The sequence below is a fragment of the Carassius auratus genome, chromosome 15 (assembly GCF_003368295.1).
Source record: "Carassius auratus strain Wakin chromosome 15, ASM336829v1, whole genome shotgun sequence".
Lineage (NCBI taxonomy): Eukaryota > Metazoa > Chordata > Actinopteri > Cypriniformes > Cyprinidae > Carassius > Carassius auratus.
Window position 1 is genome coordinate 11,761,755 of NC_039257.1, and position 144,179 is coordinate 11,905,933.

Here is a 144,179-nt window from a genome sequence, read left to right on the forward strand (position 1 = left end):
TTTAGTAATCTTTAGTTCACGTTATCTCACTTTTCATCACAAGTTTGTTAGTCTACACTAGAGCTGACGTGTTTGACGTTTTCCATTAAATAAAGTGATAAAACGTACTCAAAATCAATATATCTACCAAAACGGTGTTAGTTAATAATGGGATACCAGTTGTTTGATTAGGCTAACTAAAGTAAATACCAGAAAAACAATAACCTTCGATAAACTTGGTCACTCACCGCAGATCAGTTCACCTCACTTACCAACCGCCGCTTTTAAACGGTCAATCATCGCATGCTCACAGAAAACGCGCGCAACTGTAGGCTACTACTGAGGGTCGCTTACAACTCATGGTAAACAGACACCGATTACTACAGATTATTCCGCAGCAATTAACAGTGGCAAAATTAGGTCTATAAAAAATATAAATATAATGCCTTTACAAATTCTGACCAGCAGATGGGGGTTTGGGACAACTGAAATCAAAAGGCGATGATCTCACGAGGTGATGAAAAGATCCTGCAATATTGTAGGCTAATTATAAGGATGTTGTTCTTGTAGTCGCATCTTTGATTTAAACCTTGATCAGCGGCCGAATGTTGTTGTTTTCGTTTTTTTCTGAGCCATTATGTCTGCGGATTATTGTTTTTAATAATATAAACATCTGTTTAAGAAAAGTTTAAATGTTTCCCATATTTGAAGAGCCAATCATGGCCTTTTACCTTTGGCCGTTTAGCAAGTTAGTTTTTTATTAAATTGGAGTCAAGTTTGGTGAAATTTGCTATATATTATCCCTTCAAAAAGCAATTAAGAGTTATTATTATTATTATTATTATCATTCTGCTTAATTCATAGGCTACACGACATTTAACGGGAAGCTGATGCAATACGTTCTTTCTGTGAAATCTTGCCTGAAACAATCCTTTATTTTGGTTTTGCCAATCTACAGTTTATGTAAAACAAAACATCATGTGCCATCATGTGCCATCTGTATCCATGGTAATGAGTGTGAATGCGGTTGACCGCTAGAGGCGCCCTGTCACACATCGCGTTCAACAGAACATACACAAACATGGCGTCAGGGCAGACACGCAAGATGCTCGCGCTCAGTCGCTGTGCCATATCTCTTTTATTATTACTCGTTCATGGCGCGATCTCCTCCACTCTTCGACTTCACCATGACCAGAGATTCATGCTACCACAGGATAGGGGGTTCTCTCTAGTGCGTGCACACCTGGAGCTTGCAGAAAGTCGCGTCGTGCGTCTGGAGAGAGAAGTCAGGGAGGCTTCATCCGCGCACCAGCATCGCGTTCGGCGGAATGCTGCTGGATCACCCGTGCCAAAGGTTTATGGAAGGGTAAGCGAGGTTTACATTCATTAGGTGTGACTAAATAGATAATAACGGCAAAACATCCTCACGTGTTTTCATAACCTCATAAATATTACATTCAGTATTTCCAGTAGTTGACTATCATTCACCTTTGGTTTGCACGCAGTCACCTAGAAGTAGATTTGACCTGTTTGTGAGATGAAAGGTTCTCGCACTTCCCTTCAGCAAAATGTTGCTTCTCGGGTGGGGGTGAATAATTATAAATAACACACACACACACACACACACACACACACACACACACACTATATATATCTACGTATATATATATATATATATATATATATATATATATATATATATATATATATATATATTATATATATTATACCTCTGACTTCAGTGAATGTGGGATGGTAAGAAAAGGTTTCGTCATTACCCACTGATTAAACAGTTTAACATTTCTCTCTTCCCTGTTATGTCACTCAAGATATTTGATACCAAAACAAATCGATTTTTTTCTCAGGATGTACAATGTAAAAAAAAAAAAAAAAACTTTTTGAACGATTCTCTTGCAAGTAATTTTTAATTCTCTTTCTCTCTGTTTTATTGAATAACGAGACATTTTGTGTTATTAAACAGTATTTAGATTCATATATCATTGATTTTTAGTTTTATTTATTAAGCACACATTACCATTTTATTCTATTATTTCTGTCGCTGTAGTGATGCTAATACTAATGTCCCTTCTAGAATAAGAAAAAGCATTCATTCAGTGGGCATCTAATAATTAATGAAAGCTATTTTGTACAATTAAATATTCTATAATATGAGTAAACCAAGGGTAGTTGTCTTGCTTTTAGCTCCAGTAAAAAAAGAAGAAAAAAAGAAGCTAATTTAAATACATTTTCATGCCACGTGGAGTAAGTTGTCACAACATAACCTGCCACCAAACAACTTATAGATTTTTCGGTGACATTTAGATGGTAAAACAATTTTGAAACACCAGACAAATGTGTGAATATCCCATCAGATATTTTTGATTTGAAACTCTAGTGACTTGTGATAACTAACCCCAGTCTCCCTATATATGAATAATGTTGTTTGTTTTTAACCTGAAGGGTTTATGTTTAATGTCAGTCTGTTGGGAATTAGAAACAGACTCGGCTCATCTTTGTTCCGTTTAAATGTATGACACAATGTTGCGTTGTTTGTTTGCCGTCAGGAAGCAGCATTTACAAGCCAGAGAGGCATAACTGGTTGCACAGTCTTGCTGGGAAATTTCCCAGCTTATTCTCTTACCCCCTCAAGTGTTTTGCTTCGAGATGTTTGTTAAGTCAGGCATGCAGCAGTTCCTAATTTTGCTTTTACCACAGATCCATTGTGACTTTGAAATCTCGAAGGGGTCAAAGCACAGAATTTTGTCTGAAAAACCGTCATTGTGCTATGTCCACATAAACAAGATTGTGGTTGGCAGAGTAAATACAGGTATTGTGTTTTTTGCAAGAGCTGGCTGACCTCAGGTAGGCTCAAATACACTCATCTACTGCAGCAGGTGATTTTATGATTCAAGGTATAATTCATCGTGATTCACTTGTGGTTATACAATCTAAAATAGAGATGTGATGGTATGATATGTCTGTTTAATTGTTCAGTACTATTATTGTGAAACTAAAACATTTGAAAAATGAACCGAACAGAAGTGCATTTTAGTTATTTGGTTCATACTTGCAAATATATCTCAGTTTGCAGTATTTTTCGAAAATATTAATCAGAATTATCTTCTAGTTATGTACAAAGGCAAATATAAGAATAAAAGTGTGTGTGTATATATATGTGTGTATATATATATATATATATATAAAAATATAATACCTACACACACACACACACACACACACACACACACATATATATATATATATATATATATATATATACATACATATATATAAACATATATACATATAAACATATATATGAATGTATGTATGTGTATGTGAAGGTATTATATATATATATATATATATAAATATAATACCTACACACACACACACACACACACACATATATATATATATATATATATATATATATATATATATATATATATATATATTAGGGATGTCAACGATTAATCGATGATCGATTAATTGTCGATAAGAGATGCAATCGATTAAGGCTATCGATGGTCGGTTAACCGATTCAATGTTGGGCTGCGTGCGGCTCATGCGCACTCAACACGTGCGAGCGGCTGTGAGTGACGGTGACGATATATAAAAGCATCATCATTCATTCACAATGTACAAATTAAGCTTTTAATGTGATTTAAACTTTAAAGAACATTAAAATAGAAACAACATAAAAGTTCTTCAACATTAAATGCAATAGAAATGTAGTTACTAATCATTTCATCAGATAACTGTTTTATATCGTGCGCTTTGCAGGGCTGCGGGACACAGTGACAGGACAGGTAGTCTATTCATTCCTACAACTTGTTAATTCATTCCTACGAATTATTAATGTGGCAATTGTCCATGTTTCATTAATTTTGTTCCCTAAATAACCCATGATTTAAGTGAAATAAGGGAACAAATTAATAAATCGAACGAATTCTTAATTCATGAAATCTTTAATTTCCCTTCCCATGTTTACCACAGTAAGAGATGCGAAAACAGTTATTAAAAGCGAAAGATAATAAAATAAACCTGGGAAATTAGAGGGTTAGACTATGAAGATTTAGGAAAAGAAACAATGCCTAAATATACTGAATTTGTGGAAATTCGTGACCAACCGGCAAACCAGAACAAAGCCGCGTAAATGAAGACTATGGGGTCCAAAAGCATGGTCGCGATGTAACATCTCCAGTTAACCTATTATTCCTCTAATAAACAAAGCTTTTATACCACACTTGTCATAATCAGATCTTATCATTTCTAAATAAATAATTGCTGGATTCAAAACAGCGATTAATAGGCGCTGTGACCGACACATTCCTGGAGCATTCAGTTTAAATAGACCGTAGTATACCGGTCCACTCTGCTGTTATGCCAAGGACGTTTTTGCTCATATGAAGAGGATCATCTTTTCCGTCTATATGCGAATGCGTGTTAAGTACAAGCCTAGTTTACATTATAATTAATAGTTTAACATTCAAATACATTGCGAATATGGAAACATTTCGATTTGTGCCGAATGAGACATGAGCAATAACCTCCAAATAAATCTAGCCTAAGCCGCGCTCGCTCATCCTCGTGTGCACGCATGCACTGTCACGATCTAATGCGCTGTATGCCGGATTTTTAAAAATCTGACATTTTCTAGGACAGAATCCAGCAGGATCAAATTAATGTGAGCAACTGTGTTTTGGTGCAGCAGCGCCGATGTAGTTCACTTAATGTGCAGCGCAGTCACACGCGCTCCACATTTCGGATAATTTTATACAATAATGTCAGTTGAAAACATCGCAATTGTGCTTTAAAATACAACAACGAGCACCACAAAACCATTTAAAGAGGCGCGTTCAGCGTTCTCCGTGCGGGATTGGAAACTGTCAACAAAGTAAAATGACCTCAAAAGTATGGCGCGCTCTCTTCATTTTATCAAATGATCATAATCGCATCTATTCATTTTATAATCCTGCTACTAGCATTTTATTCAGACTAAAACCTCTTTAATTCAAGTGAGAAAGCGTTTTGTGTGTGTGTGTGGCTTTTGCACATCCTGTCATACCGCTGACTGTGTGCCTGCAATAGACGCATTTTGCAGTATTATGGTTAACGATTAATCGATTAATTGATCGTTAATTTAAACGACGATCGATCATGGAAATAATCGAAATTTGACATCCCTAATATATATATATATATATATATATATATATATATATATACATACATACATACATATAAACATATATACATATATACATATATATGAATGTATGTATGTGTATGTGAAGGTATTATATACCATCATATAAATCTTCTGTAGTGCTTATGCAGTTTGTGCAGTGGGCGGCCACTAAGATTAGACTTCTCCCCTTTTCACCCTGTTGAGTGTACAGGAAATCCTTTATGAAGTGTTATTAGTGTCCTGGATGGAGTCCATTGCAGTTGCTATGAGGTGAATTACCCCCTCAGATGATCCAGTTAAGATCTCCCATCTGCCCCCCTCTTCCTTCCTTCCCACTTTCAGACCTTTTGGTTTATGTGTTGTTTTTGGCACATACGGGGAAGCAGTGTTAGGTAAGCTGTAACAGACATCAATCCACTCTTTTAGTCTATTGTGATCAAGTAACCTAGAAAAGTCCTCTGCTCTGTCAGGACAAGGATATACACTGTTTTAATGGATCTTTTTGTTTATCGTCTTTGCAGACTTGCTGTGTCACACAATTACTCATAAAGTTTGGAGAATTGTGACAGTCGTTTCATAAATATTCAGTTCAGCGCCAGACCCCAGGGCTTAAACTAAGCGACGAGTGTTTTTACTGATAACTATTATTTTTTAACCATAGAGTCCTATCTATTTTTTCTTTTTATATTTAGAATTTGTTTACATGGATTGCTCTTGGAGGCACAGCTTAATGGGAAGTATTTCACAATTTGACCTGGCAGCCCTGATGAAGTAATAATTAATTCTTAGAAGAATGTTATACATTCAAAACAAGTTTTCTATTAAACTGAATTCATTTCATGGACCTTGGATCTTCTTTTCCCTCATATATTCAGCTATGTTAAGTAGAATTCTGGTAAACAAATGTGGTTTTGATTTAGTATGTACAGTATGCAATGCAGAATCATTACCATAAAGCAATATCAAATGAGTTGTCTTGACATTGCCTCACCTTTCGCAGACTAAGCATGGACTTATTCACAATTCTTTAAGTCAGGTGAAGTCAGTTTTTATTCTCATTTGGTAATTACTTTTATTCTCTTTCATTTAGTTACTCTTTGTCCATGTAGTAATTTAAAAATTAGCTGTTTAGTTAAAATAGTTTTGTATGTTACTGAAAAAGAAATTTGCATTTAATTCCCTTTTAGTAAAAAAAAAAAAAAATGACCCTAGTGCTACTTGCATCACATTAGTATTCCTGTCCGAACATGATATTAAAGCAGCCTTGCAGAGTATTTTAGTTTCGTTTTCTGTGATAAGAAAGTTCATACCCCAGGGGAAGGAAAATGGAGGGCGGTGTAGGTGTTTATAATGATTCCATCCATGGAGTATTACTGGAACTTGTCTGAACAACCTGCCAGTTTAGTTTGTTTTTTCTGAGGTCCTCTTCTTGAATTAAGCTCAAGGTGAAACCAAATCAACACAGATGAGTCATATACTCTTTATTGTTCTCTTAAGACACAATTTTAAACAGATTATTTATTACTGCTTTCTGTGAATATCAATAGAGAAAGAACATTCCTTTTTTTTGTATTATGTGCAAATGGATATTCGAAGTATGTTCATTACATGGTAGCATAACACATCCCTGTAATGGTCCCATATATAGTAATTATCCATACTGCAATAATAAAACAGGCTTTTAACTGTACTTTAAGCCTTTAACAGGATAATGACTCCTTGGTTTTCCTTTGGTTTTGGCCACAGTGATATTAAATGTGTGGTTCACCCGTAAATGGTTGGTTGCCAGAAGGGAATGGGTAGGCAAATTGTTGAACTGTTGGCCCAAATGTTAGTGCTGCAGTGATGATGTCATGGATTCAAGCCGCGTGTTGCTTGCAGTGATGGGCAAAGGTGCTCTAGTGCTCCCGCTCTCTCATTCTTCCTTCTGTTTCCCTGCTGAATAATGCATAACCGAAAAAGTTAATGATTTTATTTTCACAGTCTTTCTTTCGTTATTGCTTTTTCAACAAGACAAGCGATAATGAAGTTATTTGCACTTGTCTTACCATTGATGCTTTCGGGATATTACAGTGTCAGAATAAATGAGGGCCCTTAGATTAGCAGAAAGTCCATTTCCAGGATAACCAGAAGTTGCAGACAGGGCTTTAACTGTCTTAGAATAAAGCAGACCCAAGAGTTTGCTGGGCTGACATAGATCGGGTTGCAACCATTTGCTCTTTCAAAGTGTTTGTTGGCAAGGTGGAGGGAAAAGCTCTTCGAAACATCCTGATGAGATGGTGGGGTACTGTTTTTAGAGATTAATCAGCTGTTAAAAAACCTACAGGCAACCATAAATCAGTTAATGTACCATTTGAAATACAACTTTTTTCCTAATGCTAATTCAGTTGAAAATTCATTGGTTTGTTCAAATAACTTCTGTCCAGTGGCATTTTTAACTGGATCAAAAAAAAAAAAAACATTCAGCAAAATATGACCTCAGAAAATGTATTAAAGGGGTCATCAATTGCCCATTTTCCACAGGTTGATATGATTCTTTTGGGTCTCAATGAAAAGTCTATAACATACTTTGGCTAAAATATCTCAATGGTATTGTAAAACAACACCCTTTTAACCTGTCAAATACGGCTGTTTGCAAAAAGCCATTTTATACATTTCCCTTTAAATGCTAATGAGCTCTGCTCATGCCGCTAATCTCTTTCATGTGATGTGCGTCACAGTTCTAGACAAGATACTTTAAACTTTAGCTGCATTCATAGTTAGCTTGCTAACGAGCACATTATTAGGAACGGCGATTTGCAAAATTCATGGCAGATCAGGGGCGCATTCCCTTCAAAAACAAACCAAACCCACTGTGTCTTCAGCACCTCAGATGTCAGGAGTAAATTAAGACTGGCGGATCGTTGACCTTTCAATCAGTCTAACTTCTTTCTTATTTCGAGCCAATCCATTTTGTTACCAGTGGTACAGGCAATAACGTCTCATCAGTTACTTTAATTTCTGTAGTATTTCTTACCCGAATAAAAACTTTATTACTTACTTAACCTGAAAAACTTAGTTTCACAGCTCTGTTTATTCTATTGCATTTATTTGTGCTGTTGTTTGCAAAAAAAAAAAAATATATATATATATATATTATTATTATTTTTTTTATTATTTTTTTTATTACTTTTTACTTTAGTTTTTTTTTATGAAAATAAAAGTTTGCATTGAAGAAAAATGTTTTTTTCTTTTATATGCTGTTAAAAGTCAGAAAAAATTTATAATCTGCAAAAATCAGTAGCGGCAGATCACACTAAAAAGAAATTTGAATCGGTCAAGAAAATTGCAATGGTGCATCCCTAGTAATATTTCATGCATAGAGGTAAAAGTGTTTTGAGGCTATATTAGGGGAGTAACGGTACGCAAAAATCACGGTTCCGTTAGGTACCTCGGTTTTAAAGTCACGGTTCGGTTCATTTTGCGGTACAGTAAGGGAAAGAAATGCAAACGTTAAACTGCAGGTTGTTTATTACTATAAATATTTTTTAAACACATTTTTTAAATACTTTTTAATAAAATAAATAATAAAATATAATTTATAATAAAATAAAAAAAGAATAAGAAATAAAATACTGCTGCAAAATTCTCCACTAAATAAAATACTCTCTGTCTCAAACCAGTACCATATAATAAAATATAATTAAAAATATAAATAAATAACTATGATTACAGTGCAGCATTACCAATCCCAGCTTGTAGGCCTGCTCATATTTAAAAAAAAATATATATAACCTTTCCAAAGTGTAAAGTGCAGCATCAACAGTTTCAGTTTTTAGACCTGCTCAGATTTCGTTATTGCGTTGGACCGATCGGAATTAAGAGCAAAGGTCTGTTTAAATGCTGATGGGAGCTGCGTTTGAATTACAATTGTTTTTTTCCTAGTTGTAGTGATGTTCACACTCGCGTGATGCCTTTTGAAAACCTTAGGCCTGGTGACACACTGGCATATAGCACCTGTCAAACATAGTCTATTTTGCGCAGCATGACACAGAAAACGCGAAGCAACTGACACGCAGCAGAAACACACGCTCACGCCACGCAGCCAGTGTGTCACCGGCCTTAGAATCAGCTGCAGGGCGGGATTTGCGCTGAAATGTACCTATGTACCTATGTTCCGCAAACAAAATATTGCATTCGGTCATTCGGTACACACGTGCACCGTACCGAAAGCCCTGTACCAAAACGTTCCGGTACGAATACACCCCTAGGCTATATGTAAAACCACTGTTTTCTTAACAGCTCTGTCAGTCTCCTAAAGTCTCTGTGTTGTACTGACATGCTGCTTGCCAAGCGGGCCTACAGTACGGGCAGATTTACTACCATGTCATGGTGAATAAAAATATGACTGTGCATTCAAGGTGAGGTTGTTTGAGGCAGTCACTGTTTGTACATTGTTTGTAAAATGAACATCAGCATGCCTTTTCACTAATCCTATAATGTATATTGTTTAAAATGGTATAAGAAATGTAAGTAGTTTTCTTTTGTAGAATGTTTGCTGCTTTTGTTGAAAGTCTGTAAGGTGACCTTTGAAACAAAAAAGTGGTTTAACATGCTAAGGTTAAGTAAGTAAATCTGTTGTTGGCTAGTGAACCACAACGGTGTTGCTCAAGCAGGAATTGAGGTGGTGTTTGTTTCTTTACAAAAACAACCTTTTGCAAGTTCTCTCTAATGTCTGACAGGAGAAATCGAAGGAGAACCCATTTGAGAATCCCACGGATCTCATGCAGAAGTGTGAATTAAAGATGAGACAAGCTGTTCCTAGTGGAAAGAGAAGGGGGGATGGACATGAAAAGATGACACATTTCTTTTTTCAGCAGATTCAGATTGGGACGCCGCAGCCCGTAGTTTCAGTTTTCCTGCCGCTGTGGTGCAGCTCAGCTCACTTCTGCTCTCTCTTCTTGCGGTTTTGTTTGTTTTTTCAAAAGCTGTCGACTTTTCTTGCATGAGGGATGAGACGCACCTGCAGTCTATACCACAAGCTCAAGGCTGTCAAATACAGAGCAATTTCAGATGATATTACAAATGCAAAATGATTGAAAAAATGAGTGAGTGAAGCAGAAACAGAGAAATGTCTTTGAAAATCAACTTTGAGCCAGTTGTAAAACAGTGGTATGCCATAACAGCTTGATTTGTGCTGTGGAAACCTAGATACTTCTCTGACCACAGCAAAATAAATGTCAGCTAAATGTAGCTAGTCAGCTACATTTAAATGGGTTGTTCATCATATTTTGTATTCACAGGCCAACCTGAATGACTCTCATAATCAAATGGTCGTCCACTGGGCCGGAGAGAAGAGCAATGTCATAGTAGCGCTTGCGAGAGACAGCGTGGGTGCCACAGATCCCAAGAGCAGCTCGGTGAGTATATCGTTCTTTTCTTTTCTTTTTTTCTAGATCATCATTTCATAACTTTGACTTTAAAGATTGAACTTTGACTTTAAAGATTTAAAGAGTCTGTATATCAGACTGTTCACTGTAAGATACAGAGAATATCTTTACTGGCTAGCTTTGCTTTTTAGTGCTCTCTGAGTCATACAGATGAAAGGCCCCCTTCTGTTTTTCAGTTCCCTGCATTTTTATTCTATCATCTTAAATGCTGCCGTATCCAATTCGCTGCACTTACTGCAAAGTCACTTTTGCACCCTTGAATGTTACTTTTCCATCTGCGTGGCAATAATTGCTTAGTTTTCAATAATCGCAGAGCATTATCTAATGCAAATGCGAGAACAAAAGTGGTGTGGTCTTACTTTATGGGGCGCTGGAGCTGTTATCTGCTCGCAAGTGTAGTGCTTTACAGGTGTTCTTTGTGCAATGCAAGACAAAGGAAATCAAAGTAAAAGTTCACCAGGTTCTCATAGGAAATTGCAAGTGATTACAGATGAGTGTATTACAGAAATGATCTGTTCCAAAGGCAGTGCCTTTTCAAAGGATTAACTGCCTAATTATGATCACTTAACATTCTTTGAGCCAAATTCTAGCAGATTTACTTGTATCCTTTTTGGAGAAGACAATCTCAGAATGCAGTCTGTAAATTTTGCATCCGATTTGTCAGACACATAAATTAAATCAAATACACTTAATTGTCCTTAAACGGAAATTTGACTTTTGCTTCAGCCCAAATTCACCTACTCATACTTGTCCCTAAAAGTATTCCCTAGTTTTTAAAAAATGTTTTTATGCATGTTTGTAGTTCTAGTCAAATCCGTGTCTAACACACAATGGGTTGTGTGCAATGTTAGCCGTTAAGAGTACGCATCGATCTGCACTTTGAATTCTAAACAAAAATAGTAAACTATTTCGGTAACTTTGGAATATAAATGTAAAAATTTATTTGGGACACTAATTCTATTTTCAAATACCGCATTTTTCATACTATAAGTCGCACCTGAGTATAAGTCGCATCAGTCCAAAAATACGTCATGATGAGGAAAAAAAACATATATAAGTCCCACTGGACTATAAGTCACATTTATTTAGAACAAAGAACCAAGAGAAAACATTACCGTTTACAGCCGCCAGAGGGTGCTCTATGTCTTCAGTGTAGACTACAGGAGCACTGAGCAGCATAGAGCGCCCTCTCACGGCTGTAGACGGTAATGTTTTCTATTGGTTAATTTCTCTTGGTTAATTTCGCTCAGTTCATGTCAAATAAATTTTGATAAATAAGTCACACATGACTATAAGTCGCAGGACCAGCCAAACTATGAAAAAAAGTGCGACTTATAGTCCGAAAATACGGTACTATTTTGGGAAACATAGTATGCGAATTAGGATGCAGCTTTTGACTCATGATGCATAAAATGAACATTCTTTTGCTAATTGTAAGTAAATAAGTTAAAGAACAATAATACCACCTAAACCATCATAATTCTAACCATTATAAAAATGTGACTACATGCAAAAAAAGTGACAAAAGATCCCTGTTTATTTAGGGATGTAACGATTCACTAATTTTTTTTACAAATCGAGATTGAAGACAAATTATACAGTAAAATTATACAGTAAAATTATACAGTATATCAACTTGAAATCCATTATGTAGCATTCTCAGTGAGTTTTACATAAATGTTATTTTAGAGACATAAAGTCTTGCTTTCGATTATCAAGCTGTTAGCTTAGCAATATGCAGACTTCAAAATCTGTTGGATATAATTATAAGAAGAGTCATGCACCTCGCATAAAGATAATACATTTTTTGCATTGCTTATTATGCTTTTAGCTTAGCAACATGCTAACGTCAAGCTGGAATCAATTGTGAGCAAAGTCTTATGTGGAGTTCACTTAAAGAATGTTGTTTTGAAACATAAGTAGCTGTTTACTATTAAAATAAGTTTGATTTCAATTAAGATGTAGACTTAGAAGGCAGCTGCCTGTGTAGACAGAAAACAACAGGACAGCTTATTAGGTTTTGGAACAGAGCCTCAATTTCAGCAGTATATCGGGTTGAAATTTGACATGGTTTTGTTTATTTAACAGGTGTACGTGTCTTATGACTATGGAACCAGCTTCACTCACGTATCAGAGAAATTTAAAATGTCTGGGGACCAGGAGGGCAAGAAACAAGTCATCTCGCAGTTTTACCACAGCCCCGCCGACAACAAACGGGTAAGTGTGTGAGACATCAGCTGAACTATCTGTGTGACATCCTTGAATTGTCTTGTCTTTGTGAGCTTAAGCCGAGGTCAAACAAGACCGCGGTGACACCAACCACTTCATCTGCAAATGTGACCTTCCACCACTCCAATCGCTTATACACCCACAGATGGTGTTTTCCAAGAGAGCAGCTTAAAGGGCTGGGTGAAAACACAAGCTACATGCTTAGTCTCTGCCCTTGGCACCCACCGTAACGGGCTGCTCCAATGAGTCCCTGTGAGGTGCAGAGGCTCATGGGAGCTGCAGATGTGGCAGAACTGCTGTGGGACTCTGCATTGCGTTATAGCAGGGGCTGACGTCAGCAGACGGTGACCATTCATCTGGAGTCAATGATGTGGCTGGCACTGCAGCTGCCGCCCGTTGCTGCTGAAGGACTGATGCTAAAACATTACGAGTGTAATTTGTAAAGCATGGAACCTCTTGGAAGGAGCACAGGGCTGTTTAATTACATTTCGGGTGATCAGAGTAACTTGCGCTGCTGATCCGCTTTGCGAGAACAACTCTAAATCTTGATTGTTACAGATGGTATAATTAACAGAGATATTGGCAGGGTGCTTGTGTGGTTAGTTGTGGAGTATTTTAATGCATTTGTGATAAATTTATAATCCTGACATAAAATCGCATATGAATAGCTGTGTGAAGGATGAGCTTATATGCACTCATAATTGATTCTGAGGCTTACCGGGCCTGTTTGTTTAATTTATCTCTTTACAGTGGCTTTGACCTGCAACTGTGAATGGGTTTTGTAAGGAGTTACTATTGGTTATTATTATTCATAAAATTATATAGACCTCAGTTATTATAGTATGTATTCAGAATATAATATATTAAACTAATGCCGCGTTTCCACCGAAATTACCCGGAACATTTGTACCAGGAACTTTTTTTCCCAGGAACTTTTTTCCCCCCAGACCTGTTGCTTTCTGCGTTTCCACCGCGGTGTAAAGTACCGGGTAGATTAGGCAAATAGACTGGTGACGTAGGTCTGCGCGCGTTTCTCAATACAAAGTACCGCTGATTAAAAAAAAAAAAAAAAAAAGTACGCTGATTTTGGACGTGCATCCTCGGTAGTTGGTTCAGACTTTGTGCATTCCTCTCGGGAGTGTGATGTCCGCGACGACGCAAGTCCGGTAAATCTATAAACAGCAGCGTACTTGATAACTTCAGTCTGCTCGTCATGGCTACTGCAATTTTCCTTACTGTATATTTACAATAAAACGAAATATGATATCAAATACCACTGCCTCCTTTCGTTTTCATTTAAGCATAATAACAACTGCAGAAATGTACTTAGTTCAGGGAAATGTGTATATGCAGCCATTACAATGAAACAAAATATTATATAAATTTGCCTTTTTTATTTTCATTTTAACATATAGATAAATTGAATACAGACCAAAGAAAACCTGTTAGATATACCCCGCAGCTGAATTATATGTTATGTTTAACCACTAAAGAGACATCAGAGCCAGCGGCACATATCAGAAGGTCTATCCCAGGAGAGGCTGCTCTCTGCGGATACATGAGGACTGAGCTCCCGCTGATCGAGTGGAGCTCACCGTCTACGAGATCGGCGAAACACATTTTTAAATAGGCGCTGTCTTTATAAATAAACCATAGATTTGAGTTTTAAACAACTACATTCTCACCTGAAATACTTTTAAAATTACATTTCATGACACAATAACAGTAATATTTGAAAATTATCCGAATAAATGGTGGTTGAACTCAACCAATGCTGCGTGAACTCAGATCGCTTTGGCTACTGCAATTTTCCCCTCAGTATATTTACAATAAAACGAAATAGGATATAAAATACCACTGCCTCCTTTCATTTTCATTTAAACATAATAACAGCTGCAGAAATATACTTAGTTCAGGGATAAGTGTAACGTTATATACAGCCATTACAATGAAAGAAATATTATATAGACTTGCCTTTTTATTTTCATTTTAACATATAGATAAATTGAATACAGACCAAAGAAAACCTGTTAGATTTACCCCGCAGCTGAATTATATTTTATGTTTAACCACTAAAGACACATCAGAGCCAGCGGCACATATCAGAAGGTTTATCCCAGGAGAGGCTGCTCTCTGCGGATACATGAGGACTGAGCTCCCGCTGATCGAGTGGAGCTCACCGTCTACGAGATCGGCGAAACACATTTTTAAATTGGCGCTGTCTTTATAAATAAACAACAGATTTGAGTTTTAAACAACTACATTCTCGTCTGAAATACTTTTAAAATTACATTTCATGACACAATAACAGTAATATTTTGAAAATGTTGATCCAAATAAATGGTGGCTGAACTCAACCAATGCTGCGTGAACTCAACCAATCAGCATGTTTAGCGCCAAAGTCCCGCCCCCGAAAGTTCCGGAACTTTAAAAAAGTACCACCTCGCCAGCAGGGACTTTCTAGGGGGCATTTTTTTACCCGGAACTTTTATTTAGTTCCTGGTTCCTGCGGTGGAAACACACCAAGTACCAGACCAAGTCCCTAGTTCCTGGGTAAAGTTCCTGCGGTGGAAACGCGGCTTAAATCAACAGTATTACTCTTTATGGATACTTTATCTGTACTTTTTATTATTATTATTTTAGTTGATAATTCATATATTTTATTTTAATATTTATATTTAACATATTTTGAATTCATCTTTTTTTTATGATGGTCTCTTATTATTCTTCAATATGAATTGATGAAATTATGTGGCTTGTTGTGATGAGTTGTGCTGCTACTTCTCTAAGCTGTTTTGAATTATGCAACTGCAAAACAACACACTGACAAACATTGAGAACACTGAACAACATTGCGATGATGAGGTTTACAAAGGCAAACATAAAAATAAAGCTCTATGTCAATGATGGTCTGATGTGATCATAGGTTATGCTGCAAATGCATATGCTCCACTTCCTCTTTTTGTTATTTTTATTTCATTTTTCCATACAGCATTAGGTTTCTTTTTAAGTCAAGCGTTTCTGTTTCAGTCCCAGTCCTCATTGCCTCAGAATCTGGAAAACGAAGTGCCCTGCTTCCATAACCAGGCCATGGAGAGGACAAAGTTTATAGCATAAGCTCTTAAATGAAAGATCAAAGAGAAGGGGGCAGAAAATGCATAATTTGAATAATTAATAATGTGTTGTTAAAAATAAGTTTTTTACTATACTTAAAGGCTTTGATCTTTTCATGGAGCCAACCGCTTGAAATAATCCCCTCTAATTAGGGATGCACGATATTGGATTTTGGCCGATATTCGATATGCCGATATTTTCAAAATAATTTTGTCCGATGCCGATACCGATATCGATATATATACAAATATATACTGATATATTTAAACTTTAATTTTACTGAAGAGAAATCCATGTATCTCTTCTGTACTGATTCTACCATAAATTTATTATTTTACAAATGTAGACAGACATTCACATCTGAAAAACAGGTCAATTATTTCACTTGGACAATATCGGTTTGGCTCATCGGCAGAAATATTCATATCGGCCGATACCGATAATGGTCATTTTAAGCTTTTATCGGCCGATACCGATATTGTGCCGATATTATCGTGCATCCCTACCTCTAATATAGTAACTTTGAGAGATTCTTTTGTGTCGTCACCCACTACAGAGGTTAAACAGATTATATTCTGCCAAAATTATATTCTGTCTTCATATATTTAGCCTTAACTTCCAAATCTGTAGGATTTTTCTGTGGACAACAAAAGAAGATATTGAACACCATGTTGGTGCTGCTCTTTTTCAAACAAAGAAAGTGGATGGCTATTTATTTTATATAATGACAATTAAAAGCATCATAAAGTCTCCAAGTCTTTAAGAGAAACAGACACATTCAGGTCATTTTTAGGGATGTACCGATCATTTACAAGCAAACTGGTCGATACCGATACTGATTTCAGATTTTTTTTCTCTCTAAGGAACAAACAAGAAAGAAGGAAAGTATGCATAAACTAATAGATGTTTATTTGGTATTTAATTGGTCAAACTGGCTTTTGGCTATTGAAAACAATAACTGTAATCATCTGAAATTAACGGCATTAACTGCACATATAGCCAACATTCAATACAAACATAGATGGTACAGACATCAGCATTTAGCTTTTGTTTTTGAATTGGGTTGAAACTACATAGAACTGGCCTTAAATTAAAAGATTAACTGTAACCATGTGAAATTAAAGTCAATAACTGCATAGTTCTACAATCCAAACAACACAATCAACACACATTCAATAAGAGGTTTCTTAATCAGCATTCAGTATTTGTTTTAGTTCTTAAATTTGGTTTTAAATTAAAAAAAAAAAGTCTTTACCAGTGAGACTAAATAAAAGTATGCTCTATAAATAAATTATTCCAAAATGTTAAAATCAAATAATGTTGGTGCGAATAAAACAAAGATGCAAAGTGTTTCATTTGTCCAAAAAAAAAAAAAATAATAAAAAAAAAATAGGGTAATGATTCACATCTATATATTTTGTTTTACATTAAGCCAATGAAAAATAAATAATTATTGGTTCAAGTAAAAAAAAATATAGATGTGAATCATTACCCTGAATTTTTTTTACAGCAGGTGATTTTTAAATCAAAATAAGTCGATGTAATTTTAAGGTAAAATAAAATAATCATCCTATACTCAACTGACATTTACTTCTGGCTTTTAAAACATGTATCCACTTCTACTTTACAAAAAAAAGTAAAAAAAAAAAAGTTTTGTAACAGTTTAGTCCATTTCTTTTCTCATCCAACACGCGAGAAGTTGGGCTGAACATCCCTTCACTGTCTCCGCTTGTGCAGGGCGTGCACAGGTACAGTACACTCGCGCAGCTTCAGTGAGCAGGAAAGGGGCTCTTACTTGTGTGCCAGTACACCAACAGCTGTCAGCTTCCTGCTATCTGTGCTTCCAAACAAATGACATGATAGCGAATGATTACAATGTAGTATGTGCACACGGGCGCACTTCTGGAAAAATTGGCCGAAAACAGACCAAAAACCTGCAGATTGCTGATCGTATTTTAATATTTTAAGCAAAAACTGTCTTGGTTCCTATTCATGGCTGGTCAACCGGTGCATCCCTAATCATTTTACAGTATACATCTTGTACATTATAAACGTCTGAGTCTTATGGACTACTATTCTGGAGCTTTTTTCACTCTATGGGAAATAGATACATGGCACCTCTTTGCATGTCTTGTTTTTATATAATATAGCATTTGTAATTTGACATTTTAGTAAATGATGACATTTTATTTATTGCTGAACTAAATTTTCTATTTTTGCTGAATTGACCCTTTAAATTTTTTAAAAAAATCTTTATTTCAATTTTTTTCCTTTGCAGTATCTATTTACTGACACCACGAACAGTTACCTGTGGAACACCTTTGACTTCTGCCAATTTGTGCAAGGTTTCTCCATCCCATTCAAGCCCACAGACTTACTGCTGCACAGTAAGAAGCCTAACCTGGTCCTCGGTTATGACAGTTCTCACCCCAATAAACAGGTATGAACACTAATTCCTTCCATCAGTACTGGGCTTTTTGTATATCATGTGTCCAGTTTTAATAAGATGAATGGCACTGTCATTGTAGGCCTTTAGTTGTTTGTTAGAGATTTGCCCTTTTGAATTTAGCACAAAGCAGCATGTTTTGATTTAAGCTAATCAGTTGTAATTTTCATATGAAAATCTTTTTTATGATAAATGTTGAATCATATTAAATGTTAAACTAGAAACTGCTGACATGGAAGGACGTATCCTTCTGTTTTCTTTTTTTCTTTTCTTTTGGCAGCTGTGGAAATCAGATGACTTTGGTGAGACGTGGGTGTTAATTCAGGAACATGTGAAGTCCTACTTCTGGTAAGATCAAGCTCTTTGAGAGTGTTGACGCAAATCGCTCTGTGAATGTGTCCAGTGTGAAATCTGTTTTGGAATGTTTTCTATGCGTGTATGGGTATGATTTATGTTTGCCAAAAGTAGTTATGTTTCTTAATTTAACATTTTTCAGTGCTATAAACATAGTAGCTTTTCTAGAAACAAGCTACATTTTCCAGCAAGTAGCGGTAACAAAATTCTACATTACTATTTTTTGTCACATATTTTGCTTGCAATTTTGCAGCCAAACAAACAGAGTAAACAATTAAACGTACTTGCCTAAATGTCTGCTGTCCTTTTGTTTTATGAAACACGAAGCATTTCAATTAATTTTAATAAAATGTTTGTTTCGACAGTTCATTTATTTTAAATGAACCAGTTTAGTTTAAAAAAACAAAACAATTTACCATCTTTTATACCACCAGGGGTGGACTGGGGCCAAAAAGAGCCCCTGGGCTTTTTGGCACAGAGCGGCCCAGCAAACCCGGTCCACAACACACTGCACCACACCATAAATAACTGCCATTTTTAACATTACAATTTGGTGGCAAATAGAAAATAATTTTTAAGAATTCTTATGAGGGACAGTTTAATATCACGTTAAATACCAATATTATCAGTCCATATGACACAATGCTCTGATATCATCTAGAAGACTTGAATAGTGCAGAATGCAGACTGTTTTTATGATGTCTTTCTATTGGTGATATACAGTATTTGCACATTTCCAGGAGCTTGACATATATCATTTTAAGGAATAGAGCGCCAATTGTTGAAAAGAGCATAAACATTATTTTGATGATGACAAGTACAGTAAACAGTACAGTGAAATATAAAAAATGAAAAATGAATAAAAAATGTCTGTCTTCTATGAGAATATATAGTAAAATGTCATTTATTTCTGTGATCAAAGCTGAATTTTCAGCATAATTTCTCCAGTCTTCAGTGTCACATGATCCTTCAGAAATCATTCTGATATACTGATTTGGTGCCCAATAAACATTTCTGATTATTGTGAATGTTGAAAACTGTTGTGCTGCTTCATATTTTTGTGGAAAATGTGATGCCATTCAGGCTCACATAAGATTCAAAAATAGAAATGAATATTTTTCTTCGACAAGGTTGCATTAAATTGAATTAAGTGACAGTAAAGATATTTACACACATAACGAAGCACTTAAATTTCAAATAAATGCTGTTCTTTAACTGAATGATTAAGCAGCAAATTAAGCAACATTAAAATGATTTCTCAAGGGACCCTGAAGACTGGAGTAATGATGCTGAAAAGTCAGCTTTGATCAGAGAAATAAATTACATTTTAAAATATCCTAAATAGACAACCACAATTTTTAATTTAATATTTCATAATATTATTGTTTTTACTGTATGTTTCTTCTTCTTTCAAATAAATAAATAAAAAGCCTTAATTATTTCTTACTTTTTAACCACCAGTGTGTATATAAAATAATTCATGTGAATTAATATAAGCAAATTATATTTTTATTAGGCCTATAATATAAATCACATTCCTATGCATGGCACCCGAAAGCAAAAGTCTTCAGATTTACAATGTTCTAGAGTAAGATTGAGAATTATTTTTAAAACATTTTCTTAGACCAAGAAATCACGGAGAAAGCATTTATAGAGATATAGCTACATTAACTCTTATTTCATGTTTACTGAAAACTGCTAATTTGTAAATTGTGACGAATAACATTTTGATAAAGAAATTTGGTAATTGGAGTGTAACATTTATTTTAAAAATTACACTGGTTTAAATTAGGTTACTGTAATGTATATGTTTATGTTGAAGTGTTTGGGACATGGCTAGTCTCTAATATCATGCTCTTAAAAATGATGTACAAATTTGGATTTAGATTTATTGGCCAACATATCATTTATTAGTTTTCAAATTAAAAAAATTACTGGTTATCCTGATCATTATAGGTTATCATTACCATTATAAATGCTGAACTTTAATCAAAGAATCCTGAAAAAGTATCCACAAAATATTATTGTGTATATTTGTTTTCAACGTTGATGATAACAGATTTCTGAAGGATCTGTGACAGTAAAGACTTGGGTAATAGCTAATACAAATATAGCTTTCACATCACTGGAATAAATGTCATTTTAAAATGCATTCAATTGAAAACTGTTATTTTCAATTGTAATAATATTTCAGAACATTATGATTTTTGCTGTATATTTGATCAGATAGATGCTAAAGATTATATATGGCTCAGTTCTGTGGTTTCAGTTGCTATCTAAAAGATCAGGGTTGTGAGTTGCTGCTGTGTGCTGCTTTTTGTAACGCTTAACTAACAAAATAATCAGAGCTCAGGAAGATCATTGGCAAATCAAGTGCTTGCTCTCCATGCTCTACAGGAGTTTTGTATCAGTGTTTGTAATTTGAAGAGGGTTGAGCGCTCTCTGTGCTGCCTCGCTCAATTCACGAGTTTATGTAGGAATGTGAAACTCTTGCTTTGGGTTGCAGCCAGCATTTAGTGTTTGCACAATCAGGCACTGGCATCGAACGCAAGAAGCAACTAGAAATAACAGAGTGGCGCTTATTGCTCTCCCGTTTCGTAAACATTATGCTCCCAGATATGATCCGACCGGAAGACCGGAGCTAATTAGAATGTTATGACTGTAATTCATCACAGATGTGATTACCGTTTTTTTTTTACTTTAGCTCAAATTGATGCCAGAAAAGATTTGTTTTGCACATTATTGCAACATAACATAAGATATATAAGGAAGTGGTCTGTGTTCTCAAGCATGTGGTCTACTGTTCAGACAGGCTGCTTGACTGTGAAACAGTCGGTTGTGGATGTTTCTCTGATGAGGTTCAGACTGTGGCCATATTAATAATTGATTGTGTCTGCCAGCCGTAGCCCATTTCATCGGCTGGAGTGGCAGTCAGTGCCTGTGGAGATAACATCAGCGACCCACTGCGATGGCCCAACATAAATGACTCGAGAGCCCGGGGACTGACTCCACCATTACTGCAGTGAAAAGCCTTCTGTTCTTTGTTCTAAGAGCTCTCTCACACTGAGCTTGGCTCAGGTCGCATGATGTATCAGTACTATATTGATTATTAGCTGATAATTAGGAATTTTTGATTTTCTCTATTTTTACATTTAGATTCCTCATTATTGTAATCTTAATTAAGAAAAAAAAAACTGAATAATTGAATAACACTGTTAAATGGTAATCTCTAATTAATTAATAATTAATAGAAAAAATCAAAATCAATTATGCTGTGATATCTAAATTCCCTCATGGCATGTAAAACTAATTTAATTAATTTATTTTACATTTTGTGTTGCCGAGTAGTACATAACCATTCAAAGGTCAAGTTAAATAGTTCAAATAGATTTTTTTAATTCTGAAAAGTTTCCACAAAAATATTAAGCAGCACAGCTGTTTTCATTGATTAATAAAGAATGTTTCTTGAGCAGCAAATCAGCATATGAGAATGAAATTTAATATTTCACAATATTGTTCTTTTACTGTATTTTTTGTTAAAATCCAGCCTTGCTGAGATTTCTTTAAAAACATGGAAAACCTCTTACAGACCCCACACTTTAAAACACTAGTGTAATTTAGACAAAATAATTGACATTTTTAATATTGGCCATAACATCAAAATAATTGTTGGCTTATCGGTATTGACCAGAATTTGTATATTTTAGTGTATTTTATTACTTTATAGTAGCAGTCAGAGAAAATAAAGAAGTTCTGTCAAACGGCTTGACTTCTGTTTGAAAGGTCAACAAATAGACTTTCTGTGTGTGTATGTGTGTGTTTTTCTGGGTGTGAGTTTGCTGACTGTTTCCTCTGAGCCCTCAATTGGTTTTCAGTTTTAATCTAGACAAGCTAAAGCGGAGCTGCAGGGCTGGTTAAAAAAGCTGTAAGCCCCTGCTTTTATCCATCTCTCACCCTGCTGCTGGACGTGTTAAACCCCCAGTTGTGAAATAGAAAGCAAACGGCGAGGTTTGTGTGTTTGTTCCCCTGTGAGATAATCCCTTTATCCTCTAGCTTGGTTATTTAAGAGCCAGTCTCAACAATCAGCACCCCTGTGTGTTTACAGAGGAAGTAAAATCATGCCGTTTGTCCAGAATAGAGAGAGAGAGAGAGAGACTCTCCTGTCCGTTTATCTGAAACCACTGCTCGTTCCTCCCTGTCTGTAGTCTTGATCTCCCACACTCTCCATGAATAATTTATCCGTAATTTATTAGCTTGGCAAGTGGAAGTAACTATTGATCACATTTGATAAATGCTGCTGCGTATGCGCTGTGCTGGTTTTGCAGTGTAGCACATTGTATATCATTAGGAAATACAATATAAAACAAGTTAGTAACTTTATTAATGAAGTTATTCTTTTTTAAGCAGTGTACTTGAAAATGCATAAACTACATGAAGCTTTTGTTCGACTAGTAAATACATTAATTTTTAGGGTCTGTACAGTTTTTTGAAAGAAGTCCAAATTGTTATGCTAAGACTGCATGTATTCAATCAAAAATATATTAAAGTCAGTAATATTAAGTCAAGTCAGTATTACATGATCCTTCAGAAAAAAAATTATATTCTGATTTGGTACTCAAGAGACATTTCTTATTATTATCCATTTGAAAGCATTTGTGTTTCTTAAAATTTTTGAGAAAAACCATGACACATTTTCTTTTTTTTTCTTTTTTCTTCAGGATAAATAGAAAATTTCAAAGAACAGCATTTAAAAAAAAAAATGGAAATCTTTTGTCATAACTTGACATGATACCAAAAATCTTGTTGCGGAACAAATAACACTAAAAGTACATGATAATTGATACCAAGTCGATACCATGGGGGGAAAAATATAATAACAATAATGCTTAAGCATTAATTCCTTCATTAAACATTACAAAACACAACATTAGTGGCACATGGCCTTCAAATTAACACATACACACACAAGCACTCACGCATTCGCACACACACACACACACACACACACACACACACACAAGCACTCATGTATGCGCACGCACAAGCACTCATGTATGCGCACGCACATGCACGCGTACATATACTCTGAATGTGAACATTAGTCAATTATGGGTGAAATATTAGCCAGTAATTTTAATAAGGACATTCCGAGGATGGATACACTGTCTGACAGCTTACAGCTTGTTCATTTATAGTTATATGTGTGCGTGATTATGCACCGTGCTTGTGCTTTCAGAGCTGCGTGCGCTTATTTAAATCTCCCACATTCATATTCATATATCATCGCCATCTTCCACATAGTTCTTCTAGTGTGCTTGTAGGTGATTTTTCTTCTCCTTCACACTGCCAGACATGCTCTGCCTGCCCCCATCAGTTCCGGAAGAATTGCAGCCTCGCTAGTGACTATCTTCGGTACAACTGTACCTGCACTACTGAAGAAAGACGTTTCGGCAAGATTTGAAAATGTTTATACTAACTTGGTACCGTAATATCGGTTTTCGTGACTTCCCTAGTTATAACATTATAATTGACTTTACTGTTGCTTTTAAAGGGGACATAATCTTTTACATGCTGTTTGATCATAATTGTGTGTTGGCAGTGTGTGTACACAACAACCCGAAATGGCTTGCTGTGATCAGAGCTGTTTTTGACAGGGTAAAAAGGGTGTTTTTACACTACCATTGAGAAATTTTAACTAAACTGCTAAAGGCCTTTCATGAAGACCCTAAAGAATTATACCAACTTGTGGAATTTTCATTTTTCATTCATTTCTTTCGAAAAAACTACTTTTTACTCAACCCAGCCATTTAAACAATAGATGTAGTGTTTAATATTAACACATATAAATGTTATTGGTTGATCTCTGAATAAATATGAAACAAAAATGTGTTATTGTCTGCTTTCATGTTTGCCAGATAAAATGGAGCGCAAATTTATGCTAAACCTAAAAAACCCCAAAACCAAATGTGGAGTGGGGGCTTTCAGAATTCCACCACGTTACTTGTTTCCAAGTATGTCCAAACAAATATGTCAAAGCATGTGTGTCTTTCTATTCCCATAGGGGTGTAGAACCATATGACAAACCCACCACAGTGTTTGTCCAGCGCCACGAGCCCCAGGGAGACTCCAGCATCCTCAGCAGCACAGACTTCTTCCAGGACGAGCAAAACCGCCGTGTTATCCTGGAGAAGGTGGACATCTTCCAGCTACGGGACAAGTACATGTTTGCCACAACCACTAGGGTAAGTGTGCACTGTGACCAGACCGAAGCTGCAAACCTTTGAAGGGTAGCTTCAGACTTTTATATAGCGAAAGATGAGAAGAATATGCAGTGCTGAGCTAGAGTTAAAAAACAGAAAATGTGCAGAGTGCACATGAGTCAGATCTTTGCCAAACTCCCTGAATGCCTCTCCTGTGAGTGTGAATAAACACTCCTCTGAAGAGCTGGAGGAACGGTCCTGCTCAAGATGAACAGGCAGTGATAACAGGCGCTTTTAATGCCTTGAAGTCAAGTGTGGAGGATTGCTGGTGTGTTTAGCAAACAGTGAACTTCTGAACTTTGTGGCAGGAAGTTAATGTAGGTAATTTAGTACTGCACTCTATCTGGGCTGGTAACTAAAAGGTTGCGGGTTTGAACACGGCAAAATCATTGCACGCTGAAACATAATAATTGTCCCATGAAGGGACAATCTATAAAAATGTAACTTTGAATTAAAGCATCTGCTAAATATCAGACTGTGAACAGAGCAGAGGAGAAAACTGTGAAAATATGCAAGCAATGTACAAAGTTACACAAAGTGTTGCTGTTAAACACTCGCTCTGTTCCAAAACCTAGTGAGCTGCATGGAAGGCAGTATTTAAGGCTTCCGGGATAAAGACTGTTCCAGAAGGTAGGCGGTTTGGTTATATTGCCTCCTAAGAGGCCAAATTTTGGCCGGATTCTAAGGCAGCATCGTGTGTATCTTACACAGAGAGAGCAAACCCAGAATGCACTTGCACAAGGCTTGATGAAAGAAGAAATACAAGATGGCGAACAAGAGAAATGTAGATTTCGAATGTAGAATAGTTATAAAAATTTAAAGAGAGAGTTCACCCAAAAATGCAATTTACCCCTAGGTGTATATGGAGAGTTATATTAAAAAATGTCCTGGCTCTTCCAAGCTTTATAATAGCAGTGAATGGGATTTAAGATTTTGAAGTCCAATAAAAGAGCATAAATCTATTATAAAAAGTATTCCACATGACTCAAGACTCCTCCTCAGATTTAGCACTCATATGGGTTGCCAGATCAAGGACACACAACTGTAATTGACAACGGAGGGCAACAGGTGTTACACACTGTAAATTGATTTATCAACGTTTACTATGCCTCTGGTTGAAAAGCTTTTCAGATGGATGCCGATGCTTTGTAGGTCAGGTTGAATCTGCGATATCTGTCACAGTTCGTTTGCTGGCTTCGATGGTTGCATACGCTGTGTTTTCCACCAACTGATAACCTGGGGTATTGAAGATTTGAATCACTCTCACAGTACTTTGGTGTCATACAATGATTGTTCTGTGCAGTGCTGCCTCAAGTGGAATGAAGAAACAAACACATGCGCGTATTTGCCTTGCTTTGATCCTTCTCTGTAGATCCCACCTTCTCGCACACCAGGATTGGTTGATTATGTACAATGCCTGTATGTTATTGGTCACACTCGTTTTGGATTTTTTAGGCAATATTAAAATCCTGGCCAGGACTTGTACAAAAATAAATGGCACATATGGCCACCCTAGTCATATAGTACCTTTGGTAGTTATATAACAGTTTGTCTTATTTTTTAGCATTTAAATTTATCTTGGATAACAATTTATTAATTTCAATACGTTTAAGTCAGTTTGAGGTTGAGAACAACTGCTTTAAAACCATGTGTCTTGTATATTTTTTTCTTATTGCATTTACATAATACCATGTAGATCTATTAATAAAGAGTTTCATTGAAATAAATGGAAACTCCGAGATCACACAGATTTTCACTCTCTGGACCATTTCATTTTTATTGAAGTTAGACACTAATATTATTTCACACTTTTGAGCAGAAACAATTACTACCCCAAATCCTTTCGACGTGCTGCAATGTGTTTTGTATTGTGAGGTAGTTAGCATTACTCAGTCATGCACCACAGGTCATCAGTCATAGAAAATAAAACGTTTTAAGCTGTATCTTTCAAACTGTCTTATTTGCCTCGTATCCAAGATGGGAACATAATATAGCCTGAAATATTTGTTTTCATTTAATATGCCTCCATAAAGTTTTGCATAGTTTTGGTTGCTGAAACAATGACTGTCTAGACTTCATGTCTATGCTGACCACGGCAAGTGTTATATTTCATTGTATCTCTCACCCTTGAGTGTATTCAGTGGTTAATCATTTCCACCTCACATCGGCTGGCATCTCACTAACCTCATCCCACAGCAAATGTCTGACTGCCCAGAAGTGGACGAGGCATCTGTCAGGTCACACATGGCACTGCCAGGTTTGCGTAAAGCAGAAGCCAGCCCAAGTCACCCATTAAAGTGGGAAGAAATGTGCAATTTATCTGCGGCTTCAGAAAGCCAGAGACTCCGTGGGAGTTTTGATGGCTATTTATGAGTGGTGCTGAATGGATGGCAGCACCACGGCCCTGGACACCGTGCTGGAGGAGCTGCCTGCTTGACAGCTCTGATCTATGTTCCGTTAATGAAGTTGTAGCTTGGTTTCCCTGGGGTGCTACTAACCACTCATGCACCACTTATATGCGTTCTGTTGCCCAGTGCCGCCGTATGGTCCTGTCTTCCACACTACGGTTCAGAGCGCTGCTGGAATGCGAAGAAACCGTTTCAGAATTGCTCCTATTGTTCTTGTTTGTGAAGGACTATTGATTATGGAACACCAAAGAAGATATTTTGACGGATGTTTCAACTGTTTGTTGTTCGAAATATCTTCTTTTGTGTTCCACAGAAGAAAGAGAGTTTGATTTGGAATGACATGATGGGAAGCAAATGATGACAGATTTTTTTTATTTGGCTGGAATATCCCTTCAATCATCCTGAAAGTCATCTGAATCTCATTTCATAGAGAATCACTTTGGTGAGGCATAGACCAAAAGGAGCGATACGCACTCGCTTTGAGTGATTTTTCTGAATTTTCCACAAGCAGCTATGGGAAATTTGCTCTCTATGTTCTGGTGAGCCACAGTTCCAGTGAATTTTTTGTAACGGGTTTGGATACTTCGCTTACTGAGTGGATGGATTTACAGCAGGATAATTAGTGGTTATTATGGTTAGACCATTCAGCTCTTTGCAGTGCAAGTTGGTTTTCTACGTAGCGCATTTAACAAAATTATCCTAAGGAGGTCTATGACAAGACAGACAAGTAGTAAACAGGCCAGAGCAAACAGCTCTGTGGAATTTGTCTGGCTGGGAAGGTTGGTAATATCTCTACTCTTGAGGAGAGAGAAAGTGACAGGCTTGTTGAGAGCCTTGGATTGTTGATGACTGTGTGTGGCCTGGCCCTGACCCTGCTGGCCAGACGTACCCTTGTAGCAACCCCCTCTCTCTTTCTGTCCCTCGATTTTTCAGTCTCTCGCTCACTCACTTACAGACTAACATTTAGTGAGCTGTCTACAGAGGCAGCATTTTAAGGAGGAATAAGGTGCCCCTGCTGAAAAGAATCAACTTCACTGGTTTAGAATGGTCTTCCAACCTCACCTGCTAAAAAGCAAGCAATTAAACCAATTTTTTAAATCCTAATTATGCTATTTTTGCTCATAAGATATATATGTTTAGCCCAGTGTGGTTATTGTTAACTAAAACCTGTCTAAAAAAAAATGTTTTGCAGCAAGCATAGTAAAAAATATCCCAAAAGGGTGGATGAAGCGAGAGAAATGTTGTCTATTAATATGGTAATTAATAATTAAATACTGATAAGTGTTGATAAAGATTAATATAGTTTGTATATTGTGTATATATATTTGTTCTTATTATATTGTGTTAGCTTAGAAGTGCTGACACAGAACTCGACACTTAACCTTTATGAGTTGGGTTTCTGTATACTTTGTGATTTGTTGCTTGTGTAACGTAAAAAAATTTAGTCATTTGTGAGATTCAGTTTAGTTGAATGCTGCCTATGTAGGTTGTAGGCAGCTAGGTCATTCACTAGGTTTTGGAACATTTACAAAGTCTCTTACCAGTCGGACGACATTGTAGTCTGTCACCCTTTTTTCTTTCAGTCACTGTGTCTCTCTCTGACTCACTCTTTTGCTCTCATTGTGTCAAGTCCCTCTATCTGCAGCCTGGCTAATAGGATTACCATAATGAATATCACAAGAGCCTTTGGCAGTGAGAAGCTTCTAAGACTAATTAAAGCTGTGGAAACCAAGGTCCTCTCATCTCGGGGATTTATCCATAATGTCATAGAGATTCTTAGTAATAATTAAGCCTTTTCTCTTCTCACGTTCTCACCTCTCTGTAGCCTTTCAAGCTGCTTTAGTGATAACCTGGATTCAGGATGTAATCTGAACTTTGATGAAGGAAGATATTTACAGAAGGACGGAGAGAATTTAAGCATTGTTATGGGATGTCAAAAGGCACCTAAGTGGTCTCAGATTAATACATTTATGTAAAATACCTTTAATTACAAGAAAACTCTTGTAAATGTGGATCTTTAAATACAGGTTATCATAAAATCATAAATCAGATGTTAAGTTGATTACTGTTTCAATGAGTTCAATGAGTTAGTCATTTGACTGCCTAAAACGAGGTTTATAATACCGCATTACAGGATGGATTAAAGAAATAGTTCATCAAAAAGTAAATTTTGCTGTTAATTTACTGTCAGGCAATTTGAGATGTCAGTTTGTTTCTTCAACGGAACAGATTTTGAATGGGTGCCGTCAGAATGAGAGTAAAAAACTGATAAAAACATCACAATTATCAACAAATAATCCCCACAGCTCCAGTCCATTAGTTAACATCTTGTGAAGCAAAAAGCTGTGTTTCTAAGAAACAGATCCGTAATTAAGACATTTTAACTTTAAATCATTACTTCCAATATGAGTCTGAAATGCTTTGATGGATTTGTTTCTTACAAACGTGTAACTTTTTGATTGACAAGACTTTAATTGATGGAATGGAGTCGTGTAGATTACTTGTGGATTGTTGTGGTGTTTTTATCAGCTGTTAGGACTCTCATTCTGACGGCACCCATTCAAAATCTGTTCCGATGATGCAATTAACTATTACTAATCCAACTATTATTATTATTATTATTATTTTTATTATTACTGTAGAAGATCCATTTTTGAGCAAGTGATGTAATGCTACATTTCTGTTTCGGGGAAGAAACAAACTCTATGGGCCCTATCATACACTTGACACAATGCGGCACCAGGCACGATGCAAGTATTTTTTGCTAGTTTCAGCCTGACACAATTATCATTTTCACATCCTTTGGCCATGTTGTATAAATAGAAAATGCATTTCCGCTTATTTATGTGGCCAGGGGCATGCTTGCCTGAAAACGAGGTGTGTTTAGGTGCATTTTTGGCGCGTTGCTATTTTGAGGCAACTGATATAGACTACGTCATTGACCGATTAAAACCTGGTCTAAAGTCAATGACACAGTCATTTTTTGTTATTTAAAGAGTGCGTTAGTAATATGCGCCTATAGGTGGATCCAAAATGTGCATATACTCTGCTCATTTCACACATGCAGCAGCACACAAACATGCCAAATATAAAAAATGAAAGGATTACAATGTAAAAGATTATAATTGTATAGGCTACATTAATATAAAAAAAGCCTACATGTCGTAATGGATAATCAGCGCATACATCAGAATTAGCTTACCTATTTGCTAGTGCACGAGCAGCTCTGTTTCCTCTCTGGAGACACTTTCAGTCTTTGCGCTTAAAAATTCTACAGTGTAAATAGCGAATCTGCTATGGCGCGAGTGCAATTGGCTCTTATAGGGAATGAGAGATGAGATGGGTTATGCCCAAAACACACCCATTACCCATTAAGAGAATAGGGACAACCCTTTTAGACCACAAGTCAAAAAACACATTATTTTCCATAGAATGTACATTATTTTTTATTGTACATTATTTATTTCAGTGTTGTAAATAAAACTCAACCACTGATTTCTAGTTGTGTCCTCTTTTGGATGGCTGAACAAAGTAGTTTTGCTTTCACAACGAAACACACAGTGACTCCACAACATGCCGGTGGCAACAATACCACAGCGAGAATCAAAGTTACACCTTCTTTCTTTGCGTGAACATTTGGGAGGTGTTATGCAAATCTTCCCACATCATGAAATAGACATGTGGGGGCGTGTTTAAACGAGGCATTTTATCAGGGCGTGGTTGACTCTTAACTTTTATAAAGAATGTGTCTTTGGATTTGAGACTTTAGTCCTTGCAACTTTACAGATCTTTTTTATACACCAAGAGCTTGTGACACTCCAAAGAGAAAGGAAAATGGAGAACACATCATATGACCCTTTTAAAGAACCTTTATGTCTCTTTATATTAAAGAGAAAAATAAAATTTTCTTTTTCCTAGATTCAGTAGAGTCTTTACTGTTGGGAAAGGGTCCTCATTTTGAACAGAGCATCTCAGCAATGCAGAACTTTTCACACTGTGTTCCTTCAACACGCTGCATCTACACATTCTCACTCATGCTTGAAAGTCTGATCTGTCTTCCAGACTAAGCGATGGGAGAGACTGCCAGCACAGTACGGCTGTTGTTCTAGAGATAAATGCCTCCTCCAAAAAGACGGCAAAGTGACTCCAAAGCCAGATATTCATTAGGCCGGCTGTGCCAGAAATGATTCCATTCATGTTGGCATGTAAGAATAGAAGGCTTCTTTCTGCTGTCAAGTTTGTAGTCAGGGACATTTGGATACTATGGCAGCAGAATGAGAGATGACAGTTTGCTCAGAGGGGCTGTTTGTGGCTAACTGCCTATAAATGCTTAATGATACTGTGACGTTTAAAATTGAAGGTTGGATCTATGTGTCGGTTGCAAATCGAACCCTGGGAGAAAAATTCGGACCACCTGACAGGATTCAGTAACGGCTCAATCACAGAAACACTGCATCCACCTCTGTGGCAGCTCCACCTCCCTGAAAGGCACCTTTCAGACTTTGAGATTGCAGCTTGATACATTTAAATATTCAAAAAGTTTTAAATGTAAATATTAAATAATATAGATAATATAATGTTATTAGAATTATAATATTATTAGTACTATTATTATTTATTAGCTATCCCTGTTGACTTCAATAGTCAATATAATAATTGTTCTACATAAGAGAGAAACTTATACAGCGTTTTTTTTATTTTTTTATTTTTTTTTGTAATACCATGGCTTTAAACTATTGATTTCCAGACATTCAAAAATGTTATTATAATTTTTAAAGGCAAATAGAAAATAAGTATTTCCAGTCATTTTTCACTCGGCTCTGAAAAAACTTAATTGGATTGAGTTTAACTCTTTTTTTTTTTATTTATTTATTTTTTTTTTTTTATATATATATATATTTTAATATACATTATAAAGTAAACTGTACTGTATTGTCATATGCAAGTATACTACAACTTACTTTTATTATGTAATATTTGAATATAATATACTGAATACTTCCATCATTTTTAATAACCTTGTCCAGTAATTGCATGCAGTGATGTATTGGTTACACAAGAACATATTATTCTGATATTATGGTACCATATCTAAACATTGGCATCTGGATCTGGTTGTTGCAGCTTTGAGATTTGATTGTTGTTATCGCACACTTTGCTCTCTTAAGATCTCCTGGCAATAGCATCTGTTTCGAGAGGTCTCCCTGGTCTTTGCTCTCTAAAGCCAGATTGTGTTTTGGCTGCTTCCACAACACTGCAGTCTGTTCCTGGAGACAGCCGTTAACAACAAGATAAATCAATAGCATGAATGGTGTGACTAAAAACGAGGCAGTGTGGAGAGCTGAGAAAGAAAACACTAAGCCTTTGTGCCTTTGAACAAGGAAGTGGTTAAACTTGTTATTCAGGATGATTATGCTTATAAATATACTGTAATCTGACAGGCTGTCTTCCTGTTGTTCTAACACTGACCCAATAAATCCCTTTTGCTGGCTGTGTTTATTAGTATTTTGCCTGTTATCACTCCAATCTTGCAGCCCTTTTTGACTTTTCAGTTTGATCTAGGAAACAGCAATAAACCTGATTAATGTAGAGAATCTGTTTCTTTGCTTTTTCACCTCTAATAGCATCTTTGGCTTTTAGACAGGCAGCAAAAATAATTTTTTTAGGCAAATTTGTTTGCTTGTTTACACAGCAAGAAAAAAGTTTTGTAAACTATTCATAAAAATCAATACATAAGTATTTATGTAGTGAATATTGAACACATATATCGGACACAGATCTTTAGTTTGGTCGTGCGTAATCTGTTTATTATAGTGAGAGTTTTAATTTACAGCTTTGTGAAGCTGATGTTGAGTAACTATTCACCCACAGCTTGATTACAGTGACAGCTTGTCGTACAAAGGAGAGACTGATTGAACCGGTTGAACTTCAGGATTGATTGAAGCTTTGATTTCCTGAGGGGAGAAAGTGAAGGAGAGACTTGGGAAGAAGTAGTGAAAAGACTCTAGACGGAGGCACATCTAGGTTGCTGGGACAGTGACTAGATTATGACCGCTCACATCAGCTTTCCTTCACTTTTCTCTCTAAAAAAAACCCAGCAGTTTTAGAAGAACAAATAAGAGATACTGTTTTTTCCTTTTCCAAATCCCCAGTAGTCCTTATTAAGCGGTTTCAGGTAACAGGACCCTAGTGAAAACAGTGCTGGCTGGGCATATCTGCCAATGCTGATATTGTCTGCCATTCAGACCCCATTTATAGTGGTATTATGCCATGGTTTATGGTAACTGAAGGTATCAGATTACCTTATAAAATCTTGTGTACCTTATAAAACTCTGTGATGTTTAGTTTTAATTATTATACAGAGAGCCAGGACCTCTGTTTAATGTCCCATCTGAAGGACATGCTAAAACAAACCACCTTGTGTGATGTTACTCTCATCTTAACTAAATATAGACTGATAAATCTGTTTAACCATTAAAAAAAAAATGATATTCACTCCTTTTTTTTATTCAGCTGAATAACATGTTCACATTATCATAAATAATGTACATTAAATTATTTTATTATCTGGGAATTAACTTTAAATTAAAACTAGTTTATTCTTTTTTATTACTATTGTTATTCCAAATTTTAAATATTCATAAAAAAAAAAAAAAAACGTTAAATATGTGAACATTCATACGCTAAAACATATTTTTGTAAATATAATACCATAAATAACAATTATAAATTATTTTATATCTAACATTTTCTTCTTCTTCTTCTTTGTATTATTATTATACAAATTATTATAAATGATTAATATTATTTTAAGAATTTTATTATTAATAAAAATAATCAAAATACATACTGTTTTTGTTGTAGTCTGTTGATCATATAGTTATTACAGTCAGACCTGAAATAAAACAATAATTAAAAATAATCTTTTTCATTATTAGTCATAAGAAGACTGTTGATTAATCTCCAATCAGTGTTATTATATCATTGATATCAAGCTGTAGTTTTTCTTAATATTTTAAATAAAATAATTTTTTTATTTCTTTTGTGTCATTTTTGTAGTTATTGTTTCTTTTATATATATATATATATATATATATATATATATATATATATATATATATATATATATATATATATATATATATATATATATATATATATATATATATATATATATATGGGTTAAATGGAGGGGATGGGTTAAATGCAGAGCACAAATTCCGAGTATGAGTCACCATAATAGGCCACACGTCACGTCACTTCACTTCACTTCACTAATTTGTGATATCCAGTTTGCTTTATTTGTTTTAGTTAAGCTAATTATTGTGAATGTGTTTCCACAGACGTTGTTTGGGAGTCACGAGTCTCAGTCTGTCCAGCTGTGGGTTTCCTATAACCGGCAGCCAATGAAAGCAGCTCAGTTTAACACCCGCCACCCCATCACGGTGAGTGCCATCAGCTTCGTTTAGTCTCAGAAATGTATTTATGGTCATGACTTTTAAAGCTTCATGTTGTTTACCTGTCTCATGCAATTCCCTACTGTCCTCTCTCTGCAGGAGTACTACATAGCAGATGCTTCGGAGGACCAGGTGTTCGTATGCGTGAACCACAATAATAACGTTACACACCTGTACATCTCGGACACACAGGGCTTAGCCTTCTCGCTGTCCCTAGAGAACGTACTGTTCTACAGCCCTGATGGCTCTGGGAGCAACACACTTATCAGGTACAGTTAAACATCACAGTATGTGTGTGTGTGAGAGAGAGAGAGAGAGAGAGAGAGACGCCTTCCTGCTGCCGAACAGTACATAAACAGATGACATGACCATAAAAGTGATTTACCAAAGTAGGACATATGTTTTTTGGTCCTGGAACAACATTCCTATTAAAGGGAAAGTTCACCCAAAAGTGAAAAATCTGTCAATAATTACTCAACCTCATGTCATTCCAAACCCGTAAGACCTTTGTTCATTTTCAACTTAAGATATTTTTGATGGAATCCGAGAGCTTTCTGACCCTGCATAGACAACATTGGAACTACCAAGTCATGGTGAATTGGCAGCGGAGACTGACACAGAATATAATATTGTTGAATAAAGTCATTTTTTTTTTTTTTGCGCACAAAAAGTATTCTTGTAGTTTCATAACATTACGGTTGAGCCACTGATGTCACATGTACTATTTTAACAATGTCTTGCCTACCTTATCATCATAATCACTGAAATCTAGCTTGCACTCACTGTTGTAAATGAAACAGTTTGAAGTGGATGCACTTTTTATTGAACTTCTCATGAACCGATGCAGTTCACCACCCGCAGAAGGGCATCAAACAGGGATCAAAGACAATTTTTTAAATAACTCTGACTGGATTTGTATAAAAGAAGAAAGTCATATACACCTAGGCTGACTTCAAGGTGAGTAATTTATGGGCTAATTTTAACTTGTGGGTGAATGATTTTTTATTGCCTTTTTCTCTCTGTATTGGTAGTTTTCTATCTTTACAAAAGATATACAGAATATTCACTTGCAACATATTTTTGAAAAGACTAAGTTTAAAAGAAATTTATTTCAAAAACATTTTAAGGATTCTTTAATGAATAGTCATTTCAAAAGAACAGGATTTTTTTGAATCCCACATTTCTGAAACAAATTTGTTTTTTACTTTCACTTTCAAAAAATGTAATGCATTATTGCTGATGACAAATATTAATTCTTTGAAGAAAAAAAAATCTTACTCCCCCCTAAACCTTTGAACATTAGTGTAAATCCGAAAATGCATAAATAAATAATTTGATAAACAAATAAATGAACGCATTTCTTAGCAGTTTTCAGTAGAAACCTTCAACATACTTTATACTTTTGACCCTAAAAAACAAGAACCATTGACCTGCACTAACCATAACGCTTTTTTCTCAACTTCACACTAACCATAATCCCTAAAATCCAAAGGAAATCATAGGTTGATACAAATTTTGGTTGAAGCCCCAACCCAAAAATGTAGATAGAAATTTTGCCTCAGGGCCAACAACCATGTTGAGCCAGGAACATGTCCCACTTCAGTAATTCACATTAAGCCTCAGTCTTACACAGCTTTCAGTCTCGTAACCTTTACTTGAACCCCTCTCGGTTTAGTGACGGCCCCTCATCAGTGTTGTAAATCCGTTTTGGCTCTGCACACCTCAACCCATAATCAGGTTAGTGAGGTCTCGTCTCTATAATGCAAGAGCTATGTCTTCGCCCACTGGTCCCTCAGCTCACACTGTCAGTAGAAAAGCAATCTGTCATTTCTACACAGCTTCCCAAGGACATGCTATTGTTTTACTCTGCGGCAGAGCGGGATCTCACCCACCGCCAAACCACTGAGCTCAGCACGGCCGCCAGAGAGCAGAGACGCAATTACTGCAGTGCGGAATGCAGATGTGATGCGCTTGGCTCGCGTGCCATTGGCATTTTCATAGAGGCCCTCTCTTGGCAGATATGAATGGCGCATGTAAACACAATTGGGTTTTTGTGCGTTTGAAAGGTATTTCGCCAACGAGCCGTTTGCCGATCTCCACCGGGTCGAGGGGTTGAGGGGTGTGTTTGTGGCCACTCTGATCAATGGATCGGTCACTGAGGACAACATGCGGTCAGTCATCACGTTCGATAAAGGAGGAACCTGGGAACTTCTGCAGCCACCTTCGGCCGACAGCCTGGGAGGAACCATAGACTGCAAGGTATTAGGGATGTTGGTCTAAATACTCTGGGGCAAAGTGTTTTTATTTTAAAATGTCCTGTCAATTTAATAATAATCCAAAATTTGAAAGCATAATTTTGGTCCATTTTGTTGTTTAGGAGTTTTTAAGCACACCTTCTATGCAGCGTTTGGTGAATTTTCTTCCCCTGAAATGCACTATATGCTATTTGGCATAAATTTCTACCCCTCTTTAACTGTTCAGACCACACACTACTACCCAAAATGCCACTGTAACGAAATATAATATTTATGAATGATCATTGCTGGGATTTCTGAGTACTAGAGTACTGAGTACCTTAAGTACTGAGAAAATAATGCCAATAACTGATGCATGTTAGATAAAATGTTACATTGTTTTGTCTAAAACATTCATTTTATATATTTATTTATTACATATATGTGTCAAATTAAAAAGTTTTAAATCAATTTAAAAATTCAGGTCAACTAAAATCAATTTGAATAATTCTAAAAATGTAATATATGTATTGTTTGTATTATATTTAATATGTATTATGTTTTATGCAGTATGTATTATGTTTTATGCATTATGTATATATATATATATATGTATTATGCATTTTAAATGCTACAACTTGTTTTGCCATCAAAACACTATAATGTACATTATGAAGAGTGGATATTCATTTTGAGATTGGCTAAATATTACTTTGAATAGCGTTTTTAAATTACATAAAAACTTTAATATCAGTAAATGACTGGTATGATACCACTATATTGTGCTTATCCCTACCATGAGTGTAGAATTTATATTTTGTGTATTCGTGATGAAAAACATATGTTCATGAAGCTGTGGTTTTGTGTTTGCGCATTGAAGTTGTCGATCGTAGGAGGAAGTAGGTTTTTTTTTCTGCTTTTCCAGTGAACTGTTTGTGCTATTTTTATCTTATTACAGAGTTACTATCTCTATCTGTTTGTTTCTCAGCTGGACAATGGCTGTTCCCTGCACTTGGCCCAGAGATGGAGTCAGCTGCTGAATATTCAGCTGCGCAGGATCCCGATTCTTTCTAAAGAGTCTGCACCTGGCCTCATCATGGCAACAGGTGGGCTACATAACCTGCTCTATGCTCTTCTCAAACTGTATGTGCATGAGAGAGGAAGTACAAACACTTTTGCAGCTTGTTCGGTTTCTTCCTGTTTATGTTGCTTTGTTCCTGTTAACCAAGTGTCTGTAGGTCCTTTCAGAGAACACAGTGCACACAGTAATGATAGGGAGCAAGTGCATGAGCCCGACCTCTTGAGTTCACGCTTGGTGGAAAACATTGATTTTTGCTCTCTTTGCGCGGTTTGGAAGGCACTTCCTCCCTCTCATATCCCTCTCCCTATCTCTGCCAGCCGCAGCCAGGCCTTTAATTAAATGATTATTAGATAATGTGCATGCATGAAGACGAGAGGCACAGGAGGCTTGTGAAAATGTCTGGCCAATTCGGGTGCTATCGCTCCGGCACAGATGTGCTAATTATTTGTACTTCACCCACTGGCTAATTATCACATACAAACACACCCTCAAACTCATCGACGGCACCTCTACATTGTTCATATTGCAAAAAAAACGTGTTAAGTACATCATATCTCTCTAAAGGAGATGAATGTAAATGAAGTTCATTAGCACTCAAAATAAATTAATGACAAAACCACCTGCGGTGATGCTGCAGTAAAACACATGGCGTCGAAAAAAGGATGATTCTGGGTGTCGAAGGAGGTGACACAATATCCTTGTCTGGGCTTCTTGTCACAGCGGCGAGACTGAAGCATCTAACAGGAACACAGGGTTTCTTGCCCTTTTGCTGGGTTTGTTCTTCTTCGAGCTAATTTCCTGCTGTTTTGTCTCTATTGTGGTCTGAATTTGAGTAGCATCTACACTATAAATATGATATGGTCCGATGCACTTGAGATCTCTCATGTGGTTTTCATCATGAAACATAAATACCCCTTTTACAGTTGTTTTAAACGCTGTTGTTTTGTCATGTGGTCACCTGATATCAGCTGTAATTGAGGCCTGAGATAAATGACACCCGATGCAGTGTAAATATTGACTGTCAACTCACGCTCTCTTGCTCTCTCTGTCTCTCTGTCTCTCTCTCTCTCTCTCTCTCTCTATCTACTATCTTCTGCACAGGATCTGTTGGAAAGAATTTGGCCAATAAGCCCAATGTGTATGTATCCAGCAGCGCAGGGGTCAGATGGAGAGAGGTGAGAACCTGCATATCTGTGATAAAAAAAACCCCCCAAAAAACAATGGTTATTTAGGTAAAAATTGGAATAGAAATCAGTGATTCATGTGTCCAAACTTGCTATATCCAATTATAGTGCAATTTTGGTGTTTTTTTTTTATTTTTATGATGATTTAAGTTAATGTTTGATTTATTTTTGTATTGTTGTGTGTATGTATTGGCTCAATATTTTATTTACTTTTTTCATTTTAACTTCACACATGAAGCAAAAGATCAAATCTGCTCTTTTTTTCTAGATCATAATGCATGATCATCAGTTCTTTCGCAGTTTGGTTGGTTTGTTTTAGGGATGCTCATATTTTAGCGATTTTGCCATTTACCGAAATAATTTTGACCGATTGATACTGAACGGTTTAAAAGGTTTTTTTCCAAGTATTTTTTTTTTTAAGTTTGCTGCATTGTTAAAGAAAATTATTCTATGCATATTTGTTAACTCCTGGCCGGGCCGCACTTACCTACAGATATATTTCGCTGCGCAAGCACCTCCTCCACTTTCACTTAACTAAAGTGGCAGAAGACAATACTGGATAAATGGTTATCAGAGAGTGAATCCATGAGTAAATGTGTTCAAATTCTGAATGGGTTTGGTAATAAAACAAAAGACCACATAATTATTCACTTATTACAATTTGTTTCTTCTAATGAGAGGATTTATATCTGATTCAGTATGTGTGTGTCATCTTATTTTAATCATTTCAGTAAAAAAAGTTTTTGTGTAGGCCTATTTATTTTATTTTTGTTATTTATATTATTTCATTCAGTTTTGTGCTGTAGGTGTATTTTTATTGGGTCACAATTTAATATAAAATTCTTATCAGTTAACGGTTAATGTGCGGATACCCAATAGTGTTTATCGGTCAAAGAAATTAACCTAAATGAACATCTCTAGTCTGTTTATATATTAAACAACCCCTTTTTTTTTTTTTTTTCTTTGAGAAAATACAGTATATATTAAATTCGGAGTTAAACCTTATTTCCTTTACATACTAAAGAAGTACCACTAGACTATCCCATCTTATATAAAGGATTTTGGTCATGTATTATTATCTCACTTAGGGCACAAGTTGAGCCAAAGAACCATTAGTTACCCCTCAAAAAAAAATAAAAAAATAATAATAATTGTACGCTGCTGCTGTGCCATTGCACTTTTTATATTTCCAGACTTTTTGAAAAAGTGTAGTAGCATTTGTTGTTCCATGTAATGGATATGTATGTTCTTTAGGCCCTGGCTGGTCCTCATTTCTACACCTGGGGAGATCATGGAGGGATCCTGATGGCTATCGCGCAGGGTGGCTCCACCAGGACACTCAAGTCAGTAACCGTTCAATGATCTAATGTCACTCTGCTTTTAGTAGAGGCTCTTTGAGTATTATCAGGCTTTAGGACGTTACTGATAGTTGTGTCTTGTCTGTTGCTGGCTTAGATTCAGTACCAACGAGGGGGAAACCTGGAAAGAGTTCCAGTTTTCAGAGCAGGAGGTATATGTGTACCAGCTGCTCACTGAACCGGGTGAAAAGAGCACCATCTTCACCATCTTTGGCTCATATGCGGACCAGAAACACAGCTGGCTCATTGTGCAGGTCAACGCTAGTGATGTGCTTGGTAAGAGAACAGTTCTCTTATAATTGGTGCACCTTAGCTCCCTAGCAGCAAGTTCTACATCTGATGTTATGTGTGTTTAGGTGTGCCGTGCTCGGAGGGCGACTATAAACTCTGGTCTCCTTCTGACGAGAGGGGAAACGGCTGTCTGCTCGGCAGAGAGGTAGTGTACAAGCGCCGCTCGCCTCACGCCACCTGCTTCAACGGCGAGGACTTCGACAGGCCCGTCACCCTGTCCAACTGCTCCTGCACTCGACAGGACTATGAGTGGTATGAGCCGAAAGCCAGTTTTCCTTTTTGACCTTTTCTTCACCTGAATGCTAATCATTTCCCACTGTTTTGTGTAATCTTGATCTGTTTGCAGTGACTACGGGTTTAAGCTGAGTGAGGATCTGTCTCTCGAGGTGTGCGTGCTTGATCCTGAGTTTTCTGGAAACATTTATGCCACACCAGTACCCTGTCCAGTGGGCACCACTTACCGCCGCAGCAAAGGGTGAGAACAGTGTTACCTTGACCTTCAAAAGCTGATTATACACTCTGTGATTCAAACCTTTTGAGTCAGTATTAATACTTTAATGATAATAATTGAATTAATAAAGAATGATGGTGGGAAAAGAGTCATTTAAATTAATTTATCATAAGCCAACAACATAAAACATGGAAAAAAATTTTTTATTTGCAAGGCACTGTGTGTGTGTGTGTGTATATATAATGGGTTGAATACTTAAAAAATAAGTTATTGCAATCTTTGTAAAATTATTTTAGATTCATTTGTAGAGGTCACTTTGAAGACTTTCTTGTTCCCTCTATACAGCTAAATCATATCTTTTGTGATTCAGCGCTGTAAATCAGCAAAACGTGAGAAATTCTTAATGGGGTGAATACTTATTAAAGGCTCTGTGTCCTCCTGGATACAGATTGTTAGCCGCCATCATCAGCCGCAGCATTATTAGATCTGCCAGCGCTGCGACACCATGCATCTCTCCTCTCATTATCTGCAGTCGAGAGGACAGGATTTATTTAGAACACTAACTTGAACCCAATTCATCTGGATGAGTTTAGATCTCTTGCTCCAGTCAGTTGAGATGTGAGATGTGAAGAAATGAGGTTAATCACAATTATAGTAATGATTCCTGGGAAAAGGGAGAAGTAAAGTTGATTTCTATTATTTAGGGATGCTCAATATATTATGATCATATCTATTATGAACCAAACTGTTTTTTTGTGTTTGTTTTTTTTGTACTTGGGTCAGGGTTGTGGTTGTTGTTGTTGTTGTTATTGGTTTTAGGTTTTACTATCTGTATACAGTATATAGTCTAAAAAGCATTATATTAGCAATGTATTGGTTATCGGACATTATATTTAGAATAACTATCATACTCTCATTGGTCAATAGATTTGTGCATCTCTAATGCCAATAAATGATGAATAGAATTAGCGGTTTCAGATAAACTTGACAACTTCTCAAAATATTACACAAGCATCAGGACAACAAAAGAAGGATTTAGCACAAAAAGCACAAAGATTCATAGACGTGTAATCATAGCATCACCTAGTGTCGATTTTTAGAACAACGTTCTTCAAGAAGTGAAATTGGCTGTGAAATTGAGTAAAAAATGATTTCCACTGATGTGAAGGTGCGTCATCTGATGCTTTAGGTACAGGAAGGTTTCTGGCGACAGCTGCAGTGGGGGAGATGTTGAAGCTCGGCTGGATGGAGAAATGCTGCCCTGTCCTGTGGGAGGTACAGTAAGATCCTCCTCTTCAGCTTATACAATCATTTTCTCTAAGCTCTTCTTATGTAACACAGCACTGTCCTGTGGGATGCCACATGAAGTTCATAACATGGCCTCAAAAAAAAAAAGAATTTGTCCACAAGACAAAGCTTTGAAGTAGGAACCTTTTGGTTGAGATATAAATTGCAATAGCATAATTTTTGTGATTTAAAAAAATAAATTATTTTCTTTTACATTACATGCAAGTTTGTATTTTTTTAAAATCACTACTGTTCAAAAGTATCAGCTAGAAAATGAATCAGAAGTGACAGTAAGCTGGAAAAATTGACAATAACTGACTAAAATGTCTTTAATATGAGATGGGAAAGTGAAGTTGTACAGTCCTTGTTTAGTGTGAAATGTAAAACAGGTTTAAATCCTGACTTGAAATGAAAAATGAACCAAGCTAATTGCAACAGAATCGATTATAATGCATTATGTTGTGTGATAAAGAACAGTTTTGACATTTTATTTCACAGGAAAAAAGATAGTAAGAGTGGAGAAACAAGTCAAGTGTATTTATATTGCACATTTTAAAGCAAGTTGATAAAAAATAATAATAATGCTGCAAAATGAAAATGTGCATGAATAACAAATACGATTTGTATACTTTTAAAATAAATGTGTACTTTTATTAAGCGGGGACACATTAAATTGATCAAAAGTGACAGTAAAGACAATCATGACGTTACAGAAGATTTCGGTTTCTATAATAAATATTGCTCTTTTGAACTTTCTATTCATCAAGGACTCCTGAAAAAGTATCACTATTTTCACAAAGATGTCAAGCAGCCCAACTGTTCATATTAGAATGATTTTCGAAGGATCATGTGACACTGAGGACAAGATTGATGGCTGCTTAAAATTCAACTTTGCCATCATATGAATGGAATGCATTTTTAAAATAAATTCAAATAGAAAACATCTATTTTAAGTTGTCATAATATTTAACAATATTACTGTTTTTACTGAATTTTTTTTTTTTACTCAATATAGTCTTGGTGAGCAGAAGAGACGTCATTCAAAAAAAATCATACCAACCCCAAACTTTTAAACAGTAGTGTAGATTTAATATGCTGAAGGTCTATATCAGTAATTTATAAAATTTTTGTTTGCATTTGGAAATGCATTTTAGGACATGACATATAAAATCCCAAATGTGTAAAATACAGTAATGCCTCAAGATGACCACGCTGAGATGACATGATGGACTGATTTCTGCAGTGAAAGCTGAATAAAGTAATGCGGACAGTCAGTCCTTAAGATAGGATTTGAAAGTTAAATGAGGATTGTTGGAGTGCGATCAATTCCCATCCACCCACCGAGCTGTTCTTAAGAGCCGTCGCTGTCTAGATGACCTCTTCTCTCCAGCATTGTGGCGCTCGGCCACTTGACCACGCTTCAGTGGCCACGTTGATTGGCTTGCCTCTCTGACTAGAGGACACTGGGAGTAAATAAGCAGCCCTTTCAGAAGCTGAGATCTGATCCAGTGGGGGAAGGAAGTGATGTGACTCTCAGCGGTGCCATCAGTTTTCTTTTACGATTTTGCAGTGAAAAAGAACATGCAAAGCCTTCCCAGAAGTGTGCAAGCTGTTAGCAACGAACAACTCCCTTTTAGTGCCAATGGTTTTGAAATTAAATGCTCACATGGGACTGTTCGGGTGAAACGTGTTTTATACAACATAGTGTATTTCTCTGGAATGAGTCTTTATTTCACCTCTTAACTAAGACCTCTTGCCTACTTTACTTTTTTTAGAGAGTAATGAGTTTATCCTGTATGCGGTGAGGAGCTCCATCCACCGCTATGACCTGGCCACAGGTACAGACCAGCCGCTTCCACTCTCGGGTCTCCATGAGGCTGTGGCTCTGGATTTTGATTATGAGAAGAACTGCCTATACTGGGCTGATATTTCACTGGACACCATACAGGTGAATAACGTCCTTCAGTCACATAAATATAGGGATCTGCACCATATATTAGAGCTGCACGATTAATCGTTAAAAGATCGCAAACTCGATTAAAACACCCATGCAATCCCATTTGATTCACCCGTGTCTGTTAAATCTTTGAAACTATCATACCGGAACATTCAGATCGGTTTTTCTCTCTGCCGCTGACACAGAGAGCAGGTTTGGGTTGTCTTTTCGACTACACAGTATTATTTCGGTCTTGATCCATTCATATTATCAAAAAACAAAAAAAAAACTGGGATAAAAGTTTATAATTCAGATATAAACATTGATGCCTAGCGATCAAATTAGAGCAAATTCCCTTTTGAAAGCAACTGGCGCTTCAAATAATGTTTGGGTCGATTGCATTGTTTGACAAGTAACTGTTAAAAATGTTTTTGATTATTGAATCATTCAAGTGATTCGTTTTAAAAACTCTGATTCATCCACTAATGAAACAAGTATTTATGAGCGAGTCATTGAATCATTCAGTTAAACCACCTTTTCCTAATTTTAATATAAAAAAATTATATTTTAAATATATATAATATTTTTAATGATTCATTCAAATTAATGAAACACTTATAAATTGCCTGGAACAGTAATGTTTTGTTACATTATTTAGTTTAGTTCAGAATCGTGAGAGAAAATTATTTAAGACCGAAAAAAAATCATGATTTTCAATTTTTCCAAAATCGTGCTGCTCTACCATATATATATATATATATATATATATATATACATATATATATATATATAGGGTCTTTTTCAGATGTGGAAGCTTTTCATAATTACTAGAACTATTGGCAGAAGAAAACGGCCTGAGGGAGGAATTGGTTCTCTAGGAACCACCCTGCTGGATAGTTCTTAGAACAGAGTTCTTGGAAATACGTGGTGCTATAGTGCCTTATAGTGACAAGAAAAAGTATGTGAACCCACTGGAATTGGATTTCTGCTTTAGCAGGTTATAAAATGTCACCTGATTTGCATCGAAGTCAAAAAAAAAAAAAAAAAATCAAACATCAGAAATAAAAAAAACTACTTAATTAGATTAGATTATAATTTTTTATATATAACTACTACATCAAAAACAATAATAATAATAATAATAATAATAATAATAATAATAATACAAATAATAATTATTGTTATTTAAATTTATTGGGCATTTATTTATCTTATAAGTATTTTCTTTGATTTTGTGTTGCAGAGACTGTGTTTGAATGGAAGCTCTGGACAGGAAGTGATTGTGAGAAAGGATTTACAGAACGTGGAGGCGCTGTCATTTGACCCCATCAGCCGGTTGCTGTATTGGGTGGATGCTGGTGCTCAGAAAATCGAGGTAACCACAGGTTAAAACAACTACAGCAGCATCAGTTACAGGTGTTCGTTCTTGTAGACGTCCTCACACTGTCTCTCTTCCAGGTGTCCAACTCTGATGGAGACCTGAGACGCACTCTGGTCAATTCTTCAGTGGTGGAGCAGCCTCGAGCCCTGACGCTCATGCCAATAGAGAGGTGCAGTGTTCCCACAAACCACTTGTTTTCCTTAATAATCCACATGCTCGCTTCACCCTGACCACTAAACTGCTGTTTCTTTTAGCTTGATGTTTTGGACAGACTGGGGCGATCGCGCAGCAGGCATCTACCGCAGCTGGATGGATGGTTCCAACTTCGCCTGCATTGTGTCTGAGGCAGTTCGCTGGCCCAATGGCATAACGGCTGATGAATCATGGCTGTACTGGACGGAGGCATATGGAGACCGCATTGAAAGAGCAGACTTTAATGGAGGCCGCCGTACTGTGATAATGGAGGGCCTGCCTCATCCTTATGCTATTGCTGTTTTTAAGGTAGGCCCAGTGTTGTCACTTCTTGGAATGTTGCAAATGATAATAAACTGTCTTTAATGATAAATTAAAGAAAGACTTTGTTGAACTGGTGTTTGTTGGTTTAGAATGACCTGTACTGGGATGACTGGTCTAGAATGGGAATCTTCAAAGCACCTAAATCAGGCTCACCAGACAGTGAGATGCTAGTGAGCAGACTGACAGGAGTGATGGATCTCAAGATCTTCTACAAGGGAAAAAACAGAGGTCAGTCCTTCTGAAAAACATGGGAAATACACTTTTAAAAACCGTTATAGAGCTTGCAGGCCGTTTCTTTTTTTCAAATATTTATTTTAATAAGCTAATTTTTATAATTTATTGTTATTATTGTTAGTTATTTTTAAATATATAAATGAACATTATCATTGTAGTTCTTGCATTTTATTGGACATGCAAAGAATTTGCGATAGGGTTATTATTATTATCATTAACAAAAACTAAAACCATTAAAAAAATGAACAGTTAATTAACTGAAATAAAAATAAAAACGTGTTAATTGTAGCTAACCCAAAAGGGAGAAATTTAGTTTTTTAGATTAAGTTGAAGTACTAAGATGCTAAAGCACTAAAACTGAAACTATATCCTAAAAAGAAAAAATAAATATTTCACTAAACCTTTAACTAAATAAAACAAAAAATATAAAAACAAAAATGAAAATATATTATATTAGTGATCCTAAAATAATATTGTTGCAAGATGAGTTCTCTATATTTTTGGTCTGTTTACACAAGAGTAGAGAAATACTTTTTTAATGTTTGTACTTTTAGACACTACTTTTTATTTGCAACTTTATTTTTTAGTTGTAAAAAAGCTAACAAACAAGCAATAAAAGCACAAATCTACAATATCGATTTCAAGGGCTCAGCTTCATACAGTGACCACACTGGTTTACTTGAGATACAGAAATAGGTTTTAAAGACTTTTTTCCCCCTCTTCTTTAGGTCAGAATGCTTGTGCGGGTCAGCCATGCAGTCTTCTGTGTCTTCCCCAGCCGGGAAACAAGCATCACTGTGTTTGCCCCGATGGAGTTTCCAGCACCATCTTACCCTCAGGAGAGCATCGGTGCCAGTGTCCCGGTGGATATCAGCTCAGCAATAATACATGCGTTAAGACAGGTCTGACAGACTCAGAAGTGTCAGATATCAAAAGCTCTAAAAGCTAAATAAACATTTTTATAGAATTGAAATGGATTTCTTTGCTTTTATTGACTCTCAGAACACACCTGCCTGCCAAACCAGCACCGCTGCGCTAATGGGAAATGCATCAGCATCATCTGGAAGTGTGACAGTGACAACGACTGCGGCGACATGAGTGATGAACAGGAGTGCCGTGAGTGACATCATCAGCCCTGTCGCGTATCAAATGGCAGAAATGTATTTGATCTGTGTTTCAGATATTTTTCTCGCTCTGCAGCCACCACTTCCTGTGACTCTGCGGTCCAGTTCCGCTGTGTGGCCTCAGGATCCTGCATTCCACTGGCCTTCAAGTGCGACCATGAGGATGACTGTGGAGATAACAGTGACGAGGAGCATTGTGGTATGTGTTTGTGTTTAGGGCTATATGTCAAATATTCATTATATATCTGAGATGATTTTGTTGGTGATATAACATTAAGCAGTATCACAGTATTTAAATGCACTATTTAATTCATCATTAGGTTTTCTAAAGAACACCTCTCAGCTTGCAAATAAAAAGATCAAGTTTCTCTGAATAAGTATTGTTATTGTTGACTAAAACTAAAATGGTAAATATATCAATTTAAGAAATATTTGGCCATTAAAAGAAAGTAAATAAAAAAAAAATACTTATAAAATTATACAAATTACAAAAGCACATGACAAAATTGCTAAAATGAAAATATATGATTAGAAATGTTAATAAATTTTATAAGACTATATAAATAATTCCAAAATAACACTGCTCTGAGTTAAACTTAAGTAGCTATATTTACTAAAGGTGAGATAAAAGTAAATCAAAGTTAAATAGAAATATTAAAAAATATATATATAAAGTTATAAAAATGGTGTATGTTCATGGAAGAAATGTGAAGGTAGTCGTGTTTTATTAATATTGCTGTGTACATTGCTATTTATAAAGTATTATATTGTACAGTATATAAATACAATTAATTCATATAATTTTTATGTTCGTTAGTTGAAAACTTTGTCAAAGCATGCCTTAATTATTTTTTAACAAGATTTACTTGCATCTGCTTTGCTGAATTGTATTTGTTTTTAGTTGTTCAGTTGAAGTAACATATATGCTGTGCTCATATTGCATCTGCTTTCTTTTAGAGTCTCACAAGTGTGGCCCGGGTGAGTTCACCTGTGCAAGAGGTGTGTGTATTCGGGACGCGTGGCGCTGTGATGGAGACAACGACTGCAGGGACTGGTCAGATGAGGCCAACTGTACTGGTGAGAGAAAAGACACTCGCTTACACACCGGTGTAAGAAATATGCAGTCAAATACATCGCATCTACATCTTCAATGTCTCACTCTTCCTCATTCTGTCACATGAAGTGGGTCACCACACGTGTGAGAGCAGTAGCTTCCAGTGTCACACAGGTCACTGCATTCCTCAGCGCTGGGTGTGTGACGGAGATGACGACTGCCAGGATGGCTCCGACGAGGACCCAAACCACTGTGGTCAGTCTCAAACACTGCCTTACTCACCCTCAGGCATTTGACTAACATGCATCAGCATCCCTTTCTCTAATCACTCATGTATAATTCTGTGCATTTTGTCCGTTAGGTAAAGAAAAGTGCAATGGTTTCTTATGCTCTAATGGCACCTGTCTGCCTGCTAGTGCTCACTGTAATGGCGTGGAGAACTGTCCAGGAGGCGCTGATGAGCAAAACTGCGGTATTGCTTTTTATATAAGTATAAACTGTATGTGGAACGTTGTTTGTTGTGTTGTAATTGTAACTAGAGGAATAATAATGGTCTGCTCTTGCAGGTCCCCTCTGTGCACACTATATGGAGTTTGTGTGCAGAAACCGAGCACAGTGTCTGTTCCAGTCTCTGGTGTGTGACGGTACCCGGCACTGCTCCGATGGATCTGATGAGGACCCCATGTATGCAGGCTGCTGTGAGTCCAACACATTTGCTAACCGAAATGTTAAGTAGAGGAACTAGCCAAAAGCTCCATTATGTGCTTTCGCCTAAGACTGTCCATGTAAATGTAGTGCAGTTAATTACATGAATAAATAGAAATATCATGAGGTACACAATTAGTTATGCCTCTGACCTGAATGTTAATTCCTTTAAGATATTCCTTAAGGAATTATTAAATCTAACGTAAATCTACTATTCAGAAGTTTGGTTGTATAATCATTTTAGAAAGAAGTCTCTTATTCTCACCAGTGCTGCATTTATTTTATCAGAAATACAGTAATATTGCGAGATATTATTACAAATTATGTTTTATTGTTTTGTCATATGCTATACTTGTCCTCTGCCTTAACGTATTGTCTTTAATTCAGAGTGTCATAATTTATTCATAATAGCTTCTCTGCAAAAATTGATGTATGCACTTACTTTCAACTTAATCTGTCTAATTAATTGCCATATCATGTAATTAGATTTTTAATCCGTTTTATTTGACAGTCCTAAACGTGGACCTTGGATAAAGCTCAAATGAAGTGTTTTGTAATGAATTAATTAGTTCTCCTCCTCCTCCTCCACAGCAACGAACCCTGAGTTTGAGAAAACCTGTGACGGCTACAGCTTCCAGTGTTCCAACGGAATGTGTGTGACCCTGGAGTGGAAGTGTGACGGCATGGACGACTGTGGCGACTACTCTGACGAGGCCAACTGTGGTGAGCAGGAACTTTTGACTATGCAAGACTACAGACTTCCAGTCCGAGCGTTCATTTATAAGCTCCAGTCCAGTCATACTTGGGACGGCTTTGAGAAAGTGCTGTTGTTATTTTGTTTCTGTGCTTGTTTGCTAATGAGTTGTGGGCTTTCTTTTTCAGCGTCCCCGACCGATGAGCCGGGCTGCTCGCGGTACTTTCAGTACGAGTGTAAGAACGGCCGCTGTGTGCCCGCCTGGTGGAAGTGTGATGGGGAAAATGACTGCGGTGACTGGTCTGATGAATCTCAATGCTCAGGTATACACAAATCAGTCCAGTACACAGTGTCCCAGTCAGGGCATGTTAACCTTGTTTGTAGGGAATGCTCAGTGGATTAATTGCAGTTAATTTTGTTGTGTCTGTGTTCAGATGGTGGAGCTCCTCACACACCTGCGCCGGGTCCTGCTACCTGTGCTCCTAATCGTTTCCGCTGTGGTTCTGGCGCGTGTATTGTGGACAGCTGGGTGTGCGACGGCTACGCTGATTGTCCTGATGGCAGCGATGAAGTGGGCTGTCCCACAGGTGCGTCCTCTTCTCATTTACTAGCAGGGGTGTCAAACATATGGTTTGAGAAAGAGTTTCAAAATAGGTTTTTGTCCCCCTCCTGATATTTTTTTTTTTTTTTGCATATTTGTCACATTTAAAAGATTCAGATCATCAAACAAATTTTACAATTACACAAAGATAATCTGAGTAAATATGACATTCAGTTTTGAAATAATTATTTCATTTATTAAGGGGAAAAAGCTGTCCAAGCCTGCCTGGCACTACGTGAAAAAGTAAAGCCCCCTAAATCTAAATCTAAAACTAGCTGGACCACGCTTGACAGCAACAAATGCAATCAAGCGTTTGTGATAACTGGCAATGTATCTTTCACATTGCTGTGGAGGAATTTTGGCCCCCTCTTCTTTGCAGAATTGTTTTAATTCCGCCACATTGGAGGGTTTTCGAGCATCAGTGGACTGTTTAAGGTCATGCTACCGCATCTCAATTGGATTTAAGCCAAGACTTTGACTTGGCCACTCCGAAACCTTCATTTGTTTTTCTTGAGCCATTCAGAGGTGAACATTGAATATTCTCCTTCAGGATTTTCTGATAGAGTGCAGAATTCATGGTTCCATCAGTTATGGCAAGCTGTCCAGGTCCTGAAGCTGCAAAGCAGCCCGAGACCATCACACTACCAACATCATGTTTGACTGTTGGTATGATGATCTTTTTATGAAATCCTGTGTTGGTTTTACGCCAGATTTAACAGGGAACCTTTCAAAAAGTTCAACTTTTGTCTCAATAGTCCAAAGAATATTTGCCCAAAAGTCTTTGAGAAAGATATTATTTGTCAAATGCCTAGAACATCTCGAATGAATGCAGTTTTTGCCCAGTCTCTTTCTTATTGTTGAATCATGAACACTGACCTTAATGGAGGCAAGTGAGGCTTGCAGTCTTTTAGATGTTGTCCTGGGTTCTTTTATGACCTCCTGGATGAGTTAACATTGAGCTGTTGGAGTAATTTTGGTAGGCCCACCAGTCCTAGGAAGGTTCACCACTGTTCCAAGTTTTCTCCATTTGTGGATAATGGCTTTGACTGTGGTTCGCTGGAGTCCTCAAGCCTTAGAAATGGCTTTCCAGATAACCCTTTCCAGATTGATATGTCAACTATTTCTCATCTGTTCTTAAAATTCTTTAGACCAATGATGTGTTGCTCTTTAAGCATGCTTCACTTTGTCAGACAGGTTCAATTTAAGTGATTTCTTGATTCATCAGGTCTGGCAGTAATCAGGCCTGGGTGTGGCTAGCGAAATAACTCTCTTTATAAATATATCAATATTTTTAGGTATTTTCATTTGAACCGATAAAATTTCAACAGCAGTTTATAAAATGTGTATATTGAAATATCATAAAATAAAATTTTAAATATATATACATCCATTTATTGTATAGGTATAGCATTCATAATAATTTTTTTAGCTATAAAAAAATAACAATTTGTCTGCCTGTTTTAGCTTGCATCAATAAATAAATCATAATGAAATTAAATGCTTTTTTTTAATTATGTGTGACATTCGACACTCGTTCATACATGCAAGTTCATGTTTTTCATCTCAGATGTTGGTGACACAACATTCCCAGAGTGCCACAGTTAATTTTCACACAAAGTATGCAATTCACGTAATACTACTGTGTTGTGTTGTCACTTAATAATAATGTAAAAAATAAAAAAAGTTCACTGTAATCACGAAGTGAATTTCTTAATTGTTTTCAGACATCAACTCAATAATTATTAGAAAAACTATTATATGAATGCTTATTCAGACTGAGAAGCTTTTAATATTAAATAACTGGGGGAACAAAAAAACTTAAAATAAGTTTAACCCTTGAGTCTTCATATGTATTATCCTTTTGTTTTATGTCTTTCTCTTAGTCAAAGGCTCACTGACTCCATTAGCAACTCTTCCTCCTTCGGGCCGCTGCACTAAAGATCAGTTCCTGTGCCTGAAGCCTGCAGTCTGTATCGCTGACTGGCAGCGCTGTGATGGACATCCTCACTGCCTGGACGGGTCTGATGAGGACCACTGTCGTAAGTCTATAAGAGAATCATACACAGTACAGAAGTTACCCAGTCTTTATTACCATTTTCAATAAAACAGTGAAATAAAACAAACATTATTCTCTATATACTTGAAGAAACTGGGAATAGGGTGGTGTGGCTAATGTCTTCACATACCTTTAAATGTTAACAAGCTCCCTATTTTATTTCAGCCACTCATGGTCCGCTGCTCTGTGTGAATGGTACTCTCTGTGCGGACGGCGAGGCCTGCGTGCTGAACAGCGAGAGGTGTGATGGTTTCATAGACTGTTCTGACCGGAGTGACGAGGACAACTGCACTAGTGAGACACTGAGAGACATTTGTGGTGTATTTGCCATTGAAATCTGACTGGAGCAAGACCAGTGTTTTACCACAGTAAGCCGACTGACTGATCGTGCTGATTCACCCTATTTTTCCCTTTCTCAGAGGATTTGCTGGTCTACAAAATTCAAAATCTTCAGTGGAGTGCGAACTTTTCTGGTGCTGTGATGCTTACCTGGTCAAGGCCCAAAAACATGCCTGTATCCACCTGCTCTTTTATCATCTACTTCAGGTATTCATTCAGTCTTTGTTCCTCTACACCTGTGTTTTCCAAGCCTTTTAATTAATGTAATGGACCACTTGAACTGTGGAGAAAAAAATCACAGACCAATTAAAAAAAATTGAATTTTTTTGCTTTGTTTTGTTTTGCTTTGCTTTGCTTTGCTTTTTGTTTAGCTTTGCTTTTTGCTTTGATTTACTTTGCCTTTTGCTTGGTTTTGTTTGGTTTATGTTTCATGCTTTGTTTTGGTTTACGCTTTGTTTTGATTTTGTTTGTTTGTTTGTTTTAAGCTTTCTGTTTATACATTTTATTTTTATTTTATAAAATACAGTTAAAACAATAAAAAAAAAAAAAAACAACAACAACAAAAAAAAAACTAAAATTAATGATCGTTTAGTGGTCTGTGTTTAATTTTGATTCAGCATTAACATGTTACAACTTAGTGCTAAAAATCACGGGCCGCTTAACCTTTATTATTATTTTTTGTTTCGTTTTTTTTATTTATTATTATTATTTTTATAATTTAGTTTGTTTATTTTAAGCTTTGTAAGTGGTCTAACATGTTAATGCTGAATGAAAAAATCACAGACCACTAAACTATTATTAATTTTTATTTTGTTGTTTTATTTTTTGTTTTTATTTTTTTAGCTGTATTTTATAAAATAAAAATAAAATGTATAAACAATATGTATAATATAAAACATAATTAGGACATAATGAGGCAACTGGCAGTAGATATATAATTTGTTTTATAATGATTCCACCATACTAAATACTGTATATAGGGAGCGCTTGATCTACACACAACAGTACATGTCTTTAGATCAGTAATAAAGCTTTATATGTTTTTCAGGCAGGTGGGTGTCCAGCAGTGGGCGTCCATGGACACAAACAGCAATAAGAGCAGTGCCGTTCTGACTGTGTTGATGCCGGACACAACCTACCAGGTGAAGGTTCAGACTCAGTGTCTCAGCAAACAGCACAGGACCAATGAAGTTCTCACACTACGCACTCCGGAAGGATGTAAGTCTGCCTTAGCACCACATTCACTAAAATGATTTATGGGACAACTCATATTTACATGGAAGAGATATGCTTACAACTGTGTTTGTGTGGCAGTGCCAGACCCTCCGCAGAATCTGCAGCTGAGCTCTGACAACGCTGAGGACGGGACGGTACTGTGTTCCTGGAGCCCTCCTGATAAAGCACATGGACTCATCAGGGAGTATATTGTGAGTGAGAAGCCCTCAGTAATTTATAGCATTTATCAACACATACTTGTATCTAACCAGCTCATGTGTTTGCAGGTGGAGTACAGTGAAAAGGACAGTGCAGAGTGGTATTCCCAGCGTAGCACCATCACGAATGCAGAAGTGAAGAATCTGCAGCCCAGCTCCCTCTACAGATTCAGAGTAAGACACTCCAAAACCTGCATGAAGTTGTTTCATGTACACTTCTGGTGATCATAGCTTCACCTGACCTTTATTCCTCTGTTATTCATCAGGTGGCTGCTGTCACAAGCAGAGGCATGGGAAACTGGACTGAAATTAAATCCATTATTCCTCAAAAAGGTAACAAAAAAATATAAAAGAAACAGGGAAGCGCTGCCTCCCCCTGCTGGACATTTATGCTCAAGTGTTTTATCTTATAGGATTACTTGAAACCCATTGTCATTTAACCTACCTTTTTTTTTTTTTTTTTAGCACAAATATAAACAGATCAATTTGTATCTGTAATTTAATATCACTGGAAAAGTAATGTTGTGTCATGAATAATTATGAGACATGGCCTTCTCATAGTATAAGGCCATGCAGTCTCTTTAATAATTGAGACATTCAAAATAATAGATAGTATCATTTAATGAAAAATAAGCGATTTTAACATCCTTTGATCATATGAAACATGTATATATACTGCCACTTAGTAGTTTGAGGTTGAGTTTCTATGTTTTTGACCCTAAAATTGAATGCAATATTAACAGTATCTGATAAAAAGGATTGGTAGTATGACCAAAATCTTGTTTTACAAAATCATTTGTATTTTAATAAAAAAAAATATTCAGAGTAGTCTGGTAACTCTCTCTCTCTCTCTCTCTCTCTCTCTCTCTCTCTCTCTCTCTCTCTATATATATATATATATATATATATATATATATATATATATATATATAATATATATGAATATTTATACATATATTTTGCTGGAAGTTTTACCCTCAGATGTTTTATGCATTACATAAACATGTCTTATGTCTGTTTTAGTGTTGGACAAATAACTGCTCTAGTGTTTCACGACTCTTTAATAATGTGTCTTTCAGCTCTCTCTCCTCCTGGTGTTGAGATCCCCAGCATCACAGAGGACGCCATGATTTTGTCCATCACCAATGATTATAAAGTCCAGGTCAGTCATTTTGCTTTTTCTCTGAGTGGAGGATACGTTTATGACCTCCTCCTAATTTAAATATAAAATTGATCTCTCTCTTTTAGGTGAAACACTATGTTGTTGTCATCTCATGGGTATTTGATGAACACGTGAAGGAGAGCTGGAATTACACGGTTTCAGGGAGATTGAAAGGTACTGTAAAACACACTTCACAGTCATCAAACATGATTTCAGCATTTCTGGAGCTATATAAAATGTGTGTGCTGTCTTCTGTACAGTCTCTAACCTGACGGCAGGAACGGTGTATGAGGTGGCGGTTTGGGCTCACACAGATGATGGAGACAGTCCTACTTTTCTTGTCCGCGAGCAGACCAAAGGTACGAGACCTGCCCAGCCATCACTGAAGGCCCGGGCGCTCAACCAGACCGCTGTAGAGTGCAACTGGACCGGCCCTCAAGCTGAGGTGAGACTAAAGACTGGAATACACAGGCAGTGAAACTGAACAGCCAATCAGAATCAGCCTGACTTTAAACTAACAAGCTACACAATATCACGTTCATTATAGCAGATGAATCGCCTTCGATAATGAAGGTGATATTGCATAGCTTGTTGGAGAACTACAGCTCTGTCTATTAAATGGCGCTCCATTTGAAAGCAGGTGTTGGAGATTTACCGCTAATCAGGGAACCGGCTTTATTGATGAAATGCACGTGACAATCGCATGCGATATATCGCCCATCCCTACTTTAAGTTGAAAAGTGCCTGTCAAGACATCATTGTAATGTTTCCATGTGTTCGTAGATGTATGGAGTGTTCTACGCCACATCCTTCCTGGATCTGTACCGCAGACCTCACAGGGTGAACACTACCTCAACCAGTCTGACGGTGATCGTTGACAGCGACAAGCAGTTCCTCTTCCTGGTTAGTGTCCGCCCTCCTACTCTTCATTTTAGAGATCCAGTTGGGCACCATGATGAAGTGATTGTGTGTGTGTGTTGTTCAGGTGAGGGTGATCGTTCCATACCTCGGGCCTCCGTCAGACTACGCCGTAGTGAAGATGATCCCCAACGAGCGACTTCCACCTCGGAACCTGCACAAGGTGCGAGTGGATAAGACACAGGCCACTCTGAAGTGGCAGCCGCCGTATGATTCTCCCAGCAGTCCTTTGGTATGACCACACTGTCAAGTCCTAGACTGTCATTTTTTTATATATATAAAACATTGTTATATGTCAGATGTGGTGTTTCAAGCATCTCTGTGTGTATTTATCAGACGTATGCAGTGCACGTGCGAGATACAGTTCGTAAAACAGAGCGGGACTATAAGGTGAGCACTCAGAACAACACGGTGGAGTACACTCTGAAGGGCCTGGAGCCTGGAGGACGCTACAGCATCACCATCAGGCTGCTCAACATGAGCAAAGAGGCCAGCTTCACACTCAACACGGGTATAGCCAACTCTTTTAGTTCCCTTTCTCTTTTATATATATGTTTTAAATGTCATTTATTTCTGTAATGGAAAAGTTGAATTTTCAGCCATTACTCCAGTCTTAAAGATCACATGATCCTTCAGAAATCTTTCTAAAATGATGATTTGGTGCTCAAGAAGAATTTATTTTCATAATTTTTTTTCAAGATTCTTGGATGTATAGAAAGTTAAAAGAACAGGTTTTTCTGAGATTGAAATGTATGACATTTAAAGTGATGGTAAATACATTTATAATCAATCTTTTGTGTCCCTACTCAATAAAAAGTATAACTTTCTTTCAAAAGAGGTAGCGTATTAACAACTGTAAATAAAAATTCCCGCTGTATTGTATTTTTTCCACACAGTTCCTTTGCCTGCGCCTGAGGCCCTCAAGATCTTAGAAGAACAGGATCATGTGTTCCTCTTCTGGAAGAGCTTGGCTGTGAAGGACCGGACCTTCAATGAGAGCAGGGTTAGAAACCAGACACACATGACATCTGCAATGACCCTATTTAATCAGTTCATAATTACTAATTAATCATTATCTTTTAACGATATTCTTCCTCCTCTGAAACGTTCCATTTTGGTTCACTCATGAAATGGTTTCACTAATAATCATCTGATCCCTCAGGGCTATGAGGTCTATATGCATGACAGTGTCAGCAACTCCACAATGTGTCTGGGTAACACAACGGAGTCGTTCTTCAGGATCAGCAACCTGTTGGTGGGCCATAACTACACATTCTCGGTGCGGGCGCGCTGTCTGCTCAACAACCAGCTGTGTGGAGAAGCGGCGGTGCTGTTATATGATGAACTGGGCAAAGCAGCAGGTATGAGCTTTTGTGCAATTCACATATTTCCTCTTTATCTTTGTAGGCATTTGTTGATCTGGACACTTATGTCGTCTTTCAGGGCCGAAGGATGCCTCATCTCAGTCAGGTAAATCAGAGGACATGGCGGCGGTGGTGGTTCCAGTGTTGTTCCTGCTGTTGGTGGGTGTGTGTGGAGGCCTGGTGGTGCTTTACCTCAGACACCGTCGGCTACAGCACAGCTTCACCGCTTTCGCTAACAGCCACTACAACTCTCGTCTGGGCTCTGCCATTTTCTCCTCAGGAGATGAGCTGGGTAAGGCCAGTCTCCTGCCTTTCATCAAATCTGTCTTCCGTACTCTTCAGAGAAGTGTCCTTCAGTTCACTTCAGTTTTAGCTCAGTTGGGTTGAGATCAGTTGACTTCCAGTTCATTTTAGTTCGGTTTACTTGTAGCTAGTGCAGATGGCTTGTGTGTTTTAGTTCAATTGACTTCTATTTAGTTTAGTTCACTTCACTTCACTGTGTTTGAGTTCATTTCACGCCATTTCACTTCAGCTCAGATGACTTCAGTCAAGATCACTTCCATTTAGTTTTATTTTAGTTCGGTTCATTTATGTTTGGACCAGTTGACTTTAGATCACTTAATTTTATTTCAGTTCACTTCAGTTTCTATAGTTTAGTTCACTACAGTTTAGTTTACTTAAACTAAATTCTAATTATGTCAGTTGTCTTTTAGTTCAGTTTAGTTTAGCTCATCTTAGGTAGTTATTTTGCTTAGTTGAATAAGTTGACAGTCAACATCACATTAAGTTTATTTTAGTTCACTTAAGTTAAATTCGGGTTAGTTTAGGTCACTTGTTTAGCTCAGTTTAGTTCACTTGAATTCAGTTTAGTTCACTTCATTTCACATCTGTTTATTTCAGTTTAGCTCAGTTTGCTTAAATTTAGTTCAGTTAATTCAGTTTAGATTTGTTCACTTCAGGTTGGCAAAATAGTCCTCAGTTCACTTCACTTTAGTTCAGTTCAGTTTACTTCAGTTGTGTTTGTGTTCACTTTATGTAATCACTTCAGTTAATTCAACTTCACCATTTAAATCACTTCAGTTAAATTCTTTTCACATTTCACAACATTTTATTTCAGTTCACTTATAGTTTATTTCAGTTTAGTTCACTTCAGATCTTTGTTTACTTGAATACAGTTTAGTTCCGTTAAATTCAGTTCAGTTTTCCATATTGTGAGAACTGGCTACTAAGATGTTTCTGTTCCCTCTCTTCTTCAGGTGATGATGATGAAGATGCTCCTATGATCATTGGCTTTTCAGATGACGTTCCCATGGTGATTGCATAGCTGGACAACTCTTCTATCCTCCTCCTTCACTTCCCACTCCACTTCCTCATCATGTTTTTTTTTTATTAACGTGGCCATCCGGCACACTTTCAAGCTATCGAACACCTTCCTCTTCACCCCTCCGGTCACTTAGAAAAACGCTGGATTTGGGTTTCTGGACCCTGAGGAAGAAAAGAAAGCATGGAGCAAAAGAGATATTTTTGAAAATAAGATGCACTTTTTTCGGATGCGCAATAACTTATTTTTTATATATAATATATGTGGGTATTGGACTTTGTAGGCATTAACTGAAGCAAACTGTGAAGGAGTTTGTCAGCTGATCAGCAGACTCGCTGAACAGGGAAAAGACCCTTATTGTACAACGAACTCTCACATGAGCATTGCATTTGCTTAAAGCCAAAACAAGCACCTAGACATGGGTACATCAGTGCAAAAACACAAAAATACACAATAAAAAAAAATCTAAAAACAAACCTCATATGTGTACAGATGAGAAAAATGAACCAGTGAATGCTAATGAAAAGGGAAGGCGGTACGTAGGCTGTTGACAGTGAATTGCACAGGATCAGATTTTTGTTGTATATGCTCAATTTGTGTCACTTTGTCAGTAGACCTACATTAGTCCATGCTACCTTGTTTACACTTTGCATTCATTTGTTAACTTCCATGCGCAGCAATAGATTTCATCCCCTCTGCTTTCTGAAAATGTGAAACCTGTAACCTGTTTTGGTTGTTTTATCAGCTGTTTTTAGAAAATAATGACCAAAATTAAGACCACATAGTCCAATGCTTAGTCTATATGTTCACTGTCGTCTTTGATTTATCCTACGCATTTTATCTAGCTAATATTCTAATATTGCATATCCTTTGTGCTGTCATGGTTTTAGTCCTTTAGTGTTCTCAGGGAACTGGGTTTGTGTAGATGTACCAGCGATGTATCAGTCACACTGCCACAGGCAGCGCAGTGTGTGTTTAATTCAGAGACTATTGTGCTGTACAGTAGTTCCATATTGCAGAGAAGCCAGTTCAGCTCTCGTCTGAATGGACCAGAAGGCTTCATTATTGTGCCAAGCTTAAGAAAAGCAGAAGGTAGAGCAGACGTCTTGCCTTCCTGAACCGTTGTGAAGAGGTACATGTGTTAAATCCATGTTTCATTTTAACTGGATTGCGGGTGTTGCTTAAAAGATTTCTTTATGAATGTATTTTTTTTCTTCTTCTTTTTTTTTTTTTTGTATCTTGTATTTGAGGTGACCAGAAAAAAAAGGAAAATGTATATGGTCTGCCCCCTTCTTCTTTAATGTTCAAGGATTTTAAAATGAGGTTCATGGCCAGTTTACATTCAAATGCTTGCGGTCATTATCAGTTAATAGATGTGGCTGTTTTAGTTGAAATTGTTCTTTTCAGTACCACATTGCCTTATTACGACACACTGAGTAAAGTATGTAGCAGTATGTCAATGTGATCACACGTGCACACGTTCACAGAAGATGGACTTGAGTAAAAAGAAGCATCAACAATTGTGAAAGACTGAAATAGCGCGTTAGGAAATGTGTGTTTCGACATATTGTGAATTACCACTGTATAAAGTTCCAGTGCAGCACTTGTGTGAATCCTGAGCCACCGTTTTTATTTCGTCTTGTTTGTATTCTTTACTCGCAACCATTTGTGGCGATATTTGTCATGTCCAGTTTGAAACCCATTTATTTTTGGTCAATAAGATGTAAAAATGTTACATAGCAGTGACGCTGGACACCGCCGTGTTTAAATCTTTGATCTTGCCTGCCTACTGAGGGTTTTAGCGATAAGGAACTTGTAAGTGGTACAGTCTGAGATGTTGTATGAACCACTTATGCTGAAATAAATGTGGAAAACTTGAATCCGACTCCTCTTGCTTTGTGTGGCGGTGAAATAAATTCCCATAGTAAATACCTCACACAGCATTCAATAAATTAATTAAGGATTTATATATATATATATATAATTATATTTATATATTGGTATGTTCGCTGCGGGGCCCAGTATAAAACCACTTGCAGCCATAGAATTTGCTGCACTTGGACATGTCTAATGGATAGTTCACTCCAAAAAACAAACAAAACCAAAAAAAAAACAAAAAACTATTTTATCATTATTTTTCATCTTAATACCATTTCGAAACTGTATGACAGTATTTGGAATGCTACATTTTATTTATCTACATTTTTAAAGAAAAACTGCTCTGCAAAGCAAAAAAAACGAAGTGGTTTTTTTTGGCACTGGGACACATGACACCACTGTATGTTGAGGGGTGTAAGATTTCCGACACACGCTAGAGGTATTTGGCGAATCACAAGGCACTGGATAGCTGGCCAATCAGCATACACCTCGCTTTTCAGAATGATGAGCTTTATTAAAATTGACACGTTTCAGAAAGCCGGGATGTTGTGCACTACTGGGCCACCGTAGCAGGGCATAGAGAAGAGACAATAATATACATTATGTGGAAAATAATGTTTTTTTTTTTTTTTTTACCTTAAACTGCGTAATCACATTGCATTACACCAAATACACAAATTAATGTTCTTTTTAGCAATGTCATATGACCCTTTTAACTTTTATAGACCTGTGAGAGCCGTCTGTGATATTTTAGTTGAGGGGTGACATGCGAAAAAGGCATGTGCAAAGGTTGTTTAAAAACATGTTTTATTTTGTAGTTCCACTAGATGACCCTAGCACTGCAAAAACTAGCTTTGATGTGATAGTTCACCCAAAAATGAAAATTCTGTCATTAATTACTCACCGTCACGTCGTTTCAAACCCGTAAAACCTTTGTTCATCTTTGGAACACAAATGAATATATATTTTGTGCATTGCTCTGCTTGTAAACAAGGCACAGCACATGCAGGTTCTACATCAGCAGTACCACACGTATGTGTCATTGTACCGTCATAAATAGTGGACTACGTTGACAGAAGAGAAGAATTGCTGAATTACAGTAAGTTGTTTTATTTACTTTGCGCACTAAGTATTCTCGTAGCTTCATAAAATTACAGTCGAACCTCTGATGTCACATGGATTACTTTAATGATGTCCTTAATACATTTCTGGGCAATGGAACATGCAGGCTCAGAAAGTGTTCAGACTTCATAGCAATATCTTATAATAATTAATAATAATAATTTGGTTTTTTTGAAGATGAATGAAGGCCTTACAGTTTCAAAATGACATGAGGGTGAGTAATTAATGACAGAATTTTATTTTTTGGGATCCCTTTAACGCATGATTTGGAATATATAATATTATTCGTATGGACCACTTTTATGGTGATTTTGTGGCCTTTGTTTTTATTTTTTTATTTTTTTATCTGTCTGTGTGTGTGTGTGTGTGTGAGAACTATTCTTTAATAGGTGATTCTTCCGAATTAATCAAAAATGATCACAGAACTAATTTATCAATTTTATTCAAAGCAAATCTCAGTGCACACTGAGGGTCATTCGCCTGCAGTGACCTGGCGTTAACAGCTTTGCTCAAGTACACAATGTATAATTGATCACCCTCATGGGGTTTGATCCTACAACCTTTTGGTTAACAGCCCACATCCTTTAATCACTAGGCCACGCCACCCGAGAACAAATCTTTTCTTCTCCTCCACCTCACGAGAATTTCACTCAAATCAACTTATTTTTACTTGATTTCGTATGATATGAAACAAAAGACATTTCTGAAAATAAGGCAACCTAAAGCAAACAGTTTGCTTCATTTCCCTGCCTCAGCCTCTGGCCCTTCTGCCCTGTGTTTGTTGATGTGTGGGCTTTGTTTGAACCACAATTAGACATGTTTATAGAGGTGGGATGTCTTTATGCGCGGCGTGTTCCTGTCTCTGTTTATTTGAACTTGTCGTCCTTTATTTATCCTCACATCACACTCCTCCAACACAGATGGAGGGCTGTTGCTTGCATGAGTGACGTCACGGTGAGCGCGCAGCTCGAGGTTTCACAGCTGAACGCTTCAGGGAATGTTTCATCAGTGAGCTGCTCTTTATCTCACAAGGCATCTATTCAGAAACTGGAACCTGTGTTTGTCTGAAGAATTCAGCTTTGATGGTAATTTAAACGTGTGTGCACCAAAAATACTGATGAAGAACACTAGGATATGTTGCTAAACATGAGAATCATCCTCTGTATGAATTATTTTTATTTAGAAAAACGTTATTTATTTTTTTTATTTAACTATTACTATACAAATAATTTTTGTATTGTAATAATTCAGAATATTTCAAGTCTAATTGATAGGAAAATAGTATTAATTATCTTAATTTTTGTCTTATTCTTATTTTGAAATATGTCCCTCAAAAGGCATTCACTCAGCTAATTTGTCTTAAATGAGTCCTGCATGTGACCCTACAAATGTAATGATAAATAAAATAAAATGAAATAACGTGAAAATGAAAGGTTATGGGGCTGAATGAAATCTGAATCATATTGCAGCGTCCCATAACCACCAGCAGATGTCTCTCATGTTTCAAGATAATTCCCCTTCACTCACATCTGAGAGCAACTATAACAAAAGAAGACATCTAGTGAACTGCACCAAATAGCAGAAAAGAATGGTGGTGCTTTTTTGTTAACATAATTCATTAAATAGAGAATTCTTTATAGTTTGGAAATTAAAAAGAGAGAAAAACTGCAAAAAACTGAAAATAAAATATAAAAATAATTTGAATGATATGATTTTTTACTTATCTGTAAGAGCTATGCCAACAGTAATTGTTATTTTATTTTATGACTTTATTTTTTCTTTCTTTATATAAAATTTATTAGGCGCCTAATGGTTTGCTTTTATTTGTAGAATTTATTTTTTATTTTTTATTTTTAGATGATTTCCATCGATGCAGCATGCTTGTCACTGTAATGCGGCAGCCTCTCTGATGTTTGTAATGGGAAGGTAATTGATGTTAGCTGTCCAGTGTGTACAGATAAGGACCGTTAAGTTTTACAATGCCAAAGCTGCACTGGGACAAACAATTACATGAGGTCAGTGTGGTAATGGATCTGTGTCTTTAGAGAAAAGGTCAGACAGAAAGGTCTAGGTCCAAAAATAGATTCTCTGCAAAAGTTTTCTGTTCCTCTAGCGCATATTGTTGACTTTAATATGCATTCTTCTTACTGTCAGAAATGATTACTGTATATAATTGGTTTTGGAAATAACTATATGATTATAAAGAACAGCTATAACAGATGGATCATCAAGACGACTAAAAGCACTACAATTGACAGGAAACACCAGCAGTGGGTGCACCAGCACAAAACTCGCTCGTTTCCTTTCACTAATGAACAGTGGAGCTCACTGCAGCACTTCATCTGAGATGCTTTTTTTCTTTCCTTGTTCAACCACTTTTTTTTTTTTTTTTTGGAAAGAGGAAACAGCAAAACAGCTTTCTTAGAGTGCAGCTCGTGTTTCAAGATTTCAGCTTGTATCGTGATCTGAGAATGAACAAAGTCACAATTAAAATTAATTACAAAAATGTATCTATTTATGAAAACATGTGAGATATTTTTAGAGTTTGAGAGATTTAACCTCTGCACCAAATCATGAATAATACTTAGAGTAGTAGTGGAGCTTTAAGGTTTTTTATTTTTATTTTTCTACATTTTTATAAAATTATTATATACTTTTTTATTGCATGTTATTGACAGAACTAATTACTAAATATTGATCAAACATTCATGCACACAATAGAATGATGATTTGATGATTTTAATGGCTAAATTGACAAAGAATGTAATAATGTATAATGTAAATATTACAATTATAAAAATATAGAATAATTACAATCATTTTTATGATTTATTTATATTTAATACTTTAACAAATAGTAAATAGAAGAAATGTTTAAAATTGTATGACATTTTATTTTTTAAGAGGATCAGCTCTTTGCTATCTTTGATCTCATTGCTTTGATCAAATCCTTAATATAATAAAATGAATTTTATTTTAATATGTTTTATCAAATTAATTAATTTTTAATTCCATTTTATACAATTATTACTAGTTTTCAAATATTTTATGCACACTGTTTTAATGATATTTAATAAAGCATTTAAAAATACTTTTGTATAAAATATTATATTAGAATGTTCATGCTGGAGAGGAAGACTCATATTCATCATTTTCATATATGAATCACCTGCTCAGATTTACTGATCATTGGTCTTTCCACAGGCCTGATGGTCCCTGTGTGTCCTGTGTTTGTCTGCGTTAGCCGCCATAAAACACCAGAAGCCTCTTGAACTCAAGCTCCTAGAGGTGAAAGGTCACCTGGCAGGTGGCAGACGAAGCTCGAGGGCATGTCAGAAGTTGACGAGAAGTTACCAAATAAGTTTTTAGCACTCATTTGTGGGAGACCTTCTGTCTCATGGCAGTTTAAGTGGACCGGGAAAAACAATGTTTTGTTCTTTTACATCTTCAAATCTTAATATAAATTACTTTTAGTGTTTCTGACAGGGATTTGGCCCTTCTGCTCACGGGTCACGACTTCCCTCTGTGCCTAGCACTGGAGGCGGTTTGTTCTCTGCTCAAGAGTGATATAACTTCCTTGACCCTTTCAAATAAATTCATGTGATTGGGAGTTCTGCTGTCACAACACCAACTAAGGGGCATTAAGTGCAAGTCTGAAAGGATTTGACATTGGCTTTGGGAGTACAAGAGATGGAGAAAACACTTTAGCATGGGTTTGCTATGAAATTACTGGCATCCAAAACATCCAACATTTTATATCATGTATTTCCCTCACCATTTTGTGTCAAATTTGGAACATCTATTAGACTATGCTTCGATGCAAGGCACCAAATGTATGAAATAAAAATACATACATCCCCAGCTGATTAATCATAGCACATGAAGACATTTTTTAATCATATGTTCTGTTTGAATATGAAAATGAGGCATCATCTAATTACATATGCACTCATTTGCATTCATTTTCAGAACAAAAGTCTGGACTTTGGATAAAGGCAGGCTCAAAATTATGATTTTACGCAGGAGATTCACTTCATAAATCAGAAAATACTGTCAACAGCCCCCCAAATAAATAAATAAATAAATGGCATAATGTAAGCTAAACGAATAATATAAACAAACCCTTCCGTAAGACTCTTCAGAATGTATATGCACTGAAAAAATGTAAGTTGTAAACGAAACGAAGATTATTGAAGTTCATTCAACAAAAGTACTTTCTAACTGTAAGGTTTAGTTCAGTGTGTTACTTTTCATTTCCTTTTTTTTCTACGTCAATTTTAATGTAGGAATAAAACTGGAAGGTTTGGTAGAAAAGTGCATGAAGATTTAGTTTTTTATTTTTATGAAAGCTGCTTTTGAAGAATTACAGATGCAACTGAAATGCCCAGAAGCAAATAGGAAAAACTGTAATAATAAACTCCTAATTATGTATTTTGGGTGTGTTCTTTTCCACTAGTCTAAAAGAAGACATTCTTTGGAAAGCAAAATAAACCAAGATCTCAAAAAAAGAAAAACTCAATGGTTTTACCTGTTAGCTGCCCCTAAAGACTTATTTTTAAATATAATTGTGTCTGGATAGCCAGCACTGTCCAAATCTAGTAGCGATTGTTATTGGCCAATCGCGCCGGTTCTCGCAGCCAATAGAAGTGAATGGTGCTGTTCCTCTCCTAGCAACAGGACTCCCTAGTAGTGCTAACTGTGAGCTTACAGACAAATATTACATCACAAATAAAAAGAACTTAACACTCTCGGACAATGGAGGTGCCACACAGCCCCCTTTAATTCTCATTCTCCTTTCACTCCTGTTGATTTGGTTAATGCTTGCCAGGACAAAGCTCAGCAACATGGAAACCAGCTGTGTCGGAGCAGGCCACTGGGGCAAAATCAGTTATAATTCGTCAGCCATAGATGAACGGGTTAGTTGACGTCCAAATTTGAAATTCTCCCTCTTTGGGCCTCTTAGACATATGGCGAAGCTTTGAAGCGCACACAGGGCTGCTCTGTCTCCTGTTACACGTGGCCCAGCTCAGGTTGCTATGTTTAGCTTTGGAGAGGTGTCACTTAGTCTCCATCAGCACCAGCCAAATCTCCACAAACATTGGGCACAGTTGAGCTGGCTTACCACCTCCAGCCCAGCTGCCGAATCAGATCCGCGGCGCTGTGAAGACGGCCGTGGCATCCCGTCATCCCGTTCTGAAGTGCCGACAGGTACCGCAGATGTCATTCCGCCCATCTTTCTTACCTGCTACTTCCAGAAATAACACTGGCGAGTGCTGCCGCAGTGCCCCGTTATTCGTCCCTTTTAGGTTCAGCCAAATGAGAGCAGACATTTGGGACATTGCTAGCTCGCCAACGAGCGTGAGAAAGACAAACAAGAGCCTGTTCTCCTGATACCAGTTCCATCCTCTTTTCTGGACCGTTGGCATGACATCTTGAACAAACAGTTGGAAGGGATGTCTCTTTGCTATTTGGACATTTTCAAAAGAACATTTATCTTCTGTAAGCCTTTCCCATGTATAAGGCATCTTATGTTTATTGGACTGGCTGCAGATTTTTTAATGTTATTTATTAATTGTAAATATTTACAGAGAACTTCTGGCAAATGGAGGTATAGTTAGCACCTCTTTAAAACGCAGTATGAGGATGCATAGTGGTGCCAAAAAAACAAAAAAAACAGCCACTTTCAGCCTCTTATAGCACATTATCTTGAACCAAATCAACACTTGCAAAACAAATTATCACTGTACCCTAGTAAAATGTTACCAATAAATCTATGTCTGACAATGGAGATTACTATATTACAATCTGAGAATATTTTTTTTCTTATAATGTTTTAGCAATCATGTTGTGTGTTTACTATATGCTGTTTAAGCTAATAATGGAAAATTATAAACTACACTCTTCAAACCCTAAACATTTTGGGTTTGCAAAATTTGAATTTGAATATTTGAATTTGTTCGCAATTCAATGTAAAATTACGGTATACAAGAGTGAAGCCATTAAATTACAGCTTGTTGTGTGTACAGAATGGAACTCATTCTTAAAATTGCAATGACTGACAGTGGAAACAATAGCAACATTTTGCTTTCTTGCGCACTTGGTACCCAATATTTCTGAGTAATAATACAAGTGATCAAAGACTCATTATCTTCTGCAATTTTTTTGTAAAACACTGTCAACAATTTTGATTTAAAGTGTATTATTAAAGTTTATGTTCTTATTTGCCTCTTTTTTATAGCAATATCTGTCAGCACTAATGTTTCAAGACATACCTCGTTCCCTGTGATTTCTTGCTCCACATCTCTGATGCACGTTTTAAGGGTTAGTTCACATAAAAATTTAAATTAGCCTTTGATGTACTCACCCTGGAGGCGTATATGACTTTCTTTAAAACAAATCCAATCGGAGTTATATAAAAAATTGTCCTAGCCCCTTCAAGCATTACAATGACAATATTACAATACAATTTAAACGGGAAAAGCATGAACCGTTTATGAATTCCTTTTATTTCAGTAGCATGAAAAACAAGAGTTATTCAAACTGGGATTAAATGATGTCAAGAAATACAGACTTCATGACCATGACTTCAATCAAAAATTGTGACTTAAGAATTTTCACAAAAAAATCTCGTTATAATTACTAAAGCTGTCTACAATCTCTTTTCTGCAGTTTGTTGTTTATGCTGATGAAAGAATTTGCCGATGCATATTCACCAAAATTCAGTCAATGAGCTCACATACTAAACAGCTCTTGAGTTTTCTGTGGTGATGAATCAAAACACCTCTGATTGGCTTTTGCATTCATAAGCTCAACATAAATGTGTGTGATTGGTTATAATGCTCAACGTTGCATAATGTGCTTAAAAAGAAATTTTATGCAATGTAATAAAGCAAATAATATAAATGAAATGCCACAATTGACACTTTTCATTGATTTCACTTTACACATTTCACGTGACAGTCAATCTAGGTTAGCCTACCAGTGCTACAAAGTATTAAATTAAATTGGATTACCTTTGTAAATGTTCACAGACAGCACACATGGTGTTCGACTAATAAAGGTCCTCATTGGAGACCAACAGTACAATTTGCAGATTTAGATAAAATTGACTGTAAGTCTTTATGTTCTTAGAGGTACCATAGGATGCATCGATGCAATATTTTATATTGTTTTCTGATATTTACATAGAAGGTATGTGGCTTAGGTAAGGGCAAAAAATCTTCAGAAATGGTTTTACATATTTATTTACAACCCTAGGATTTATCCCTAGAATGTTTCACAGTGTGGCTCAATGTTGAGCTCTGCTCTGATTGGCTGTTTCACAGTGTGGCTCAATGTTGAGCTCTGCTCTGATTGGCTGTTTCACAGTGTGGCTCAATGTTGAGCTCCTCTCTGATTGGCTGTTTCACAGTGTGGCTCAATGTTGAGCTCTGCTCTGATTGGCTGTTTCACAGAGCGGCTCATTTAAGTAGTTAGCAAGAAGGAAACATAGCAGGAAGGAAACACAGAAGATATATATTTCATACCGTCTCTCTTAGTTATATTGTTGGGTAATTATACTGTATAGAATGCGAGCATCAGGGAGCCACTATTAATATGCTATTAATATGCTATTAATAATTCACCCTTGAGTTTTGCAATCTCACATGCTCTGTGTAAACAACAGCGGCAGTACTTACCACAAATTTTACAAGATCAGATGATTATCAGTGGTGCTCAGGATGTGTAAATAATTTGCCATCATCCTCAGTCATCTCTTCTTACTCTGTTAATGTAGTATAAGTGAAATCATATGTACTGTAATGTAACAGGCTACATCTAGCAAGCAGCTAACCATGTCCCTTTAGAGGCTCACGTTACTTTATTAGAATGTGCGTTATTTGTTTTCCGTGCCTTTCTGAATACAGACACCAATCCATCCCTGCACATCACATCCCCTGCACAGCCTGGATCATAACATTTATTTCCATGATCTGCCATTTTTAATATCTTCACAATACCTGCAGTACTTCTCATGATTCAGCTGTGCAGGTTCGGCTGGCGGCTGGCATGTGATCCCGACTGTAACGTCACAGTCTGTGTTATGTTCTGATTCGCCTATTTTTTAGTGATCTTTTGCATGGGCGAGATTTACATAAAAGGAGGAAACAATATTGCAGGACTGTTATTATTAAACTATACCAAGATAAATAGAGTTTTCCATTCTATGGCACCTTCTCATGATCTCTTTTTTTTTGCACTTTTCAAAGATTTCTCACACCAAAATAGTAACAGCAGACATTTTAAGACAGAAAACAAATTTTTTTTTAGTCTACCTAAAATCAGTGAAGCAGCTTGACTCTTTACAGCAAAAGTAATTTATATAAATATATTTGTATCATATAGGCTAATATATATATTTTTAGGATTCTGCCAGTTTTACAGTTTATCAATGTTTTTCCCTGACCAGACAGCGTGACACCAGGGCATCCAAGATGTAGGTGACTTTGTTTCTTCAGTAGAACACAAACCAAGATTTTTAACACAAACTGTGTGCATGGGGTGTCTTCGTCTTCTTTTTGCTTTATGGCAGATCACAGACTAATAAGTACATCACCGCCACCTATCTCTCAAATGGACCATCGACACTCTATCTACAATCTGTGTTAAAAAAAATCTTCATTTGTGTTCTACTGAAGAATCAAAGTTTCTGTGAAACTTGGGTGAACCATCCCTTTAACAGTGGTTTATAGTGGGTTTATTTGCATAGACAGTCTTCAATGTGGAACTAGCCATAGATAGACAGAGTTTCTTTTCAAACCTTATAAAAAGTAATTTAAACAACACTCGCACTCTTTTTGCTACTGTTGGGAGACTGAAAAACACCCCAAGTCAGATTCCCAGTGAAAAGCTCTCTGACAGCAAATGCAATGAGTTTGCTTCCCTCTATTCTGAGAAGATCATTAATATCAGGAAGGCGATTAGCACATCCTCAAGTTATGCAGAGGAGACAGATTCGACCGCAATATCAAAAAGAAGATGCTATGTCTATTTTTGAAGCAGTTGATAGCTACATTTTGGAAAAAATGGTGCAGCACCTAAAATCGTCTACCTGCTATCTTGACACACTTCCCACATTTTTCCCACAAGTGTGCTAAACTTTTCAGAAGCAGATCTCTTAAAAGTGGAGCCGCCTCACTTCTTTCTGGGAATTTTCCAAACTCACTAAAAACTGCAGTTGTTAAACCCCTTCTGAAAAACAGCAAGCTTGATAACACCTTTTTGAGCAATTATAGACCAATATCAAATCTTCCTTTTATAGGTGAAATTTTAGAAAAGGTAATTTTTAATCAGCTGAACAAATACTTAAACAAAATTTTGTCTGGTTTCCAACCGCATCACTGCACAGAGATAGCACTCATTAAGATAATACATTATATTTGCTTAAATTCTGATTCTGGCAAAATATCAGTGCTGGTATTACCAGATCTCAGTGCTGTGTTTGACATTGTCGATCATAAAATACTTCTACAGAGTCTGGAAAACTGGGTCAGGCTTTCTGGGATGGTACTCAAATGGCTCAGATCATACTTAGAAGGGAGTGGTTATTCTGTGAATACAGGAGAGCATAAGTCTAAGTGGACGTTCATGATATGTGGAGTCCCACAAGGCTCAATTCTTGCACCGCTCTTGTTTAGCCTGCACTGTATATGCTCCCACTAAGTCAAATAATGAGAAAGAACCAAATTGTCTATCACAACAATGCTGATGATACCCAGATTTACCTAGCCTTATCTCCAAATGACCAAGCCCCACTGACTCACTCTGCCAGTGCACTGATGTAATTAAAAGTTGGATGTGCCAGAACTTTCTTCAGTTAAACAAGGAAAAAACTGTCATTGCATTCAGAAACAAATTTTAAATTTTCAAGGTGAATGCATACCTTGACTCTAGGGGTCTAACAACAAAAAATCAAGTCTGGAATCTTGATATGATTCTGGAGACAGACCTCAGTTTCAGTAGTCATGTCAAAGCAGTAACTAAATCAGCACACCATCATGTAAAAACATTGCAAGAATTAGATTTTTTGTTTTCAGTCAAGACTTGGAGAAACTTGTTCATGACTTTGTTACCAGCAGGGTGGACTATTGTAATGGGCTCCTCACCGGCCTTCCCAAGAAGACAATTAGACAGCTGCAGCTCATCCAGAACACTGCTGCCAGGATTACATTTAGGATTGATTTTAAAATACTTTTACTCATTTATAAATCACTCAATGACCTAGGACCAAAATTGCAGATATGCTCACTGAATATAAACCTAGCAGAGCCCTCAGATCATTAGCATCGAGTCAGTTAGAAATACAGAGGGTTCACACAAAACAAGGGGAAAATGCTTTTAGTTATTATGCAGCCCACAATTGGAATCAGCTTCCAGAAGAGATCAGATGTGTTAAAACATTAGCCAGTTTTAAATCTAGACTCAAAACTCATCTGTTTAGCTGTGCATTTATTGAATGAGCACTATGTGATGTCAGAACTGATTGCACTGTATTTTATGAATTGCACTGTATTTTATGCAACCTAAAATTATTGTCTTAAATTCAGTTTACATCAATTTTTAAATCATTTTCAAAGTTTTTAAATTCCTTGTTTTTGTGATTATTTTATAAAAACAATTATGATTATTTTACTTTATTTTATGTAAAGCACTTTGAATTATCATTGTGTACGAAATGTTCTATATAAATAAACTTGCCTTGCCTTAAAAAAACGGGGCGTGTCGTTACGGTTGATTGGGTCTGTCGGAGTTTGATACCGTGGCTCCACCTCACGACACTACTTCTGATGGTGGTATGTTGGTGTTCCTACCTAGGCTTTCTAATTTTACCAGCAAACTCTCTTTTTAAAGCCATTTAGTTGACATGGCTATGCTAATCCACTAGCTAAACCAGCTGGTTTAAAGTGATCAGTTCAGCAGGTTTAGCCCATGTCTGGTACAAGGGACTAATGATATATGAGAATGTCCGTGATACAAGAGAAAAAAAAAGTTGAAAGATCTAGTTTCAAACATACACACGGCAAGGATAAATGACCATTAATCATTTAATTTCTATACGTTATTTTTGTTTTTATAAGCAATTAAACTATTTTATTCCTGCAAATTTCTTAAGGACTTAAGGACAATTTTTCATATATATATGTAATGACACACAATTTGTTTCCTTGCAAGTTTCTGGATGTTGGTTGTAGCACATGACTTGAAGAGTTTTTTAAATATAATTCTAACCAATGACTTTTTTTTTTATTGTAAGTTTCTGGATGTTTTTAGGGTACAGCTATAATGAGTGTTTATATTCGGACTATTGTAGATTCATTCGGGGGTACCGCGGTGGAGTAACCCAGTACCTTTGTGATTCTTCATAGACATAAACAGAGAGAAGTAGTTCCGGCTACAATGTTCTTCCGCAACACGCAAGCAGTTCTGTTTATTAACCCACTGCAGCTTTAATGCTCATAGAAGATTATTCAACTCATTTTATGTAAGAATTAGATTTTTTATATCAGGATTTTTTATATTTTAATGATTTTAAATGAATTAATAGATAGGAAATAGTAACATTGCAATGTCATTGAACTACAGATCAAACGGCAGCCTGTCCCAGCCTCCAGAGGAAGTCATGCGATTCAGAATGAACAGTGGATAAAATCACAATCATAATGTTTACATAACTGTCCATTTCCGCCAGTGTCCTTGGCTGTCTTCTGTAAGGTGAGCAGGAGTGTATCTATAGTAATAACACCTGCGTCTGAGGCCTCTGCTTCCACGGTGCTCTCACTAATATCTCCGGCACTTCTCTTATCAGCTCTTGCTGCCAGCTTCCGAGTTTTAGGAAAACACCAAATTGCCTCCCCTGATCCCCTAATTCCAGCGACTCACTGAAGCAGTGAGCAGGCCACGTCTGGGGGGAGGTCGGAGGGGTGGGATTGGGCCAGCTCAGTGTTCAGGGAGTGAGTGGGGATGAAATCCATGCCATATGAGTGTGCGCCAGCTTCCGATGGCATTAATGCAGCAAATTGACCCTTTCGCTCAGCACTGCCAACTCGGAGCCTGAGAGAGAGGAGACTGATAGCTGACATGTGTGCTCACTCCTGCATTGTGATACAGGCCGACACAGTCTGTTGGCTAGACTTTCGGTTGCCACATGAATGGGTATACTGTGGCCCTAAGCAAAGCTCCCATTTTGACATGGCAAAGCTGGAAGGGAACACTTTTCGATGGCCTCTTGTCAAAGGAGAGTTGGCCATTGGACAACATACACAATAAATGAAAGAGGGATTATGTAACTCTGAGAATGGATTTACAAAAACATCCTCCTAGATTAGAAAAGCATTTTCTAGGTGACATGTTGTTTAAGTGTTCAAGCAGACGTTTTTTTTTTTTCAGAAACCATGATAATGCATAAAGTTGCTTCTTTCAAATATAAGGCATTTTGTGAAAATAAACTCTCTTGAAGCACTTTCCACACTCAGTTTATTTAATTTGTCCACTAACAACATCCTACAGTGGACATAAATGTATCATTGGAAGCTTCTGCCATCAGTGGTGGAACAGATATTTTAAACTTTTTATTTTATTTTATTTAAGCTAAGCGAGTTGGCGAGACAACATTTCTCATTTTCATTTAGTTGATTTTGACATACTAAAATAACTGAAACTGAAATAAGTAAAAACTATATAGGCACATTGAAAAACAAATAAAAATGAAAAAAAAATTCAACAAAATATAAAAAACAAATAAAAACACACCAAAAACTTATATAAATTTTTAATATAATTAAACAAATTTTAAAAAATATATATTTTTAACAACTATAATAGTATCTAAATAAAAATAAAATGACTTTCTAATGTTTAGGGGGAAAATGCAAATCTTGTGACAGAACTGATGCCATCTCTGTGACTGTATTTTCATAAATATTATTTTAGTAATTATCTGTAATAAATTTGAGAAATTATATAAACTTATAATTTTCACACAAAAATAACAATAGTTTTCAGATTTTTTTTAAAGTGGTTACTTGTAAATGTAATAAAAAGTACAAATAAAAGAGGTTGTTTGTATAATTATTATTTTTGTTATAAATCAGAATAACCATGGGAATAAAAAATGTTTTATTGCAGTTTGTACCATTAATAATAATTGTATTATGTATTTTCATATTTTAAGATTAAAAGTCTGGTTTTGAAATAGGTTAAAACATTAAAAATCTACAAATAAAAAAAGCAATCCGAAACGGTTTTAATGTGACCTTTACATAGCAAAAAATAATAATAAAATAAATCTGTTACCTGGGACGTGTGCCTAGTTGAAGAAACACTCATAACTACCTTATTATAATTACTGCAAACCCTGTCAAAACTGCATGACATACAGAGACCCTTGTGTCATTAATTCCTTCACAGTTCAATAAAGTGCATTCCCAAACACGTGTTTGCTTTATTAATGTTCATGAGCATGCATATTACAAGAAACACCAGTGAGCCATTAAATCCATTAATAATACATGCGCTGAGAGAACGTGACCTGAAATGCTCAAAGAACATGTTACATATGACATGAATTACATGAGGTACATTTATATTGTAATTAAGTATACCAGATTGATACCTGATACATTGTGTTCAACAAGAGTGAAGTGACACACAGAGAAACGGTTGGCCAAAGGCAGATAGGCTTTGCCCTTCCTGGCTGCCCTTGTGATTGGCTGCTTCCTCAGCCAATGTGCCTGCTGCAGGCTCACCTCTAATCAGGCTCTTCCTGTAGACAGACTCCAACCGCGCTTCTGTTTCCTTTTATCTTTCCTCCCCTCTGTGTTCTACAGATCGGATTGCACAGCAAAAACGACGGTTAACTCTCCCCTTTCTTCCTGCAGCCGTTCTAACCTGATGTGGAAAAGAGAACAAAAAGGAGGGAAAAAAAAAATCTCTTTTAAAGGAATTTTGTTTCAATGCTTTGCGAATCCTTTTGTGTTATATTAACATTTTCATAAAAGTTTTCAGATTGGAAATTCTTTACATTCGCACTGCAGCCTTTCCAGTTTATTGGGCTATTAGACTAAATTAACTTCAGAGAGTGTTCCAATTTTTCATGCATTATATAGCAGGCATTACCTAAATATGTTACATGCAGAGTCTGGTGCAATAGTTTCAGGAATGGTGAACATCTGGCATTAAACCACATTCCATTGAATTCCCTCAGTTATTTTTGGAAAAATAGCCCTTTTAGCTGAAGTAAAGGTATTTGTGTCCCCTTGTGCCATTCATCCCTGTACAAGAAAGAGATTTATATTTTTATTATGATTACATTTTCTTTCTTCCAAGCAACCTTGGACTATACAACGTTCTTGGCCTTGGTGTTGTACCCATTCTTGGCACACTGTAAAAACCGTTTTACAATATCTGTTGTGAAAAGCGGCACTCTGATAAAATGTAATTGAATTCGGTTCGTCCTTGGTCTTCTGCAACTTTTCAAGGGAAAAATATAATTCATAACATACCATGAAGGACACAGGATATTCAATATGCAAGTATACTTTCAGCCCAACTGCAAAATGTCTCAGCGGCCAAACTTATGACGGCAACGAATATTTGATTTGGACAGGGACTTTGGTGCAATACTGGAATCATATCTTTTAATAGATTTAAAAAGCATCGCTCATCAATTATGCAGCATATACTGCCTTAAAGATGAGACAGCTATAAGGAAAACGAGAGTAGCGACTGTTTTTCAGGGGTGAACTTGACTTTTAATAGCTCGATCCCATTCCCATATTGCAGATGGTTAATGAAATAAACTCCATACGTCTTTTTCAGCGCAAACCAGGGCTGTGCGTTGTACCGCGCACACGAGAGAGGCTGAGAGGGGCCAGGTGTTGCTAGATTTGGCTTCTCAATGTCACTGGTGATGTGAAAGGACAAAGGCGGTATTGAGAGCCCAGTCAGAGGCCTGGGAGGAGTGGGATAGTTTTACAGAAAAGCCACTGTTTGTGCCAAGCCTGCACCCATACACAACAGACACTGTGTTCTGCTGCTCCGCTCCCAGCTTTGTCCTTGTGCCCTGCCTCTCTCTTCCCCCTCTTTTATTCTTGTTTTCGAACAGGTAGCAATATTGCTCGCATCTAGGCCACAGATGACAGAGACAGATAGCTGACTGTTAAGAACACAGTTTGGCATTCTAGACTCGGGCTCTTAACATCCAAAACAAAGACCTGGAGCCGGAGGGAAACATGATAAAGCCATGCGCCATCTCGCTCGCGGAGCCGACCGATCAGCGACGCCCCCTGCCCCGCCCGCCCGAGACTGCTGGGAAGTCTCGCTCCAACAGACATCTGTCTGTGTACGTTTACCTGCTGTGAACACACCTCAAAGACTCAAAGTTTGCAAAATTCACATTTCAGAAACCCCGTTGAATGGAAATGCAAACTTTTTTGTCCAACAGACTGTCCTACAATTGTAACAGTTTGACTGTGCATAGGTGGACCAGATCCAGTAAAAAAAAGAAAAAAAAGAAAAAAAACACTAAATTATGCCACATTTTACAGTTCTTATGCTATTGTCTACGTAGGAACTAGAAAATGCAAGAAATACAAGAAATTAATACAAGAATGAATACACTACATACATTTCAGGATTCAATTCAAGTTTATTTATGTAGCGCTTTTTACGATACAAATCATTGCAAAGTAACTTTACAGAAATTACAATATTTATAGGATTATAGGATGTCTGCTGTCAACTGCAATTAGAAGAATATACATTCAAAACAGGACATGGTGCTGTTAGATTTGCTACATTTTGTCTTCTCAATGTCACTGGTTCACATCAGGAAATAACGTGCATTCCTACTGAAATAATAATAATAATTTTAGTGGGGGTTTTTTTTTGGGGGGGGGGGGGGCATATTCTATATTTTCCTAAATTAGCACGTAAAAAGCAACATCTTTAACCTAATCTTTAATCTTACCCCAAAGCATTTTATAATCCAATAAATGCAGCTGTAGTGATCATAAGAGACTTTTATTAATATATATATATATATATATATATATATATATTTTTTTTTTTTTTTTTTTTTTTTTTTTTTTTAAATCTTAATTGTAACAAACTTTAAATTTATTTGTTTAACTGCACAACTTTGAAGAGAAACTGGATTTCTTTTTTTACTCACGTGTGATCACAAACCTTTATTATGGACAGATAACAAAATAATGCATAGTTCACTAAACTACCCACTGACACAATTTACTTCACTTTCCCGTGAAAGTAAAGGGAATATACATAAAAAGGAAATGAACAGGGAAGGGACAGATTGAAACAGGAAATGAATAAAGTGAAAATGCGCATGTATCAACACATGGCTCCACTCACACACACTGGTGTGTGTCGGGTTTGATCCTCTCACAGGGGTGTGATCGTCCTGCTGCATGAAAACAGAGAAAGATGACACTGATGTGATAATGAGACACACCCAGCTGCACAGACAAACAGCCTGTCCTTCCCAAACTGACAAGTCATCAGAAAGCAGTCCGCAGCAGACCGGCCCCCGTCGCGAGCGGCATCTTTCCCACCTCTCAGGCGAGATCGCTCTCTCTCTACCGCCCCACGCTCCCCTCCACCTGCATCTCACTGACCACCCGCTTTTATCAGCCGCCACACAGCTCCACTATCAAACCACAGCCAACAAAGACAAAATGTCAAGTCAGCTGCTCTCCATGATCAGTCTGCTGTGAGAGAGGAGGGGCATAGTTTCCCAATAGCTTATTTTGAAGAAATAACTAGAAATATATTTTGCAATTTCGTTATTATTATTAACATATTTTTATGTTTTATTAAAATAAGAGATGAAATGAACACCTAATTTTTTTTTAATGTTTAACCCAGTTAGTCTGTCCACACTTAAGGTGCAAATGCTGTGTGACATGCAGCCAATCAAAAGCTATTTAAAATTTAACGTGCAATTGAATGTGCACAGACTGTAAAAAAACGAACCCTTTATGGAGCGCACCGGTTGATTCGCTCTTTGGACATTAGTGGCGATTCAGAGAGCAGGAGGGCCAGTGTGTGAGGTGAAGGGATGTGAGATAATCAGCCATCCACAGAGCCGTGTCATTCGCCTATTGTCTGTTTTTCCAGGCTGAGGAGGCAGAGAGAAAAAAACGGAAATGCAGCTTCAGTCCTGCGTCAGTCACTGTCTTCCCTTTTCTTCTTGCACCAGAGCAAGTCTCTGAAGACAGCATTTATCAATTTCCTCTCCTTTGCAACCTCAAACATTTCCAATGCAGGTGAAGGCCTCAGAGCGCCTCATCTCCAAGATGGCAATGCAACAGCCCTCGCTAATGCCACCAGCAGACTACTGTAGTTGCCTTTCCAGAGGAATTCTGACGATGGTTTTTTTTAATATCCCACGCCGCTTTGCGCCTTCAGATTTCACGCTGCAACATTAACACGAGCTGACACTGGGGATTAGAGACAGACAGCTGGAATGCCCGGGCCTTTTGTGCAACGTGGATCTCTGCCAAAAGCCTTCGTTCGGAGGCCAAGAGGGACCTGGGAAAAAGACTGCTCCTTGGAAATAAACACAAGACTGCCCAAGAGGAAGGAATGTGCCACTAGTGGACAAAACAACCGGACAGTGCTGGGCACGAAGAACGAGCCGCTCAGGACCTACAACCTGTGTAGCAGTTAGCATGTGCAACCCGTCACCAGCCGTCCTGCCATTTTGTTTTGCTCTCAAAGGTCTGATGGGGATCTTCTTTGCAGAGAACTGAATGACCAAGGAATGAATCTGAATGACATACCTCCCACATAGTTTCCCTTTCTGAGCTCTGCCTCATTCAGGAGTTGAAAAACTGTCACAGGCAGTTCAGGAAATGACTTGTTTGTCAAAGCGTTCACAAGTTTCTTTTTGTATTTTACGCAGAAAAGGTACTCCATTGGATTTAAAACACTAACAAATTTCATTACTAGATTTCATTATTTTTATTTACATAAAATAATCAAATTAATCACATACTTGCTGAGAAAACCCCTCACATTAAGATAGTTTGAGATTTACAAACAGTAGAAAATCTTACAAAAAGTACCTTTTCAATATACGCTTGGTTGCCATCTATTTAAAGGTACTAATATGCATACTTTATATATAAAAATTTACTTTCAAAGTACTATTGTAATATAGTTACCAGCGTGTGCTATGCCACTAATATTTTATATATTTGAATACATTTTATAGTATATTGATGATACATATATTATATAATATATTGCAAATACAAATGATTGCCGCTTTCAATATATTGCAATATATTGGAAAAAAAAAAATATATAAGAATATATGCCTAATATATTACATGATATTTTCCGATATACTGTTATATATTTTTGTTTCATAAGGGCATAATCTATCACTGCCCTGAATGAAATATCTGATAAGAAAATATATTCTTTTAATGATAATCATTTTAACACATTAATTTTATGTTTTTATTGCATTCACTTGTCAGCTTGACTTAAAACTAGCATTTCAAAAACATTAGGGTAATGTGTCTTTTCAATTGAACACGTTATTAATCTAAAAACACTTACGAATTACACTTAAAGGGTGATGGAGGAGGTCAGGATCTTACGCCAGAAAGTTTTAAAACACGCCAAATTACAAAATGATTTATTTTATCAACATAAAGCCATGAAGATCAGTTTTATTACTGATATTCTTGCCCAAGAAACCAAGCTATTTATTTATCTCGGTTTATCCTGGCAATATCAAGAGACATCCTAGCAGTAAATATCTTCCACACTGCCAAGAATCTGAAACCCTCTGCCTCATGCCAAGCCAAATGAACTGTTAGCCATTTTCTTGAATTATGGTTCTATTAGATTAATGTTTTGTTTGTATTCGTGTTTATACATTAATTGCATTTAAATATCACTCTTCTAAAATGTCTCGTTATTGAAATTGAAGTCAGATTTAAGGCATTGTATGCCATCGTCTGGTTTCCCTATCAACCCGTAACTTTTGACAGACAGTGGAAGGGGTCGGGAGGTATCATATAGAAGATTTGATGGCATTGCAGTGGCTTGGTGGGAGTTTCCATGGTAACTCATGAGTCTGGTCACACCTCATTAGGGGACACAGTGTGCTTGCATAGGCTGGCTAGTTCAGGAGTGTGCGCTCTCCATGGTAATTGCCTTCAGATTGTAATGCCTTACTGCACACAGTAAAATCACACATCCAACTCTCCTTTTTTCATGGTACAGGTGTTCCTCTTGCAATTATTGAGCAGAACAAGTGCGTGGTTGCTGTGCTGTTGACTAACAAAGAAATCACGCTTGGTTAGATTCTGCTATAAGCCTAAATTATTAACTTAAGGATTCCTGTCTTGTCTGCAGCTTCAATTCCAAGAACAAAATGTCCTAACCACACGACATGTTCTTATAGATAACCTTATGTAAACTTGGCTAAGCTTACATATGTTTATATTTAGAATGAAAGCCAACTGACATCTGGTTTGTTTCACATAGCATGAGTATAAAATATTACCATATGGCAAAAATATTTAATATCAAAGCAGTCAGATAGTATCAAACTACATATTCTAAAACAACATCAAAAATAGGGAAAATACCCTGAATATACATATCCAGAATACAGACTGAAAAAACTTTGAATTTAGGTAAAACGCTGCTATTGTACTATAGTATTGTATGCCATTGTATGTGGATTTAACATAAATTTGTACATTAAAAAAATCTACTTTGTTATACATTTTCTGTTAGTAAGACCTTTACCACAACAATCTGCTTCTTGAAATGTATATATTGCTTTATTTCTGTCACCGAGCATACTCTATCATTGACCTAGACACCCATTTTTCAGATTCAAGTTGAAACATCTGATAGGATTTTTTTTCATCTGCTGTTCATTTTTAACACTTTTTTTTTAAACACAATATATAATATATATATATATATATATATATATATATATATATATATATATATATATATATAAAGATGGTAGATAGAGCAGAGCAATGCACATGCATGTGTTGTGATGCTTTAGTGAATGCGTTTCGAGTTTTGACACAGAAGAGAAGAAATAAAACAAATAAAGAATAAAGTCATTAGTTTTGTTTTCTTTGTGCACAAAAAGTATTCTCATAGCTTAATAAAATTACAGTTGAACCACTGATTTAACATGGACTATTTTAACAATGTCCTTACTACCATTCTGGGCCTTGAACCTATCAGTTGCATTGCAGAAAGCTCTCGGGTTTCATCAAAAATATCTTAATTTCATTTTTGGGTGAACTATCCCTTTTAAAATTAAAGTAAAAACTTAAAAGGTTGAAAGGGGATCCAGATAATCTAAGTAATCCATAACATACATTAGAAAACAATATTTGTATTATTCCTTTGCCCATTTTTCAATGGTACTTTTAGTGTTGTGGTATTAGACTCTGAGGGGGGCTTTCAACAGATTTATAATCCCATGACAACAAACCAAGATGAATGTGTAGAATGTCAGGAGAACATATAGAACTGGTCCGTAAGAATGTTTGGGGAGGATAGTAAACTGATAAGATACTGGGGAAGCAGTAGAGGTCTGGTGTGGAAGTTTTTGAAGGAAAAAGAATGAAAACGGGGGGTGGATGTGTGGAGGGAATTAGGTGTAGGGGGATGGGTAAGAGCATGGGGGGCTGATAATATGAAACAAGACACATATGGAGAAAGTTACTGAATGTTACCATGGCTGACTCTGTTCTGTACTCAACACTGCCTGATTCATAACTGATTTACAATCAGTAATCAGCACTCACTACGCTAATCTCAGTAGGAGAGCCTACTCTACTTTTCTATAACAATCATGAAATTGCAAAATAAAAAATGTCCGTATGCCATGAATGAAAAGCAGTTTGTATCTCCAAGGCAACAGTCTGTGATGCAGGGGGAGCTGGGTAATGCAGTGACATAACACACTTCCCTGTAGGCAAAAAACACTGCAGTTATATCTGCATCTAATATATGACTCCAGTGAAAAATGATTGTCCCTTTATTTGCTAATTTCTGTGGTACATTATAAACTTCCTTCAGCATGACTTGGATGTTGTTGTTAATTTAGAGCCAATTAAAATGTATTTTATTAATTTATTATTTATTAATTGTCTTTTGGCTTACAGGGACAGTTCACCTAAAATCCTAAAATCTGTCATTTACTCAAATTCCAAACCTGCGTGACTTTATTTCTTCTATAGAAAAATACATTTCAAAATAATGTTTTATGCATACACGAAAGTCAATGCAGTCAAAAATCAACTATTCATTTATAAAAAACAAAGACATTTTCCAAAATATCTTTGAAACTGAAAGAACATTCCACAAATAATTATAAAGAAATGCAAAGTAACATTGAATTAAACATTATATTTTTAAGTCGAAAGACAGAAATATTAATTCTGTTAAGACTTACTCTAATCATCTTTGTTTTTAATATGGGGATCAATTCTCACTATTAACTAGTTGGTTATTAGCATGCCTATTATTAACATATTGGCTGTTTATTAGTATATATAAAGCACATTCTGCATGACCATATTGCAGGTTCTACATCCCTAATCATAGCCAGTACCTAAACTCAACAACCTTATTAACTATTAATAAGCAAGTCATAGTTGATGGTTTGTTAACAGTGACCTTAAAATATAGTGTGACCTATTTTGTTCTTGCAGTGTTCTTTTGTATTTCACAGAAGAAAGGAATGCATTGAATTTGTAAAAATGATTATTTGCAAACAGGTTTCCCTCAACACATCTCACTGGTTGACCAAACTGGTTCTCCCACCCCAGATTCAGGTGATTGGCTGAGTCTTTTTGGTTGGTAACACAGTAGGGTATTAAAAGTGCAAAGACCAACAACGTTCATGCTTTTCAAGGAAATCAACCTTGTGACTGCCACTGCGTATTAAACTGAGATTGTATTTTACCATCGAAAAAATTACACACCTCAGCTTGAAGCAGAATTGCTTTCAAAGGAAAAGAATGAGCACTTTAAGCTTCATCCATGGATGCATGGGGGTCATCCTTGGGAGTTTCCTTTTATCACTTATCACCTGCGCAGTGAATAAACTAATAATGTTTCGCCTCACAGCTTCTGCAAAGTGTTTTTGTCTGAGCCCCTGTTCGGTAGTTGGTCCCGTCTCTTTTATGGTATGGCCGGTGGCTGAGGCGTTAGAACGTATCGCATGGCATCGGTGGGAAGGCTAATGATGCAAGCAGTGGCAGTCACCCGTGTACCTCCTGACTGATTTCCTTCTTTGTGTACGGCCTTTCCTAATGAGTCAGGCCCGGCTCACGACAGATATATAGGGCCATATCGCTGCGTTACAAAGCAGTTTATTGTCATTTATGCCACCATTAATGCCATGGGGAAGTGCTGCACTTATGCTTACGTTCACTCGGGTTTCTGCGCACCATTGTTTCTCTGCATTTGAGCTTCAATTAAGCCCTCCCACAAGGAGATAATGGGCTTTCATGGGCCACTTGAGATGCTGTGTGGAAACCCGGAGAGGACTGAATGAGAGCAGGGGCTCTCCGCTCCTGTCCCTCTCGGGGGAGCACCACCCACTATGCTCTCATCCATGATCGGGGATGTTTCAAAGCCCATTCACCTGATGGCATCCCCCAGTGAACCCTGGGACTTTCCATGTCTCTTGACCAGTCCAAAGAGGTCTTATAGCAGACAAGGACCTGTTGAAACATTAATATTTAACATCTGAAGTTGTTAGAAGCTCCATGGAATTACGTTTTACATTTGTTTTAGTCCTACATTTTCATGTCTTTTTTTTTTTTTTTTTTTTGGTGAACGTTTAGCTTCAGATTCACTGCAAAAGGTGTTTTTTTTTTTTTCAAATTTGATTATGAAGATTATTGGAGTATGTTTTTATAAGAAAAAACTGTTTCAGTCTTTCTTCTTCAGAAGGGGTCAAATGACGTTGCTAAAAATAACATTATTTTGTGTATTTGGTGTAATGAAATGTGTTTATGTGGTTAAGGTTCAAAAAACATTTTTCCACATAACGTAAATTATTGTTTCTTCTCTATGCCCCAACTTTCTGAAATATGTTGATTTTTAAAAAACTCATCGCTCTGAAAAGCGAGGTGTGCTCTGACTGGCCATCTATCCAGTGCGTTGTGATTGGCAGAATACCTCATGCGTGTTACGGAAATGTTACGGCCCTACCACAGCGGTTCCCAATCCTAAGCCCCCACATGTCTACATCACGATGTGGGAAGATTTATATAACGCTGCAAAAAAACGACTCATTTCAGAAAAGCGGGGCATAGAGGAGAAACAATAATGTGGTTTTTGAACCTTAAACCGCATAAACACATTTCATTACACCAAATACACCAAATAATGTTCTTTTTAGCGACATCATATGAACCCTTTAATAAACCTGATTCATATAACCAGCTCGTTAGAAGAGGGCTACGTGCATGAACTGCATTTGATTGATCCCTGCACCATGTTCATTGCTCCCTTCTCCCTGAGCAGGGAAATCCTTTGAGGTTTACTTCACTTCTGAACATTCATTCGTGGATTTGCGCTGTGCTGCTGCCTGCAGCGTCTTCACACACAGACGAGTGTGACATCATATACCTACGGAAATAAATATAATTTAAATTCACATCTCGCACACTTTAATGCCCTTTGAACGGAACATATAAACTCGTTTAGAACTGGAATCATGGCAGAATATCCAGTGAAGTGTATGTGATAAGAGGACTGGAATTGGGAAACGCTGCCTAACCATAGGCTACTGTGATACCGTGTCCCAGCGTGACAAGACAGAAACAGTATAACCCATTATAAACTGTCTGCATCTGTGATTTGGAGAAACGACAAACAAATGCTTCTCTACACTAGTCAAAACTCATGTTTGAATCAGTGGCAAATTCTTTAAATATGTAAATGTACTTCGTACTTACAGACATTGTGTCAGAAGCGCCAGACTGTCCTTGCAAAGTTGTAACTGCCTCACTTTATAGAAACAGGCATTGTACTCTCACAGGAAACAGTCCTTCGTAAAATGCGCTGCATACATCTGAATATTTGGATTGAACTGTTCTGGAACAGTGTTGTAAATACAAATTAAAGACTGATTTCTAGTTGTGTCCTCTTTTGGAAGACCAAACAAAGCAGTTTTGCTTTTACAAAGAAACACAGTGTCTCCACAACATGGCGAGAATAAAAGTTACACCTCCCTTCTCTGTATGAACATTCAGGTGGTGTTATGCAAATCTTCCCACACAGTGATGTAGACATATGGGGGCGTGTTTAAATGAGATGCTTTAGGGGGGATTGGACAAGTCTTAACTTTTATAAAGAATATCTCTTCGGATTTGAGACTTTAGTATTTGCAACATTGCAGATCTTCTTTATGCACCAAGAGCTTGTAACACTCCAAAGTGAGAGAATTTTTTTTTAATTGTATATGACCCCTTAATGTTAATTCAGTGTGTTACTTGCCCTTTCTTTGTAATTGTGAAATTTACAAGCAAATAATGTTTCTGTGTCAATGAATTGACAGTCTATTAAAAAAATGCAATTTATCAAAGCACGTATTATGAAGTATGTAATGTGATCAGCATAAAAAAACAAACAAACAAAAACAAACAAACAAACAAACAAACAAAAAAACAGGAATTTTTATTATAGAGAGGACCCCTGCAGACCCTCATGGTTGTATGTCAAGGTCAGTAAGTCTCTTAAAATATCAGATAATCTGACTTATTTTGTATATAAAAAAAGTTAATAATATTTATGGATAGATAATACTGAAAAAAAAAAAAAAAATTATGCTTTACATGTATTTTCCATTGTTAGTCCATGTTAACTTATGTTAACAAATGGAACCTTATTGGAAAGTGCTATCCTTATTTTCTTTTAATTAAATATTTCCAAAGTCAGCTGCATTTCTCAAATCTCCAAACAGTCTGTTATAGATTTTGGCACTTCATTCAGTTCACAGTAACCAGTGACAATGAATAATACATGCATAATGATATATGAAATATTTATAGGGTAACTATTATAATACATTAAAATTAAAAGTTGTATCTGTTAATATTAATAAACAGACCTGAGCTAACATGAAATAGTTGTACTTTTGTTAATTTACATTAACAAAGACTAATAAATACTAATTTAGGCAATTGCTCAACGTTTATGCATTAATTCGTGTTAACTAAAAGACTTTAATGTAAAGTGTTACTAAAATATATTTAATGTAATGTATGAATTATGTAGATAATATAAAAGAACATAATGTATTCTGATTTATTCATTATATTTATGATTGTTTCAAAGTAAAAACCTACACAATAGGTATATTGTAGCTGTGAATTTACAATTTACAAAGAAAATTAACTTTACAGAAAATAACTTTGATGTTTAAATCATGCAGATAATATAATATAATATAATGAATTCCTTTATTTGCACCTTATAGTTTAATTAATTTTTTAGTTGTACTTTTCTTTCATTAATGTTTGAAACAGATGCTAATGTCCACACACAAAAAGCCATGAGGTAAATGTTGTAGCCTAACTTTCACTGTTCACTGGGTTAATAAAAACGTTTAAACTCTTCATATAAAATGCTTTTACCTTGAAAAAAATAAAAATCTCTCTCTCTCTCTCTCTCTCTCTCTCTCTCTCTCTCTCTCTCTCTCTCTCTCTATATATATATATATATATGCCACCATATATACTGTATATACTGTATATATATGATCGCACTATTACATATAATAATAATAATAATAATAATAATAATAATAATAATAATAATGTTTAGCCTACACAAATGAATTCAGGGTGTACATTTTCTTTTTTAGAATCAAGTTAATTTCACCTTTTTATGACAAGGCAAGTTTGATGAAAGTTGTAAAATGTTATGTGATGCAACATTTTTTTTTAAAGCATATCAGATACATTTTCGAATCAATAAATTAGGCCTACTGAATGGTTACAGCTACCGGAATTTTGAAGTCATTAAATTGAAACGTCTTAAAAATTGTGTAAAAAACATTTTCAAAAACATATCAAACCAGTATGATTACGAATGTTGCCTTTTTCTCTATCATGGCCACTCTTCTGTCTGTGTCAGTGACCCATGTAACAGTGTCCTAATGAAGGCTGTTCCGGGCGGGCGCGGCAGGGGCACGGTGTGAGCAGGATGGAGGGGTAGGGCTCCAGCCTCTTTGATGTCTGCCGGTCCAGTCACGCCTGTCTGCTCCGCTCACGGCTCAGGGGACTCCGTGGGACCTCGCAGCCCTCTTTTAAACGGGCCGGTTTGAAGTGAGGGACCCCCTGCCGCAGACAATGAATGAACGCATACCTAGCTGATGGCCGTTTGTGCCGCGAGAAGAATGGCAGGAAGGGAAGAGGAGGGATGGGGGGTGAAAGTGCATTTGAACTTGGCCGATACCTTCTGCAATTTCCTCTGACCTGGCGTTAGTCTTTCCGTCAGCATGTCTGCCACATTAGGACTCATTCACGCTTCATTCACGACAACACGTTTTAACTTTCACAGAGGAGCACACACGCTCCCTCAGCGCGTTTGGTAACACACATGAGCCGGTCACATGTCTTCGGTTGACTCCAGCGTGGTGTAGTTTCTGCGCTCCGACAATGCCGCCTCGCTTCACTAACGCATTGTTCCGTGTGTGGGAACCTTCTCCTATATTAATAAACAGGAGAGTTCCCTTCACACACCCTCCCGTTTTTCCCCCTCACTTTCTGCCCACATAATAAAGACTGTTCTAACACGAGAAAGGACGGTAGGGAAGGAAGAAAAGAGGAAGAAAGTTGCGCACTCTTCACACTTCAATGGAGCCTCGTACTTCAGCACACACACATCTCTGCCTCTCAGGCTGCTTTTGACAAAGGACAAGGGAAATGCACAGATCAAAGCCGCATAGGCGCTACCACACACAGCTCTGCTATATCGCCCGGGTGTGTGTGTGTGTGTGTGTGTGTGAATATACAGTAAGCTCAAGCAGATCTCTAATGCCCTTGAATAGTCCCAGGTGAGGACAGCATCTATTGAAAATACCTACCGTGTGTATATGACGTGCGTTAAATTAAGCTGTTTCCTTTTTTTTTTTTTTTTTGTAGTAAATTAAATTGAAATAAAACCCTAAATTATTCTAGCAATTAAAGGATTGCAGACATTAGCCTGCACTCCAAAGAAAAAAAAAAGATCTTTCAGACTAATTAAACCAAACAAATCATTTGTTTGTCCTTGTGCATATGATCTAATTAAAAATAAACAAACTGCAGGACAATGGTTTTATGAGGCAGAAAATTCCAATCAAGGACTGTAATTTTTCATTTTGAAGATTAGTTGTTTTTTTCTTTGGAAACAATTCCATCAATGCAGTTTCACTAATAAATACGTTCAGGACTATCACATTATATCATGCATGCTGAAAAATATTAGAAAACATCATTTAATTCTTACATTTCACATTTTTTAAAGTAAATTGAGTTAAATATTAGTTCAGATATATACAGTTTGTGCAAAATAAATGACCAAATACCTCAAGCTTTTCCCTTTAACAAGACTTTTTGGATCTCTTGACAGGTTTGACAAATAAATCAGCCTTTTTAAAATCTCTAATAAAGTTTATAATAAAGTCTTTAATAAAATAAAGTTTATCTATGAATGACGGAAAGTTTTTTTAACCAGTTTCTGTGTGCTGGAAATTAATCGTCAGTAAAACTAGTATGATATTTCTCCCACAGCTCATGCAACAAATTGACAGAACTACAAAAACTATTTGCTTTGCCTTTCTCAAAAGAAACTGCTAATAATCATAAACTTAATCCCAACTCATTTTTAATCTAAGTTCAGTTCTGAAATTTAAACTCAATTAAATTAGTCATTTCTGTTATTTAGGAAAAGCTGTGTCACGTCACATGTCTGTGTTACTGTGAAGTGATGAATTCATCTTGTAGACGTGGCAGGGCTCCAAGTCTGTTCAAAAGTGGCACTCTTAATTCAAAATGGTAATGTATGTCCTGTATATTTGCTTGTTTAAAAGGAAAGTGTTGCTCGGCTCCAGAGAACCTATTTCTGGAATTGGAAAGAGCCATTATCTGCTATTTATAGCCAAGCACAGAAAACATATTCAGATTCCTCCTCGATGCATGAAATCACACTGCCACATTTCACTTTATATGAGGGAGAGTGACATCACTGTCTCGGACAAACACACAGCAACATTCAGCTTCAAAAATCATACAGGCGTGACTTCCAACAGTTTGCAACACTTTCAGGTAAAACAGCAGCAGAATCACGGTGTGCTTTTCACAGTGATTAAGCAGTATATTACTATAGTGCTTAAACGGGAGCTTTAAAGAGAAAACATTCAACACTGAGATGTCTTGTCTTTATTTTCTCTCCATTTTCTGATTATAAAACTCCAAAACACTAAGAAAGTCATGATGACAGATGAACAGCTCAAAACACACAGATGAATAATCTCAGAGTTCGGGGAAAAAAAACCCTCACCTCAAGCATGGCCATGTTCACAGAGAACACTGCTCTCCATTCAAAGTACCTGTAGGGTTTACACACGGCAGTGTTTGAACATTCCCAACAGAAACGTGTCTGGAAAAGGGTAAATTCAATTTTAAGTGTTTGTGTGCACATCTAGAAATAGTTCCTAATCCATTGTATAAACAGTGTTTGCAGATTCATAAAAAGACACAGTTGACAATGTGACGAGGAAAACGAAAAAAAAAACAGGAAAAAAGCACAAGATCAAATCAAAACATGAATTCTTACTTTTGATCATACAGTGGGGTAATAAAACCATGGAAATATCAGAGTATTGTTGGATTTAAAAAAGTAAAACAACATTATCTGACACATAATTTTGAAATCTCTAAACTGTTAGGCTGAAATATAATTTTTAATAATAATAATAATAATAATAAGCTTTTAAGTTAAAAAAATAAAAGCAAAAATATAAAAAATTTAAGTAACAACAAGAGCAGTATACAATAAACAGGCTTGAATTAAAAGGTTTTGGCTTTAAACAAAAAAAGTTTTGGATAAATCAATAAAAAGATCATTGTGTATAGTCATAAAAAAGCAGTGGTACTTCAAATTTTGTACATGATCACAATATATTCCACGTAATCATGATATAGCACCTTCATTCAGGTAATATTACTCTTTTCTGGATGCCTCTGAACTTGGATGAGCAAACCCTGAAATGATCACTTTCTTGTCAACTTGACAAACTTTCAGATGTAGCAGACAGATTGTGTATTTGCAGGAATGTAAAAAATTGCTGCAGGAAATAAACCTTAAAAAATGTCCTGAGAAATGACTTGAATACTTACAGAAAGTGAGACATTTTGATTGCTGCTACTCTACATAAAAATATCAAACCATGAAGCAGTTGTAAAGAAACGAAGCTGGAGCTCCAGAAATAACTTGGGCTATTTTAGTTATAGCATATTATTTCAGTTATTACCAACTAATTTTTTCGTGGCTGAATGAAGACAGGTTCCATCAAGATTTCACAGATGTGGATATCTACACATGCTTAAGTATTCATTTATTTTCATCAATATTTTAAATCTTATATAAATGTATTAGGGATATGTTTCAAGTCCCGTTGTCCCCATTTATTTTAGTCAAAATGTTTTAAACACCGTTTTCCTTTGATAGTCAATTGTTTTAAATTGCTCTGCAGTGCAACAAATTCATTTCAACAATATTCACAGAAATAAAAAAATTCCACCTATTTCAATTTAAAAACTTTAGTTGCTGCCTTAAAACCTGGTTGTAAAAGTAATTTCAACTTAATATTAATCAGACTTAAAAAGTTAAACTTCATAAAACGCATAAAAATGTTGAAAGTTGATGAGTCAATGTTAAAACATAAGTTGCCGTGACTTACAAATCATATATTTTTTACTGTATCAGTTTTCCACGGTGTACACTAACCAAAAACTGTCCAAACAACTTAAAAAAATAAGCCTTTTTTGTCAAATGTTTTGTCTTTTGAAAAATAAATGACACTCCATGATATACTGATATAATGCAAATAAATTTACATTTTGAAGTGTCCAAATTTGGTGGCATGAATAGTTGTGGCCATTAATTCATAATATCTGTATCAAACTGACATGACAAATCAGTATTCATAATAACTACATGTCGTGCCTCTAAAGACCACTCCAAAGAAAAGCAGAGGAAACAATGTAGAGGAAGTGCAGCTGTTTAATAACTGGTTCACACCAGCATCAGGCTGGGTCTAGCCGGAGAAGCCATTGATTAGGATGTGCAAGCAGAAACACTGGGTCCTAATATAAATAGCCTGTGCATGAGCATGCCTTCTGACAGATTAAAACATCTTTGAAGTCTGCCATACATCACTTGAAACTCCCATCTTGGTTTTAAAGCTAATACGCTTAAGTCTTCCAGCAGTCAAAGCTGCTCCTTCACGAAATTTTAATCCCGGCTTTGATGATTTGTTATGTACTGCAGGAGAGAAAAGGGGAGAGAGAGAGAGAGAGAGAGAGAGATAAAAACAGTTAAAGTTGTACTGAACCTTTTACAGACAGAAAAGCTTTGTATCTGTATATAGAGACCCTAGACTCGACTAGCTGACCACCATTTTCCTCAACCCTGACATTTACAAATATATTCTTAAAACCCCACCTGAAAAAGAATATAAAAATAGTTTTATAGTTTCTACAGCAACACACTGAAAATATCCTTGCCATTAAAGTGGCTAATAAATAATTAGAAATATATATATATATATATATATATATATATATATATATATATATATATATAGAGTGCTGTAGATTTCTGCTAACATACGCAGAGGTCTTCAGAAATCACACAACAGAGTTGCTGAGGATCAAAGCAACATCAGTAATGATTAGTGAGGAAAAACGAGAAGCCGAGGATATTAAAACTAAATGAATGTGGCCGACAGCGTTATGGGGTTATTACCCCCACTGAAAGAAAACAAAAGTGCCCTGGAATTGACCACAAACAAACAGAACGCATTAAACAAAGATTGAAAACTCGAGTCAGCACAAACGCAAAACAGCCCATTATCCTTGTTATCGCTTAAATAAATATGCTGTTTAAAAAAAAATCTTAGTTGCTTAGTTATACTGAACACTGAGAAATGACAGTGTCCAAAGCAACCTAACAAACTTTTTGTGAAATGTTTTGCAAAATAGAAAGACATTCATCCATTTTTAAATGTCTGAGTGCAGTTAAGAGCCTGTGTGTGTGTGGTCCATCAGCATAATTACATTTAGAAAATAAACGATTGATTTTTTTTTTTCAGATTGTATGATAATTGTAAACTGTCAATTTTCTTTTGTAACAATGGCTGTTAACTGATTCAAATGTCTAATGTAAATTCTTATAGATTTCAGATTTTAACATAAATTGTTGCAAAAATGTTGAATTGTGCTTAGTAACTTTGAAATGGTTTCTAAAATATTTCTTGATACATGTCCAAACATGTTCTATATTATAAAGCTCCTTTAAATACCCTCAAAGGAGATGATGATTATTCGGCAGGAAGCTCCATTTAAATGTGAAATGGATAGTATTGCTAAAGCGTGTAAGAAAAAAGCCCTTCCCCCATGGCTTTCGGCCCGCTGTCCCCGTTAACCTGCCTTCACTCATCCTTGTGAGCCGAGAAAAAAGAAGCCACAGAAAGCCGAAGCATTTCATCATTTATTTCTTTTACATTCGTTTTAATTTGTGTTTTGCAGATTTAATACAATAATACAATCAAGACAAAGTAGGAGATTCGACTCCGACGTCAGAGCCACGGCAGAGAGAGGGGAGCCAGCAACTGGAAGTGTTTTAGGAAGGTGAGAGAGGGAGACTTGGGCCCCCTACGGGGAGTTTATTACAGTCAGACGGGCATGTCTTGCTTGCGCAGGGTCAGCAGGTTTACGCAGAAAAGCCTCCTTGGGGTCTGGTAATGAAACAGCCATTTGCTACGCCATTGTCGAAGTGTTATCTTGAACTCGTAGAGCCTAAACTCAGTGACCCGAAGTCCATTTCTGACATGGAGGCTGCTAGATTTACATATCATCTGAAAACATACAAGGTTTCAGTGCAGAACGGTTAAACAAAAGCACGTTATATTCAAAACAAAAGGCCCGTAAATTACAGACACAAACAGACAAAGGGCTTATTATCCCCCCAGGTCTTAAACTGACAAACGCAGGGAGCTATCGCTCACTGCAACAGCTTTCAAACATACGTAGTCTTGGAATTTCTTGAGCCTGTCAATAAAGATATAAATAAGGATCATTGATGAGGCACCCGTATAAAGTTACATTTGCTGGATGCTCCTAAAAACATAAGGCAGACAAAAATTTGTGCTGAGCCCTGGAAAGAATGCCGGGCCAATCCTGGATTTGGAGTTTGGAGCTGATTTCTTCACAAATCAATGGGGTGCGGTCACTCGCTCACATGCAAACATTCGCACTAGAACACACTCGCGTACACAACGGCATTCACACGTTCACTTACCCTGAAACACTGACGCTTGATAATACAATAAGTAGGCCAAAAGCCATGTGAGGATAGGATTCGGAGAGTGTACGAATAAAACAAAAATGACAGCAGGAGGGAAACCGAGTGGGAGAGAAAGAGACAGACAGACAGAGACAAAAAAAAAAAGGGCAGCGCGTGCACACATGCACAGAAAAAGAGGGAATCAGGCTCTTTCTATTTTGGTTGCTGTCAGCTCGAGGATAATCTGCAGAGGCTTTCCTGACTGAGATGGCAGACTAAGAGCAGGCTTAGTCCCTGAGCCATCTCACCATTCCCCTCACACACACACACACACATCACATCTTCACCACGACCTGCAACTGCACTCTAAACCTCAAACACTCACACACACCTCCGCCGATGACCACAAACCTGAGATTCTTGTCTTTAAAAATAAAAAAATGCTGAAAATGAAAATAGCCTTTCAAAAAGGAGATAGTGAGGCTAACTGTCACAAGTTGTACAATCAAACAGTAACAATGAGATTTGGCAATACAAGTACAAATACAAGTGGTTTTGTTTTATGTTGGTTTCCAACAAATTGTTTAAAAACCCACTTAATTTCTGCCATACTCATAAAAATGGCATATTTTTATTCATACAATAATCCAACTCGATCTCACGGCAATTCATACATTTTTCACAAGGTGGCTTATTCGTACGAATTCGTACGACCACACTCATACAAATTCATATGATTGTTGCCAAATCGTACGTATTTTACGAGTTGCACAATTCGTATGAATTTGTACGAATGACCTACACCTAACCCCGCCCCTAAACCTAACCTTCACTGGGGTCGTATAAAATCGTACGAGTGAGGTCGTACAAATTCGTACGAATAAGCCACCTCGTAAAATACATACGAATTGGTCGTGAGATAGCGTTGAATAATCATATTGTAATATTGTTGGATCAACAAGTGAATACCAAGTGTTAGGTATGTAATAGCTGTCACATTTTAATGGAAAGGTTAAATTGTTTTTAAAACCATTTTATAAAGAAGTTATACACTTACACAATTTATTCATTTCAATTTTTTTTCCATAAAAATGTTAATATTTTAAACTTTACTGATATAAAGAGCTGTTAAAATTTTTTCACTGAAGTAAAAAGCATCACAACTAACCAAGTCTAAAGCTTATTTAAAACGTTAAACTCATCATTAGGGCAATGTTTGAATATGTAAAGTCTAGAATTTTCAAACTAAAAACTAAAAAAGCTTTGTTTCATATCTGGGTTGCATTGGTTGTTTTAACATCAAGACAAGCCAGCACTGTGTATTATGTTGTCCTGGAGGTTGAGGAAAGGAGAAGACGTGCTGTCCATCCAAAGCAGGCATCTCTGGACGCACGTCTGACATGTTTTCTAAGCAGAGGACAGGAAGGACAGTCCGAGGCCGACGGCTCACACCCAGCCTGCCCTCTGTCTCTCTGTTCAGGTTAGTCAATAGTCACAAACACAGACAGTGACAGTCTGCCTCCACAGCACCCACATCTCTCCCTGTGTGCCGCTCTCCATTTCAACAACGCTACCGTCTCAATCCCGCAGCTGTCCAAAGAAAATGTGCATGGCATTTTTGTTTTTAATTAAAAAAAGTAAAGTAAATTAAATTAAAATGAAATTTAACATGCCTCCTGACAATAAATGAATCAAGTCAAAAAAGGTACTATATGATGGACCTTTTAATTTCACATTCAAAGATATACAGAAAAATGTTAGCATAGAAATCATTTTCAAATTAAAAGGTATTTTTATAATATAATATAATATAATATAATATAATATAATATAATATAATATAATATAATATAATATAATATAATATAATATAATATAATATAATATAATATATCCATCTGTATATATTTTTGATCAAATGCATTAAAAAAAAAAAATCTAGAACATAGATTTATTAAACAATACGGCTTCAATATAGCACCAATAAATCAAAATATCTCCCTTGTTAATCTTTAATAAACTCTGAAAAACAAAATACAAGTAGACAAATAAAAACAACAGCTTTTAATAACAATAACTCAAGTAATAATGAGAGATTACTTTGGCATGCGAACGATGATCTGATAAGCCATTTGAACATCTGTTATCAATATTCTGGCCATAGTAGCGCGGCAGCTCCAATCCTTTAAGGTTATGTGAAGCTGATGCCAAACTAATTCATCAAATGAGATTGAGATATGAGAGGCTGAACTGCGTCCTGAAACAACAAAATAACAAAAAGCCTCTCATGCTCTGCCAAACACCATAATACGTGGGCATGATCGCGCCGCAGCAAAGAATTAATACGTTTGACAGTTGAACACGTTTATAATATGCGTAGACTTCTAGTGTGAACGAAGGCTTTGTGTGACATGTGCCATATAATTGGGGAGGCTTTAGGATACAGCTCTGGCAATCTGTAATACCCGTTACCAATGAGCATTGCCCTTTACAGCACTGGGGCCATTATTTCCTCAAGGTGCTTGTGGAAGTGTGAGAAACATGATTTGAATGTTCCTTTGTGCCTCATTTGACAGCAGCACACACATACACACACATGCAGCGCTGATGATGATGACAGAGTGAGAGACAGAGCTGCCACCATGCTTTTCTCGGCACTCGGAGACCTGGCCACTAGCTGCCCCTGGCAAATCGCTGAGAAACAAACGTCAAGCACTGTCATGCAAATCGCACTGACAACAGTCACCACAGCCACACAATTCCTGGCTCCCGAGGGAACGGGGCCACAGCCAAAAGAGACAATGTTTATTAATGACAAATTAATCAGTCACCAAGAGTGATTACAGAGGTGAAGATTGATTATCACGCTTAGAAATTCTGATTGAGTGCAAAATTAAAAGAACCAATGAGGGTAATAAATGACAGTTTGTTTATTACACCCCCAATTTATAAACACTCTTGTGCTATATGCATGCCATCACTAAAAATTTGGGATTGGTACGATTTTTTTCCTTTCTTTTTTGCGAGAAATTAATACATGCATTCAGCAAGGATGCATTAAAAAGTGATTTCTATATCAAATAAAAGTTGTTCTTTTAAACTTTCCACAAAAACTTCATAAGCAGCACAACTGTTTCCAACACTGATAATAAGAAATGTTTCTTGAGCAGCAAATCAGCATATCAGAATGATTTCTGAAGGCACTAAAGACAGGAGTAATGATGCTGAAAATTTCGTTTTACCATCACAGGAATAAATAAATGAAATTTTAAAACATTCAAATAGAAAATTGTTATTTAAAAAGTCATAATATTACTATTTTACTGTATTTTTATTCAAATAAATGCAGCCGTGATGAGCAATAAGAAACCGCTTTCATTTATTTAAAGAAATGTATTTTAAGAACTTACCAAACCCAGACATTTGAATGATATTTTTTTATTGATTATATCAGTGACAATCACCATACAGTTATGAGAGGGAATTTTACGAATAACATTACTCATAAAGTTCAGAACAGATCAATAAATCAACTGCATAATTTTGGTAACCTTAAGTACAGCTGCTACAGTTTAAATGTCCTTCCATTTTTAGAAATCTCTAGATTTGTCCACATCCACTTCTGGAGCAATAATACCATTTTAAGAGCTTGTCATTTTGTTTTGTTTGGTCAATGTGTGAAGAAAAAAAATTATCAACACATGAAACGAGCACAGCAGTTGAGCAGAAGTAGTAAGCAGTAATCCTAATATGGCTTGAATGTGTTTCATCACCTTATTAATATCATAACCCAGGGAAATTGAGATTGAGAATTCATTTTAAGACCTTTACCTTTAGGTTTAATCAGTTCTTCAAAAAAAATAAAAATAAAATAAAAACTAACTATGTAAAAGTTAATGAATTAGAGCGTAACACAGGTAATCTCACACTATTAGCCACTGCAGCGCTTGAGTTCAGTAAGGCCCAGTGAGATACAGGAACAGCAAGAACAGGTCCGACCCAGCAGCACATTCCCACAGTAACTAAGGGGGATTTCCAGGCCATCTCCATACGAACCAACTGACCTGAGTGCAGTGAATGGAATACTGTTCTAACCGGTGAGCGCCACGGACAGTCCGGGACAGAGGATGAGAGGGCTGACCTATCCGTACATTCCTGAACTGGGCAGGGCCGAGCAAAAGAGAAAGGCTTGTTAATATACTTTGGTGACATTTCCCCGATGGCTTAATTATGTTAGGCCTGTGAGCTGATTAATCTATGCTTGTGCTGGTAATCCTTAAACTGCTCAAACCTGTACTGAGGTCTGAGAATCCAGCCTGTCTGCGCAGATGGCCATGCAGACAGCGAACTCTCTCGATGCTCATTATGATAGAAAGCAGCTCAGCCTATGCAGCAACTTTGGACGGATGTAGATGCAGCCATTCTCCATCATACAGGTATAGTGGTCAAACGATACGGACCAGTTTTGATACCTAATGCTGAAATATGCTGAATGCAATTGATGTTTATTAAGAAATACAAGTAGATTGATGCGGATAATGTCAAAATGGTCGAATGTCGGCCCGTTGATAAATCACTACTATAATTGCTCTCTCACTACACACACACAGCTGTGCTCTTCTGCATCATTAATCAGTGCACTAGCTGTAGCCAACCCTTGTCCCAAGGGAAAAAGTATTCAGGAATGTTGCATGTGGATGAAGGTATGACAGACACATGCATGATCATCTACTGCGTGTTCACATAGGAATCACTGAAATGCATCCTTCACTTATAAATATACATGTGCATTCAGTCGACTCACTTACTCCAGAAAGTCCATTAAAACAATGGAGAACATGGACAAGCACATACATTCTCCATGTGACTGCTCACAGCCTCCCTTACGTTATAGTTCAATAGCAATGAGAACTGTAGAAGAATTATTTTAGGTCTTGGGATCAAATTGAGATAAAGTTCTCCTTCCATTTATATGTCAACCAAATACTAAGCAACCCCACCTGTGGGCATGGAAAATATTGTTGCTTCTGACAGACAACGTGCTTTCCACACCATCTTGCCATGATTTATTTAAAAAATAAATGAACAGTGTGATAAACAGTCGCACTAGCATGTGGTCACCATCATGAGTCCAGACTCTTTTTCACGAGAACTTAATCAGAGCGATCAGTGTTGAATGGTTGTAGAAGGAAAAGTCACATGCAACTTTTAAACTCCATTGTTTAGTACTAATAAGTAATAATCTCTTTCCATCAAACAGGTTAACTTTGCACTAATTTTAGACTAGATGTACTTTAGCATTTCAGAAGGACATCAACGGACACTCCTATGGCGGACAGGGGCAAATCTTTCACCGTGGTAGGTGGGACGATGGATATGAAGCCTCAGGAGATCAAATTGACCCGACTGGATGGATGTGTCTGGAAGTGTGTCAGACGCTCGGTGCTGCTTAGCCATGGGCGTCACCCACTCTAGCCCTGTTTTACACTCCACCTGCACAACCTTCCTTGCTGCGGCAGCCTTTGTTACAAGCCAGTAAACCTGTCGCAGTCTGCCTTAAACGCCATTGTATGATGGTATTGTATGTTCCACCTTAAAAGTGGTCCAGGCTCGGTGTGGCTGCCCCAGTGCCAGTGGAGTGCAACGTGAGCGCAGAGAGACAGGAGTGAACAATAGAGCTGCAGCCTAGACGCAAGAGCACAGCACTGCAGACTCTGGGGTAAAGCCAGTATTATGGCATGCAATGGGGACCGGCTACTACGAGCCTTTCATTTTCATTTGGAAAGCCTCAAAAATGTGTGCGAAAGCTTGACAATTTCCATCAGAAATTCAGCAAGCAATCTAAGCAGAGTGTTCCAGACAAATCCTCTTAGAGAGCAAGAGCATGGCTACCTGGACATGTACCAAGACAAAGTGCTATGCGGCTGGCTAGCAAAAACCATCACACCTCAAACCCCAAAGCATGTCTGCAACAGCAGTGACAGGGTTTGTGATGTGGAGAGGTTTCTTTGAAAGTGACAGTGGGTACCAATAGTTAGAGAGAGGTAGAGAGACTGTGGGTGTAATGGTGGGTAGAGAGAGAAAGACAGACAGGGATGTGGGTGTGATGGCACCATGCATTATACGTACGATGCAGCAGCTGATGCAGGCTTAAACGAGGCAATGCACTGTCCATGAACTGTGAGCAAGCCTTTGTCTCATTAAACAGCCTCTCACTGTTTCTCTGAATGCCAAAAAAGGTCTTAGACTGTAAAGGTGCTTGTGTATAGACTGCAATAAATACTCTTTGGCCTCGTTTTGCATCATTCCTTTGTTGAAATGTTGCCGCAATGCCATTTCAAACAGCATTCAGATGTGCCACAATAGTGGCAATAGCTCAAATGGTCCACTAAAATGCTACAGAAATGGAACGAACCACGAAGGAACGTGGGTGAACTCTCAACAACCCCATCTCTCGACATTTATGATCATAACAATGCTTTTAATCAAACTTAATTAACTGGTTGCAGGGGTCTCCAGCTGCATATCTTTAAGGTCTGTTACCTTTAGGGATATACATCTATGTTAGCCAGAAACTAAAAATGTAAGGCCCTGTCAGCACTTGCATACCACAGTAGCTATGCTATATGCTAAAGCCACGTCACATAGCATGATGGACTTAACACACATACAAACAGACATGACTCTGCACACATTAAAAAATATGACGTGCACATCCACAAAGTGAGCAGTTGAGGGCTCTCTGAGGTCAAACACAAGTGTACCGAGCCTTTAGCATGACGCTCTCCATAGTACTTTGTGCTGCTCTCAAATGAAGAGATGTGACGTTGAATGTGAATAATGTAAGACATGGTGGGATAATTCACCCAAAAGTTCGGTCAACATTTACTCACTCATATCATTCCAGACTTCTATTAATTTCTTCTCTGGTACACAAAAGAAGATATTTGGAAAAATGTCTTGGTTACCATTGACTTCCACTGAATAGAGAGTCATCTCTCAAAATATCCTCCTCAAAAATCAAACAGACTTAGAACAACATATAGGTGACTAAATGATAACAGAGTTTTCATTTTATCCCTTTAACATACATTCAAGGCCTGTCAGAATTTGAAATGAAACTCGACAAATGCAAAGGAATCAGATCTTCTCTTTCCAACCTTATCCCTCCAACAATGAACCCTCAGCTGATGCTACCCACCAGTGCATCACATGACCTGTATACCGGCATTTCTTCATTGCCCCCCCCCCATGCACACTGTCCCTTTATAAACACGGCTAGCTGCTTCCTCTCTCCTCTTACAATTGCGCTTCACTGTTGACTAAAATGTCTTTGTTTCCAACGCCGGCAGGCTGATGACAGAGCGCCCCTCTCAGCTCCCAAGAACCTAACCCGTGCACATAACAGGAAAACGTCACAAGTTAGGGTCTCAGGGATTGTGAGAGGCACATTTGCAGACCGACTGCCAACCTGTAACAAAATTCGATGTGTCCCACAGCAACAAAAACGGAAAAAATGTATGGCTATAAAAGGCCTATCTACTCTGGATTCCTGTCCATTCCCCCGGACACTTGTTTGTCCGTCTGTCTGTGACACAACAAGTGCAACATTCAGCTAGACACAACATTGACCCATCTTTCCCTCCCCCAACAAGCTCGATCCCTCTCTTTCCCCAACACCCCCACTCAGTCTTTAACATCGAACAATACAGGCACTTTGAAAAAATGCCCTTGGCTCCAGGTAAACTCTCCACCAGCTCTTGCCTCGCTCTCGAAAACATTCAACGCTTATCATAAAAAGCTCTCAGTCTAGTCGCTGTGACTTACTACTGGTGTCCCCGACGTGCATCACAGGTTAAACCACTAAACTGTAACATTACCTAAACCATGAAATGTTAATACAAGATTATACAAGAAAATTTAGCTTACTGCTAACTGGCAAGTCCAATACAAGCAGCTTCAGACAAAGGTAATGAAGACTCTAACAGATGCTACAGCGGTGGGTGGGGAGAAGCAGAAAATGGTTTTAAACTCACCCTGGTGTGAGGATGAGGATGAGTATGAAGCCGATCACAGTTTTCTCGCAGCCTGCTTGATAAGAAAACGGGTGAGAGAAAGAAAGAGAGAGAGAAATCTCAGATTTCAACTTTTGTTGCTAGACCTGCTGACAAAATCATGCAGATTTGATAGGCTAGAAAAAGGCAGAGTCATACTGGAAGGCTATTCGAGTGAAACAAAAGAGAGTAAGAATGAAAGAGAGGAGAGGTGGACAAGAGGCGAGTTGGATGGATGGTAATATCAAAGTAAAGGTCCGTACGTCCATATTACAGATTGCCGACAAAAGCCGCAGAGGTGGAGAGCGTGCCGGAGGGTGGTGTGATGGCACTGAGGATGAGAGATGGTCCAAGCAGCAGCCAGGGCCACACCACCAGCAAATCATGCCAGTCTGCTGGATCTCAGGAGAGGAGGGGGTGAACACATGCACACACACACACAACACAGCACAGAGACTCTCACTCATTCACTTTACCTCACTCGTCCAGCGCTGCTCAGCCGCGGCAACTCCGTTCGTGCGTTTATCCCTATTCCAGGTCTGGCTTGATTGGGTGATGGAAAACAGGAAGCCTGCTGCTGCCAAAAACCCTGGGCTACGTCCCGCCGAAAGAGCACGTCTGAGAAGCAGCAAATGCATCAATGCACCGTGTTACTGGCTCTCGACTCTCGCTAGCTTGCTCTCTCCACACTCCCTTCTTCTCTTTCACTCTCCGTATCTGTCTTACATTTCATTTTCTCCCTCCCTCGCCATCTCTCTCGCTCTCGCCTGCTCTCTCTCTCCCAGGACACACACATGCACACTCTTCCTCTCTCTCATAGTTGAGCAGACTGAGATGCATGCAAAATTGGAAAGAGGAGGGGGAAAACGTAGAAGCGTGACACCCCTGGTCCCTCTTTCCCTCTTTATAAATCCATGTTGAAAAACGTTGTAGAAAGGGGGGAAAACAGAGAAATATCATCCATTAATTTGCTCGCACAGCTGTGATCATTTAAAGCCAGAGGCCCACTTCTCTGCAGTATCAACCCGAAGGGGGGAGGATGTTGGCGGAGAAGGAGAAATAGTGTAGAAAAAGGCATAGACTTTCTTGCATTTTGATTTTTTGTCATTTTTACTTCATTGCTTATAAAATATTTTGGTATTCCCAATGACATTGACATTCTAGAAGTTCTCTATCACATGCCTGACATCATAAACACTATCCTTTAAAAAGAGAATGAAAGTGAGGCAGAAAGACAGAGAGAGAAAAAGAGGCCCTAGAAACACAGCTACATGATGTGCTTGGCTTATAGAGGCTACATTTAATCTCCACTGGCTCCCCCAGGCTTGGGCAAAGCGAGGGGGGAGAGCAGCCCGAGCTGATGGGGGAGGGACAAGCAGAGCAGGCAGGGAGGCTAGCGACGGACAACAGCACATGGGATTAAATCAGCGACTGGAGCTGAGAGAAAGCACAAACCAGCACCACACTGCCCTCTTCCTCTCTTTCCTTCACTTGCTTCATGATCTCACAGTCTCTGGCTAATCTCTAGGTGTCACATGCAGAATGAGCATTATATCCTCTGTAATGAGGACGGGACATGCGTGTAGGCATTTTGGCGGTAAAACTGCGATGCTATCTATTTTACATTTCCCCCTTGGCTCCATGGCCCCCACCAATGCTATCCTCATTTATCACCCTCTTTCGTCCAGATACAGCAAGCCATCAGTGAGGTGCTAATATTAGACCGCCTTTGACTGTGCCGGCTGCCGCCTAGAGCCTATAGCGAGCAGACAGGCAAACACGTATATATACATGCACACAATTACATATGCATGCTAAAGACCTAGAAAAGCAAATTAAAGCATATTTGCTGCATGATGGGCAATGCAAATAGAAAGTGCATGGAATATAGTGCCATGTGACAAAATAGTTGGACTGATTGACAGCTGTTAGCTACTCCCTGTAACAATGCAAATGTTGCTGGGAATTAAAACAAATATGCTACGAGTTTTTTAGCATGCATGTATAATTGTGTGCCTGTATATATGCCTGCTTATTACATTGGATATTCAGTGTAAAATCTCAGCTCTTTAAATCAGTCACCGCTTGCTTGTAAAAATATCCAAGCAGTTAAAATTATACTGAATGAGATCAGCACTTGTTCACTGTGTGGGCCATTGGAACAACCAGACAATAGTGATTTTTTTTTAAGAGCATATGGCTTTTTTTTTTTTTTCTCGTGGCAATCCACAAACTGTTTATGAGCCCACCCCGGCAAAATTGTATAGTATTTCAAACACTGAATCCAGCCATTCCCGCTGTAGAGACTGCTAAGTGCTCAGTGTAAGATTATGACTTCAGCTATGTTTAGCAGACGTGTCTCCAGAGAAGTAAAATATAAGGCCATTAGCAAAGCAGTGTAATTATAGTGCTTCATACCTTGCATAACAAACATTGTGGTTGAAGTTCTAATGAGGACTTTGAGCGAGGGAAAAGGCACTTCTTTAGGACCCAAATAAACCCTTGATTTAGTGATACTTACAATACGTAACTACAATAATACTCATTAGGTACTATCAAATTGAGTAATTATGTAGTATATCAAGACCCCATAAAATTTAAATGAGAGTTTTGTGGCTTTTAGTCTGTATGTGTTATCTTTTAATCTACAAAGCTAGCGTAAACGTTAATTTCTTTCTCTTCTGGTAAAATGGAGCAATAACATTGATGACTCATCCTGCACTACACATATTTTTGTCCAATCAAATGCTCTCTCTCAGAGTGCCCCTCCCCCAATAACATCCACCACTGACAAATGAGTTGCAAATCATGCTCATGGCTGACTTACATAATGATAATAATAAAAAAAATGTCCTGCTTGAATTTTCAGTTTAAAAAGAAATAGATCAAATATAGGAGACCTTGTGAGTATTGTTTGTCCTGAGAGCATATTCTATAGTGCCTTGCATAGTCTCACAATTACCAAATGCAAAAGGCCTAATGACATTAAGCTGACGAGACAGACACAAAGCATTTTATTAAGTTAAACCTGTGTATTTTTTACAATGTCGGCACAAGAGCATGTCCGTAAAGCATTTCGAGAGCTTTCATAATAGAAGAGAGAGTGAACGAACATTCGTGAATGCCTCAGAGCGGCGAGCTGAAAAAGCCGTTTGTTTGTCACAGCTCTTCTCCTTTTGGCAGCGATTAGCAAGGAGAGGTGCAGAGAACTACAAACCTCTGTGCTCTGGACCCTCTCCGTTCTCTGATCTGCTTTGGATTCGTGCTTCAAGGCTGACATTACGCAGTACACAGACCCCCCTGGCCGACTAAAGGCACAGGCAAAAGAGACACGTTATCGCAGTTGTATTGCCACAAAGATATGAAAAAGAATTTAATGGGAGATGCGAAATAAAGCAGCATCAAAGACTACATTTTCAGATTATACATAAACCCTGGAAGGGGTCTTAGAATCAGATTCTAAGCAATGTACAGCTGTCTGTGTCAGTGTGTGTGTGGCAGTGAAAAGCTGCACCATTGGGGGGCAGCCTTTTGCTCCAGAACTCCAGCAGTGGCTGTGAGGAAGAGGGTTCACATCAAATCTCCGCCTGTGAGATCTACAGCGAAGATAACATCTCACTCAATCTTGCTCAAGCTTTGTGCGCTGAGCATATATATGCGTTGTGGTGATCTTAGCATCCTATTAGGAGAGCAAAAATAACGTTAATGTACAGTCAGACAAACAAAAATAAAAAAATATATACAGCTGTGTTGTTTAGACGTTTTAAGCCTAACAAAAGTACTATTATTTCTCATTAATGTTTGCTTGTAATCATTAAAACCTGCTTGCCGATGAATATTTCATTAGGAGATGGTGTTGTTTTGCAAACTCATTATATTATCTTGCTGAAAAGCAGCTAATATGGCAATTAAGGATATTTGTTTGTATTTTTCTGAAAGTGTGATCTGTCTTTTTAACTGCTGTGAGATGATGACAGGTCCTGCAGTAGCACAGGCATTAATAGAAACACAAAATCTATTTCAGCCTCCATTGTTCGGGATCAGAGGTGATGTACAGTACTTTATTCTCACTCCAGAAAATGGAGCATGCTGCTATCATCTAAAGTGTGCTTTTAAGCATGACATATCTACTTGACTGTAACTACAAACCTTAGTCTCTTCACATCATCTGAGAGTTTCTTCTTCAGTAAAACTGATGACTAAACTCCATCCATCAACCCCAAGATTAAAGCTAGCCAGAAGAGTCAACTCTTCATCATTATTGGGCCCCAAGTGAATAAAAGTAATGACACTGTAATCTTTCCTCATATATTTACCAGATAAATACTAATCTGACTGTAATCATAAATTATATCATCTGGTATCTTAGTGTGTAATATATATATAAATAACATGGTTCTATACATGGTTTGTGTTAGGTACATCATACATGCATTTGGAGAGTGTTAAGAAAAAATTTATTGAATAAAAAAATAAGGCATATTCAAAGTGATTCTGAATAACTGGGTAATTAAAATGAAATGGTGGACAGTTTGAAAACCCTTGAGATTCACCAACGCTTTCTGTTTAATTAGGAGTAAAGGAATGATGAGTTAAATATATATGTATTTAGACTTGATCTGCCAACACATTATAGCTGAAGTTTTTGCTAATAAGGGTTTAACAAAGTGAGCAAAATAATTATTCACAATTCTTTGAAATAATTAAGGTGTGTATGACACTGATGATACGAAAATATGTTTTTAATGCAAGAATATTAAAGTGACGTTTATAATATAATCACTGAAGACCACGTCAGTACCATGTATGTCAAATGGTTGAACATATATAGTTCAAGAGCGCTTCAAAATTATGTGAAAATGTTAAATGTGGAATGAATGTCAAATAATAATAAAAAAGTGCTCAACATCTAATTTAGATACTTTTTTTTTTCCAAATGTAAAAATGTTTTATCATATACTTTAACAAAAGTTCTTTTAAGGGTTAGGGTTTTTTTTTCAAGTAATGAATACCTTTTTGGCAAGGATGCAATAAATTAAAATGGCAGTAAACATTTCTAATGTTAATGAAAATGTTCTATTTTAGATAAATGCTTTCAAAAATCTTTTGAACTTTCTGTTCATCAATAATAATATTTTTTTCTTGTCAGGCTTTCTGCAGGATAAATGTTACATTTCAAAAAGTTACATTTAACACTTTCTTAAATAATTTTTAAGACCAAGTAAACAAATTTTAAGGGATAGTCTGAAAGATACAAAACATGTCAATATGTTGTACTGACAATGCTTCAGAATTTGAAAATACACTTTGCTACAAAGCTCTTACTTATATATATATATATATATATATATATATATATATATATATATATATATATATATATATAAACAATAAAACTTTTGGTCATACTGCAAAACAAGTTTTTCTCAGCATTTTTGTCTCGTTTTCCATCGCAAATGTCTAAAGATTATTAAACCAAGATACATTTACTGGAGATGCAAAATAAGAAAAGTCTTGTTTTCAGAGAAATTCATCAAAATGAAGTGAGGTTATGATTATAACAAGAACAAATGGAGTGGAGTAAACAATTTTTTTTTTTTTTTTTTAATATTTCCATCACCCCTTTAGAAGATGTTTATTCAAACAGAATTTAACATTTAAACTGTAATAATATTTTACAATACTACTGTTTTTCCTGGTACTATTTTGGACCAAATAAATGCAGCTTTGGTGAGCATAAGAATATTTGGTAATATTAAATGTATTACCGAACCCAAAAGGTCTGAATTACAAGGAAGAGTAGAAAAACAACACTTCTCATCTAAGATTATAAAAAAAAAAAAAGGTGCTTGATTGCTGAGAACATAAATACTGTAACTACAACTAGCAGCTGACTTGATGTTTTACCTTGTGCCTGGTCAGTGTCTGCTTCAACGGGACACATTTTGAGCTCAATCATTTTACAGGAAATGAAATCAGATGTTTGGTTTATGGCATGGCGTTTATGTGCTGTTGGTTTATATAGCTCCTTAGTAAGCACAGGTGGAAAATGTTGCTGTGTGTTTGTGGAGTTGCTGAGGAAGGAGCGTGTGTATCTCAGGGAAAGCTAGGAGGCTGTACAGTTATCTCCTGTGATGTTACTCTAAACTATACAACCTACTACCTCAGCCTGGGGGCACCGCAGAGACCCAGAGAGGGGAACGGATTTGACCCTCTATCGATTTTAGAATGTTAATTTTGATGTGTCTCCCTTCCTGTAGTAAACGGTTTGAATAAACTATTCAAACCCTACCTACTGAGTGCAGGATGGTTTCAAACGAGGCCCTGAATAGTAGGTGTGAAGGCCACACAGACAGATACCTATAGATACAAGCTTGTGTGGACAGTCACCACAAGTTCGGATCTACGGGTTTGTGTCAGCAGGCAGGTCTCTTCCAGAAGAAAAACAAGTTCAGAAGTCATCCATCGGCTTCCGTTATCCCATTATAAAAGATAAAACCAAATGAAATGAATTTCAGTGATGTAAAGGTAGTATTTCTGCAAACAGGCTGCATATTTCATTGCTGAGACTACTGCATATGTAAATAGGAATGGTGCAAAACATATTTGCAGTTTTACGGTTCAGCTAACAAACAATCAAGAAAAGCGATGGGTCCGAAGTAAAAGCCTGCGCTTCTTTATTTTCTATTTTGATTGGATACAATTGAAAATGTTCCCACATTGGCGAGATCATCTGAGACATTCAAACACACACTGAGATATTTGTACTATATTCTTGTAAATGACTTCACTGCTCTCCTGTGGGCTATGAATCTAAAAGCCAAGTCAACAGTGCAAGAACAGCAAGCAAACAATGTAGAAAAACCCCTTGTTTAATGAAAATATGAAAATGACAACAATAGAATAGCACTACCACAAATGCACATTCAAACAATTACTTTTAAAGATGGCAATGGTATTATTATATTATCTATTTAAGAGGAGAGAGATAACTTTCACAAATTATAAATATATAAAATTCAAAACACTGATTTACTTCGAACACATTTCAAATGTTTCAAAATCTACATTAGCTATAGATCATTGGCACATTTCTTTCTTTCTTTTTTTAATCATGCAATGCAGTTTCTGAACATACTTTAAAAGACAAGAGCTGTAACCTCACCATTTAAAAGAGCTCTGTTTCCAAAAAGGCTCTCAAAATGGAGGCAGAGTGCCTGGAGACACAGAACAAAGTCAAATATTGAGAAAAATGGTGTAAAGCTAGGTGAAAAGAACAGTCAGGAGGTGTCAAAAAACAATCCCCAACTGTAACACATATTGCAAGCGAAGTTAATTAAAAAAGCTGGTCAAAAAGTGATTTCATGAGTTGATGGCAGCATCACACCCACTCATTCTGATATTGTGTGACTGGAAGATACGGCTAAGTTAAGAGGTTGACCAAATATCAGTTTAGATAAAGTCGGTCTTCTAGAAAATAGAGGTTTTATTACTATCTGCTTGTCCATTTCCAAGTCAGAAAAGCAATTAAATCATTGCCTTATAGTCTGAGTAAACTGTAACAGCTGAAAGAAAATAAAGAAGGGGAATCAGAGAGGAATTTTGGGAACAATAGGAAACCAAAGGTGTGTCCAAGCTGGCCAATAGCCAACCTTTCTCTGAAGGATCTGATCAAACGTCTTTTTAAGTGCATGATAACTACAAAATAAAGGCATGTGAAAGAAAGAACGGTAAAAAAAGATAGAAAAGAAGTATGAACAGTGAAAAATCGGTGTTAGACGGATATAATCTTACTATTGTCTGCTCTACAAACCACCTGCTAGAAGAAATAAAGACACAAAAACACTCAGATACTGCACTAGGAATCTATATTTTAACGTAAATTAATATCTTAAAATAATTGTAATTATTTGGAAAACAGCAGAGCAGTCAAATAAATAAACAAATTCTCAAGAATTTCATAATATTAAAATAAATATTATTTCATTATATTATAGATGAAAGAATTTAATTTTCTTATCTATTAATACTATTAATAGATATTATTATTATTATAACATAATTATGTTACTGATAGAAATGAAAGTTACTGTTTGCCATATTTAAAAATCTGAAAATTATTTGGCATCATATCTACTATTTCACATTTTTAAATTGTTTCTTTTTTTATGATTCAATATTCGGTTGAATTAAACGACTAAGTTATACAATAACTAAAAACAAGTGTTTTTCTATTGCCCCTGTAACAAGTGGCAAAGTATTTAATAAGGTGAAAATAAAAATGAACATACAAAGCAATAAAATACTGTATTGCAAATCAATCTTTCAAGCTGTTGAAGCACATGGCTATCCTAATCATTCAGGAAAAATCAATACCAAGAATGCCACCCCTAAAACATGCATTAACCTTTTATGTTCTAGCTCTTTGGCATCTTCCCCTTCCATCAGACCATCATTCTTAGGTTTCATGGGCCTGCAGAGCCCAATCCACAGAGGACAACAGCTGAGCAGCGTCAACTCAAAGACCTGTCAGTGCATCTATAAGCCAAACATCTGCATTTCCCCTGAGCTGACCACACAACGCTGTATATACAGATTACTTGACAATTTTCTTGTAGAGCACAGCATCATATAACACATATGTGTTTTAAAAAGTGTTTAAAGTCAGGCTTTTATAGTTTTTTTTGTTATGAAAATCAAGCATTAAAATAAAGCACTGGCAATGGCTGACTTTAAAAGTCTTGTTTCTACATTTCAAAAACTAAGGTAAGCTTAAGCCCTCAATTCTGAATCATTCACAGGGCAGCACCTATGCATTACAGTAATGACCTATGTTGTCTAAATTTAGTATACTGTCTCACCAAACAGAAACAACATTTCTCTCAAACCCAGAAGATTTCTGCATCCAAATGTTTCAGGCCCCTCCTAAGCATAATAAAGATGTGTGAAGTAAGTCTGGCCCACAAAGCCAAACCCAGTGCCATTAATAACACGTGGCTCAGTGTGAAATAATGTGATGGTCGATTTGGACTGGCACTGCACCTCCGGTGAAGAGCTTCTGACAGTTCCCTTCCCGTTTCCCACTACTTGAACACAAATGAACAGACTGACTTTGAACTAGGTGCCAAGATCCTTTAACTATGTAAGTGGGGCTATGCCAAAAAGTTGAAAGACTCCTCAAAATCAGCTGAATAGGGGTCAGCAGGAGTGAGACTGACCCTGTCTTTCTGAACCAAAGTGAACGGATATAGGATTTTACATCAGATCAACTTCAATAACACGCCCAGGCCTCAGCAACCTGCACACCAACAACACTGACTTCTACAACAACGATAAAAAATGGCAAATATAAAGCACAGGAAAATAAAACGTAACGATGTGGTAAACAAATATGCCGAATAGAAAGAATCAAATGCTTACCGACTGTCTGTTTACTGTTTCCAAAAGGTCTCATTGCACTCACTGTACTTACAGTACTGGTAGAAGGTATGGAGGACGTCCACTGTGGCCCACGAAAGCCCAAAACACAAATGCGCAAAAAAAAAAAAAAAATAGAAACGAGCAAATGGATGAGATACAGCGAGGGAAAAATACATTATAAAAATAAAAAAAAACAATGAATTGGGAAAAAATCATTCCCATGTTTATGAGAGATCGATTTTCCTTGTAATAAAACCATAAATAAGAGAAAGCAAGTCAGTAAAACCTCAGTATTGTACGATCTATGTGCCTGCTTAACGACCAAATGACAGGCAACATCTGTTTGTAAGAAAGCCAAGATCGAGTCTTAAAAAAAAAATTGGCTTGATTTTCTCTTTCACTCTCTCTCTATAGCCCTCTCCCTCTCTTTCACTCACTCTGTTGAATGAAGCGAAACAGAAAAGAAAGAAGCGACTGTGGAAATTCGGCAAAAAGGAAAATGGAGTTTGTGCACCAGTCCCGTCACCCCTTAACCTCGTCTCCTCCTCTTGCCTCTCTCTCTCTCCCAGCTGTAGAGGAGCAACCCAGGTAACAACTCCTCGGCAGTCCTCACGCTCCCCTCTCCCAGACCGCCCGACCAAACCCCCCAACCTCACACACATACACCTCCCAAAAACACACACACATGCACACGCATACTTCTTGGAAGACTTCTCTGCACCAAAAATAAATACTAATCTGCAGTTCAGTCTAGCTTCTGAAAGAGTCTCGTTGGCCCCGTGCCATTGTTTGCTGGGGCGAAATTGCTTCGCGGTGGACTTGCCATTTCGGCAAACACTGACACTTTCTGAAAACCAGTGTTTCCTTTCTTTTGTCTTAACCTATATCTTTCTAGTGAAATAAGATTTTTTTAATTGAAATACTAGTGGGTCCAGGCTGACAGCAAAGCGCATCAGTGTGTGCCGGCTAAGAATAGAGGGTCTTATTGTGGCACATCTTCTTAGGATCAGCAGTCTGCAAATATAGCGCTTTGCTATGTAGACGTTCATAAATCAGAGCATCAAACCTAACTATACCAAAAACAACAACAACAACAAGAAACACCAGCAGCAGAGGTTGAAAATGTTTTTTGAGCGCTGATCTCAGCATTAGGCCAAACACAGCACTTTAAAACCTGATCATCTCCAGCGTTCACACTTTAAGATGCCGGCTGTACTCAGCAGACTGAAGCTGACACCCCAATAGACTTGAATGCCCGGCGGGTATGTGCCGTTTCCCAGGGGACGGGGAGAAGCCATGTGAACACGCAGTGGTGTTTCCCGCAGAGCGCTGACTGTAAGCAATACCTCCAGCCCCTCTTACTCTACTCGACTCCCAGCGTGGTGGTTGGAGGGAGGGTGAGTCGTGTACAGTGTACAGCGTGTCGGTGATAAACATATGCCTTCAGACTCCGTTAAGAAGGCACCATGTCTCACCCCTCCAAATTCAATGCCTCTCCCTCTCTCTGATATTCTACTCACGCACTGCTGCGGCACTGCTCCACCAATCCATTGCATTAACCAAAATCTAAAAAACGGGCCAGCGGTCTCTCTGTCTCACTCCTGACCAGCCAGATATAAAGCCAGAGCTAGAAATTGCAGCAGAAAGTGACCAAGTGGGATCTGAAGGACCAAAACTCTGAAATCTAGGATTTAGAATCACATTTAAAACTGGAAAGTGACAAAGAAAAGTTCTGATGTCTGATATATATATTTACATGCGTTGCAGGTTCTACATTATTTCTTGGTTACTATCTAAAATTAAATGACATGTGACACTGACCATGTGACTGTCTTTGAACGGACACGAGATGTTCTTGTTGCCATTGATGCACTAGAAGCTTTTTGGATCAACTCGCATCATACTGGAGAACACGATCATCAGGTTTTTCCACAGTTAAAATAGCTTAAGTGTGGTTTTCACTGAAACAATTAAATACAAAAATATTCTCAAAATAGTTTTAAAAGAGTTCAAATGTAGTTAAAAAAAATTACAGATGAAATGTGATTAATTCTTCTTATTGTTATTATTGACATTTAAAAAATATTATTAAATTAAAAATGCAAAACAGAAGCTACAACATGAACTTATTTTTTCTGCCTTCTACTATAAACCCAAGGCCTCTACATTAGAGAAAGTCTCAGCATGTTAAATAAATGATCAATATTAGCACATCAATAAAATGGTGCTGTTGACGAAGGTTAAATATGAAGTAAACTGTGTCTCAATTACATCCAAAAATGTAGCATGACCAATCAGCCCTTTGTCCGTGGCTGAGACATCACCTGCTGCCCAGCAGTGATACTAGTTAATTACGGTTAATCTCGTGGGAAAGAAAATGCTCCAAAGTGGTGTTTTGTTTTCATTACAATGCGGTCTGCAGTCAAGAGAAAACAGCGCCGGTGGACCAATTAGTGTCATTTAGCTTTGATTTGTGGTAAGGTTCAAGCATCTTCTCCTTTTCTTTATGTTATCCCTGCACAACATCTTAAGAATGTATCGGGGAAATAAGAGGATAGTATCCCAATACAGACAGAATGAGCTTTATGCGAGATGATGCATGTGAGGCACAGAGGACATGAAGAGTCTCTTTGTTCCCGTCTACCCATGAACCACTCCAACACTATCCACTCTGTTCCACCACCATCGCATCCACCCTCCAGGATTGGCTGAAACTGATTTGAGACCATGACTCAGCCGGTTCCTCTGTGGTTCTCAGCGGGTTACAGTCTTGTGTGTCCCCAGCTGACCTCAAATGCTCCGTCAATATACTTCAGGCTTCTAATCCAACACGGGCCCAGCCGGCACCATCAACATCCACACCCTCCCGCCCGAATCAAGACAAGGAGAGTTCCAGCTTCTACGAATTTGTTTCATTCAAAATAAATTATCAGCTTAAAGATGCCAAGGCCCATAAAATAGGAATGCTGTAAATTTGTGATCAGAGTGAAAAGGATTATCCGAGTCTGGATAAACAGGCAAATCGTGATGTAAATTAATAAACGGTATGCATAAAACATTGCGGTGCCTGCGGGAAAGCTGGTGGTTAATTCAACATGGACAAACCGGAGATCTTGGGAATGAAATACCCCCGGAGTGGAAGAATTAAGCTCCTAAATGAAAAAAAGTTGGCCTTTGTGAAAAAGAAGGGCATTAACCGCACAAGACGAGAGTCCTTTGTGCGTGAGAAAACCTTCAATTTTAAAGCATGCTGTATTCTGAAATGTAGCTGCGAGAATGATAAGCGAAGAAGAACTTCTTGCGCAAGGTTATCCGTAATAGAGTCGCAAAGTGAATGACTCTCAAAATAAATGATGTTTTATAATGCTAATCAGCCACTTTTTGCGCAATCACGACAGTCTTTTCGCTGCTGGATTGAAGGGATATGACTGCACTGATTTCAGTAAGTTTTATCAGACAGATTTTTGGCTCGAGGGGGCAGAAATGAAAAGCACCTATCATTGTGGCACACAGAAATAGAAAGGAAAGACCTTCTTTTCATCTCTTCGCCAAGTGTACCTTATCTCTGAGATCCTGAGCTTGAGTTCGGCATCAAAAACCAAAAAAAATGTCTGAAAGACAGCGCGCATTACGAAGCCCCGTCATCTTCGGCGAATTGCGCTGTGCTGAGCTCTCTGGAGCTACAGCATTCCAAGCCTCTGTCTTGCATCCCCTCTTTCTTTTTTGTAAATCGCTGCACCTTTCTCTGTCTAGCTTCGTGCCCCCTCCTTTGGTTGTGCCCTTTTGCTACTCCTCTGCCACCCACTCCCTCCTTTTCTTTCTGTTTGCCTCTCTCCCTTTCTCTCCTGCCTCCCTCCAAAGCTTTCTCTCTCCCTTTAATTTACAAATCCTCCAGTGAAGGACAGGAAAAGTGAGCTCCATGGAAACCTGGCACCAAGCCATCTCATTACACCGCCAATTGATTCTGGCCTTACGCCACACTGCTGTCCCCTGCGAACCCACTTCCCATCATGCACCTGACATCCCCAGTCTGTCTGCAGCAAAAGAAAAAGACAGAACACACACAAACTCATACTCTTCCCCTCCCCCCCTCTTTCTCCCGCTAAAGCTCTAAACAGCGAAGACCGGACACAGTTCTTCATCGTGACATAATGAAATAGGCAGAAATGAAGAATAACTTGAAATAATTTGATTTATGAAACACGAGATTCGTTTAAGATCCGTGAAATATACTGCAGCCGGTCTAGCTTGTTCTAAATGGGGTGCTGAGACAAAGAAATACAGCGCAACTCATGAGTTAGACGTTGCAGATACGGTTATGGAGATATATGTCATTTCAAACTGTAGTGATTTCCTTGGCTGGAAGTCTTTGTTTATCTAATAATGACTAAAAGAAACATCTGTCTGGAGTTGAAAATACTTACAAGCCCCTTGACATGTCACGTCCTTGTAAACAAAATGATTAGAAAAGGAAATGTATTAACAATAATTAACAGAACATGCCAAGTTTTTCGAAATGTCTCAAAATCTCATGCATCGTATTTTTTTGCTGTGTAAATTTATCAAACAAACGTCCTGTCAGGAGTTGATCCTCTCACCAGCCTTGCTCTAATCAAGAGCGGACACTTATATTTGTCTGAAGCTCTGCCAAGTTTCTTCTCTGGATATGAATTGCAGTTGCTTGCAAGATGTCTTCAGGATGGAGTAGCTTTAAGAAATAAATCAAAAAAAGGGAAGAAGTAAAGGATAAAAAGTAACACACGGACAACTTGTTGACATTATGAACCTCACATGTTCTGGGGTTGACTCCGAGCACAAAGACGACTCACATCTGGCACATGTGGAGCGGCCCAGGGAGCGCACTGGGGAAAATCGGTCTGCAACAGAACTGACCATCTGGTTAGACAGGAGAATTAGCAAGTATGTTATCAGGATATCAGCATGTTTAAGGGAATTCAATTTAAGACTTTTAAAATATATATATATGAGATGTAAAATTAAATTTTATCAGTAAAGACAAAGGTTTTATCACCACATGAAAATGTCTAGTAGGGAAGGGGATTAGCGCAAAATAAATAAATAAATACATACATACATACATTTTTACCCCTTTGATAATATTCAATATTCAAAAAGTTTTTTTTTATATATATATATGGTAAGTATTATATATATATATATAAATATGTATGTATTAATATATATGAAATATGTGGTTAAGATATCCATGCAGTTAATCAATATTAAATAATTTATACCTGGAAACTGCAAAGACAGTACAGTATACATTACCATTCAAACGTTTGGTCTTAGAAAGATTTACAGTCAAAACATTAATTTATGAAATATTAAAAATAAAAAATAGCTATTTGAACATTTAACAATTTTATTTAGTCCTATAAATGCAAAGCAGATTTTTTTTTTTTTTTTTGCAAAATAGCTTCAATCATTCAATATGCTGATTTTCTGGCAAAAAAATAAAATAATAAAAAATATTATAATCAATGTTGAAATCATTTGTGCCTAATGTTTCTGTAGAAAATGTGACTTTTTTTTCAAATAGATTAATCGATATTACAAAGGAACCACATAGTTTACAAGTTAAAATCTGTTTTAACATTATAAATGTCTTTACCCTTGCTTTTGATCATGTCCTTACTGAGTACATGCATTATATTTATTATTTAAAAAATGTAACGGTAGTAGGAGTAACGGTAAGAACTAATGTCTCCAATCATTCCAACAAATTGTCTACAGAGTCATTTTAGATTTCATCTATCAATGCTATTAAAGACTTCTTATAGCTTTAAATTAAAGTCTTACAGCTTAACATTGTATAAATAATAATAATTTAATTATATATTAAAGATGGATTTTAAGAATCTGTGATAAGAACAGAAATGAATTTTCCAAACTCTGGGAACTCTGCTAAACAGATTCATGCGTTCATGTGCCACTACTGTTACTGGCAACTGAAAGCATAATCAAACGGAGTCATAATATTTAATAACAAAGAACCAAGTGGCGAGGATGTGTAGAACTTTATAAATGATGGACTTTCTGATTCTGTTTGCATATCTGGCAGAACACTGAGCTGCTCATCAAGTGTTACATGCCATGAAACAACACTGGGTCTCTAGAGTCATGCCCGGGCTGAGCCAGCCACAGTCTGATACCACATTCCCACGATCTGGCCATTCACGAGGCGACTCTACCATCCCAGAATCTGTCATAAAGTGCAAATTTAATTGGATTCCCCAGAGAATGTATCACCATTATAAATTTCCATGAACTGCAAACACTGTGTGATACGATCAAGTTGTTGTCATGCTGATGACAAAAGAAGGGTTCGAGCGTGCAGTGGCAGGAGGATAGAGTGTCCCATCAAGGCCTCTAATTGTCCCACTAATGTAGGCTTCAACAATATCAGTCAATTGATTCTTTTAACCGATGGCCTCATTGCACATAAAATCAATCTCTGTGATAAATCCTCTCATCGTTGCCCAGTGTGGGCAATTAGGCACAGTTATTTTGGGGTATATGAATGGTATTCGATTGGGTGGGGTGGTTGATACAAACAGTCTAAGTGCGCTGCAGCTGCAAGCAGAGCGCTGGCAGATAGAGTTGAAGTCGCTGCCAGCGTGGAAGGCCCAAGTCTAAACGTACACAGGTTTTCTGAGGACACGCTAATTTATGTTACTCAATCCTGATGCAAGAATGGCTTTAGGATTGATGAGCTTTGGAAGAGGCACGCCAGGAATCTGAGGTAAGGGGGCCAGATGTGAGGGGAGGAGGATACCTGCCCAAGGTGTGATGGGACACAGCTGAGAGCCACGGAGGGCCAGTAACTATGACATACCGTAGCTTCATCCGGTGCTTGAGCTCAAAAACGCTCAAAGACTGAACGACAATGTCTAACTTCCAATGAGCTGCTAAATAACTGTTTTCCCACTTTCCGGCCTGATTTATTACTCATTACAGTGAGTATCTCCAAAACATACCTCATGGGATGTGTATGGAGGGTTTTGTTCTGGAGGTAACGAGCCATTGTGGTTGCAATTGCTGTGAAGTTGCCCAGACTTCCTTCCTCCGCTTTCTAATCAAGAGGGGAGAAGAATTGTAACTCTGTGAATCAACACCGCTGACTGAAGACAAAAACTAGCTCTTGTGGGAAATAGAGGGTTTAAGGCAAAGGTATTGAATGCTCTGAATAGAAAATATGACGAAATGCACAATATCAATATATGGAACATGATCATGAGCGTAAAATCCAAACATGTTTACCTTGACAGAAACGTTGAACTATAAGCGAAAAAAAAAAAAAAAAATTAAATATTAGCTCATTCTCAATGTAAATTCTCAAGCTAAACAGTGAATCTTTTCTCACATTAAAGTCCAAGATTCTATAGAAATTGCATTTTTCATGTTACAGACAATTGCTGTTGCCATGGAGAAGTGAACTGCTACACGGGAGAGGAGATGTTGGCTGTGCTTACATATAAACACATGTTTTCCATTTCTAGTAGATGGGAACATTTCTGAAGAGCTGGAGGGAGTTGTAAAATATTTTAGGATTGAGCTAAAAAGAAGTTTTTTAATGGTGTTTTATCTAGCAACCCATGCCTATATTTGTCTAAAAAAAGAAACAAACGGTTTCAGTAAAATACTGCATATCTACATAGCAGAATCTAATGTACAAATTCAATTCTGACTGGACAAGAGTCTTTCTATTCATATTTTTACCTGCGTGTTCTAGACGGACTGTCAGTCAGTCTTCAAACCATTCATTCAACTATGCTTTAAAAAAACACTGATTCATTCAAAGAGAGATTTCATGAAACATGCTGTTGAAATAATTGAACTTTGAGTGCCACATTAGAAGGCTCAGCTTACCAGCATAACTCAGGCTTATTTAATATTCAGTACACATTCAAGAAGTGTAAATGAAAAGGGCATAACCCTATAAAGAAAACATGCAAAAATCACGGTTCTTGCATTCCCCTATGATTTACTCATCAATAGCGTTGTATTGCGATATTGCAGATATATTCTTCCACCAAAAAATATAGTTCCTCAGAAACGGTTGTGGTTCTAACAAAGTGGTGGCCGAGCAACACACAAATGTAAATGAAAGGTGTATGTTTATAGAGTAATTTTCAGCAGCTTTGAACTTGGCTAAACCAATCAGAATCAAGGCCCGAAAATATCTGTTTTATAATGTGGCCTCATTAAAAGACCTTGAAGGGATAGTTTGCCCAATATGGAAAACTCTGTCATCCTTTACTCACTCTTGTGTTATTCCAAACTTGCATGACTTTCTGTGGACTTCAAACAACACTGGACCAGGGTTATTATAGTTGACTGAAACTAAAACCTGGAACTAAAAATGGACGGAGATAAAATCAAATATATATAAAAAATAAACCGCTTTTATTTCAGCTAGTTGCAACGTTTCTCCGTTTCTGTAGTTTAACACGACATACAAAAATAGCTAATATATAAAATATATAAATACAGTACTACAATAAAACAATAAAAACTATACAGACATAACTAATAAAAGTAACTAAATAAGATGACAGTAACACAACAAAAATACAAAACTTTAAACTAAAATTCAAAAGGAAAAATTCTAAATTCAAAATTGATAATACTTAAATAACATTGCATTGAACCCTATATGTTAAAAATTTTCAAAATATCTTCTATATGCAAAATAATTAACTAAATAATAAATCAACAATGATCAATATTTAATATAATATAATATAATATAATATAATATAATATAATATAATATAATATAATATAATATAATATAATATAATATAATATAATATAATATAATATAATATAATATAATATAATAGCCAGTGCCTGATTATTTTTGGGTTTCTTAAAAGTATGAAACAGACGTCACAGTTCAGTTAAGGTCCTGAGATTTGGCTTTTGCGGTGCTATCAGTCACTCAACATTGTCATGATGTAATTTCCTGTTGCTTTCCTTGGTTTGGCAACATTAGCTTAACCAGTGTAACCACTTTTCATTATTTTTACAAATCCATTCGGTGAAATGTAACACACTACGGCTTTAGCAGTTTAATTACTTTTCTTTTCAATTTTGACATATCTTGTGCTGAACAACACAACCAAATGAGAACGATTGTTCGGTCCAACAATTTATCCACGAGGTTTCAAGGAAACTTGGGATTGTTTAAGGAGGTAGTTCTGAGGGCCTAAACCTTAATGTCCTTCTCCTCTCTGTCTTTCAATACTCTGTCTTTCTCTTTCTCTCTTTATGCAGTGAGTGCCAGGCCCCTGCAGGGCTGGCTTTGTTTTTTAATAGGGGCTAATACTCGACCTTGGTTCCTTCCCGTGGGGACGGGGCCCATGAATACCCCCACTGTGCACCCCCCCCCCCATTTCTGTATCCTGCTTATTCGCTCAGGGAATGCCAATGCTCTGAGGTAAGGAGCCTTTGTACCTCTATAACACACACACACACATACAGAGAGGTTCTGGTGGAGCTATTGTGAACCTGTTCCCTCTCACACTCACAAATAGAAAAACATAATAATCGCCTTGGATTGATGAAGTAGAAAGCGGGCCGGCGCTGGGGTGCGGGCTCTGTGAGCCAGGTTTGTGTTACCGCCACAGCGGGAGCATTAGTACACCATCAGAGGAGAGAGGTCTGCTCACTGGCGTAGGTTCAATGTTACTTGACATTATCAGGACAAGTTAATTACAACAAGCTGCAGCAGCCATCTTCCATTATGGTTAATTTTAGGGCATTTAAGAGAGGTTTGCCCAGAAACAGACCCCCGAATAAGGTTGAGCAAGATTTGTGCATTGACTACTAGACTCATTTATGCATCGACAACAACAGCGACAAAAATATTTTGTTATTTAAGTGAATAATTAATTAATTCTTATAAATAAGGTTAATTTATAAGAATAAGTTAATTATTTATTAGGTCCGGAGCATTTTTCAGGACCTAAGCACACATACCACACCACAAACTTTTCACACAAACCAAAAGTGGCTCAAATTTCCATCTGATAGGAGTGTTAGAAGTGAGTGATGCAAAATGGCTCAAAAGTGCCACCAGTGCACCTCGAGCTACATTTTACTTACACGTACGAAATTCGTTAGACACATTTAACGTACCAAATACCTACAAAAACTCTGCTTTAAAGTTGTTGTAACCCAGCCATACAATGCCTGATCTGCCCCAAACTTCACACATTTGATAAGGGTCCTGGCCTCAAACACATCTAAAGGTCAATATTCAAGTATAATCATAGCGTCACCTGCTGGCAACTGGAAATTACTTGTTTTACACTAACTTAAACATGGAATGTCTGATCTGAAACATTGCATGTTTGGTAAAAGTCCTGGCCTGAAGACATCTACATGCCAATATTCAGTTGTAATGTGTAGCGCCACCTGCTGGTAGGAGGAAATATACATTTTACTATGCAATACCTAGAGATTTAATCAGATCAACACCAAATTTGGACCAAGTCTAATCTAAAGGCCTTTACGATGTTAAATTGTGAAAATCTTGAGTTTTTGTTAAAGGCCATGTCATAGCTGTCTAAGCTTAGTGTTTTGCCATAGAAAAAGGACGTTATTGTATCTTAGCTTTTCCACCACAAGAGTAAATTACATTTTAAAATGTATTAAAATATTAAACCGTTATCTAAACTGTAATAATATTTCACTATATTGTTGTTTTTACAGTATGTTTCATCAAATAAATGCAACCTTGGTGAGTCTAGCAGGCTTTTAAAACCATAACAAATTCAACCAACCTCAAACTTTGAATGTTATAGTATCACCTAACAGTAACATGAAAAGTTTTTAAAACTGGATGCCATCTGCTCCTGTAAACCTGCAGTAGTGGATGTAGGGCAATACTGCAAGCACATTTTGGGGGCATCACTGCCGGCACTCCTGATACAGAGAGGCAGAAAAGGTCTTAACTTAAGCCTCAAATAGTCATATTCATGTTGAAGCCTGTACTGCTGCTTCAACCTCAAACCTAATATAACAGCAAATCCTCACGCGAATGACTGTAAAAGTCAAGCAGCTGAATTATTCAGCTATGAACTGTTCGTCCTTCTCTAAAGATGTAACCGAACGCTGAAGAGAACTTACAGAGGCGCATAATAAGTGAGCATCAATTATCTACATTTCTCAACAGAATCTCGTTCTCTTTCTTTATATGTTAGTACTCATGTATACAATATTGACAGCATGAGTGGTTGCATGTCGCAAGGTCATTAACTTTCTGTAGCTTATCATTGTAAACCTGGAATGTATGGGATGAAAAGGGATGAACTACAGGCAATGTTTAGTAATTGCTTCTGACAGGTAAACTGCACATATAACTCAGCTTGCTTTCATATGTTTGTGTATTCACAAACATCAACTTGTTCTGTTTGCACAGTATTTGCCACTAATATGTTTTAAGTAATACTTAACATTCAGCAACACGTGCAAACTGATAAACCTGAGCAAAAAAGGGCAAAACAAAAAAACGCTTTGGCACAAATCCCTCATGTGCATTTAAATAATGTGTCAGGGGTTTACTAACTCCTGCTTAAGCCTTGAATTAAATCCGTACAGCTGTGTGACAAAGATGCAGAGCTGCTTCAAACTGCGATAGCCTTGAACTCAATCTTCTGACTGACCTTCAGGCAAAACAACTATGATCACTATTTACTGAAGACATTGAAGCCTTTTACAAAAAGCATCTATACAACGCCTCTCAGCCCAGATACTTTGATGATGGTTCTGAACTAGGCAAAATGTATCCTCTGATTTTAGGCCAAGAAGTAGTGAGCCAATCAGATTGGACTTAATAATTATTTTAAACAGGCTAATGGGACCTTTCAAGCAAGTCAAGAAAATGATTGTAATGGGATGAGTTAATATAAATGCAATCTAAGGCATTAGTTTAATGACTGAGTAAGATAATATGTGGTATCCATAAACATAAACCTGACCGCAAAAAGGAAGTGGCTTAAGATGCCAATTCTGACAACTCAACAGCTAGCATTTACAGATGTTTAGATATGCAGAGGCTGTTCCACATGCCTCAGGCTAGACATTTTAAAAATAACATTTAATAGAGGGCAAAAATAGTTGTACTTGGTGGTCTTGACTGAATACTAAAATATAAGAAAAAGGTAAAGGAAATGTATGCAACACACACAAGTCATTGAGAAAAATTCCCTTAAAAATGTGACCTACTAGAAGAAGTCATCAAAATCAATTATATTGCTTTTGCTAAGGAAGCATCAGCTAATGACTTAAAAGTAAATGTAAAGTACAGTGCATCTCATTTATGCCTAGAGTAATGCATTTAGTGACCTAATGCAATCTTGTAATGTTCCCACTATAACCTCATCAAAAGCAAGCCAAGAGAAGGAGCATACTGTATAGAGATGCCTTTCAAAAGGCAATTAGCATATATGCCACCTACGAGAAGAAATATTCTTACACTATCTAATAATAAAGAGCTTTAATGGGTGCTTTGATATGAGAAAAGTAGTAGTCCAGTTTACAACAAACTCATGAACTTTGACTCATCATTTAGACTAATATAAATCTCAAGAGACACTGTAAAATCCTTATTTTTGATTTGTGCCAAGTTTAAGGTTTGTTTACTACTTACTACTGCTATTTATCCTTGGAGGCCTTTTACAATTTTGTAGTAGCACTCGTGCTGATAGATGCAGTTAGCTTTACAATAAACTGCTTCCTCTTATTGCTAAGCATTCACTTTTTGAATGTTGAAAGAGTTTTTTTTTGCATAAATAGAAAAATGTCCCAGATGCTAATTATCAACTGTTAATGCACTCTGCCAAAATGTTCTTGAGTGCTGGCCTTGTGTCTTTATCTTAATACAGCAAAACCTCATATTTTATACCGTAAAAAGCCCAAATAACAGGGAAAGAATGATGTTGGGGTTCCACTTTGCATGCATTTGTGTTTTTGAGTGATTATTTATGTGCCACACTCTGTAATCAGTCTAGTACTTAAAAAAGCTTTAATTGCACAAAATATCACTTCATTTCATCATTCAGATGTGCTTTATTGAATATATTTTCAAAAGTCCGAAAGCTTCATGCAAAACTGTGCTGACCGTTTTGTAGTATCTTAGCAACAGCACGAGCATCTAATATTTTCCAATGAAAAGCTCTCAGCACCAGGTCAAAGGGTTTTTCCAACAGTAAATAACACTTAGTCCCTGGCCTGGCAGCAGAAAATATTTTGGCGAGATTAATGTTTGTAAGATTTCACGTCTTATCAGCGAGCCGATTTGATGGGAGTCTTGAGACAGTGCGATTTCACAGCGGCTGACACTGACATAAGTGTTGAAAATCAGCAGCGGTCTTTCTCTGCTCTTTTGCCGTTGACAGCGCATCGCCCAGACCAGTTTGATTCGGTTTGGAGAGAGAGTAAAAGTCGAAGCATTCTCACAGGACGAAAGGAGTGGTCTCGGGCCAGATGGCTGCCCTACAGCTCTGGACTCAATACCTAGCCCTTGATAGAGCAGACAGGCCGGTACACTCTACAAAAAGGCCTGAAAGAAAATACAGGCAGAAAAGACTTGCCTTTCCAAAACTTTAATTACCCAACTGTCTGCTGTTGCCTTTCAGTAGTGATGTCTGGACTGCCCACCACTCCTAAAAGCACACTGAACCCCAAGAGGATCCAAAACACAAGACACAATGCGAGGGGGAAAAACAGGCGATGCAACAGACAGGAAAAAAAAAAGAAAAAACACATGCACACACAAACACTAATACACACACATAAAAGAAATGCAAATGCATGTGTCTGGGGCGACAGGCGTTAACTAGCATTGGTGCCATCTATTTTTATCTGTTGTCTCTTTGCAGTGGGAGGAAGGTGTGTGATAACTTCCTTAAGCCCGGCTTAAAAGAGCGACGCAGTCAGGATGAGCGCTTCTTCCAGAAATATGCCACTTACCAGAGGCACAAAGGAGACGGAGCCGTCTAAAAACGTGCTAAGAGACAGCTGTTGTAAAAATAAGCTTCTATGAAATCCTCACAGCATGATGTCTTAATAAAGAGCAGAGAAGAACTCTGCGGTTAGAGAAAAAGCTGATTAAAGCAGGAGCTGACCAAGCTAAAATTAGGGATGCGCAGATCTACGTATTTTCACAATCTACTAGTCAGTGGGTTGCCTGAATGACTAGTCGACCTTTCGATCTTGATCAGATGTGTTGCTTATAGGGGGCATTTACATAAGATGTGTTCTTGTGTTGATATACTGGGGGAAATGGAACAGAACGCAGGGGTTGTGAGACATGCTGTTCAAATTTGGACTATTTCTGACTGTACGCACGTCTTAAAATATGACACTCACTGTGGGATGTTCAACAACTAAGCGAAGATGTGATCCAACAGCCAAAGACCTCCATCTGAATGAGTGCGGCTGTAGCACCAGGATGCATATCAAAACCCAATTTTTCATAGAGGGTTTTATTGTGCAAACCTAACAAGATGCTATAAGCACTGTCCTGCCACTAAATATATATATATATATATGCAAATTCAAGTTCAACTAGTTGACCTCATTAGTCCAAATATATATATATATACACAATATATACATGTATATATTTAAGAAAAATAAATTTTTTATATGATACATTTATTCATATATAATATTTATTATAATATATACATATGTAATTATTATATATAAGAAATTATATGAATGTAAATATAAACATGTAAATATATTAAAAATATATAATGTATGTGCGCGTTTTCACATCCACATAATAAATACACACACACTATATATATATATATATATATATATATATATATATATATATATATATATATATATATATATATATATATATATATAAATCACAATTATTCCCATGAAAAGTACAGTATTACTGAATTTGATAACTGTGAATGTATAAAATAATGATAAAGAAAAAAATAAATAAAAAAATCACATGAAAAGTAAACATTAACTTCAAAAATAAATCACAATTAATATAATGATTTCTGACCAGTTTTCGGATTCAGAATGAAATTAAATTTGGCGGTATAAAAAAAACGAAATTTTTAAATGAGGATTTATAATCATCATTTCCAATTTTAACTATGACAGTCCTAAAAATACTTTTTTTCACATTAATTTTTTTTCCTCGTAGACCCCCTAGCACCGCCTTCTGGTACTGTGGAATTACCCGGACCTGTGGATGAAGCGAACACTGTGACCCAACATTCTGAACCAGCAGGCCGCCTGTGCTTCAGATTCCCAGATTAAGCAACACTGTAAGTAATATTCCGCCATATGGATAAGTATTATCTGTTCAGCGCTCAGATCAGGGAGGAGTAAGGTAATAGGCACAAGGGGGCATATGGCCAGGTTTAGAATGCAGGCTGAAACTGAACCGTACGCTTTTCTGTCTCACGCCCAATGACTTCCATGAAACAGATACAACGACGGTCCAAAAAACGCTGCATACCTGATGATGCATGTCAAGAGGAATCCGAGACCCAATACTGCACCACCCTGCGAATGACCTCGCATTCATTGTCTGTCAGGTGTTAAAAGACGCTTTGCAGGAACACGGTGCCAAACTCTCCCCATCGATAAACATAAGGATGAGACAAGCGCATAAGTTGTGTTTGTTGTTGTTTGTTCTAAACACGTCAAGGCTAGGGAACAGCAGGCAAAGTGTGTCCCTTCTTCTCACGGTTGAACATATGGCAGTCAAAACGAACAAACAAACAAACATAGCGAGCAACACACAAGTGCGGTCGCAGGATGGAAGTGTTAGTGACTTCTCTTTATATTTGGGTTGAATTGTTGTTGGGGCGCCTAGGGAGAGAGACATGTCAGGCTGACAGCGAGCAGGACAAGCAGTGAAAGGAAGAAAAAGGAAAGCAGGAGAGGGAACAAAGATCAGCTTCATATGGGGAAGACATCTTGTAGCCAGGCCAACTTACAAAGAGAGCCATTGTTTCTGCACAGCCACCTCTGTGCGTCTCTGCTCCGAGACGGAGCTGAACGGGGCCTGCCTGGGGCCGCTTCAACCTGCCCTGGACCCCACACGCCTCCGCCACTCCCGCCGCTCCTATTCTAAAGTTTCATGCCGTTTGAGCTTATCAATTTTGGTGTTTTTACCTCCGTGCATGTTCTGACACTGAATTATGTTTCACACAGACTCCGACTCATGTTTCAGCCACAGAACGCTGACCGATGAGTACGTTTAAGACAAACACACACATTGAAATCCTTGCACAGGTCACATCCTGCGAGGGTCTAGCAGATATATGGCTTATGTTGCTTTGGCGAGCTCAGGATAAGGAGCAGAACGGAGGCCAAGGACTAATTGAATAGATAGGATCAAAAGCTGGATGAGAGAATTCTTCCGAGCTAAAAGGCTGAGAGGAAACCGACAGTAATGGAAAAGGGGGATATATTCCACACTTTCTGAATGACAAGAGTATGAAATGAACAGACACCTGAGAGGGAATGACGTCCATTGCTTTCTCGTGAACGTAGATGGCTTTACTTAACGAGAAAGCATGATTACAAGCTCTGGCGCTAAAGCAGATCCAAGTGAATGGAAATGGAACCAGGCCACATTCCATTAGCATTCATGGGACTGTTTTGCCTCCCAAACCGTAGGCATACAAAATAGTTTCCCAATCCCAGAATGCTCTTGTTGAACATGTATACCACACGTCTCAACAAACACAGCAGAAGACAGACTGACTTCTGTTTAAGGAGGGAACAGATATTCCTATTTTTACATGAGCTGCCCCTTGCAGTGCATCTTTCCAAATGCTATATACTGTACCTTTCTACACTTAAACACACACAAAGAGAAACAAATATACACTGCAGATAGTTCAGGATGGCTGGCTAGACATCCAACAAAACCATTTTAGTTTGAACCAAGGCTTAAACCAAGTTTAAGCCTAGGTGCTTTAAAGAGGATCAATTTAGAGAAGCTACTTCTTGGAGAAGCTTTTGGACTTCTGTCATAAAAAAATATGATAAACTAGACCCTATCCAGCTGATCTTACTAAAAGATTGTCTGTCAGGACATCATTTTCCTAGAAGCCGTGTCTCTAAATTTCTCCTCTTTATAGCCATCAAAGCACTTTTGGTGATATTCACCATCTGCAAGAAAATATTTTTGACTACACATTATTAGACTGTTAATGTTTACTCCCCAGGGCTATGAGATTAAAAGAAAATCTACTTAATTATTTATGTTATAGTGCAACTTGACTATAACTATAATATTGACTATAAAATACCCCAGCAACTTAAGAGTAGTTCTGTGGTCCAGGGTCACATATTAGTTTCTTTTATGTATTTTCTATGTGTTGTTTTGACTATCGACTTAATGTTATTATGAGAAAAGTGTTCTAATAGAGATTTTTTTTATAGCATATAAAGGAAAATATCCACTTTTTTGTGTTACATTATAAATGTTGTAGAAATCTAAATACACTTATAGCATTTAAAACGACTAAAACAAGATATGAGTTTTTAATATTTTAATGTTAAGATATTTTAGTTAAGATTTACCATGTCCATTTATCTGCCATCAGTCACTCCATGAAAACAACTTTCGACCAGAATATCAGTGCATTCCTACTGCCATTGGGACAAGACCATGGAACCAGATGAGTCCTCTGCACAATGTGACTTTGCTGCAGCATGGATCAACCTGCTGGTTCATCTGGCCAGAGGAGAACTGACCAGGCCCCCCGACTGAGCCTGGTTTCTCCCAAGGTTTTTTACTCCATTCTGTCACTGAAGGAGTTTTGGTTCCTTGCCGCTTTCACCTCTGGCTTGCTTTGTTGGGGACATTTAATATCCAGCGATATCATCAACTTAATTGCTGTCACGCTTCTCTTGAGCAGGGAACGTTGAGACAAGGAATTCTTCAAACAACAAAGACTTTATTGCTCCAAACACATAGGGAACGCTGAGAACACAGAATGACATTCAGGACCGGACACCAAAGACAGGGAAACACAGGGGTTAAGTACTAGAACTAAACAAGGAGTAAACTATATAATTAAAGTCACATGGCCGCTATATAAATAAAGGTGACTTGACTTGACTTGACTCATCAATTACTAAAAAATATATCCTCAGAATATAATTAAAACAGTAACTGGACAGTCTAATATTTTTGGACGCTCTAAATTCCTCCAATGCACCTCACAGCAGACTTCGTTTTGTTCTTTTTTAAGGGTAAAAAATAGTTGGAAATATATCTGCAGCGGTCTACTTTTAGCGAACATCACATCGCGGCCAACGCTGCTGGGAGCTGCATTTAGATGGAGTGTAAATATGTGCCACGTGCAAAATAAACACAAGATAGATTTCTCTGAAGCAAGCAGCTTTACAGTATTAAACACTTACCTAATACCTAATACTTCATCGCCACTGACCAATTGTGATCCAAAGGTGTTTACCAGCGGGAGTGAACATTTCTGGAAAGTTTATTGTTTGGAAATCAAAATGGCTTCACACCAGTGTGTAATCCGATTAAATCTGAATTGTATCAAGGCCTTAAAATACACAACAAACCAACCCAAACAATCAGACATAGGCCAGATGCACAGCAAAAGCACACATCCAGACTATAACACTCAAACACACTAATGTGGGTAAGGTCACTCCATTTGACTATTTGTGTAGCATGGACTCGCTGCCCCTGAGACTATAATAATCAGGTTTATTAACAGACGAAATGAGGAATGGTCTGACAAGCCTAGAACCCGTCTGTCGGGTCAACAGGGGTGTTAACTCCTGTCTGTTCCTTTTTTTATTTCCAACTCTTTCTGCTGTCCCATCTTTATTACCTCTCTTTCTTTACCATCATCACCCTCTTCCCTCGCCGCTTTATTCAACTTCCTCTTGTCTTTTCAGCCTGCCTGCTCTCTTTCCCGCTCTCCCTCATTCGCCGTCTGAATGCCAAGGACAGCGAAGGTCAGGATGCTTAGGATGGAGAGCCGGTGGCTTCTCAGCAGCAGTCATTAATGTAGAGATACTGCAGAGCTTCACACCCAGAGAAGCTCGCTCGGCGTACTAATGCACCTCACCACAGCACCTCTTCTGCTCTCATCAGGGTCCCTTTGCAGGGAGCGGGAGTCTATCAGAGCAGATCATTCATTTAGGTGAGCGGGCGAATAGTTGATCTGGGGTTATTTGTGCAGTCTAAAGGCTCGGCTGTGAAATTCATCACCGACTCTGTAGCATGTTTGAGCGGCTCTCCTAATTAGCTTTCAGACACTGTTAAGGAGCTCGTTTTGGCGTATCACTTTATCAGCCCCGGCTTGAGGGATTCATTAAAGCCATTAAAGTGTTTCTGAAATCATCTCGTCCAACTCCGAGCCGCATTACAATCTGAATGCAGATGAGGCCACGCTGACAAAAAGCATTTAACTTAACTTGGTGTAGCGTTCTGTCTCTTTTTCTCTTTCCCTCCCTCTGCTCATCCATAGTGCAGGACTTTCTTACCATCTGTATCTCATGATACTTTAGCACGCTCTGTCCTCTGCAGAGACATTGGCTGATTTGCCTTGACTAATAGCGATGCGATTTAATCAATCTTCGGTTAGAGGTGAAACATTCAGACACCTGAGGTGGATGAGGCTCCATAGTATGTGCTTCTCTGTAAAACTCTGCAAAAGTTGTAAAAAAAAAAAAAAAAAGTGTTTTCTACAACTTTTGGCACAGCCTTGAGTCTGTTTAATGTCAGATTTCAGCTTGTTGGGTTCATTATGTTTACTGAACTTGTGTTCAGTTCCTTGATTCTGAAAATGGAACTGACAAAAAGCAATAAATATATTGGCAAATGTCCGTATTTTTTTTTTTTTTTGGAATATTCAGAAATTAAGTTTAAAGTCCCAGTTTTATCTTGTGGTCATGTTAAAATTTAGAAAAAACAGTAAATAATAATAATAAATAATAATATTTTATGAACTTATTAGAAATGCTGCTAGTCCAGAAAAACTAAATATAACTACTATTTATTAAATTTGTAATAACTATAATTTGTTATATTAGAAATGTTGCTGATCTGCAACCCCCCCCCCAAAAAAAATAAAAAATAAAATAAAATAAATAAAAATACAATTATAATTTGATCCTAGATGAACAGCTTTTGATAGTCCTGACTCTAACTATTAACTTGCTCTAAAACCAGTCCTAAGCTTAACCTAAAAGGAATGCAGTTCCAAAACCATCAGCTGCTGCTAGTACTTAAAGTGTTATTCACATAGATGAAGCAAATATACAGCGGTTCAGAGGCAAATAATACAAAGTAAAAAGAGACCTGCGGGGGCCGGGGGGAGGGAGGTGGAAGCGATCAAACCAAGTGTGAAAACAGCACAATTGACATCAAACAGCTTCAGGATTCAGCAAGTTCAAAAATGCTGCGGTCTGACCGTAGAGCTTGAAGATGATTTCACAGCAAATCCATTGTGTTTTGTTATTTATTTTAAGATTCCACTGTTCATAGATGAAAGCAGACAACCTTTTATGACGATCCACTGGTATATTTGTAACCGTGCTTAAATTGGCGAGACCTTCATGATTTGCAGATGGAAGCGCTTAGTGCAAATGTCTGCCTGTCATTAACACAAATTGTCTGTAATATTTGTAGAAGCAGTTTTTGTAGCTCTCTGTCTCTCATCACACATTCTGCACACCTTGGCGGCCTCCAGCCTGAGAGGAGACCCTGTCTGTGTAAGCGAGTGACGGCTCTGCTTTCTGTTCTGACCCCGTGACCCTGCTGCAATTAAAATAAGGCTCTCTCTTTGTTCATCAACAGAAGCTCCTGACTTAAGGTCAGCCCAAAAGCTGCGGTTTTCTGAATGAGTGCACTGGGTTTGTAGCACTGACGAGAGTAGCCATGTGAAGTAACGTTTGGGTTTTATTCTCTTTGAGGAATTAAACAGCGTCTAGGACAAGTGTTGGAAAGTGACTATATGATGCTATTAACTTAACTACACTTTTTTAGCAGAACGACAGTAGCTCAGATGTTTTGAAGCTTTTCCATTAACACTTTATGTATTTTTTATAACAAGGATCAGTGCAGCCACGGCTTAAAAAGCTGAGCAAGACCTAATTATCAGAATAATCAAACACGCAGTCAGTTTAAATTTACTGAGATGGCATGTTCAGAGGGATAACATAAATAAACTAGAAACACTTCACCAGAAAAAATAAATATTCACTGATTCACACTGAATTGAATACTGAACTCCAGTTTTCAGAGTCACATGATCATTCAGAAATAATTCTAATGTGCTGATATGTTGCCCAAGAAAATCTTAATATTATCAGTGTTGACAGTTACAACATAGTTTGTGGAAACAGTTATACAGGTGATTGTAAGATCTCATATTGTGAAATAAGTCTCAGAGTGAAATACAATGTCACAATTCTGAAATATAAAGTGACTAAGGTTTTTTGTTACCTGTACCTCAGCACTTCTGGTGGCGGACTGCTATTTTTCACATCGATAGAACTAAAAGTGATTTCTGTAGAGACTTAAATTTGGTTAGACAGTCTCATTAAAAGTCTTAAAGTTTATATGTCAGCATACGTGAGTGTGTGTGTGTGTGTGTGTGTGTGTGTGTGTTGAGCAGCTGGTGGTGGGTCAGCTGCTGTGTTTCAAGGCTGATGAGTAGAGAATAAAAACAGCTGCAGGCAAACGCAAGTTTTGTATTCTCTCCATGTGCCAAATATTTGTTTACACAAGCAGCTATTAAAGGCATCCAATTGATGCCTGAAAATATCAGTAATGGAGGTGCACAGAAAAAAACCCCCACATACTTACATTTGAATGATGACTTTGTACTTCATGCCACAAATCTTGTGGGTGCATGTTTCAATTAACCCCTGAAAACAAAACAAAAACAAGATATTTCACCAAAATGAGACAAATACAGTCATCCATTCACACTGTAGATTCCAGTGAGCTGTAGAGATTTGCAGTGAACACTCCTCTCATCCACACTTATCTCCACTTAACACACGTTTACTTTCCTTTATGCATATGTGATTGCATGGAAATGAAATACCCCTGCTGCAAACACCCTAAAAATGAACTGTGGTGCATGCTCTTTAGTTTACTAACTTCCCCTAAGCAGGCCTACAGCATACAGTAGTGCCAACTAGAAACACACACGCTGTTATTGTTACCATTATTTTTACTGTTATTCCCCTTTTCCAGTACAAACACATTCCACCCATTCCTGGCCTGCAAACTGGTTGAAAGCTGGACTCCTTCAAAGACAGATTTCTCGTTTACGATCAACTTTTTCCCTTGCATTTTTCAGACAGGCAGCCAATTCCGGGCATGCAGTCAAACTATGGGAGATTAATTTTTTTAATATTTTTTTTCCTCTGACACACATGCTCTTGCTGCATAAGCTCACCGTTTTCTTTTATTGCACTATTTTTTAAAATCTGTTGGCTTTTATGGTAAATGGCCTTAATTATGACCCTGCGTTCGTAGCGATGGCAAAGTAAGCAGAGAGCTATTAGCGTATGGCTCTTGTATGCCCATTAAACAACATGCATCCAGGCAGGCTACTGTCTCTCCATGCCTACCTGTGCACAGCAGGTTTGAAAGCAGCCTTTTAGGCAGTCTATTTGTCCTCCTCTGTGTTAAGGGCTTTCATTTTTTTAGTTTGGCATATCATGGTGAGCTGCTCTTGGTTCAACCCCATATGACTGCGAAATAAGGAACAAGCAATGCAAAAATGGACTGTCATGAGCTTATAAATGGGCGGCGTATATTTTAATGTGCATAAAAAAGCAATTAATGACTGCAGCGAGAGGGAATTATCGTATAAATGGAATATGACACACTGGTAATTAAAGAAGTTTTCCTTAAATGACTATTTAATTCAAAATATTGAACTATGCGCGTGCCAAATGCAAATACGACGTTTCAACAATCTGAACGACATGCATACACAATATACTTTTTAATCAAAGACATATGTTGTCGACTTTTAATAACACCGGATGTCACAGTTCAGTGGGTGCATATGTGATCGTCATGCACGCTGTGAAAATATAAACCGCAGTCCACTGACTCTTACTGAAAGAACAATGCAAAACACGTCGTCTGTTGCTTTAAAAATGTTCTTTGCTCGTGCAGTTGTAATTTGATCTTGCTCTCATCACTCAAATATTTCCTCTGGGACGCTCATATCACAACAAAAGCCTCGCTGATTATGATGGATGCGAAAAGTGGACACGATCCAGGTTTCAATTATCTACGAAATATACCTTGAAAATGGCCAAAAGCTCTCAAGGTTAAATTGTTTGCGGCATGAATGGGGGGATTTCCCAAAACCGTCCAAAAAGCAGAGGCCAGCCCTGTGTGACTTACTTTCTTTTGTGAAACATAAAAGCAGATATTTTAAGAAATCTCTGTGTTTTTGTCCATACGGTTCCTAAAAAGGATTGGTTAACCAGATTCTTTAAAATAACTTCTTTTTTGTTCCACAGAAGGGTGATATTTTGTCTGATTTCTGTGATTTACATTGGGATTTGAGTAGATTTTTAGACGGGAGTGTTTGCTGTCTGGATGTGGGTCTTAAGGATGATTATGTGCTCTGGATCCCATCACAAAACCCGCTGAAATAAACCAGACTTGATTTGTGATTAATTATATGACATTATGTTACATAATTAAGGGAAGGAATTAATTATGGTGAGGACCATACTACGGTAGCCACTCTGAGCAATTTCCGGGTTTGGACTTTGCTTATTGATTTAATTTTCTTGTTATGTCAGATTAGATGAAAGCAGAACCTCCAACTGTTATTTTACCTAGAAAGTTGGCATACGGTCCAAATCCATAATTAAGGTGCACCAGGCAGCTCACTTATACACATTCAGTTATAGTTGCAGTATTCGCCCAAGGTCAGAATACATGAGGGGGGAAATAATATACCACAATCATGCACATTTTGGATGGGACGAGGATCTGAAAAACGGTAGGTAATTTGCTACATAATTTTCATCCAAGGTTGAGTGAGAAAAACACAGATGTGTTCAATTCAGATGGTATTAAAATTAAAGTACAACTATGAAACTATAAACTGTGAAAACTAGTCCGATCTGAATAGGGCTTTACAGAGGTCTATAAAAGTCTTCAGTTGCCCACAGGTGGGTCACAAAGGCTAATGCAATGAAAAAAAAAATGCAGCTGTGGATATTTAGGATAGAAATGAATATAACAAAATATGAAACTGAAGATCAGCTTTTAAAACTTAGCAGATCTTGGTACTGATGTTATTGGTAACGCTGAAGGTACGTTTAAATTAAACATACAGAGCACATAAATTTTTTACGATGCTAGCCAAATTATGCCCTCACACATGAACATTGAAAAATAGATATATTGAAAATGGGTTTACTTGGATCTTTGTTACGTATTGAGAATGAAACATATGCATAAACCGCACTGCTTGATTTCAAAAGAAATGTGCATGACTGTCTGAATGTTTGCGGTGCTGATGGAGCTGTGCTGTATTGTGTGGTGGTTTATGGCAGTAACTGGGCGTCATCTACTGCTGCAGTCCTTGCTCTCGCCCTCTGTCTCACTCTGCAGTCATCAGCGGCCCATAAGAGATGGCAGTTTTTTGTGAGTGTCCTTAAATGACCCGCCGTCCCATTTGCCTCCCTCCCTTTTTCTCTCTAGGCTGTTTCCTTTTCTCTCTCAAATCATCCTCCACACTCCCTTGCTTTCTGAATCTTTGGCCTGTGCTCTGTCCCTGTCACTCTCTCTCACTCTTTCTGTCTCCCTCAATCCACCTTTGCTCTCCAAAAATAATTCATCGTTCCTCTCGAAGGCTCTGACCTCCAACAGTTTTAAATGCTTATTTATTTCTTCTAAACCGACCACCCAGCGTTGTTGCATAGGTTTCCATTTTTTATTTCGTTTTTATTTTAATAATGTCTTCTCATTTTAGTTTAACTTTCATTTTCACTCTGCTGAGTTCAGTTTAGTTTTCTAATTTCTGTTTTAATTTATTTTTGTATAGTACCTAATGATGAAGGCACACACACACACACACACACACACACACACACACACACATAAATGCTTTTTTTTTCTGGTTTGATTTATTTTTCAAGCTCTTCTAATTGTTTTCTATATTTGTCTAATTTTTTTAATGCTTTTGAAACTTTTATATTTACATATTTCATATTATGCATTTTAGAAATACATTTTTACTTGTTTATATCTCTCTATATTACTATATATTATGTATACATACATTTTAATTTATTCTTTTATTTAATTTATTTGTTGGAATTTATTTTATATATTAAACGTGTATGTGTATATGTAATATTATATAATTTATAGTATTAGTATTACTGTACTATATATAATTTTTTGTTATATATATATATATATATATATATATATATATATATATATATATATATATACATGAATACATTGTAATTTTTGTGCTCTTTATCATTTTATATTTATATATTTTACATATATATATTTAGCTCTCTCTGTATATTTAAAGTTGATTTATAGTAATTTAATTAATATTTGAATTTATTTTTTGTATATATTCTGACTAATGTTTTATATTTACATAATTAATATATTAAACATTTTGTATTAATTACATTTTATTTCTGTTTATTTTATTTTCAGTAAAGCGAACAGCACTGCGACCACCTAGTATCATTCTGTCCTCACCCCTCCCTGACTCTCTCTCTCTCTCTCCATCCTTTTCTCCTCCTCCCTCTCGAGGCTGATGGAAGAGGGTGGGGTAAATCTGCACTGGTTGCTATGACACCAGACAGACCTTGCTCGGTGAAGGCACGTAGTTTCTTCTCTGCTCTATTTCCCCGGAGTCTTAAACGCAGGAGAGAGTGAAGCATATATGTGTGTGTGAAAAGGAGTGCGAGACAGTGCGCATCAGAGATTTGTCTATGTAAATTTGTACGTGAGATGCCAATGATGTTCGCTAGCGAATACATCATGTGTCAAAGTGCTGTTAAATCAGCAGCCGTGTAAACGCTCGCATGTAATGAGCATGTAGACATAAGCAGCGCTAATGCATGCAACCGTTCTCTTCCACTCGACAGGCCTTTATTCAACACCGTTGCAAATCACAATCAGAGAACGAGGTTTGACAGCACCTAAGACCAACACAGCACACACGGACATCTGGGAAACATCTTAGGATAATATTTCAACAACAACATCAACATTCAGGACAGACTTGAATAACGGCCATGTTTCAATGAGGTGGTGGCACTTCGGTAAATTCGACGCGAGGCTATTATATTCCTGCCTCTTTATTTTTCTTTCTTCCTCTCTCTCTCACACTCCATCTCTTTCATCATCCTAGTAAACTCTATCACTCTGTCGCTACCCAAAAGCTGGAGCCCTTATGAATAATTTAGCAGTCGATATTTGCAGCCATCTGTTTATCTTTGCCACACCATCAGTCTTCCTCACAAAGTTCGCATTCACTGCACTTTGCCATCAAACAGTGACTTCAACAGTTCAAGTACCGCATTAGAAGAAGGGCAGAGGAGTTACACTAATGAATGTGCTTTAAAGTCAGAGCACTCCCAAAAGTGACAGTTCTGTCTTCATTTACTAGTGTTTTTCTAAACCTGTATGACTTTCTTTCTTCTGTTGGATATAAGAGAAGATATTTTGAAGGACAGTACTGTTCACTCTTTTCCAGAGTTACAATGAATGAGGACAAGCTTTAAATACTGCAGGACCTAAAAGCACAACAACTACATAATAGACCACATGAGTTGCGAGCTTTTTAAGTTATACACACTAGTTGGTTTATTTGAGTTAATGAGAAATGCAGCAATATCTGATTATTATGAATAATTATTTTGAGTCATCCTTCTAATGAACTGGTTTGAAAGATTCATTCAGGATTTGAACTGATCCAGGAATGATTGATTCAGTGATCCAACTGCAGTTGTTCACAGCTCAATGGAGGGGAAGATTTAACAACATCATTTAAAAGTTTGAGTAAGTTGATTATTTTTTAAAGAAATAAATACTTTTACTCAGCATGGATTCGTTAATTTGATCAAAAGAAAATAATCTATTTTACATAAAAATGCTTTTATGTTTCCTGAGCATCAAATCAGTATGATTTCTGAAGGATCGTGTGATACTGAAGACTGGAGTAATGCTGAAAACCTAGCTTTACAATCACAGAAATAAATAACATTTTTAAAATACTTTAAAATAGAAAACTTATTTTCATTTGTAAAACTATTTCACAATATTACTGTATTTCTAATCTAAATAAAGCGGCCTGCGAGAGCATATAACACATTAAAAAGAGACATTAAGAGACATTTAAAAAAGAAAAATCTTCCTGAACTCAAACTTCAGAACAGTAGAGTAAATTTCCACACAATTTTGCACACAAAGCTATCATTCATAATGATTTTATAAGCACTTTTCAAAACACAAGCCTCAAAAAAAGACAGAGGATGAGTAAATGAATCTATAATATAATTTCTTTAGGTGAACTATGTTTAATAAACATCATGCAATCTGAAATCGTTTAATTAATAATGACCAAACGATATAAAAACATGCCGTTATTTCATATTTACCCTTCTATATTGAACTACTTTTAATGTTGCTAGAGGTCATGAGAGGTGAAGAGGTATACTGAGTGACCGCTGTATCAAGTTTGCATTATGCTTCAAATACCAACAGAGGGCAGAGTACAGTTTCACTGCATACCCACCTTCTGGTGTGTCTCGTGGCTTTATTTAACAATGTTTAATCAAACTACATCAGGACAGACTGCTTTTGATTATAGTGGATGCTTGATGAAAATAATATGCCATTTCAAAGTCCTAGTACTGTAATTATACCTATTTCAATAACATGCCATCAGGACGGTATAGATAAATAAATGCACTCCACATTTAATATCCTTTGCCGACGTTTACATAAAAGGTGGAAGCGGGCCGTAGTGTAGGTCATTACAAGGAATGATGTGCTGACCAAATCGAACACGCAGAATCCGAACAGGGTTTCTTTTTTGTGAAAATTACAGCTTGTGTAGATCAAGCCCCTGGTGGGGAGCCAACACAACCAGAGTCTTTGTTCAGGTGAAATTCCTTGCTGTTATCTCAGCCCCCTGCCAACAACCCACTCCCCGCCCCGCTCACTAACTGCAAGTGCTTTAATTAGGGGGCCTGGAAACCCACCCCGGGCCGCCGACATGACTACTTACATGCAGAGGGCAATACAGCACAACAGTAGGGCTTCGGAAGTAAAAAAAAAAAAAAAAAAATCCATTCATTTTTGCCATAGGGATATAGATTTTTAACAATAACTCATAAACTTTTACAGAGATGCCTGTTGTGAGTCCTGAGGTTGTTAATCAATGGCATTTTTCTTTTATTTTCTTTTTTACGAGTAGCCGTGGGCATTTTAAACTTTAATGTATGAGGTAAGTTTAGCTGATTTCCTCATTGCAAAATAAGGGGGACATGCTTTTGTTGTAGTCATCTGTTTATTTTTTAGAAAATAATAGTTTGACAACAGAATTTGTGGTTGAAGGGTTCATTCACCCAAATCGCAGACTCCTATGTCAGCAGCATCACATGAATACATTGTGGTACTCTTGTGAATGTGCACTGGATACTGACACGGAAGAGAAGAAATTATTATATAAAGTCATTGCATGGAGAATACCATGCAAACAAAAAGTATTCTCATAGCTTGATAAAATTAAGGTCGAACGACTTATCTAACGTGGACTATTTTAATAATGTCCTCACTACCTTTCTGGGCCTTGAACATGGTAGTTACATTGCTGTCCAAACAGGTTCATTTCATTAAAACTATCTTCATTTTTCAATTCCTAAGATGAATGAAGAAGTTTGGAACCACATCAGGTTGAATAATTGATGACAGACTTTTCGCTTTTTCATAATTTCACAGAAAGTCTTGCACTTTTAATGCAATTTTCATTTACATTTAGTGTTAAATAAAGTTTTTACCTCGTAGCTTGTTCTCAGATCAAGGCCTATAGCATTTCAATGAAAACTTTAAAAACCCCTGTGAGAAAATGAATGGAAAAAATACTTCAGGGACTAAATCTGCTAAAAAAGTGGGTGGGCACTAATGCAATCTATACCACAGCTAATCACTTAGAGCCGGATTGCCATGGTCTCATATCTTGGTCATAACTGCACGTCTGGGTGGTTGTGACCGAAGCCTGACACATCTCATCAGAGCTCAGACACACTAGAGGCTGCTCTAAAAGCGTCCGGAGCAAGAGAGAGGAGGTCAAACATTCATTGTACACTGCCTTTACACACACTGACAGATGCTGTCTGCTTTGATCTATCTTTAGCCAATCCGCTCCTATCTGCAGGCCTCTGTCCGGAAAGCCTCTTAGAACTTGCTGTCTGTCCTGTGCCCAATGGCACCGCATGGTCGAGCCGTGCATGCGGCATCCATCCGACGGTGAGGGGGGAAGGGCGATTGGAATTCATTCAAACCAACAGGGCCAGTAGGCGAGATCGCCAGACTTGAAAACATACGCGGTGGGCATAAATGGCTGAATGTGCACGGCTGCATGCAGAGAGACAGTTCTGCAGCTCGTGTGCACAATGGCAGCCGCAGCAAGCAAGGAGAACAGGAGGAAATCTGGCATCCCGTGTGAGTGTACGTGTGTGCGCTCTCTCGGAGCACAGCGCGGCCAGGCTGAACCGAATGAACTGCAGAAGAGCGTTTGCTGTGAGGTCAGAGAGTCCAACATTCCTCTGGATTGGTGTGTTTATACTGCTCCGAGAGAAGGGGGATGACAAGGGGGGAGCATGAGGGGCTTACAGGAAAGGAAACAAATCAAGTCCCAACTGCACTGTACGCGCTTCTACCTGCCGTCTGCCCCGTTACGGCCGCTCTGGACCCCATGGCTTATTAAATCACTATAGGCGCTCATCTGCTAGGCCAGCTGGGACGGCACGTACCGTATATCACAACCTAGTTTTCCGTAATCTTATCCTGCACTTTAAACATCGGAGTCGAGGGCAAAACACAGTAGCTCGATAAATTTGCTGGCAGCTACGGAGTGGTGTGTACAACACAGAAATCTTGTAGATGGACATTTCCTTCATTTTTTCCCCTTGTTATTATTGGATGAGAAAATATTTTTTTTACTTCTTATAAAAAAATATCTTTATTTAAAATTAAAATGGAATCATTTCTGTTTATTATGTCACTACTTTTTAAGACTTAAAAACTACTTTTTTATTCTATATTGCACTTACTAAATAATTTGGAATACAATTGAAATAAAATGACTGAAAACCAACAAATTAAGGGAAAGGCTTCGATACGCTTCAGAATATTTCCAGGCTCAAAGGCTTTTTATTGGGAATGGATTAGATTTTTATCTTTATTACATTAGCATTATTCTGCCAGGTTGCTGAGATAAAAGAAAATGTTCTGTCTTTTGTGTTCGTTAAAAGGCAGGCAGCCAGCTTACAAAACTGATTCCTGCCCAAAGCTGTACGGCTTTTTAACAAGATATCCGTTATGAGATACGATTAAGACTTTAGATCACATCTGCTAAATTTTGGATCCAAAAAAAGATACTCCACAGATACTGGGTGAATTATCATAATGATTGTATTCATTTTAATATACAAACTTAATGTAAAAAATAAATAAATACAATATTTGTTTGTATATTTTTCTATGAATTGAACTAAATAGAAAAATAACATATTTATTAATATAGAATAAAGAAAGAAATTGTTGCAATAAAACATTTTATCTTCTTAGTCTGTAATTCAAATAATATAATGAAAAAACAAGAAAACCAAAGGTCATTAATGAAGGGATGAGTTGAGACTGCAGAGAAAACTAAGCAACCTTCTTCAGAACATTTGAACCCTGTATCTCCTAATCTTTTTAGATTATCATTATATCACAACAAAGGGAGTCAATTTGGATCGGAACCACTGATTTCCCTAGTATGCCTCAGAGCCAGAGAAAAGGGTCGATTTTCATGATTTGCTCAAACACGTTCAGTTTCCACCCTCTCCTGGACAAAGATGAAAACTGCACGGTGACTGCATGATAACTGGACATGCTATATTACAGCGAATAACATATATATACAGTACATCACGATTTAACCTGTCAATCAGTGTGTAAGGCATTGGATAGTTTACTTTAAAAACAAAATGTAAAAGTTTGAAATATGTTAACACCTACAGCAACACACGAAAAACACTATTGATCACTCATGCTTTTTTGCCTTAGCTGAATGCAGCTAGAGAAGTTTGCAAATGTACAGCACCAAAGAGAAACATCTATACGAATATCTGTAGCTCTGCAGAATTCAAAAAGACAATATACTGAGTT

At 37.2% G+C, this 144,179-nt stretch overlaps 1 protein-coding gene and 1 long non-coding RNA gene across 2 annotated transcripts; one reads left to right on the plus strand and one right to left on the minus strand.

Annotated features, from left to right (window-relative positions):
- The first annotated feature begins 1,039 nt into the window (after positions 1–1,039).
- Positions 1,040–61,474, plus strand: sorl1 (sortilin-related receptor, L(DLR class) A repeats containing). Its single transcript, XM_026282391.1, has 48 exons — positions 1,040–1,345; positions 10,456–10,572; positions 12,691–12,819; positions 18,224–18,385; positions 18,672–18,739; positions 24,807–24,987; positions 34,757–34,858; positions 34,970–35,139; positions 36,937–37,129; positions 38,093–38,210; positions 39,287–39,360; positions 40,624–40,712; positions 40,825–41,003; positions 41,084–41,270; positions 41,365–41,493; positions 42,659–42,744; positions 44,532–44,704; positions 45,936–46,067; positions 46,151–46,242; positions 46,328–46,574; positions 46,679–46,817; positions 47,552–47,725; positions 47,826–47,939; positions 48,024–48,146; positions 48,905–49,024; positions 49,131–49,256; positions 49,363–49,473; positions 49,568–49,699; positions 50,298–50,429; positions 50,589–50,723; positions 50,835–50,987; positions 52,885–53,040; positions 53,223–53,351; positions 53,477–53,603; positions 54,445–54,614; positions 54,711–54,823; positions 54,899–55,003; positions 55,096–55,162; positions 55,909–55,991; positions 56,078–56,165; positions 56,252–56,436; positions 56,775–56,894; positions 56,977–57,141; positions 57,246–57,420; positions 57,806–57,912; positions 58,072–58,270; positions 58,353–58,565; positions 59,530–61,474. Exons 1-48 carry the CDS (start codon positions 1,061–1,063, stop codon positions 59,595–59,597), a joined length of 6,642 nt encoding a protein of 2,213 aa, XP_026138176.1. The 5' UTR covers positions 1,040–1,060; the 3' UTR covers positions 59,598–61,474.
- Positions 61,475–111,954: 50,480 nt separating this feature from the next.
- Positions 111,955–120,733, minus strand: LOC113115104 (uncharacterized). The gene is made up of 3 exons (XR_003293827.1): positions 119,698–120,733; positions 117,488–117,592; positions 111,955–117,404 (listed from the first exon to the last, which is right to left on the minus strand). It is a non-coding gene; the product is annotated as an uncharacterized LOC113115104 (long non-coding RNA).
- Between the last annotated feature and the right edge of the window lie 23,446 nt (positions 120,734–144,179).

Excerpts from the sequence above, each read along its gene's own strand:
- sorl1 (XM_026282391.1), top strand. The coding sequence starts at position 1,061 with ATGGCGTCAGGGCAGACACGCAAGATGCTCGCGCTCAGTCGCTGTGCC. Across the intron at positions 49,257-49,362 it reads CGAGGACCCAAACCACTGTG|GTAAAGAAAAGTGCAATGGT; the intron begins GTCAGTCTCAAA and ends TTTGTCCGTTAG. Across the intron at positions 58,566-59,529 it reads CTCCTCAGGAGATGAGCTGG|GTGATGATGATGAAGATGCT; the intron begins GTAAGGCCAGTC and ends TCTCTTCTTCAG.